Source organism: Dromiciops gliroides, chromosome 1 (assembly GCF_019393635.1).
Source record: "Dromiciops gliroides isolate mDroGli1 chromosome 1, mDroGli1.pri, whole genome shotgun sequence".
In the NCBI taxonomy this organism is placed as follows: Eukaryota; Metazoa; Chordata; class Mammalia; order Microbiotheria; family Microbiotheriidae; genus Dromiciops; species Dromiciops gliroides.
This window is the reverse complement of record NC_057861.1, coordinates 615,367,026-615,486,567: the sequence shown is the minus strand read 5'-3', so window position 1 is coordinate 615,486,567 and position 119,542 is coordinate 615,367,026. Positions and strand designations below refer to the sequence as shown.

The window sequence follows — 119,542 nt, the reverse complement described above, 5'->3', positions numbered from 1 at the left end:
AGACATCTGGGAATGTTTAGCCTTGAAAGGAGAACACTAAAGAGAGACAATCTGTCTTTAAAAATTTGAAAGGTTGTGGAAGATAGAGAGTAGCTTTGTTTTGTGTTGCCCCATATAGGAGAAATTGGGTCAATTAAAAAAAAATTTTAGGAGCAAGTAGGTATGTCATTTGAATATCAGGAAGAATTTTCTGATACTTAGAGTTGCCCAACAAATGGTGAAAGATTATGAAGAGTATCTCATTCCAAAATGGCAAAAAAAAAAAAAAATGTTGCAGAGAGGCTGCCCTAAGACTCAACTGAATCAGTCATAAGAGAATCTGTAAATGAAACTGGGAGAACAGACATCAAATTGATGAAATCTGCCAAAATTTCTATGTCAAAAAACACAACAAAACTCACATTTGAATTGCCCCCATCTCCGTGCCAGATGTACTAGAGGTGAGGATGTGATGGTGGCACTTTGAAAGGCAGGAAGAATGGTTGGACTTGAACAAATATATAACAGTAGAAATTAGTGCTGAGATGGGTGTAAGGGCACACACCTGTTTTGTCTGCTCCTGGGGAGGTGGCAGCTGAAGGATCTCTTGAGCTAAGGAATTCTGAGTTTCAGTAGACTAAGCCAATTAGGTGTCTCCACTAAGTTTGACATCAGGGGCAGCTAGGTGGTGCAGTGGGTAGAGCACTGGCCCTGGAGTTGGGAGGACCAGAGTTCAAATCCTGCCTCAGACACTTGACACTTACTAGCTGTGTGACCCTGGGCAAGTCACTTAACCCCAATACCCTCCCCCAAAAAAAAGTTTGACATGAATACAGTAAGCCTCCAGGGGTAGGAGGAAAGGGGCACAAGGTCCATACCCACAGAAATGAGTGGGGTCAAGATAGTGAAGAAATCCTGTATTTTCAGCCTGGGCAAAATGGGGAATTTTAAGAAAACCCCTGCAGGAGCCAAGGTACTTAAGGGATCAATTCCAAGAATTTCAGTGGACTGGAAAAAATAGTGGACAGTACTATGACACCCCTCCCCCACCAAAAAAAAAGGCAATTTGAGAAGACTAGCGATCAGTATATATGCCTATTTTCTCTTTAAGATCTTTATGAGAATGAACTACACATTAAGGATGTCATTAATGCAAAACGTGAGCAGTAAAAATGCAAGCTTTTGGAGATTTTCTACTATAGCCCACATCTTTGTAGTTGCACAACTTGAGATATGTAGAATATTTAATATCACCCTGTTCATTGTTTATTAACTTAAAAACCTCATTTGACTTGGTAGAGCAAAATACAGCTTTAAAGATTCTCAAACAAAAGTGTCTCCTAACATAAAAAACATAGATGAGGGTCTGCTAGGTGGCGCAGTGGATAAAGCACTGGCCATGGATTCAGGAGGACCTGAGTTCAAATTCGGCCTCAGACACTACACTTACTAGCTGTGTGACCCTGGGCACGTCACTTAACCCTCATTGTCCCGCCCCCCCCCCCAATTTTTTTATCAGTGTCAGCAAGGCATAGAACAGGGAGATAAGTGTCACCAGAGTTTAGCACAGTGCCTGGCACATAGTAGGTGCTTAATGTTTATTGATTGGCTTTGACAGTCTTGAGCAAAGTCCAAATTAAGGTAGAATTACTTATTGGTGGCTAGGTTCTCCATATGCTTCTGTCTCTGTTTGATGTGCTAATTACATTGACCCCTAAACACTATGGGGCTTCCCACAACCATTCCTGAGCTTGGCCTAGCCATCTATTCTGGAAGAAAACACAAAAGAACAAAAAATACATTGCCTGGAGGAGCAGCCCCATTGAGTTAGAGAGTATATGTGTGTCACTTTTGGAAGGATGCTATAGATGGTCCATTATCTGAACTTGAAAACAAATATGATTATAGGATTTAGAGTTATGTTTGTTATGGAATTTTAGATTTAGAATGAGAAGGGACCTTAAATCACTGAGGATAATCTCATTTTACAGATGAAACAGAGCAGAGAAGTTGACTTGCTCAAGTCACACGGCTAGGAGGGAGATAGGAATCAAGGACCCCAAATCCAATGCTTGTTCCATGCCACCACATCACCAAAAGATTGGGCTGAATTACATTTTAGGAATTAAATATCAGTAAACTATCAATTATCCCAAGTTCCTTGCTGCTGCATATGCCCATCTTTTTAACACGAGTATCCTGTTGATACTACACTACTATGAATTCTAGAACACGAAAATCTCAGAAATTCCAAGTTGGTACAGTCTTCAGAAGCCATCCATTCCAGCCCACACATGATCAAGAATATCCTCTGGGACATCCCCAACACCTGGGAGACCTTGCTAGAAAAGCTCTATTTTGGAAAAATCTGTTGTTTCCCAAAGCTGCCAATTTGACTTTTGGATAGTTCAATTGGGAAGTTTTTCCTTATATTGAACCTAAATCTGCTTCTTTGCATCTTCTACTTCCTGCTTCTAGTTCTGCCCCTGATGCCAAAGAAAACAATACTAATACCTTTAACATATGACAATTCCTCAAGTTCTTGAAGATACTTAACATGGCCTTACTAAGTCTCATTATGTTAAGCATCCCTCAATTCTTTTAACTGTTCTTTATACAGCATGGCTCAAGAACTCTCATCAATTTGGATGTCTTCTCCTTAATGCTCTGCAGCTTGTCTTTCTGAAAATGTGCTTAAAACTGAACACAATACTACAGATGTGGTTTGACCAGGACAGAGTGCAGCTAAACTATCAATTCTAAATAGGTCCTATAGTTTCACTAGTTGTTCTGGCTCCCACATGGCATACTGTCTCATACAGAGCCTGCATGCCACTAAGACCATTAGATCTTTTTCACACAAACTATTATCTAGTAATGCTTTCCTTCTTGTGTGTTTACAGAATTTTTTTGTAACTCAAAGGTAGGACTTAACATTTGCCTCTACTGAATTTCATCTTTACAGAGACAGAGGTAATCTAGTCAAACCACATTTTAAAAATGAAAAACAAGGGTTCCAGAGAGGCCTGCCCAAGGTCACACAGATCTTATTAGATTCACCCCATCATTCCATCCTTTAGAAATCTTGTTTTGGATCCTTACTATCATAGAACATGTTAGCTTTGCTTTCCCTTCTTTCTTTGTGTCATTTGCAATTTTGATACAAAATTGTATGCCTTCAATCTAATCATTGATAACAATGTTGAATAGCACAAGGCCTAGATCCCTGGGGCAAAGTTAAAGATCTGTCTCCAAGGTGACACCAATCCATTTACTAGTACCCCTGGGGGCCAATCATTTCAAAATCCATCTCACTGTACTATTATGTTAAATACTCTGCTGAGATCTAACCAAATGATCTCTGCAGTATTACTCTGATCTATTAGTCTAATATCCCTGTCAGGAAAGGAAATGAGGTTAGTCTGCCATGATAAAGCCATGCTAGCTCTTGATGATCTCAAGAGAATCAAAACTGCAGATGAACCAAGAGACAATAAAAAGGTGTTTAGTAGATTAATGCATGTTGCATCATATTTCCAGTGATGATTTCCTTTTAATAAATAGCATTAAAGACATCAAGGACAATCAAAAGCTGGTAGGCTAAGCATAGAAAAAAAAACCACACCAAAAAACACAACATGGACAGCCTGAGTATGCTGCATTGGTCTGTGAAATATTGAAAGAAACAGGTGGCTTCCAGTGAATTGGGTGGATTCTTTGTGGAGGGTTTATGGAAAATCTTGATCAAGACTTACACAGTATGAGTTGCCTTATGTACCAGTCAAAGGAGTAAACAGGGTGAAGAATGGGTGTTTTAAGTTTATCAAAACATAGCTAATGGGGCAGCTAGGTGGTGCAGTGGATAGAGCACTGGCCCTAGATTCAGGAGGACCTGAGTTCAAATCCAGCCCCAGACACTTGACACTTACTAGCTGTGTGACCCTGGGCAAGTCACTTAACCCCAATTGCCTCACTAAAACAAAAACATAGCTAACAATAATGGAATAATTAGAAATATTTTAATACAGCTTTGATGATCACTTATCAAAGATATTTTATAAAAGTTCCTTACATGCCTGGGAGGTTGAATTCGATAACCTTTAAAGTCCCTTCATTCCCTAAAATTGTATTATTATTTTGCACTAATTTGCTGAGCCACAAATTATTCAGCATGTTAGTCTTTACTAAGACATGAATCAGAATTTTACATCTAGAAGGGCTTTAGCTATCTTCAGTACCTGGGCTTGGTCAGTGGCAGGATGGGTGAAACCAATAAATAAATCCAATAAATAAATAGATCCAATAACATGGGATGGGTGAATGGGTCTCATCTCTGTTAATAAACATTCAATAGAAGGAAGTGTATACGGTAGACAGATCCAGCAGAAGTCAACAAGCAAACATTTCAAAAGATGGGCATAAGTAAGCAATATAGAGAAATCCTGGGAGGCCAGTGGTAATCATAAGAAAGATTTGGCAACTATGTGGATGCTCTGGCAAGCCAATGGAGCACATGGGCAAGGCAGAAGTCATTCAGCCTATTGGTCCCAAGGAGCCAGGATTCAACTACATGCTTGGGCTTTATTGGTCCCTGAGAACAATGGGAAGAAATGAAGATAGGACCCTATAGTTCTAGAAGAAATGAGCTACCAGGAGTTAAATCAGAGTCCTGTGTTCAAATTTTGTCTATGACTTAACTACCTGTATGAACTTAGTGAAATTCTTTTACCTCTCTGGGTCTCAGTTGAACTAGATAACTTCTAAAGTCACTTTGGGTTCTAAAACTATGATTCTATAACTTTGGGAGAGTCACAACCTCCTTGAATCTGTTTCTTAGTTTTCGATACGGGGATAATAATACCTGTACTACCTACCTCAGAAGGTTCTTGTGGGGCATCTCAAACTCCTCTCTTCTCCCAAACCACACCCTTCCAACTTTGTTATTTATGCCAATGGCACTGCCATGTCCCAGTCATTCATGTTCACAAACTTGGAGTCATCTTCATCCCCCATATCTTTTGTCCATTTTGCCTTTCTAATCTCTCAAATACTTCTCCAATTTTCCCTTCACATACACACAGCCGCCACCCTAGTTTAGGTCCTCATTGCCCTTTGTCCGCACTATTACGATAGTTGGTTTCCCTACCTCAAGTTCCTTCCTCCTGCTAATGTGTCTTCCACACGGCTGCCAAAGTGATATCCCTGCGGTCGCAAGCAAAAAAACAACCTCCCCCCGCAAAAAAAAAAAGCCCCAACAAACTCCACTAGCTCCCTTTTCCTTCTGAGATTAAACACTAACTCCTCTGACTAGTTTTTAAAGCCCTTCAAAATCTGACTCCAGCATACCTTTCCAGGCTTGTCACCCATTCCTTTCATTCACACGTTGATTCCTGCTACACTGGCTTATTTGCTGCCCTTTCTGCAAGTCATCCATCTCCTAACATTCCATTTCCCAACACTATGCCTTTGCTGTGAAGGCTGTCTCTGTCACTTGGAATGCACTCTTTCCTTATCTCTGCCTCTTACAGTCACTAGGTTCCGTCAAAGCTCAGCTTATGTTACCTTATGCATTAAAGTTTTCCTGGTCCCCCAAACTGCTAGACCCTGCATACCCCACCCTGCCCAACTTACTATGTGCTTTTCATTTGGTAGCATGTGTAAAGGGGGTTTTCCCCATAGAATGTAAGCTCCTTGGGGGCAGGAATTATTTCTTTTTGTCTTTGTATTCCCAGCATCTATCACAGTGCCTGGCATAAAGTAGACACTTAATAAATGTTGCTTGACTGACTGGTGGAGGTTCATGTGAGATGTTTTAAGTGCTTTACTTTGAACCCTAAAATGTTAAAACAATTATTAGCAGGGGCAGCTAGGTGGCGCAGTGGATAGAGCACTGGCCCTGGAGTCAGGAGTACCTGAGTTCAAATCCGGCCTCAGACACTTAATACTTACTAGCTGTGTGACCCTGGGCAAGTCACTTAACCCCAATTGCCTCACTTAAAAAAAAAAAAAACTAAACTAAAACAATTATTAGCTATGATGATGATGCCCTAACTGAATTTGGGGCACAGATACAGAAGACAGATTACCAGTTACTGGAGAACTGAACTATTGGTTTAGGGACCAGTGACAACAAGATAAGCCCAGGAGCTAGAAACGACATTTAAGATCAGAGAGGAACCAGCAGCAAGATTAACTTAGTACTAAGCTCCCTGACCTAGGAGTCATTAGCTCCAAACTGCTAGGGCAAGGTTAAACATATAGGTAGTGATGAAGGATACCCAGCTGTAGGCATTGAAAGACTACCTTGTATTCAGTAGGTGTTCAATAAATGCTTTCTGAATTAAATTGAAACTACATTAATTTCCTTTATGAGGTTATGCTCTAAAGGAATTGCTGTTGGGGCAGCTAGGTGGCGCAGTGGATAGAGCACCAGCCCTGGAGTCAGCAGTACCTGAGTTCAAATCCTGCCTCAGACACTTAACACTTACTAGCTGTGTGACCCTGGGCAAGTCACTTAACCCCAATTGCATCACTAAAACAAAAACTAAAACTAAAACTAAAGGAATTGCTGTTGATATAATGGTAAGCCTACCCAAGCCTAGTACATAATTAGGCCTCCATTAGCACCTTCCTCTATGCTTTTTGGAACCCCATTATGTTGTGAATCAGATCCCTTACATAATTCTCCTTCTACCTGCTCCCAACCCCTGGAACTAGTGAAGACTTAATATTCCACTAAAGACAATATTCTTCCTAACCAGTCTTTACATCTCCATTCTCTACCTGCTCCAATATATGTTACTTTTGTTAGTTTTTCTCATGCATATCAATACTCTGCTCAAAATCCAGCAATTGCTCCCTAATACTTACTCAATTTAATGTCAAAGCACTTCTCATTTAGGGCCCTCCAATGTCTGATTCAACCAAGCTCTTCTCTAAATGCTCTCTTCTCCAGCCAAACTGAATTAGTCCTCCCCATACGTTTCCTGAGCTCCCTGGAATGCTATCTCCTCTATGAAACCTTCCCTGATTCCTACTAGTTCTTAATGATCTTTTCTCCCCTTGGTCTTTACACACCACTTTGTACTTCTCACATACTTACATATTACTTTGTATTCTAGTTATTTAGAGCTGTTCAAGGTACTTGCAAAGAATTTGGGCTATATTTATGTTTCAACCAACAATTATGTGTATTGAATGTAAGTTTCCCTCTTAAAGAATCTGAAAGGACTAAGGGAATATTTCTCTTTTCTTCAGTTTATCAGAGATGATAGGATGTTTCTAGACAGGACAGAATTTGGTTTTTGAAGATAACCTTGTGGGAAAAGATGCTAAGGAGGCAGAAGAGAATATAATTCAGTGTCAAGAGAGTACAAAATGGAACAGAGGAAGAAGAGAAGAGGGAACTCAACTGTTCTCTCGAATAGGATGGATATACCATATGATAGACTCAGTATACTCTCTCCATATTTATATATATATATATATATGTATATATATATATACACACACACATATATACATATGTACACACATGCACATATATTTATATGCACATACATATATACACACGTGTTTATATATGTGCTATATATTTGAAGACTTGATGTTGTGATCAAGAGGTATTTAAACAGCATAAAGGCAAAGAGAAAAGATGAAGGTGAAACAAACTCACATTTATCTAACTTTTCATAGTTAACAAATTGACTTCTTTTTATTACATTTAAGCTTCACACAGCTCTGTGATGAGAAAACCAAAGCTATGAAAAGTTAACTTAACCAAAGTTGCACAGATAATAATCGTGGAACAGGAATGCAAATTCAGGCCTTCTGCTTTAGAATCTTATATTCTTTCTACTAAATCACATTATCTTAGGGAAACCAAACGTAAGATTTTCTTTTTTGTTTTTTACTTTTTTTGGTGGGGGGGGGGGGCAATGCGGGTAAAGTGACTTTCCCAGGGTCATACAGCTCATAAGTGTCAAATGTCTGAGGCCAGATTTGAACTCAGGTCCTTCTGAATCCAGGGCCAGTGCTTTATCCACTGTGCCACCTGGCTGCCAAACATAAGATTTTCAAGAGGAGACTGGATGGTCACTTTTCAGGGATATTGTAGAAGAGGCTTTCAGGTATGAATTGGTACATTAATTGGTACATTCAGGTACATTAATTCTAGTCCCTTCCAATTCTGAGACTAGGATTAGTAGTAGTATTATCTACTAGCAGTAAACACATATCCCTGAAGTCATCTTCTGATGCCTCCTACTGGCATGAAGGTGATATTGAATTCTTGAAGGTTGTCATGGGGCACAAGCTTTTGTAGGTCTCAGTGATCTACAAAGTGTTCACATGCAGACCCAAGGGTTTAACATCTGTGAATCATCACCCAAAGACTGGATACCAGTTTATGACTGCTTTTTAATCAACACATGAAATCATCTACCAAGGCATAGGTGGGTTTTGTAGAAGGTAAGTTGTTTGAGGATAAAGATTTATCTTTGTTCCAAGAGGAATTGCTATTGTGAATCTTGTTCTGACCACCACACAGGAAGTAGGTGCTGAAGTAGAAGTGATTGGAAGTCAAGTTGGGAAGCATTTACTATGTGTTAAGTGCTAAGGCTTGAAAGGTGAATATTTCATCTTATGTTTCATAATGGATGAGGAGGGAAATGCCAGGCATATTCTGACTTGTACTCAAGACTTAAGGGAATGGATTTAAAAAGATTCAGATATAAGGCAGATATCACAGTGAAACTGGTTGAAGAGGATATGAGCTATTCCCCAGTTCATAAATGGTCAAAGGATAAAAACCATCAGTTTTAAAAGGAAGAAATCAAAGTTATTAGTCACATTAAAAAAAATGCTCTAAATCACTATTGATTAGAGAAACACAAATGAAGACAACTCTAAGATATTACCTCATACCTGTCAGATTGACTAACATGAAAGTAAAGGAAAATGACAAATGGAGAGGATGTAGAAAAACTAGGACACTAATGCACTGTTGGTGGAGTTGTGAACTGGTTCAACCATTCTGGAGAACAATTTGGAACTATGCCCAAAGGGCTTTTGAAACTATGCATACCCTTTGACCCAGCAATACTACTACTAGGTGTATCCCAAAGAGATCAAAGAAAAGGGGAATGGACTTATTTGTACAAAATAATTATTGGAGCTCTTTTTGTGGTAGCAAAGAATTGGAAATTGAGGGGATGCCCATCAATTGGGGAATGGCTGGTGATCAGGGAACATCATAATCCAATTGTGATGAAATACTACCACTATGAGAAATGATGAGCAGAATGGTTTCAGAAAAACTTGGGAAGACTTATATGAACTGATGCAAAGTGATGTGAGCAGAACCAGGAGAACATTGTATACAGTAACAGCAATACTGTAAGGATAATCAACTGTGGAACACTTAGCTACTTTGATCAAGACAATGATCCAAGACAATTCCAAAGGACCAACCAGGGATGAAAAATGCTATCCACCTCCAGAGAAATGATTAACTCTGAATGCAGATTGAAGCATACTTTTAAAACTTTATTATTTTTGTTTATTTTCTTTTGCAACATGGTTAATATGAAAATGTTTTGTGTGATTTCACACATATAATTGATATCATATTGCTTGCCTTCTCAGAGGGTGTGAGAGGGCAAGAGGAGGGAGAGCCCTTAGAACTCAATTTAAAAAAAAATGAATGTTAAACTTTTTAAAACATAATTAGGAAATAATAAAGTATACTAAAGGGGGGGAAAGAAATTTGCTCAAAAAAGATGTGAAGAGGGGCAGCTAGGTGGCGCAGTGGATAAAGCACTGGCCCTGGATTCAGGAGTACCTGAGTTCAAATCCAGCCCCAGACACTTGACACTTACTAGCTGTGTGACCCTGGGCAAGTCACTTAACCCCCATTGCCCCGCAAAAAACAAAAACAAAAACAAACAAAACAAAAAAAATATGTGAAGATACTACTGGGTCTATGCCCCATATGTACAAAAAACACTTGTAGCAGCTATTTTTGTAGTGGCAAAGAATTAGAAACTAAATGGCTGAACAAGTTATGGTATATAATTATGATTAAATAGTATTGTGCTATAGGAAATTATGAAAGGGTTGGTGGTTTCAGAAAAACCCAGGAAGACTTGAACTGATTCAGAAAGAGGTGAATTGAACTAGGAAAACAATTTATACAATAACACAATAGTGTTATAAAGAACTCTGATCAATGCAATGACCAACCATGATTATAGAGGACTCATGATGAAATACTTTACCCAATTCTTAACAGAGAAATGATGGATTAAGGTTGCAGATTGAGAAATACTTGTCCTGGACATGGCCAATGCAGGAATTTGTTTTGCTTGACTATACATGTTTGTAACAGGGGGGTTATTTTTCTTTCTTTCCCAGTGGGGATTGTGTGGGAGGGAGAGGTGAACTTTCATTTATTAAAAATGTACTTTTTAAAAAAAGGTATGGAGAGAAATTTTCAAAAATGAAATACATGATTGTAAATGAACTCTAATGAATAAAAGGGAAGGTATATAAAGAGAATCTATGTGGCTGCATGAGTAGCTCTCTGATGGGCTCATATTTAAGAAAGACAAACAAAAAATGGAAAGGACATGCCACTAAGGATAAATACAAATGAACGGCACAATTCTATATAGATACCATAAACACTAAAGCCCAATGTGAATTAAGGAGTGTAAAACTGTTAAGCATATAGCTTTCAAAAAGTTATTAATCGATCAATTGAGAAATATTTATAAAGGACCTATCATGAAATAGACACATGCTAAGTCTTGGCAATATATAAAGAATGAACTAATCCCTATGCACAAGGAGCTTATATCAAGGAAGATATCATGTATATAACATATATACACATACACACATAATGATATATATCACATGTATATATGTATATACACATTTGTATGTATATGTGTATATACCAGGTGAAGTCAAGGCAGGAGCAATGGCCTAAGAGGTGGAAAAGTTGGAGGTCTCCATGACGGTCAACAAATTTTGGAGGGAGGAGGCATAGGGAGAAGTAAAATGATAGGAAGCTGTGGTCAGGTATGGGAATGCCAATTTCTAATTAGGGAAGTGGAACACTTGTAGGTAATAATGAAATCTAGTGTGTGACCAACTCTATGTCCAGATGAAATGGAATGGAGTCGATCATGGGGTTTAAAAAGGATAAGGAACTGGGAGGTTTGGGAGCTTGAAGTAACATCTACAAGAATAATAAAGTCCCCTAGTATCAGGGCATGGGTTGTGGGGGATGGGGAAGGAAGAAGATGTTGAGGCAGTTGCTGAACTCCTCAAGAATGAAAGAATGACCCAGAGGTTAGGATATTAACAGGTATCAAAATTTGGACTGAATGGAAAGTTTTGATTTAGTTGAGGGTCTGATAGCAACAGATGGGAACAAAATAATTATAACTCTCCCTCTATGACCATATGTCAGGGATTGTGAGAGAAGTTACCACCAGTGTTGGATAAGATGACTAGAAATGCAGTATAAGGGGAGGCTGAAGGCCAGGGGTATATGGGGGAGGTGGGGTTTGGAGGGTATGGGTGGGAGGAGAGGCAGATTTCAGGGATAGTACATGGAAGGAGTGTTACAGAATAATGAGGGGCAGCTAGGTAGCGCAGTGGATAAAGCACTGGCCCTGGATTCAGAAGGGCCTGAGTTCAAATTCGAATTCAGACACTTGACACTTACTAGCTGTGTGACCCTGGGCAAGTCACTTAACCCCCACTGCCCTGAAAAAGCAAAACAAAAAAGCAAAACAAAGCAAAACAAAAAACAAACAAAAAGAATAATGATCAAATGAACACACACAAATATGTAGAGGTATATATGTGTACATTTATGTGTATATGTATCCCACCCCAAATGTTCATATGGACTATTTGGGCCCGCCTATAGTAGAGCATTCCAAGCTTGTACTGGTCAGAACAGCCACAGTCAGAAACAATTTTGACCCCAATATAGTGATGTCATTTTGGTCATCTTTAGTTCATCAGATCAATGGGTCTGTGCTATTCATTTCTTAAAATCACCAATTTTTTTTTTCTTTTTTGCGGGGCAATTGGGGTTAAGTGACTTGCCCAGGGTCACACAGCTAGTAAGTGTTAAGTGTCTGAGGCTGGATTTGAACTCAGGTACTCCTGTATCCAGGGCCAGTGCTCTATCCACTGCACCATCTAGCTGCCCCTAAAATCACCAATTTCAACTGGAAGAAGAAATGAAAATGCCACCTGTACCTTCAAGTGTTTCAAGTTTCCTATCCAGGACTTCAATACTACTAGAGAAATAGTCCAGCCTCCTTCTGGCTATATTTTTCTTTGCCATGTGAATCAGGGATAATGTTTAATAGTTTTATAAGTCTTATCTAAGCTGTCACATTGCAAGGATATGCTCCAGGAAGATGACACACCTTCCAATAAGCCCTATTAGCTCAATGCCCCCTACCCCGGGTTTATCTCTGTACTAACTACCACTAAGTGTCTCTTTCCTCTTGGGACAAACAACAGGATTCCTTAAACCTGTTGTGTAAATTCTTTTTTCTGGTAGAATGTGATTCCTACTTTTTCAGAAGGTCCAAATGTATACCTGATGGGAAGAACCTCTGTTTCTATATCTATCTATTCTTTTATTTGGGGGGATGGGGTGGGGCAATGAGGGTTAAGTGACTTGCCCAGGGTCACACAGCTAGTAGGTGTCAAGTGTCTGAGACCACATTTGAACTCAGGTCCTCCTGAATCCAGGGCTGGTGCTTTATCCACTGCGCCATCTAGTGCCCCCTTATCTATCTAAAAACATATAATACCAGTAGTGTTTCTTTTCTATTTCTTTCTCTGCAGGGTTAATTCTGCAGAAATATTTAAGTCCCACATTATCCCTGCCTTACAGGAATTTATAATCTAGTTGAAGAGTCATAACTAGTGCATTTGAAGTAATTCAGAAAATAACAGTTTAGTGCTTCATTTCATAGGATTTGTGTAGGCAGTAGTATTTAGAGGAGGTTTTATGGATGTCCGTCCTAAGACTTGAGCTGGATCTTGAAGGACGGCTAAGATTGGAGCAGGTGGTACAGAGGGAGGACGTTTTAAGTGGAGGAAATAGGATAAGTAAAGGTATGAAGGAGGAAAAGCAGAAAAGACATTTAGTGTTCAGACCACCTTGAGATTTAGTTAGAGTTAGATAGAGTTAGTCTAGTCAAGAAAAGCAGCCTGGGACTGGACTACAGATCATACTTGGATGTCAAATCAATTTTGGACTTTATCTGGGGGGGACAGTGAGAACATTACGTAATGAAAAAAGAGTTTTACTTTTGTGGTGATATACAAGAAGGACTGGGGTGAGGAAAAGACTGGAAACCAGTTAGGTTATTGAAATGTAACAGTTAGCATTTATACAACACTTGAAGGTTTGCAAAATGCTTTACAAATGTTATCACATTTAATCCTCACATCAAGGTAAGTGCAATTGTTCTCTTTATTTTTGTTTTTTTCTTAATTTTTGCAGGGCAATGAGGGTTAAGTGACTTGCCCAGGGTCACACAGCTAGTTAAGTGTCAAGTGTCTGAGGCTGGATTTGAACTCAGGTACTCCTGAATCCAAGGCCAGTGCTTTATCCACTGCGCCACCTAGCTGCCCCCGTTCTCTTTATTTTGCAGATGAAGAAACTTATGCTGAATTTGCACAGAGCTATACAGCTAGTAAATGTATGAGGTTGTGAGATTTAAAATTGGATAAAAGAGCATTAAACTCCCCTTTAACCTTTCCCTTATTTATCTCCCAGACCAGTAAGTTAAAGAAGCCTCTGAGCTTTAGTTAGAGCTTTTATTGTTTGGAAATTACAAGGTGATGTTGATTAGAAAGATAGGAAAGTAGAAGTACAAATAGTCTTAAATCTAAGCTTAATCTATATTCCATATAGAACTCACCAAAACCCGTACATGCTGTTACGGAGAACCTCACCGAGTGGAACCTGAGTCAGTGTCTGTGTGTGCAGCACAACCAGCAGACAGAAAAGCCCTCACTTCCGTTCTCTCCTTGCCTTTTAAGCTCGCACCCCAGAAGTGGAGTGCCTAGCAGACAGAGGTGGAGTGCATAGCAGATGCAAGGTCGTGTCACGGTCTTCTCCCCGAAAGGGTGGTCCTTCAGTTTTCGCTAACCGAGAAGGTAGTATTTGAACTCAGGTTCCAGCACTATACACCACTCTACCAGCCAGAAAGGACTGGAAGTGCTGGCACTGGAAATGTAAAGGAAGGAATGAATGAAAGATATTTCAGGGGCAGCTAGGTGGCACAGTAGATAGTGCACCGGCCCTGGATTCAGGAGGACCTAAGTTCAAATCCAGCTCAGACACTTAACACTTACTAGCCATGTGACTCTGGGCAAGTCACTTAACCCCAATTGCCTCACCAAAAAAAAAAAAAAAATTCAGAAGGTACAAATGACAAGATTTGGTGAGACTGGATGCCATCCATGGGTTAACACAAGGAGCTATAATACAAATGAGAAAATATGTGAAAAGAAGTCTACACAAAGTACTGGACATTCCAGACCTTTGGCTGGGGAAATTAGAGGTGCTTCATAAAGAAGTTGGTAACTGAGTTGGGCCTTGAGAAGTGAGACAGATTTCAACAGTTAAAGAGCAGAGTCCCTTCCGGACGAAACGGATAGTATAAGAAAAGGTAAAAAGTTAGGAAGAGTCAGGCCAAGTTCATAGAGAGGCAGGTAATCTGGTTTGGCCAGAATGAAGTTTGGAAGTCATCTTGGAGATCAACTAGTTTGGATGAATACAAAGATGTATTAAGAGCTTACTATGTGCCAGGGATTGTGCTCAGCCCTGAGGACAAAAATATAAGCAAGCATGACAGTCCCTGTCCTCAGAGAACCTATATTCTAATGGGGCAAGACAAAAAATAAAGGGATTGGGAAGTGGGGTGGAGCAAAAGCATTGGCCCAGCGAAGAGATGCAAGGTAAGTGGTGTGAAGTCCTAGACCCCACCAAGTTAAGGTAAGTTCCAGGTGCTGGTGAGAGAATTACGAGCTGATGGCAAGAGGCATGATGTGGTGATGGCAGGCTATCTAACCTCTTTGTTTTGTAGAGACCTGAAGATGTGAGTGACTTGCCCAAGGTCAAACAGGTAGTAAGTCTTTCTAGTCAGAGTTCATGCTACTAAACTGTGAGAAAATGGGTAGTTGTCTCCTCTCAATGAAGATATAACAGTCAATCATACCTTTCCTGACCTGCTTGTAGGACAAAGGTCTCAGATCCCCTCCTCCCCTTCAGGCCAACAAAATCACATGGTTCAAGGAGCCCTGTTCTCAATAAGGTCCACCCGGAGTTGTAGCCATATAAGGAAGAATAAGATCCACTCCTGAGTTATGCCCATATAAGGAAGAGGGATGGGAATACTGCCTTCCGATGAGCTAGTTTTTTCGTGTAGATTGTAACCCTTGAGTAATTGGACCAATGATGAAAAAGGGGAGGGCCCATTTGTGTTAGGGACTACAGCATAAAACAGGGCCTGCAAGCCCCCTTTCTTTGCACCCATTAGCTGCACACTAGGGTGCCTCCTCACAAGAAGGAAGTAAAAGAGCCTTTGTCACATTGCTGTTGAGTTCCTGAGGCTTAATGAGAGGATTGATTTTCCCTCACATAAGCCATCTCCTATGTCATATAAGTCAAAAGAGAAAGAGGGAACTGATTAACAGTGGCACCTTCTGTAGAATGATCACAGAGGGTGGGGGCTAAAAAGACACCGTTGGAGTAAGGGAATGGGGTAGAACAAGAGGTCAGAAAGGTACTTTTGGAGTTTGGCTTATTGTAGGTGGAAGAGTCTTAAGTGATGAAGAGCTCTGAAGTATGACCACTCTGCCAGGTGACTGAAATGAAATAAAGATGGAAATCTTAGGACTGGAGTTTAAGGAATTATGGGGATAAGAGGTAGCATGATATAATGGGGAAAAGCACTGAAGAGTCAGAAAGCTCCAAGATGAATACAGTGAATCCCTCTCTGAAATTTATTTGTGTCCCTCAAAAGCCATCCAACCGACGGGGCAGCTAGATGGTGCAGTGGTTAAAGCACTGGCCCTGGAGTTAGGAGGATGTGAGTTCAAATCCGGCCTCAGACACTTGACACTTACTAGCTGTGTGACCCTGGGCAAGTCACTTAACCCCCACTGCCTGCAAAAAAAAAAAAAAGCCATCCAACCTCTCTGAGCCTGTTTCCTCATCTGTAAAATGGGTATTTTGATATCTGTACTACTTTTCATAGAATTGTTGTGAGGAGATGGCTTATTAAACCTCAGAGTGCTATGTAAAGGGCCATCAGTATGGATATTAAAAATTCTGAAAATGCTAAGAAGAGAATTAGAAATAGTATGAACTAGATACCAAAATCATAAAAAAATTGCGAGGTTCCAGGTCAGATCAGTAAAGGGTACAATACAGTCAGATGGCAAGTACTTTAATCAATCAAAAAAAAAATGTATTAAGTACTAAGTACTCTGAGGTACTGTCCCTTGATGGTGGCAGAGAAATAGCAGTGGCAAGGATGCTGGTAAAACTCATCCCTCCTGCCTTCATATGGAGTTTCCTTAACAGTTCATTCCCCTTGAGGGTGTGGCTTTTCATTTCCATTCCCCCCTCCCTTCTTGAGGTGTGCCTTTCTTTTCAAACTGAAGGGCCATTGGAAAAATGGAAAGTAAAGGAAAATGTTTGTTTTTGTGGCCCTAGCAGCCTGCTGTTCTTACCAGCTCATGTTTTTTTTTTTTTAGGGGTATCAGAATTCTGAACTCATTGCAAGGCTTAAACATCAATACTAGCTGTGTGACTCTGGACAAGTCACTTAACCCTCTTAGCCCTGCAAAAAAACAAAACAAACAAAAAGCATCAATACCAGTCTCTCCACTTTGCCTAATTATTCTTAATTAACTCCATCAAGGTGTAAGGGCCCTCCCCATCAAAAGGCAAGTTGAATTGTGAAAAAAAAAATTAAAAAGGGGAAGGAGGAAAGAAAGAATGAAGATGTATACCAGCCTGAACAAATGAAACCAAGGGAAGGCACACTGGATGTCTTCCATCACCTTTCATAGGAATCAGAGTGATATCTGCTGGAAGTGAGGGTGCACCTCAGGATGGAGACTAGAAGATTTGGAACATTCCATATTCATTCAGGTCCCTTCTCATAGTGCCATTTTATACTTTCTCCCTATTGTTCTGTTTTTTTTTTTTTTTTTGTGGAGCAACTGGGGTTAAGTGACTTGCCCAGGGTCACACAGCTAGTGTTAAGTGTCTCAGGCCAGATTTGAACTCAGGTCCTCCTGAATCCAGGGCCGGTGCTCTATCCACTGCACCACCTAGCTGCCCCTATTCTGTTTGTTTTAAAGAGAGTTCACTTACTAGCTGTGTGACCCTGGGCAAGTCACTTAACCCTCATTGCCCTAAAAAAAAAGAAGAAGAGGGTTCAGAGAATAAAAAATCCCTTCATTCCTTTCCAGGCTCCATGTCTGACTCTCCAGACTTCTTCACCAATTCTCCTGCATTGATGAAGTACCTGCTAAGTGCAAATGCCCATACTAAGGCACCAAGGATAAAAAGACCAAAACATGTCTCTATCCTCAAAGATGATATTCTTACTGAAAGAAAACATTTAAAGCAGATGACTAAATATATTTGATATATTTATATATGGAGTTCCTGGGGTCCTAAGCCAACCCCAAGGTGGGTACCTTTTTCAGTGGAGGTGTGTTTTTGAGGTTTACATGCCATAAGGTGAATCTGGGGACAAATTTGACCTTTTCTGCGCATGTCTCTTTCTGATTCCCATGGATAGTTTCAAAATATAATCATTTTTCTTTAGAATTTCTATGCCCTTGTTATTTCCTTTATTGAAATTTGACCTGACCTGTTTGGGTCCCGTTATGGGTACTGATCACTGTGGTACAAGAACCTAGTATGCTGACTTGTAAGTTATCCATTAACTGGGGTCTAACTCCCTTTTGGAGCTAATATCTGAATTGCAGCTTGGGTCTTAGGTTTTTCTATTAACCCTTTTTTTGCCTCCTACATCAATGGTTCGGCATAAGAAATGAAATGGAGGGGGCAGCTAGGTGGCACAGTGGATAAAGCACCAGCCTTGGATTCAGGAATACCTGAGTTCAAATGTGGCCTCAGACACTCGACACTTACTAGCTGTGTGACGCTGGGCAAGTCACTTAACCCCCAGTGCCCCGCCAAAAAAAAAAGAGAAATGAAATGGAAATTTGAGAGGAGTTTTGTGGAAGGCACAGAGGACACGTGAAGGCCAGAAGACAACACAGACAAAATTTATATATGCATAAAATCTATGTATTGCATAATATCAACCCAAACTTTACAATATGGTACTGTAAACACCCCAATGAAGAACAAGAAAACATTCAGACTTCTTTGGTACAAAGGGAGGACAAAAAATGTGACTCCGATTTTCCAGATCCCAAGGGCACTGTACCCCTAACCCCAGAGATGTGGGATTGTACTTGTGCGCCTTTGGACTAAATGACTTCTACGATCTCTTGAAGCTCGGAATCTATGCTCCAATGACAGATAAAGCATTTACTTAGTGCTTACTAGGAGCCAGGCATTGTGCTAAGTGCTGAGAACACAAATAGAAATCAAAATAACCTTCCCTCAGGAAACAAATATTCTAATGAAGGAATAATAGATGGGGGCAGAGGAGGAGGAACAGGAAGAAGGAATGAGCCTGGCTGTTTTGGGTACTTCCTCAAATGAAGATTTAAAGGAGTAACACCCATCAGAAGAGGGGGTTACAGAGGTAGAGGGATCTTCCAGGGTGAGAAGGCTCTTGGGCCACCATGAAGAAACTCAGTGTCAGGAAAAGAACTGGGAGGAAGAGGGAAAGAGAGACCAAAGCTGGATATTGGCTGAGTGAAGATGAAGGCTTCTTTTAATCTGACCCGTGCGTACTTCTAAAGTAAGGGTAAAGTAGGTGGGAACTCCCTTATGAATCTCCTCCCTCATTTTCAGGCTCTGGGGCCAAACTTCTGGGTCTGTTACCTGTTGTTTAAATAATAAAGTGATCTGGGAACCATAAAAAGTAATGCAAATGAGGTATTTTTATTCTCAGTCTAACAGGTAGAAACAAGTTAGTTCTAAAGGTAATAATCCAAGAGTTTAGCTAATGAGTCTTATCCCATAAATGTCATTAAAAAAACACCCCCACACCCCCATTAAGCTTATATATCTCAACTGTAATGGCTCAGAGAGTGCCATCTAAGAGGCAAGGCATGGAGAATGCCCAAAGTGTAAGACAGATGACTGGGAAAGGAATAACATGGGAATAATTAGGAGGCCACGTGAAAAGAAAAATGACTGGGAACAACACTGAACTTAGTAAAAAAAGGTGAAAGAAGGTGGAGTATAAAGATACCAGGCACAGAACATATGCTGGAAATTGGAGCCATTCCACAATTAGCATACTACATTATCATCATCACCACCACCGCTAGTATTCTATAGCATTTTAAAGTTTGCAAAGTACTTTACAAATATTATCTCATTTGATTCTCACAACAGCCTTAGGAGGTATGTGCTATAATTATCCATTTATCACAGATGAGGAAAATGAGGCAGGTAGTGGCTTGCCCAAGGTCATGCAACTAGTAAGTGTCTGAAGGTGGATTTGAACTCAGGTCTTCCTGACTCCAGGCCCAGTGCTCCATCCACTGCACCACCTAACTGCTTACAAAACATTATTTATTTATTTGTTTGTTTGCTGGGGAAAAACGAAGAGCTCAACTAACTCTGGGAGTAGTATCTTTATTATCCTCAATGCCCAGCACAGTGCCTCACAGTCACATTGTAGGTACTTAATAAGAGCTTGTTGAATGAAGGACTTGATTGAATGCATCCTAATTTAAATGCCTCTCCCAAAGGGGGAAGATTGGAAAATAAAAAACAAAAGACATAGTGCTTCAAGGAGCTATATGGGGGGGAGGGGGAAGAGGGGAGGGTATAAGGAAAAATGGAGGGTATAGGGAAGAGAGGTTACCAGCAAGTGCAGCCCAAACCTTTGTGGAGTTTTCAGACATTAAATGGCCTGTTAATAATTGGGTTGTAGATCCTTGATTAGGCTACACAGTGTTTGTGGTAAGAGAAAAGTGAGCAGGCTACTGTTTTTACCTAAGGAGAACCCTTACTGAGTATTTTTTTTAAAAGATCCTTTGAGGAGCAGCTAGGTGGCACAGTGGATAAAGCACCAGCCCTGGCTTCAGGAGGACCCAAGTTCAAATTTGACCTCAGACACTTGATACTTACTAGCTGAGTGACCCTGGGCAAGTCACTTAACCCTCATTGTGCCCCTCCCCCCAAAGGATACTTTGAGACCCAGGAAAAAAAAATTCCTTTTCCATATGATATAGCCTTTCAAATATTTTATGACTACTATTACATACCCTCCAAATTTACTCTCTCTAGGTTGAACATTCCTAGTATCTCCAACTGATTCTCATAGATCAGTGGTATCATAAAGAAATGGGGGCCACTAATCTATTCATAAAGATCTCTGCAGGCCAAATATTGACTTAGTTTTAAAACGTAATGTTATCTATATTTTACTGTATTTTGTTAATATTTCCCAATTGCATTTTAATCTTGTTTGGACAGCATGTGAGTTTTACAGGTTGCATGCATGTTTCTTGTAGCTCAAATGTTTGATACCTCTGGTTTAGATTCTTGACCACCCTCCTAGGTATGCACATAAACTTGTCATTCTTCTTCCAGAAATGTGGCTTCAAAAACAGGATACAATACTGGAGATAAGTGTCATGGTTAGGACAAAATCTAGCAGGATTATCCATTAGACTGTGAGCTCCTTGAGGGTAGGGACTGTCTTTTGCCTTTCTTTGTGTTCTTTGATTGGCACATTAAAGGCCCTTCATAAATGTTTGTTGATCGACTGACTTCCTACTATACTTCTATCAATGAAGTCTAAGAATACATTAGCTTTTTTGGCTGTCAAGTAACACTGCTGACTCATTGATCTTGAAGTCGACTAAAACTTCCAGGTCCTTCTTACATCAATCTGATGAGATAAGCAGGTTAAGTTCTCTGTTCTCTTAAAATGTTATTTAGGGGGAAGACTTTTCAGACAAGGCCTGGCTGCCTAGCAGGTTACCTCCAAGGAGCACACTGATGTCCTGAGATGGGGAGGTGCCAAAGGAAGGTGTTACCTTGGCTTCGTCCCCTTTCTGACTGAAACACTGAAACAGATTGATTGGGGACTGTTATCTTTTTTCTCTTGGAGGTTCAAGAAAGTAAGTATGGAGAGAAAGAGCTACCAAGCACATATTATAAACTAAATTTCTCACTACAGGTGGGTTGAATTTATCCTTTAAAGTACAGATCTTTCCACAGGAGGAAAGAAGCAAAGGATCATAGAAGATGTAGGGAGACAGATTGGCAGGAATGTCCGTGACTAGCAAAATAAGTCTCCTACCATTTGTTTTCTTTATTAGAAGAGAAGCAGAAGAAAAAAGGGAGGAAAGAAGGCAGAGTCCAAAGTAATAAATTAGAGAACTCCTAAGAGAGGCAGGAGATGCCTTGACAAAAAAAAGAAAACAGGGTATGAAGAGGTACTGACTGTTTTTCCATTCTCTTTACAGTTCTTGGCAGGGCAGACCTGTGCTGGGCTGGACTTCATTCACTTCAGTAATCTGGGAGTGTGCCAGACTGCAGCCATCTCACCCACTGGACACATGCTGAACATGGTAACACCTCAATTGTGCCTCCACCCAGAGGCCAAGTTCCAACTTTCGTTTTCTTTTCCTGGGTTGAAATAATTTCTTACAATCTTGCCAATTCTTAGGGTCTTCAAGCCAGGGTAAATGAGGAAAGCATTCCTCTATTATCCATTTGCCCCCCCTCCACCTTGAACTAAACACTAACAAGCAGACTGACGTGTGATCCTAGTCCTTGTGAAGGCCATAATTCAAGCTACCACATAGTCAGGTAGAAAATCTGTAACTTGGCAGTCTTTTAACTTCACCTGAAAGGCAGTTCTCAACTCAACTGGGCTCCTGAAACACTAATATTCCAATTATACCCTGTCAAATGACAAAATGTTTCCTCTGATCCAATTCTATTCCATGTGATCGTCTACATTTCTTATATCAGTAAGCTTGTCTTCCATGAGCCGACTGTGCATCCATCATCATTGGCAAAGGACATCATCAACACTGCTATAGGATCCTCATGAAACAGGTCTAGTTTCAGCTGGATTTTTTGTCACTTTGCCTAGGAAGATCCGGACAGCTGGAAGTGATCGCAATCATTCTCTGTTTCTTTCTTTGTATCAATTTTCCACCTGTGAAGCCCAACAACCCACCACCAACTGCAGCTGCAATCCCTGCCTTGAAGCCTGCAAAGAGGCCAAGTGGACCCCCTACGACTCCTCCAATGATTGCACCTGTCACAGGCAGAGCTGCCAGCTTGTATTTTGCAGCCTGTAAAAAAAAAAAATAGAGAAAAAATTCAATTTAGAAATGGAATTGAGAATATTTGCTTGTGGTGATGTACATTTTCCCTTCATTACTCCTGGCAATGCCTCTTTTAACTCTTGGTATGTAGTTAACCCTCAAAACTGTACTTATTAAAAAAAGGTGGAATATTGTACAGTTAAGAAGATTGGGTGCAGCAACTGCTCAGGACTTCACAACTGGAAGGAGAAGCAAAGAATGGATCACTTAAGTTGCCTCTAGCTGATTTACGAAACAATTAATTCACCAATTATCTGATGGGTTTGTTTAAATGAATGGCGATAGCCACTGAATGCCCCTAGAGCTTTTCTGTCACAAAAAATTACTGTGGGTCCTGTGCCCGAGATTCAAAGCCACCTGGAGTGGAGGCAGACACAGGAGGTGCCAGAGCTGTATGGTATTTGGCAAACTGCTTCATTTTGCCTTGCCTCTTGGTTCTCATAAACTAGCTGCAGCCCTTTTTGAAAACACCTCTGAGCTATATAACAGAAGTGTCCATCACCAAAAGGCTTCAGTTTACTCTCTCTTTTTTGCCAAAAGAAAGAAAAAGGAAAAAAGTCCCTCTTGACAGAATGACTCTTAGGATGGAATATTACAACAATCATTGATTTCTTTTACTACCTATGTGCCATTTCTTCCTTATTTCCTTAATTGCTGGTTCCCTCAACATTAAAGAGGGCAGATCAATGGGGTTAATACTGAAGATTCCTGGGAGGCAGAGGACCATTGATTTGTCAGCAGGGGCAGAGCCTTACCTTCCCCAAGTTTTTGGTTCCCTCTTCAACATTCACAGCAGCACTGTTGACATGGTCTTCAATGCTGTCAATCTTCTCCTGCTGAGACTAGATGCAAAGGAATTATGAGGGAGATTTCCTGCTGGGAAGCAGCAGTAAGCCAATACACACTATTTTAATTCCTGTAATCAGGGCCCTCATGTACTGTAGCCATGCAGTCTTAATGGGGGTTCATTAAGAGCATCTGATAAAGCATACTGAAAAGTACAAATTTACTTTTTTTTTTTAAAAGGGGAAATTTAACTACAAAGTAATAAAAGGGTATTACCTTTATAGCCAAATACATCTTATATTAAATTGGGTTCTTTATTAATTAATGTGCTATTATCTGAATGAATGAACCAAATCCCAAGAGGAAAAAAGCCAAACAAGTATTTAGGTGGCATGCTGTGTTTGCTACAAAAAACAATTCCTATTCTGGAATTGTGAAGACTGGGTTTAAAACAGAGACAGGTTACATTACAATTAAAACGCCACTGAGTCAAGAAATGCAAATTGGTACTTCTGATCTCCCTGAATTTGATATGCTTATTTTAACTATCACAAAAGGCATTTCCCTTTTTAACCTGAAGTGGAGTGCAGTGAATGAACTCAGTGGTCCTAGGTTTTAAGTTTAATGCATCATAAAATGACAAATTAAAATATTTCAACTTTAGAGAAATGAGAGAAAATAGCAAACTGATGAGTCTGTCGATTTAATGAAATTTAACAGTCAAAAAGAAGGTGGTAACTACATAGCACAACAAGAATGGTGACTTTACAATTGAAAGAGAAAAAAGTATCTCTTTGGAGCCAACCGAGTTACTTTGTAATAATTGAGTCAGTCCAATATTAAAGACTGTTTTAATACTTTATAGGAATAGCATCTTCCACTGATGCCGTAAGCAGAGAACACAACTGTGCATTCCCAGCTGCCATTCCATCAAGTAACATAAGAGACTGAGACATCCAATGGGTTCTTTTCCATAGCTGGCATATGTTTTCTGTCATTGACATTTTCTCTCCTTCATACAACACCTTCAGTATTCAATGCTCTCCTAGTATTTCTTTAGTCTTACAATCTACATTTCTACCTAGGTCCTTCTGACACCAGGCTAAAGGGGCTGTCCATAAGGGAGAGACTCGTGTGCAGCCTCTTCCAGAAACCACTGTTCTTTTCCCCAGTCCACAACAGCTTTCCTTCCTGACTCTGCCCTTCCTTCATTCAGAGTAGTTCTCCCCTCTTTGGTGTCTGATATCCCTTGGTTATGCCCTATACCCTCTCTTTTATAACATTCTCTCTTCATAGTCATCTCTTTCCCAGATGCTAAACCTGCCAACTGAAGTCTTCCCTTTCAGAGCCTTTTGAGAACAAAGACCTGGGCTAGTGATTCCACCCGTGAGACTCCTCTCCAAAAAATGTTCCATAGTAAAAGGTCCTTAACTTTTCACTCACAAACTACTGGCCAATCATAAAGTCGAAGCTACTGAACTTCAGGAAAGCAGCAAATGGAATTTCCAACAACAAAAGGCATTTCTATTCCTCCTTCCCTACTCAGGATCTTTACATGCTTGCTACTAATTATTGTGGATTTCAAGGGTTCAGGGAAATATAAAGGAACTTCTCCCCAAACATATTGGATATTGGATTGGAGATAGCACAGCGCATTGGCCCAGGGCATATTGTAGTAAATATTTTTTGAATGCATTATACTTATCTTAAAATACAAGTGGGCCAAATTAATTAAGTATTTTATAAAAATCTTTGAAAATAACTAGAGATATCCCAGGAAATCATAAAACAAAACTAAATTGTTATAAATTACTAGATGTTAGAACAGTTAGAACTTTGCCACAATTATGAGCAAATACAAAATTGTACCTTCCTCTGGGGAACTCACATTAGCCTTTAAAGACCAAGACCAAGGCATCTATTTAAAAACCAACATGGGTAGTCCCCCCCCCCCCCAGGTGCATTGTTTTGTGAAACCAACTGCTCCTTTTGTATATTTCGGTGCTCTTTTTAGTCTACCATATTGAATACTATTCCCCACCTGCTTTATTTTTGTCTGACTTCAATCCTTCATTGTGCCTATACACTTATGACTGACTCTACAAAACTGCAAAGTAGAGATGGAGCTTGCTTGTTCTGGAGCTGTGGAATTCGAGGCCCCTTAGCAGTTAGGCCCAAACTCTACCAAGATCCTTGAATTATAACCACTTTCTATAGTTTTTCTCTATGTATGCTTTCTTTATGTGAATGTTTTATTAGTATTTTTAATTAGAACTAAATTTTCAAAGCAAAAAAAAAATATCTGGTAGACTGACGTGTTTAACTTTGAACTAATATTTCCCCCCAAAGTAATAAATATGGTTTGATCTCATGTATTCAATAAACATATGCAGTGTTCTTCCTCCAAAAATGTGCATGATTTGATAGTCTGCCACAATTGCCAGCATCAGAAGATTCTGAATTCCTCAAAACTCTTGGAGCAGGTATGAGTGAGAGATCTACTAAATGAAGGGTAGTCTAATTCTGGGGCATGACTTGACAATACAGAACTGATGTATCATTCAGAAGTCAAAAGGTAACTCCACTGCTTATATTGCAGGAATCCAGACCATTACATAGGGTTGATGAGTCTCCTTCAGGAAATGCCACATCCTGATCCTACTGAGGGGGATGCGATATGGGTTAACCCTAAGAAATTCCAACCTCTGTTCTCATCTCTACCTGGAGATCCATAAGGAAAGAAAATATTTTCATGTATTCCATGAGAGAGTTGAAGGCTTCTGCTAATTTTATCAATAACCCTTTAAAGAGTATTGGACCCAGAGATTACATACCACTCTAACCCAGGTCAGCCATCATACATTAGAGATTTGTTCAGGTCACAGAATGCTTCTGATTTGATGAAGCTTAGTGGGACTTTTATTTAAAAAGGAAAATATTGCTACTTTTTGTTTCTAATAACATTTTTATTTACAAATATATGCCTCAGGGGCAGCTAGATGGCTCAGTGGATAGAGCACTGGCCCTGGATTCAGGAGGACCTGAGTTCAAATTTGGCCTCAGACACTTAACACTTACTAGCTGTGTGACCCTAGGCAAGTCACTTAACCCCAATTGCCTCACCAAAAAACAAACAAACAAAAAAAACCAAATATATGCCTCATCTTTCTACAATCAAGAGAAGAAAAAGGAGGGGAAAAGAAGCAGTTCAGCAAAACAGACCAACACATCAACCAAGTCTGTAAGCATGTGCAATGTTCCAAACACATTGTCCTCTACCTCTATGTGGAAGGGAGAAATGGTACATTGTCCTGTTTCTGGCAGTGGGAAAAGCTTGTACCTTAACTCTTTCTTTTCTTTTCTTTTTTTTGGTGAGGCGTGGGGTTAAGTGACTTGCCCAGGGTCACACAGCTAGTGTCAAGTGTCTGAGGCTAGATTTGAACTCAGGTCCTCCCGAATACAGAGCCAGTGCTTTATCTACTGCACCACCTAGCTGTCCCTGTACCTTTACTTTTAGTTATAAATTGTTCTAGCTTATGAAATGGCAAAATACACACATTTTCTTTCAGAGAAAGAAAGAACCCCTGAAGGACAGTTATCCTCACACTATTCCTGAGTCTAGTCAGCTTTCTGATGATGTGAAAATCTTGCCATCATAAAGGTTCACACTGCATAATCCTTGCTGACACCTGCTTTGATGGTTTTTTATTTTTAAAGTAGCAGGGCTTTGCCTAACATGTCTTTTCTGAAGCTCAGATTTCCTTCTTCTTTTTTTTCCCCAGGACCTTCCCTGATGGAAGGACTGTCTGTGGGTTATTGTCTATAAAAGAAAGGTCAGACAAAATGAACATGTACCTTGGTTTCCTGAGGTACCCTGAGTAAGGTGACATCATCATATGGGCCTTCACAATCTGCCGGCAACACTGTTTCACATTCACACAAAGTTCCTCCATCGTGCCATTTTCCCAAACTATGTTTTCAAACTGTACCTAACCCCTTCTTTTTCACTTGCAATGACAAATTACACTAGTCTGTTACCTAGAGAAAAACAAACAGGCTACTATTTTCCATGGAGAACAAAGTCTAGCTGTCTCTATATAAGCATTGACTTCAGTATCCCTTCCAGAAAACTCAACTACCTGTACCAGACGACTTTCGCTATTATTCACCAGCTCCCTGTTGCAAAATTCAAGTTAGACACTCCTTCCCCCTCATGCAACACCTTTATGTCCCCTTAAGCTTTACTGTACCCTTCTATTGTCTGTCCATACCAGATTAGCTTTTTTGTAGGAAGGTTTAGTACCTCTTAAACTACCAGTGATGGAATAAAGACAGGAAGAGTGCTAGATCTGATGCCCTGCCAAGGATGGAACCCCATCCTAGCAATCAGGAGCCTTTGCTTCTAGTCCCACCTCTGTCACTTAAACTCCTGCCAAGTGGCCATCCAGCTTCTGTCAGATCTCCAGCAGTACAAAACTCACGATATACAAGTCAGACCATTGCATTTTTGGACAAACTCCAAGAGGTTCTTTATTTTAAAACCCAAGTCTACTTCCTTATAATGTTTACTTATTGGTTCTAGTTTTTCCCATTTAAGCGAAGGAAGATTTTTTTTATTGGTGGGGAGATGGATGAGTTCATTTTGTTTATGCAGATCATAAGATCATCTTTTCTGTCCTCCTGCTCTAAGGCTGGAGACAAGAGTCTCCAGAATATACACCCTCTTTCTAGAGAACATCAACAAACTCCAAATTTTTGCTCTTCCTTGTAGTTCTGGTTAATATCAAAGGCCTAGAGATGAAAGACATCTATGATGTCATCCTATCAACCTCGAGGTTAAAGCAATAGATTGTTATACTCACATTCACTAGCACAGAGAAATCAGTTATTAGCTGGTTGAGTTCCATCAAACTCTAAAAAAGAAAAAAAAAAGGATATTACTTAATTTTCATGAATTATGGACAATAAAAAGAGAGAATGCTTCTTAACATACCGCTTCTAAAGTTTCCCAGGACTCTGCAGCATTTTGATCTTGAGGAATTTCAGGCAGGGATGAATACACCTGGACCAAACTCTGGGGACCAGCTTCAGCTTTGGCATGTTGAAATGCTTCTGATTGAAAACATGACCACAAGTACAAGTTTATTTACTTTATTAGGAAAAGCGGTAGTGTGAAATTAGCAACAACTTCTCTATAACTAATTCTAAAATATACTTACTATGTAAAGCCATGAATAATATTATTAACTATCTCTGTATTGGTTCAGATTTCTTTTAAAATAATTATTCTCAAAGAACTTTATTGGTAGTTATCTTGCTTTCTAGGTTTGTTATGCAAAGAAAATGCTATAAAATTCAAGCTCTAAAAAGAAAATCAATGACTGCTGTCTGCACTCATCAATCAGAGGTAGTTGTGGAGGAACTATCCTGTTCCTTTATATATTCTAGAATACACATACACACACATTCTGTCCACGCGTGCGTGCATGTGTGTGTGTGTGTGTGTGCGCACGCACGTGCGCTGTCCCTTTAGGGCCCAGGGAAAAAGGGAATCAAGAACTTCCAAGCATTCCTGATGAAAAGACCAGAGGTAGGTAGAAACTATACAGTATAAACACAGGAGTCATGAGAAACATAAAAGCATAAAAGAAAGCATGAATAAAAAAATCATAACAGACTAAACTTGTAAATCATGAGTGAAGTCATTTGGGGATATTTAACGTGGAGAAGAGAAAATTGGGGGATAAGGAAGGAATGATAGCAGTTTTCAATTATCTGAAGCACTAACGTATACAGAAATTAGCTTCGTTCTGCTTGGCCCTACTGGGAAGGACTAGGATTAGTGAGTATAAGTGGAAGGGAGGTAGATTTCAACTAGACAGAAGGAAAAAATTCTCATAATGATTAGAGCTATTTTGAAGTAACATGGGCAGCCTGGTCTTAAAGGGGAAGTGACTTCCCTACCTGTGGAGGTCTTTACATGGAGGCTGAACAATCACTAATCAGCCACGTTATAGAAGGGAATCACATTCAGGTATGGGTGGTACTTTATGACCTACTAAGTGCCTTTCGACTCTCAGAATCTGATTCATGCTATGGCTTATACAGGGCTCAAGAAGAAAAGGGCATTTGGAAACAGAAGTGTTTATCTTTCTCCACATTGCTTCCTATGAACCATCTCTTTGGCTAGTTTAGTAATACAAATCTAGCCCACAAAAAGATTAAAATTTGGAAATTGCTATACAACAAGAAGAATTAAATAAATCACCCCAAAGGACAATGAATCTCTTATTGTGTCTTATTGATGTGGGTACCTTTTAGTTACTCGGTTTAATTGATTAATTCTACAAACACTCATTACTATGTGCAAGGTCTTATGCAAAAGGAAAAATAAAAAAATGAAAAAACAACAGTATGTATGTATGTATGGGAGAATCAAGATGGTGGAGTACAGCAAGTATTGAAAGAAGTTCACCAAGTTCCTCCCCACACTCCTTTTTCAAAAAACAAAACAAAAAATCCCTAACTCCTTTAAAAGAGCTAGAAAAATGGGGGGCAGATAGGTAGTACAGTGGATAAAGCACTGACCCTGGATTCAGGAGGAACTGAGTTCAAATCCGGCCTCAGACATTTGACATTAGCTGTGTGACTCTGGGCAAGTCACTTAACCCTCATTGCGCCAAGCAAAAAAGAAAGAAAGAAAGAAAAGCTAGAAAACGAACCAGACTAAATCCTAATTGGCACATCCAAGAAAAGGTCATAGTGAACCATTTTTTCCACCATAGGTCAGCTCAGGCTGACAGATATAGAAGTTTGTGGATACTGTCACAGGAGTGTGTTAAGAACATTCTAGTGCCCAGGGACTGAGAGAAGACTGAGGCTGTGCACTGAGGCAAAACAAGGTCCATACCAGGGCATCAAGATCTCATACAGATTTGGGAACAGGTGCCAACTGGCAGCTTTGTTACTCATTACTCAGTTCTGGGTCATAGATCCAGGGTGGACTGAGGAAAGGATCTGCACCCATGGGTGGCATTTTGGGGTAAGGAATAGCCAAAGGCTCCAAAAGCTATTAAGCAAGGAACAAGATGAGAAGCAAAACATTTGGTCTGTAATTTGGACCCTAGGAGTATAACAGCAACTTAGTTCCAACTTTCTAACCCAATTAAGACTACAGACAAAAAACCAGAGCACCAAAGGAAAACCCACAGTTCTGTCACACTGAAGCCACAGGACTTTCCCCCTGGCTGAGGGTGGCTGAGTCCAGAAGCAATCTACTGAAACTGTAAAGAAGGCAAGCTCAGAGGCTGTGTAGCTCAGGCCCAAACTCAGGTGAGGAACTTGCAGAGCTTAGAATAGGAGGGCAGTAGTTAGACTTTGCCCCGAATCACCACATTCTGGGAGCACTAAAAGCTTGCCGGTCTCCACTTTATGCTGTTCCTGAAATCCTGGACTAACACAACACTTAGTACCCTAAGAAAGCAGTAGCAAGACCAGCCTGGACATCTCCTTCAGAAGTGTGCAGAACCTGGCCCCTACATTTTTATGTTAGGAAGTCAGGAAGTCAGCTGGAAGAATTAGCCAAAAAGAATCCCACCATAAAAAGCCATTAGGGTGATTTAGGATGATGCTTGAGACATCAATCCAGAAGAAAATGGCTCCAAAATATCTACAAGCAAAGAAAGTTTCAAAGTAAAACACTTGGGCACAAATTCAACTAGAATTCCTTCAAAATATGAGGGTAATGTTTTTTTAAATCGAACTGGAGCACAAGAGGAAAAAATTAGGAAAGAAATGAAAGCTAAAGAGGAAAGAACTTGAAGGGGAATTAATAGTTTGGCACAAGACATGTAAAACCTTGCCTAAAGGAAACAAACTCCCTAAATACTAGAATGAAACAAACAGAAGCCAATGACTTGATGAAACAACAAGAAATAAAGTTCAAAATACTGAAAAATTAGAATAAAATTTAGGGTATCTCAGGGCAAAACAAGTAACCTAGATAACAGATCAAGGAGATAAAATTTTGAGATTATTGGACTACATGAAAGCCATGACTAAAAATGAGGCTGAATATTATATTTCAAGAAATCATTAAACTGCCCATATCACTTAAAACCAGAGAGCAAAATGTAAACAGAAGGAATCCTACTTGTTGCTTTGTAAAAGAAATACCAAAATGAAAACTCCCAGGAATATCATAGCTAAAATTCAGAGCTTTAGGCCAAGAATAATTTACCCATCAAAACTGAGTATAATCCTATAGGGGAAAAATAGAACTTTAATGAAATCAAGAACTTCCAAGCATTCCTGATGAAACTATAAAGTGTAAACACAGGAGTTATGAGAAACATAAAAGCATAAAAGAAAGCTTGAATAAAAAATCATAACAGACTAAACAAGGATAAACTAATTACATTCTAATATGGGGAGATGATACATGTGTTCCCTCTGAACCTTATTTTCATTACGGATTGTAAAAACTTAACAAAAGTAGTTCTGTGAGATCTCGAGGATCTTAAAAGAAGAATGGAAAGGGAGGGGAACAGGAACATGCAGAGGGGCAGAAAGGTTAGGGGAAATTATCTCACATAATTGGTGTGTGCAAGTAGAAAAGAGTGGTGCAGCAGGTAACAATCAATCCTTACTTTCATCTAAATTGGTCAAAGGATGGAAGAATATACAGTTGGGTACAAAAATACCTTTCATTAAATGGAAATAGGAAAGAAAGAGAAATAGGTAAAAGGGAATTAGGGGGAAGGTAGGTTAAAGGAGGGATTAGTTCTAAATAAAACAAACTCTAAGGATACATAGAAGCAGTGTGCCAAAGACTTGGAAACTGAAGGAGTGCCCAACAACTGGAGGATGGCTGAGTAAGTTATGGTAAATAAATGTGATGGAATGCTATTGTGATGTAAGAAATTATCAAGAAGACAGTTTTGGAGAAAACTGTAAAGATTTTTATGAACCGAGGCACCAGGAAAACAATTTATATATAGAAAAAATATTTTCAAGTCAAACAGCTTTGAAAGACTTAGGAATTCTATCAGTATAATGACTAATCATAATTTCAGAGGACTAATGATAAAACATGCTACCTATGGAAAAGCAAAAGAAAGGCTTAGAGTATAAAAAGAGGCATAGTTTTGGGACATGTACAATGTGAACATTTATTATGTTGGACTATATATGTTAGTAATAGAAGTTTTGTTTTTCTTTCTCAATTAGGGAAAAGTAGTAGGAAGAAAAAGGAGATTTTTGCTGAATGAAAAAAAAATTGATCGAATAATGATTTTTTTTGGTAGTTTGTATTTTCTACTTTATCAAACACTGGGCTATTAAATTCCATTGTTTCTGATTCTGCCTTGTCTAGTCTGTTCCATTGATCCCTCTCTGGCCCAGGACTGGTTGTTCAGAGAGCTGCCATACTGGTGCTACAGGGTTAATTTTCATATGCTGGGTCTCTGAGGCTCTGCAAGGACAGAGTGGGTGGGATGTTACTAACTCTAGTTCAAGCCCAGACACAACGTCCTACCCCTTTCCTTATCTCTGTTCCTGGTTCTCCTGCAGAGATCTTTTGCAACAGAAAATGCTGCCCACCATGATGTTGGCTATGTGGTGCCCATGAGCTATATTGGACAGCTGCAAAGACTAGTGAAGTTGAACTCTGAAGCCTGGAGCTGCGATTTCCAAGGCCTTGGAAACAGGGAGGGGAGACTGAGGTGTGATTTGAGTTTTGTAGCTAGACTCTGAAGGTATATGGGGTACTGACTCAGTTAGGAGGTTTGTTTGGCCCTATTTTGCATTTCAGGTGTCCTAAATCATGGAGATAGCAGAAATTTTATTATCTTTCATTCACAAAATTCTAGTTTTGGAGAGATTTGAGAGGATCAGAGGAAATGTCTAGTCCTCCTCACTATACTGCTGATCGTGACCCAGAAGATCAGTTTATTGTCTTTTACAGCACAGTGATATTCCATTACATCCATGTGCTACAATTGGTGTAGCCATTACCTAATAAATGGGCATCTACTTTGTTTCCAGTTCTTTGCTACCACAAAAAGTACTGCTGTAAATAAGGTGATGAATATGGAGTCTCGATTTTTGTCAGTCACCTCTAAAGGATCTATATTGAACAATGGAATCTTTGGGACAAAGACTATGGACACTGTAGTCTGCGTAGTTCCAAACTGCTTTTCAGAAGGGTTTGAGCAATTCACAACTCCACCAATAATGTATTTGTGTGCTTATCTTTCCACATCAACTCCAAGAATACTCAGAATCGTTAATAAGAAAAATACAAATCAAAACAACCCCGAGGCTTAACCTCAAACCCAACAAATTGTGCAAAGATGCAGCCAGAGTGACTAAAATATCCATGAATAAACATTTTTATTTAAAATTTTCAGTTCTAAATTCTATCCCTCCTTCCATTCCTCACCTCCCTCCGCCTCCCTGAGACATAAGAAATCAGATATAGGTTATACATATACAATTATGTAAAACATTACCATATTAGTCATTTTGTATAAGAAAACTTGAAAAAATGAAAAAAAGTGAAAAGTAGCATGCTTCAGTCTGTGTTCAATCAATATCAGTTCTTCCTTTGGAAGAGGATAGTATGCTTCATCATTAGTTCCTTGGGATTGTCTTGGATCATTGTATTGCTGAGAACAGTTAGGTCATTCACTGTTCTGCATCAAACAATATTGCTGCCACTATGCACAACGTTCTGCTGGGTCTGCTCATTTCACTATACATCAGTTCATATAAGTCTTTCCAGAGCTTTCTGAAATCATCCTGGTTTGTCATTTCTTATAGCGCAACAATATTCCATCACAATCACCACAGTTTATTTAACCACTCCCCAATTGGTGGGCATTCCTTTGATTTACAATTCTTAGCCAACACAAAAAGAGCTAAAGCTTTGAAATTTAATGTAATCAAAATGATCAATTTTATTTTTTGTAACTGTCTCTATTTCATTTGGTTAAGAATTTGTTCCCTGCCCAGAGTTGTGAAAGACATATGATCAGCAGACTCTCTTCTGATTTTTCTAATGCTTTAATCTTTAATATCCCTGTTAGGAATCCCAATTTGAATTTATTGTCGAATAAGGTGTAAAATGTTGGTATAAGCCTAATTTCTGCAGACTGCTTGCCAGTATTCCCAACAGTTCTTATCCTATAGGGAGTTCTTTCCTGGGTAATTTATGTCTTTTGGTTGATCAAATAATAAATACTTCCTATTTATTTCTTTTTTTTTTTTCACTTTTTTTCTTTCTTTTTTTTTGTGAGGCAATGAGGGTTAAGTGCCTTGTCCAGGTTCACACAGCTAGCCAAGTGTTTCTGAGGCTGGATTTGAACTCAGGTCCTCCTGAATCCAGGGCTGGTGCTTTATCCACTACGCCACCTAGTTGCCCCCTACTTCCTATTTCTTAAAGGGGAAGTATATTACAGGGATGTAGAACTATATTTAGCTTCAAAATATGAAGATCAATAATTTTTTTCCTCTCAAGGAAAACTCTATTGGATAAATAATCCCTAAAAATTGCTCAGGAAGGCTAGGATAACAATAATTTACTAGGATAAAAAGGGATAATTTAATGAAAGGGTAACTTGTAGGCTCAGCAGAATTGACAAGGTTCATTTTATTTTGAACCTTAAGTTTCTTGAACATGCTTTACTTGATTTTATGGTTTAAAAGAAAGAGTAAGGGGCAGCTAGGTGACGCAGTGGATAAAGCACCAGCCCTGGATTCAGGAGGACCTGAGTTCAAATCCGGCCTCAGACACTTGACACTCACTAGCTGTGTGACCCTGGGCAAGTCACTTAACCCCCATTGCCCTGCAAAAAGACAAAAACAAAAAACAAAAAGTAAAAGAAAGAGTAAAAGCATTACTGACACAAATTAACTTTTGCATTCTATCACAGTATCAATGTCCCAGAACTTTAAGATCTCTAGCTGGTTTCATAACAGTTCAAAACAGCAAATTCCTACTGTATACTAAGTTATAGTACAAAGAAAATTTCATTTTCACTTCAGTTCAATACTATAATTTGTTTCCACTTAAAATTAATAATATAATATTAAACCCTGTCTTCAACTTCTTTAAAAGGTTCCATCATTTCTAAGGAGTAACAGGAACTTATTTTATTGATATTGTAGACATTTTTCTACAAAAACTCTGAACCATTAAGATATGCAAAAATATATTAGATTCCAATAGGATATACAATGATATGAAGGGACATGTTAAGTACATAAAAATTATTCATTTTAAAATGCAGAGACAGGAAATGTTTGGCATTTTAAATAAGCACAAAAGTTCTCTCAGTCATAATTTTAAAAAACAACAAAAAACTTAAGCCATTTGCGTCTTGCTTAAAACCAAACTGCGTATACATCTTAGTTCAAAAGGTAGCTTAGAACAAAGAGGTCCATTCTCTTTCACAAAAATGCTGTTGTGAACTTAAAAACACTGAACCACTAATCAGTGTAAGGCATGACTGACAGATAAAACCCAGCCAGTCTAATTTACTGTGATCTCCATAATTCATATATTCCAAGTTATGCTTTAAAACACCATTCTCAGTGATTGGGCCCACTGATTTAATTTTTTTAGACTACTACGTAAATCATGAGGTAAAACACAGGGATAGATTACCACTGCAGGAAAAGAAGACTGAAGAACTCTTATCTCAATCACACAAGGTATAAACTTGCAATTGTTTTTTATGACTCAACATAGACAGAAGTTTCCTTACCCATTCTGATTTGACAGACTACATGCAACTACAACTAGAAAAGATTAAAAGAATATATACATCTAACAAAAGAACATCTAACATTCTTTCTTAAACTCCAGTATTTATCTTAAAGTTGCATTTCTTCTAACAAAAGTAAGGTGCAGGGGGCAGCTAGGTGTCGCAGTGGAAAAAGCACCAGCCCTAGATTCAAGAGGAACTGAGTTCAAATCCAGCCTCAGACACTTGACACTTACTGGCTGTGTGACCCTGGAAAAGTCATTTAACCCTGATTGCCCTGCCAAAAGAAAAAGAAAAAAAAAAGCAAGGCACAAATCATTATTCTGGACTACATACAAATATATCCTACCTAATAACATGAATTAGCTCCATAAAAACATTGAAGAGGGCACTTAGGAACTGAGTTATAAATGTGAAATACATTCCTGGGTGGTCGCAATTTACACCAAAAAAATTTTAAGTCTATAAAAACCTGATAGATACTACATAATTTTTATAATGGTAACATGGACTCCCCTCTCTATACAAATCTCTCTTTCCTAATTACTCAAGGTTTCTTACCTAGTGAGTGGAATAAGGGGCAGCTGCCCCAGAGATGTCCTTCTAATTCTCTGGCAGGTCTGGAAGTACTAGAGCCACAGTGAGAGATGGAGAGGTGGGGGAGGGGAGGGGAGGAGCTGTGGTATAAGGAAAGGCAGTTCCCTTGACCCTATGATAGTCCCTCATAAAATGTTGTATCTTCCCGCTGTGGCCCACCATACCCCCATATTCCTTCTTTCCGAATCCACTGGGGAATATTTCTTTTAGCTCATTTGGGATAGACACTGAATAGCACAAAAGATTGGGAAGGGGAGGCTTGTGATTCACCAGTACTACTGTGGCCCACAACTGATTTCTGTTTGACTTGAATACTAAAACTTCCTGTTGGGCTACACTCTGTTCTCTAGTAATAGGAGGGTAGACCAAATTTTAACCTCCAGGGACCAGTAGCCATTCCAGCAAGATGGTGCTAAATAATAATGAGGCCTGGTTAAAATGCATTAACTATGTCACTGTGAAACAGGAGTTCTTAACCTTTTGTGAATCATGGGCCCCTTTGGCAGTTTGGTGACTCTTTTTAAACTAATATTTTTAAATACATAAAAATGAAATACATGAGATTGCAAAGGAAACCAATTATAGTAAATACAGTTATCAAAATATTAAAAGTTCCAAATTCACAGCTCCCCCTTCCTCCCAAAATCTATCAATAATGGCCAATTGATAGGTTAAGAATTCCTGCTGTGAAGTAACACTGGTTGGGACAACAAAATGTTTAATTGAATGGTCCACAAGTCATTCTCTGTGTTCCCCAAACTTCATCAAGAGTAGTGATTTTATCTGGAGTCCATGAAAGCAGAGATTTAGATCTGGAACGAAACTAAGGTGTTATCTAGACCATTTTCCTTCATTATAAATTTTTTGTTTTGTTTGTTTTGTTTTTTGCAGGGCAATGAGGGTTAAGTGACTTGCCCAGGATCACACAGCTAGTAAGTGTCAAGTGTCTGAGGCTGAATTTGAACTCAGGTTCTCCTGAATCCAGGGCCAGTGCTTTATCCACTGCACCACCTAGCTGCCCCCTTCATTTTATATTTGAAAGAACTAAGGAGGCCCAGGGCGGTTGGCTGAATTGTCCAAGACCATACACACAAGTATCAGAGCTGGTATTTGTACCAAGATCCTTTGATTTGTAACGATTGGAATGACGCCACCTGCTGGAGACTTACTGTAGAAGAGTTCCGCCCATGAAGCGAAGGTCTTTGAGGGCAAGACCAGGAGTCTTTTCTTTGGTGTCAGGAAGTGACACAGGCTAGTGGGAGGAGGAAGGAAGAGACTGGCGCTTGCTCTCACTCTCTTTCCTTTGGACTCTGGTGGAGAGCGGAGCTAGAAATGTGCTCTCCCTTTAATAGATAGGAATCTAGGCCTTTCTCTCTCTCTTTACCAAATTCTTATTCTCCTTAATAAATGCTTAAAAGCCTAACTCTTGCTAAAGCTTATAATTTATTGGCGACCACTCATTAGATATTTTAGACAGTTTAGCTAGAATTTTAGCCCTTAACAGATTCTAAACCCAGGGCTCTTTATAGGGCAAGGTTATGCACAGAATTGTGAATTTTCAGGTAACTCTGTTATATCACAAATAATTTAATTGTAAATATAAATTTAGTTTAAGCAAATCTTCCTATTGTTTTCTATATTTTGTTAAGTTTGAAATATTCTCCATTTATCCCTCTAAATAGTCCCTGAGTTTAGGTTTAGTTTAGCTGAAAGGGAAAACTTCTCTGAGAAAAATATTAATCAACTGAAAATTCAGGTTTTCAATGAGAAGTGCCAATACAAGCCTCCCAGAGTTGCTACTGTGTAGATATAATACAGACGCCATCTGCATGCTTCACAAAACTGTTTTTCACCTTGTTATACGTGTGATAAAATCTCATACCCTATCAAATTCAATATTCTGGTCTCAAGTTTGTAGGAGTTTTAAGATTGGATTCTTTTTTTTTTTTTTACCATTTGTTTAAAATGCAATAACATTTTATTCCCATTGGGCTAGCAAAGTTTGTATGCTGGAGAGGGAGTGCAGAGATCTAGAGAAGGAAAGAAGACATTGAGTCCCTTTGAATGACTTCAATACACCTTCCCAAACATAAGACATATCACTTCTATGCTAGGTAAGCATATCAGTTCTCTTGAGGGAAAGCAATATGCTAAAAATGATGCTAAGTGACAAAGCTGAGGCAGAGGGGTATCTCTCAAATTAAGCAAGGTTGACAGATTTGCTTTTGATTATGGACAAAAGAAACAGCCAAAACAACATAGGTGACCTCTAAATTAATGAACTTATTATTTGTACATTTTAAACTTTGATTATAGTAACATAAGAACTGTTTCTAAATCTCTAGTAATGTTTCTAACTTATATATCATAAAATAGATTTAATTTTGAAAAATTAAGGCAAAATTGTTTAAAGAATGTAAATGGTATACAAACAGGCATTTTCATATGTGATATCATTATGAAACTGAGCATCCAAAGCAAAAGACAAGGGGAAAAAGAGGAGGAGGAAAGTGTGAAGAATGGGAGGAAACCACACAAGGAATATGACACTTCTGACCTAAGTCACTATAAATCCTTGAGTGCTACCTTTGGTATAGTGGAAAGAACACTGCATTTGGAGTCAGGGTTTGAATCTTAGATCTATCACTTTCGAGCTGTGTGACTGTGACCGTAGAAGTCATTAAGAGGGGCAGCTAGGTGGCCCAATGGATAGAGCACCGGCCCTGGATTCAGGAGGACCTGGGTTCAAATCCGGCCTCAGACCCTTGACGCTTACTAGCTGTGTGACCCTGGCAAGTCACTTAACCCCAATTGCCTCACCAAAAAACAAAAACAAAAGCAAAAAAATACTAGAAAAAAAAGAAAGAAAAGTCATTAAGAATCTCTGAGCCTCATTTCCTTCGTTTGTAGAATGGAGATAGTAAGGTATGCAAAGAATGATAGATGTGCAGAGGGCCTAGGTTTGAATCTTGGTTCTGCCAATGGTCACTTGTATGACCATGAGTAAGTCACCTTATTTCTCTAGAAAACTGTCTCATTGTAAATGAGAGAGTTGGACTAGATTATCCATAAGGTCACTTCCAGTTCTAAATCTTTTCTCTGTCTTGCCTTATATGTTTGTTGTGAAGATTAAATAAAATAACTTTTGTCAAAAATTATAAAGCATTAAAAACTGTTTTTGAAACTAAAAAAGCATTAGATACATGTCACCTATTATTGTGATTAATAATCAATGAATATAATTATCATTATGATTAATAATGATAAGAAGAAGGGAGGGTGGCACTTGTAACTGGAATGTTCTGGGGCCTGAGACAAGTTGTGGAGGCTCCTAGAAGGCTGAAGGAGAAGTCCAAGACATCAGAGCAGGAACACAGAGGGATGGGGATAGGTGGGGCAGCAGCTCTTCACAATGCTCACCAAGTAAAAAAAAAACCTCCGGTCTTTAAAACAGTATTATTATTATAAATGTTATATTGCCTCAGGTCTCCATAAAAGACTTAGGTCTTTATACTTTGAATTCTGGTAGCTGAGAAATATATCTGGCATGTCATAAAGAGTAACAACAGTAGCAACAACAAAAGTCCTTTCCTTTATTACCTCAACTTTTTTCCTACAACTCTTCACTTTGAAGATTGTTGGAGTACATGTCAAGTGTCTGAAGCCGGATTTGAACTCAGGTCCTCCTGAATCCAGGGCCAGTGTTTTATCCACTGCGCCACCTAGCTGCCCCTACAATTGGTTTTAAGAAGGAACTAAAAATTGTCCCATGAAATTTAATAAGAATTATACATTATACATCATATATCTGGTGCCTCATGAAAATTAGCACTAGGCTGAGGTGGCTTTTTCTTTGTTTAGGGAATTGAAATTAGGTGGGGTTGTTAATCTATGGTTTTTTCTTGTGTTTCCCCCCCACACTTGTTTCTTTGTTTCCCTGCCATATGAACGTAATGGAATATGAATGTGCTATAAGAAATGATGAGCAGTCTGATTTCAGAAAAACCTGGAATGGCTTACATGAACTGATGCTGAGTGAAATGAACAGAATCAGGAAAACATTACACACAGTAATAGCTACATTGTGCAATGATCAACTATGACTAACTTAGTTCTTCTCTGCAATACAATAATCCAAGACAATTCCAAAAGACTCATGATGGAAAATGCTCTCCACATCCAAAGAAAGAACTGATAAGAATCTGAATGCAGACCGAAGCATACTATTTTCCCTTTTTTTGTGTGGCTTTTCCCTTTTGTTCTATTTCTTCTTTCACAACATGACTAATGTGGAAATATGTTTACATGATTGCACATGTATAACCTATATCAGATTGCTTACCATCTTGGGGAGGGGGGATGGGAGGGAGGGAGGAAAAATTTGAAACTCAAAATCTTATAAAAAATGAATGGTGGGGCGGCTAGGTGGCGCAGTGGATAAAGCACCGGCCCTGGAGTCAGGAGTACCTGAGTTCAAATCCGGCCTCAGACACTTAACACTTACTAGCTGTGTGACCCTGGGCAAGTCACTTAACCCCAATTGTCTCACTAAAAAAAAAAAAAAATGAATGGTAAAAACTACCTTTACACATAATTGAAAAAAATAAAATACCCAAAAAAAAAAAAAGCTCCATATCCTTAAAAATCAGAAAAAGTAGAGGGAAAAAAAGAGAACACCCTCTTTCTTCTCCCTTATTCTCTAGTGTAGAAGTACCAAACAGCAGCCAGCACTGAGGCTCACAATACCCCAAATGCTCTGGAATGAGGCTGGATCCAGTTTAAAATGTAACTGGGAGGGGCAACTAGGTGGTGCAGTGTATAGAGCACCAGCCCTGGATTCAGGAAGACCTGAGTTCAAATCCAGACTCAGACACTTGACACTTACTAGCTGTGTGACCCTGGGCAAGTCACTTAACCCCAACTGCTTTACACACACACACAAAAGTAACTGGAAACTATTTAACAAAATAAATAAAAATACAACAGAACATAGATAAAGTTAGCATGTGGTTTCTAAGTCAATATGTGCCTCGCAGAGATCCTTAAGGATGTATGGTTTAGGCCCCCATTTCTATCTGAGCTGCCATCACTGCTCTAGCAATAAGCAGCCCACACCTAGTTTTAGATCTTCCCTTTTCATTTCCTTATTCAAATGCCATTTCAAATCCTGACAAGAGAATGGACTATGATCTCCAAGGGCTCTTTGTGGCTCTAAATGCTAGAATGCCTCCTGATCAATGAACAATGTATTATTTATACCCTTCAACATACGACACTGCCTCAGTCTCTGAGTTATACACAGGGCCAGCCAGCCAGCCTTGCTAAAGCAACAAGGCACCCTGAGGGAGAGAAAGGAGACAAGCATGTGCCAGGCAAATCAAACCACCTTGACCACCATGTCCCCTCCAACCTTAATGGAGACAGGCTGTACCCAAGAGCACCGGGAATAGCAAGGTTTTCCGGCCAGTGCCCTCTTAGAGAGATGCTACTGCCACATATACCGAACATCTGAAAAAGAGTGTTCTTGCCACCAAAGTCCTTGTCACTGTCAAAATGTTCACCATCAGGAATGAACAGGATTTTGTCAATGGAAATGCCATTCAAGAAAACGGAACATGTACTGTCTTCCCCATTGCAGTGTGGGCTCTTTGAGGCCAGGAACTAGCTTTACTTTTCTATTTGTATCCCCTGGGCATAATCTAATGCTTTGCACATAAGTACCCAATAACTTCTTTATTCACTTTATTACTTGTCTGTAAGATGGGATGATACTTGCTCTACCTCACAGGACTTGTGTGTGGAAAACACTTTATAATTGTGACATACTATAACAATAACTGAAGCAGCTAGATGGCTCAGTGGATAGAATGCTAGACTGGAAGTCAGGAAGACCTGAATTCATATCTAGCCTCAGACACTTACTAGCTGTGTGACCCTGGGCAAGTCACTTAACCTCTGTTTGCCTAATCCACTGGAGAAGGAAATGGCAAACCATGCCAGTATCTTTGCCAAGAATATCCCACACAGGGTTACAAAGACAGACATGACTGAACACATAACAATACTTACTACGAGTCAGTTGAATTAGGTAAGATGTTTTGATTAACTAGCTCTAGGATCACATAATTCCTCTGATTACATAAATTTAGAATGGAGTGATGGTGGACTCAAGTGGCTTTGAAGGTGTTGACATTAGTATTGCAGTAACAATGTGCAAATGATGGAACCAAGTATTAGGATAATCTCATACAGAGAGAGAAAATTCAGCAGCTTAGTTCAAAATTCTGGTTGCTAGGTAGCTGCTGGTGATGGGAAATTCTATACTAATTGACCTAAGAAGTCTGAAGTCACCTTTTTTTTTTTTTTTGATCTTTGAATATCTAGATGTAAAGGGCCCTCTGAGATCTCTGACTAACCAGGGCCCAGTGGTCACTCTGACCCCTGGCATACATATCTAAAACAATAGGGAAAGGTTTTCTATATGCTGCAAGAGCCAAAAAAAAAAAAAAAGACCTTGTGACAAATTAATCACCAACTAAATTCTTTACTGTTCTGTGTGTCCAGTCTGGCACACAATGATACACACTCCACAAAGAAACACAGAAATAAATACATAGGGAAAATCAGCAAAGAACAACATACCGATAACGCCATACCTTCTGTTACCAATAAATCTCACCTGGCTAACTTATCCTCCAAAATACACAGCTTTTTGAACAACAATGATACAGCAGATAACCAAACATTAACCCAATGTTTTGGTTCTTCACTTTTTGTGCTACCTAAAGGCAAGACTCACAGAGGGAGAAAAGCTGAGCTCGTTCTTGGAATTACTGTCCCAAGATACTGTCTGCTGCCTTTACATCTCAGCTGCCCACATTTCCTTGGAGCAGTAACAGCATTACCCCTCCAGGCCTATCACTGCCACTGCTGAGATTGAGGATAGAGTTTTGGGGAAGCAGCAAGCACTCACCAAAGGTCTCTCTTCAATTGCCACACTGAGTTTCTGCTGGTTGGTTACCTTTTCTTGTGCTAGCGATTAAACATAAATAAAGGAGGATATAGCCTGTCTCACTCTGAATATTTTGGCAGATTTTCCTTCCTGCCCTTTACTAACAGGGTGGGCTGTATTAATAGCCCCTTTAATTATGTCCTCTCTATCTTTATGCTTTCTGAGTCCTGCCAAGATATGTGAACTTTCAGCTTCTGTACCTTCTCTTTCTGTGATCCCTTCACTCAGTATAAAGAGTTGAATTTTTAAAAGCCTTATCTTAGAGACATTTTTCCTCAGCTCCATTCTCAAGGCAACATGGTACAATGGAAAAATGAGGAATCTGGAGATCTGGGTTTGAGTACTGGCTCTGCAGCTTATGAAATATGTGACTGTGGGGAAGTAACAACCTCTGTGGGCTTGTTTCCTCATCTTCAAAATGAGAATAACACATGTAAAACCTATGTTACAATTTTATTATGGGGGGGGGGCAGAGACAAGATGGTGGAAGAAAGGCAACAACTTGCCTGTGCTCTCCCCTATACCCCTCCAAATACCTTTAGATAATGCCATAAGACAAGTCCTGGAGCAGAACCCACAAAAGGACAGGATGAAATCATTTTCCAGCCAAAGATAACTTAGAAGGTCAGCAGGAAGCGCCTGCTGTACCAGGGTGAGAGTGGAGCGCAGTCTGGTGGAAGCTGAGCCCCAACAAACCAGAAGCAGGCCTTGGGAGCCATTGAATTAGCAGAAGTAGCAGCAGAAGCAATTGCTTCTAGAACTCTCAGCTCACAGATAGCAAGGGGGTCAAACAATTGGTTAGAAGGAGATTATAGGGGCCTCTATGCTAGCACTGAGGCAGGGCTCTGTTGCTTTGCCCATGCTCAGATCCAGGTTGTAGTCCTGGGTGCCAGTTGCAGGGCAGGGAGGAGCACCAGCACACCAGAGCTAGGGGTCACATTGAAGAAGGGGTTCTTTCTCTTAGTTTCAGGGAAGAAAAGAGGGCTTGTGGTAACACAGACCAGAGAACAAGCCAGGAGAGCAGTAAACACACCTCCCATTAGATCATACCACCTTGGAATAACAGACCTGGACAAACTGAAAACTTACAGGTCCCCAGAAGTATTTCTGAAAACAATTGCACAAAATCCCTAAAGCTTGGGACAGTGTACCTTCCACCCTGGAAGCAGAGCCTTACTTGAACAAAGAATTAGAAGTCAAGAAATAGGCTGGGAAAATGAACAAACAGAAAAACAATCTGACCACAGAAAGTTACTATAGTGACAAGAAAGATCAAAACACACCCTCCTCAAAAGAAAACAGAAATAGAGCACATTATGAAATGCAAAATGGATCAATTTGATTACCTTAAAGTTTTTTGCACAAGCAAAACCAATGCAACCAAGATCAGAAGGAAAGCAGAAAAATAATTTTTACAGTCAGTGTTTCTGATAAAGGCCTCATTTCTCAAATATATAGAGAACTAAATAAAATTTATAAGAATACAAGTTATTCCCCAATTGAGAAATGATCAAAAGATATGAACAGGCAGTTTTTAGATGAAAAGAATTAAAGCTATCTATAGTCATATGAAAAAATTCTTTAAATCACTATTGACTGCAAATTAAAACAACTCTGAGGTAAAACCTCACACCCATCAGACTGGCTAATATGACAAAAAAGGAAAATAATAAAATGTTGGAGATGTGGGAAAATTAGAGCACTAATACATTGTTGGTGGAGTTGTGAACGGATCCGACCATTCTGGAAAGCAATTTGGAACTATGCCCAAAGGGCTATAAAACTGCATACCCTTTGATCTATCTATCATTCCTAGGTCTGTATCTTAAAAAGATCATAAAAAAAGGAAAAGGACCCACATGTACAAAAATATTTATAGCAACTCTTTTTGTGGAGGCAATAAATTGGAAATTGAGGGGATGCCTATCAATTGGGGAAGAGTTCAACAAGTTGCAGTGTATGATTTTTTTTCCTTTTTGGGTCAATGAGGGCTAAGTGACTTGCCTAGGGTCACACAGCTAGTAAATGTCAAGTTGTTTGAGACTGGGTTTGAACTCAGGTACTCCTGAATCCAGGGTCAGTACTTTTATCCACTGCGCTGCCTAGCTGCTGTGGTATATGATTGTAATGGAATACTATTTGTTCTATAAGAAATAATGAGCAGGCTGATTTCAGAAAAACCTGGAAAGACTTATGTGAACTGATCAGAACCAGGAGAACACTGTACAGAGTAACAGCAGCATTGCATGATGATCAACTGTGATAGACTTAGCTCTTCTCAGCAATACAATAATCCAAGACAGTTCCAAAAAGTCTTATGATGGAAAATGTTCTTCACATGCAGAAAAAGAACCATGGAGTATGAATGCAGATCAAAGTATACTATTTTCACTTTATTTGTTGTTATCTTTTCTTTCTTGTGGTTTTTCTCTTTCGCTCTGATTTTTCTTTTACAACATGGTTCATGTGAAAATATATATGTATAACAAGATTTTATATATACAACCTATATCTCATTACTTGCTATCTTGGGAAAGGTAGAGGGAAGGGAGGGAGGGAGGGAGAAAAATTTGGAATTCAAAATCTTATAAATATGAATGCTGAAAATAATCTTTACATGTAATTGTAAAATAAAATACTACTAAGAAAAAAAAAGATAACAAAATCAAAGCTCCTATATCTGAAGTCTCCAAGAAAAATATGAATTGGTCTCAGGCCATGGAAGGACTCTGAAAATAAAGTAAGAGAGGTAGAGGAAAAACTGGGAAGAGAAATGAGAGTGATGCAAGAAAATCATGAAAAAAGAATCAACAGCTTGGTAAAGGAGACACACACAAAAAAAATACTGAAGAAAATAACACCTTGAAAAACAGACTAGGCCAAATGGTAAAAGAGGTACAAAAAGTTAATGAGGAGAAGAATGCCTTGAAAAGCAGGATTGGCCAACTGGGAAAAGAGGCACAAATATTCACTGAAGAAAAAAACCCAACTCCTTAAAAAGGAGAACTGGCCAAATGGAAAAGGCAGTATAAAAGCTTCTGAAGAAAATAATTCCTTAAAAATTAGAATTGAGCAAATGAAAGCTAATAACTACCCTAATAATGAGAAAGTTAAGGAGTTACAAGTATCATCTTCACATGTAGGAATGTAAACTGTTTAACCTTTCAAAATCCCTTATGATTTCCTTTTCCTGTTTATCTTTTTATGTTTCTCTTGAGTCTTGTATATAAAGTAAAATTGTGTATTCACTCTTTCATCAAGAATGCCTGAAAAACATTACTGTACTATAAGAAATGACAAGCAGGATGATTTCAGAAAGGTCTGGAAAGGCTTATATGAACTGAGGTATCAGTGAAGTACACAGAACCAGGAAAATATGCACAGTGATAGTAATATTGTTTGATGAAGAACTGTGAATGATTTAACTATTCTCAGCAATACAATGATTCAAGACAATCCCAAAGGACTAAGGATGAAGCATACTATCCACCTCATTATTAGGGTAGTTGGAAGGAGTATACACATAGGGCATGGGTGTGACTTAAATATGAAGGGATGATAAAAAAAAATTAAGGGGTGAGAGAGGAATGCAGTTGGATAAAGGGAAGGAGAGGTGGAATGGGGTACATTATCTCACATAAAAGAAGCAAGAAAAAGCTTATACAGTGGTGGGAAAGATGGAGAATGTGAGGGGAAATGTGTGAATTTTACTCTCATCAGAACTGGCTCGAAGAGGGAATAACAAACACTCAATTGGGTATAGAAATCTATCTTACCCTGTAGGAAAGTAGGAGGGGAAGGGGATAAGAGGGAATGAGGTGAGTAGTGAGGGCAAAGGTGGGTAGGACAGAAGGGAAGGCAGGACTGGAGGATAGGGGGAGGGGGTAGTCAGAAGCAAAACATTGCCCCATGGCAATGAGGGGTTAAGTGACTTGCCCAGGGTCACACAGCTAGTAAGTGTCAAGTGTCTGAGGCTGGATTTGAACTCAGGTCTTCCTGAATCCAGGGCCGGTGCTTTATCCACTGTGCCACCTAGCTGCCCCCACAAATCACTTTTGAGGAGGGACAGGGTAAAAGAGGAGAGGAAATAGAATAAAAGTGGGGGAGGGAAATACAGTTATCAATAGTAACTGAAAAAAAATTTGAAGCAAGTTTCTCTGATAAAGGCCTCATTTCTCAAAGATATATAGAGAACTGAGTCAAATTTATAAAAATAAGAGCCATTCCCCAATTGATAAGTAATCAAAAAATATGAACAGTTTTCAGATGAGGTAATCAAAGCTATCTATAATCACATAAAAAAATGCTCTAACTCACTATTAATCACAGAGATACAAATGAAAACAATTCTGGGGTACTACCTCATACCTATCAGTTTGGATAATAGACCAGAAGAGGAAAATGATAAATATTGGAGATGATGTGGGAAAAATGTACTGTTGGTAGAGCTTTGAACTGATTCGATCATTCTGTAGAGAAATTTGGAACTATGCCCAAAGAGTTATAGAAATCATGCATACATAAAACTTAGCAATACCACTACTAACTCTACATCCAAAAAGAGTTATAAAACAAAAAGGAAAAGGACCTATAGGTCCAAAAATATTTTATAGTAGCTCTTTTCTGGTGTCAAAGAATTAGAAATTGAGGGAATGCCCTAACAAATCATAGTATGTTTTTATGATGGAATACTAATGTGCTATAAACAGGATGCTCTCAAAAAACCTGGAAAGATTTACATAAGCAGATACAAAGTGAAATGTACTATGTATAAAATAACAATAATGCTGTAAGATGATAAGCTATGAACAACTTAGCTATTCTCAGCAATACAATGACCCAAGACAACTCAGAAGGACTTATGATGAAAAGGGCTATCCACTCCAGAGAAAGAACTGTTGGTGTCTGAATAGATTAAAGCATAACTGTTTTAACTTTATTTTTCTTGAGGAATTTTTGTCTGTTTTCTTTCACAACATGATTAATATGTAAATGTTTTGCATGACTACATATGTATAACCTATATCAAATTGCTCACCTCTCAAAGTCGGGGGAGGGGGAAAATGAAGAGAATTTGGAACTCAAAAATTTCAAAATTGATTTAAAAATTGTTTTTACATGTAATTGGGGAAAATAAAAAACTAAATTAAAAAAAGATTATTATGAAAGAAAATTAACAATGTAAACTATTAAGTTCTATGTAAATGTAAGCCATCATCATCATCATCATAATCATTAACATTGTATAAAGCCATCTGCCAGGAAGATGTTGGTCAGCCACATCTTACATCAGGACCTTGAAAAATCACAAAATCTTAGGGTAGGAAGGTTGCTAGATTTCTAGATGTTCACTAACCATATTTTAAATAATATCCTAGAATTTTAATGATGTCCTAAAATTTTCCAGGAATTGAGGTCATGCCCACTGCTGGCTCTATCAACATCATCATCAATCATCATTATCATTTCCTCTTCCTCCTTTTTTTTTTTTTTTGAGTGAAACATCTGTCTTTCTCCAATTCTGTGTAGAGTCCATTATTGAAAGTCTTTCAGATTTCACTGAGAATGGTTCAGCAATCACTTCTTCCAGTTCTTTCAAGTATCCAAGGATAGTTAAGTTAATCTGGGCCAGTTGATTTTATTCTTTTTTTTTGGGGGGGGGGTGAGGCAATTGGGGTTAAGTGACTTGCCCAGGGTCACACAGCTAGTAAGTGTCAAGTGTCTGAGGCTGGATTTGAACTCAGGTCCTCCTGAATCCAGGGCCAGTGCTCTATCTGCTGTGCCACCTAGCTGTCCCAGTTGATTTTATTCTTTAAGGTAGTTAGGTGCTCTCATATTATTTCCTTACTTATCTTGGTTATCAACTTACTAACCATTTTTGTTGTCATTTCTAGTCCAAAAATACCTCCTCTCTTGGTTTTCAAATGTGGTAGTGTCTCCCCAAAGATGATTTCAGAAAGTGAGCCCCTCCTGTTATAGAACAGCCTTAGAAAGGGCATCCCTTTGAGTTATTTTCCAGTTAATATGAAAGTCTTTTTGCCTGAACTATAGGACCAAAAACACAGACCTTAGTGGAGCAAGGATGGTCATAACACAAAGCACTGATATTTCCATCTCACCCTACTGATCTAGTTGCAACCCTGCCTTTCTTTCTCTCTTTATCATCTCTCCATTTCCTGCCTACCAAATGATCAGATGCATACATTATGGTTTGCTCAATATTGTCAACCCTGAAAATAATGATAATGATGTCATATTTCTACAATGTCTTAAGGTTTACAAAACATTCTCTTTAAAATAATTCTGCAAGCTAAGAAGTGAATCTATTTTAATGTCCTTTTTCCATATGAGGAAACTGAGGCACAGAAAACTTAAATGGCTTACCCTAACTAGTAGCTTGTTTCTAAGGACATAGCTAGTTAAGTAGCTGGGACTACTTTTTTTTCTTTTTTGGGCAGGGGGACTTGCCCAGGGTTACACAGCTAGTAAGTGTCAAGTGTTTGAGGCCAAATTTGAACTCAGGTCCTCCTGAATCCAGGGCCAGTGCTTTATCCACTGAGCCACCTAGCTGCCCCCTAAGCCTACTTTTAAATCCAAGTCTCTTTACTCCAAGTCTAGCACATCTTCCACTAAACTAGGCAATTGCTGAGCAGTCTGAAGTAATAATTTTAAAGTTCTCAATTTGCCCCTCATGTCACCATCTGAGGGGTGTGCACACTCTCCTTGGTCCCCAGTTTGCCCTCTCTTTGAGTCTTTCAGGTAGATAGATATTCTCATGAGATCCAATGAGAGGTGCACTGTCAACTATTCCTCTCGCTCCTCATTTGATCCCTTTTTAGAAAATTAATATCACTGCCTCCTTATAGCCAAAATGGCTCTTAATAGAAAAATTCACTGGTTGTATGTAAGCGACAGACTCCTTTCTATGCTCTATTATAGGCAACAATGGTATAATTTGAAGCTCCCTAGACTTAATGTCAGAAGAAAACTGGATTTCAATTTTGTCCATGACACTTACTAGCTATGTAACCACGGACAAGTCACTTTTCTCTCTGATTCTCATTTCCCTTATCTGAAAATTTTTGAATACTTCCTATACCTTAAAAGAGTTGTTGTGAAGATAAAGTAAGATAATTTATGTAAAGTGAGTTCCTCTAAAGAACTATGATCATTGTCAGCTATCATCATCTTCTGCTCATACTTTTCGATGGAGTTCATATATAGAAAAAGTCTGGGGACAAAAAAACAACTAATGTTCTATGGACATTTGTATAGGTGGATAATAACTTGTAGCAGAATAAAAGTGTTACAATGTAAACTCATCCTCTGAGGCTCACTGAAAGTATCCTCAGTATCACTCGAGGAATGAAGTTGATAAGAATGATATAGGCCACATTTTGACTTAGAAAACCACAAGTTTATATAGATATTTTTAGCTAATACATCAACACATTAAAATTAGGTGTGGGGGGGGCAAGCTAGGTGATGCAGTTGATAAAGCACCGGCCCTGGATTCAGGAGGACCTGAGTTCAAATCCAGCCTCAGACACTTGACACTTACTAGCTGTGTGAACCTGGGCAAGTCACTTAACTCTCACTGCCCTGCCCCACCCCCTCCCAAATTAGGTACGAACTACATTTTATCTCAGTTAGGCCACACTCGGGAGTATTGTGGGCTGCTTGTGGCTTAAGGGAGGGCTGCATATTGGACTACATGATATAAAAAGAAAACACATCAATAAAAATATATATATTTTTAAATGGTCTTAAATTACCAGCATTATCCTGTTTTCTCAAACAAATCCTCCTGACTCAGCCATTTGTTTACTGATTCTTTTGTCATCTGATTGTTGCCTGAATTCATCGAGATATCACTTAGGGAAGAGGACCTTTCTGGTGCCCTCTTACGTCTTAGTGGATTCATAGGCTCCTTTGTTACAGCTCACAAATCCAGTGTTGTATACCTGTTATCAGTCTTAATATCATCTGGATTGATGTCTACTTATTCTTAAAGTATTTCTGCATATTGACCTGTGCTTTAAGAATACCTGTCAAAGGGGCAGCTAGGTGATGCAGTAGATAGAGCACCGGCCCTGAATTCAGGAGGACCTGAGTTCAGGTCCAGCCTCAGACACTTGACACTGGCTGTGTGACCCTGGGCAAGTCACTTAACCCCAATTGCCTCACCAAAAAAAAAAATACTTTTCAATCCTCTTCCTGCTATTTGTGTGGAGGGCATAGTATTTCCATACTGCCTCAGGGTGATGGGGACTGGTTGGGTAAAATTGTATGTCAGATTGGTAACTCTTCCCCAACTCAGAGTCTCAAAATTGTCTGTGAGCAGTGAGGGGTTCAATGAGTTGCCCAGGGTCACACAACTAACATAAGTCAGAAGCAGGACTTGGGGCAGCTAGGTGGCGCAGTAGAGGGCAGCTAGGTGGTGCAGTGCCTCACTAAAAAAAAAAAAAAAGCAGGACTTGAATGCAGGTCATCATGACTCCAAATTTGGCCCTCTATCCATTAAGTCATTATGTCCAAATGAAGCCACTGCTTTCTCTGGAGATATGAAACATAAGCAAGATCTTGGCCTTAAAATGTTGGTAATCAACAGCAAGAGAATTTCCCAACTCAGGAAGCCTCTTTACCCCATCTCCAATTTGCCAAAACAGAGGAATATGGCTAGGAAGCTCACATTGACCTAAGAGTTTCTATTTCTACTGGCTTTGGCAACATTGGTGGCTTTGGGAAGACAAAGCCCCTGCAGCTGGAGCTCATGAAGGAATTTTCATGATCTCCATGCTCTTTCTGCAGCTATTCACAAAGTGGGGTTTTGAGGTGAGGAGAAACAGAGGGAAGGCTCCATGATGAAGCCTTTGATATAGAGACATTCAAGAGTACAGGGGGAGAATTCATCATTACCTAAACTCTTTGATTTCTGCCGTGTCCAAGACCTTGGGTGGCTTAGAGGATGGTCTGGAACACAACACTCCCAGGGACATATATAACATAGGAGAAAATAGTCACAGAGTCCACCTCATGGCAAAAGACACTAAGAATCTTATTGCTCCCCTATAAAGAGGGGCTGCTGGGTGATGGAGTGGATAGAAACTGGACCTGGAAACAGGAAGACTCATCTTTCTGAGTTCAAATCTGGCCTCCGACACTTACTGGCCATGTGACCCTGGGCAAGTCACTTAGCCCTCCTGTTAAATGAGCTAAAGAAAGAAATGGCAAACCACTCCAGTGTCTTTGTTAAGAAAACCTTAAAAAAAAAAAAAGAAAAAGAAAAAAGAAAACCCCAAATGGGGTCATGAAGAGCTGGATATGACTGAATATGACTGAACAACAACACGAAGAAGTCTCACTAGCTTTCTAATTCTCCCTCATTCCCAAATAACTCTGTAACTGTTGTTGGCCAGCCTAATAAACACCAGCTTGTAAGTTCTCCTATCTTTTACCAGTTGCCTATAGGCAGCCTCAGAATTCAAGGGAGGCTGATGTAGTCCCTATAGCTAATGACCATAGCTGCTACTTGCTGTCCCCATAGCTTAGTTGTCTTGGCTTCCTTCATATTACAAAATTACTTGGCCCAGTCTACCATAACTGATATTACTATAATCTCAAATGTCATGTTGTCTGGATGTATAAGCTTGATTCCTGATCAAGGAATTGGAAAAGAGCTATTCTCTATGTATGCCAAAAAAAAAAAAAATCAGCTTCTTCTCCTATCACAGGACAACAGGATGAAGCCTAACCCATATGACAGCAATAACTGTAGCCAAGTAGGGTGGGATAAGAATATCTACTGAGCACAGGTACATAGCAGTCTGCATCTATGATCTACCTTTCAGTGCTAGAACTGTTTTTCCCCATAAATGCCACTAGTGAACAGTTAGAGTGGGATTATTTCAGAACATTTGAAAATAGTCATCTTTTATAAAATATGAATTAGAAAATGAAACATAAGGAAGCCCTATTTTTTTCTTACAATAACAATTTGATTCCCATGTCAACATGAGGGAAAGCAACAATTATAGGTAATGCAAATATAAAAATGAACAATATGGTTGAGAAGATGTGGTAGGAATTTCAGGAAGAGAACTTTGGGGATTGACTTCTGGGCAAAGATTATCAGCCACAAGAGAGAAGCTGGATAGAAAAAGGAGCCTAGGGAAAAAAAAAGGGGGCCTAGAATTCATCCAGCTGAAACAGGGGGTACCTTTCAGCATTATATAAACACCAGCAATTTATAAACAGATAATCAGGAATTCACAGAATCATAGAATTTGAGAGTTGGAATGGACCTCAGGGGCCATATAATCTAATACATACAGGAAAAGAATCCCCACTTTATAGTGGAGATTCCTAGTAAGTGATTGCCCTGTCTCTGCAGGAAGACCTCTAAAGAGAGAGAGAGAGAGAGTCCACCCACCACACAAGGCAGCCAATTTCACTCTTGGACAATACCAATTAAAGCCTATATTGACCTCTTTGCTCCTTCTACCCACTGTTCTTAATTCTCCCCTTTGGGGAAATCTTATCCTTCTTCTAACTGACATCCCTTCAAATGCCCAAAAGATAGCTATTGCCTTTTCTGAATCCCCTCTTCTCTAGCCTTTATATGTTCAGTTCCTTCAATAAAATTGGCTACTGGCATGATCTAAAATGATATTTAGCATAATACATACCTCCTACAGTCATTGATCTTGTCAAAGGAGAGTGAAGTGAGGTTCCATCATCATTAAACTGGTTTTTAAGTTCTTCTGCGGATTCCAAGTGAAGTTGGAGAAATTCTGCTATTGCGCCTGAAGCTGCTTCTTTAACAGGGTCCATCATTCTTTTCAGAACTCCTCTGTCATCCTTATGGACTTTCAAACAGAGCTTCTCCATTTGTTGGATGTTGGAGCGGAGTTGCTACAACGAATAAAAAAAATCATCAAAAATATTTCAATATTCAACATTCAACTTTTACTAAATCTTTATCCCCTATTATGTGCAACTACACTATGTTCCAGGGAATGGATGCGAATGCACACACGTGTGTGTGTGTGTGCACATGCATATGTATGTATGTATGTATGTGTGTATGTATGTATATTTTAAAAGATCCTTGATCTTAAGTAATACATAATCTAGTCAAGGAAATAAGACAAGTACTCAGGTAAATATTATTTGAGTTAGAATAAAAATATTTATTGGAAGTATAAAGTCACAAAGGATCAGGTTGGGCATAAATCATATGGAGTTGAAGTGGTAGCAGGGAAAGGATTATAAAAGAGATGTCAAGTGATCATACCCTGGCCACAGACGAAGTACCTAAGAGAAAAAAGAAAACAACTTCCTGGGTCCTAAACTTGCAGACCCTCTATGTAAAGTGATGACAGTGAACTGTGAGAAATGATTTTTTGTAATCAATATCTTGGAGACGGAATCCCGACGTCCCCCCATTCCGAAGTCCTTTTTGATAAAATAAAGTCAACTCCCCTGGTCCTGGTCAATGCTATAAACCTATAAAATAAGATACTCTCCTTGGGCCTGGTCATCACCACAAATTTTTAGGAATCTTGATAAGATAAGAATGACCTTTCTAAATTCTTGTTAGGGCAATAAAAATTTGGTCTGGAGTAAAGATTAATAATTAACCCTTCATTTTAACATAGCCTACCTCCAAATTAAGTTGACTAATCAGAGGTGATTAGGCATCCCTCAGGAATACCTCATCTTTGAAGGGTATATAACCTGTGACCTCACCACCATTAGGGGTCTAAAAGAAATAGCCACAGACTTCATTTTATTAACCCCCTGGCCTTATTAACAAAACGATTAAATTGTCCAGAAATAGTCTCTCATATTTTTAATCCCATTCTACTATCTATTTATAGAGAATAGCATTACACTATTAAAACTCAGCATTAGACTGTTTTGTATTAAAAAATGAAGAGGAATTAGGAAGCGCCTTGATGAGGGTAAAAGTGTAAAAGCTGGCTTAAAGTTTAACATCAAAAACTCTAAAGTGGGGGGCAGCTAGGTGGCACAGTGGATAAAGCACCAGCCCTGGATTCAGAAGGACCTGAGTTCAAATCCGGCCTCAGACACTTGACACTTACTAGCTGTGTGACCATAGGCAAGTCACGTAACCCCCCATTGTCCCGCAAAAAAAAAAAAAAAATTAAATTAAATTTTTAAAAAAGGATATATGTGGCTAGTTGGCTAGTAGATTGCTCCTATCCCTTTAAAGGGAAGTGAATTCTGGTTTGTCTTCTTTTGAAATCTCCACCCCCCCCCCCAATCTTGCTTTTGACTCCAGGGCCAGTGGCTCTATCCACTGTGCCACAAAGAAATATATTAAAATAGCAAAAACAAATGGAACAGCAACTTAGTTTGATTTAAGATTTAGCCTAGTCTTGACCTCTCCTAAATTTTAATCTTCATGCACTGTATGTTTAGAAGGGAGGGTTTCATTTTCCTCATCTGAAAAAGGAGTTTGAACCAGATGAGCTCTAAGGTACTTTTCCAGATCTAAAATGCTATAAAACATTTTTACTTCATTTTATACTCTCTGTCCATGTTTACTTAAATTCTATTCAGAAGATTTCCACTGAATACAAATGACCTAGGGTGATCTTCATGCCACAACAAGGCAATACTGAAGGTCTTTAGTCATATTCTTTTTATTTTTGCCATTAAAAGTTGAGTAAAATCATATTAGATTTGTAAAATAGGGGTTAATTGAACAGATTTAACATTTTTTTTACATTTTGTAGCATAAATTCATATTTCCCAGACTTTTTTAGTCCATGACACAAATGTGTCAAATACCCATCCAAATTGGCAGGTTCAGAGCTAAAATGCCAATAAGGTAGGGCTTGAAATATCATAAGCAGAACAAATTCTGTTTCGGTCCATCCATTGAATAAGAAAGTGAAAGACCTTTAGTTAGTTACTTTTTATTATGGCATAGTCTGAGTAAACAAGCCACAGATGAAACCAATATATCCAAATCAAACAGAAGTGAACTGAAAAGAAACAAAGTCTAAGTAAACAAGATAATGAACATATCTAAGGACACAAAGCAAGCATGAGGAAGCTGATGTCCTTCATGAAATCCTATACAAGTGAGCAGGTCCAAATCAGTAGCACAGAAGGGATATAATTATGATTCAAGAGCAGAGGCTAGTGGCCCTCTCCTATGATCTTTTTTTTTTTTGGCAGGGCAATGGGGGTTAAGTGACTTGCCCAGGGTCACACAGCTAGTAAGTGTCAAGTGTCTGAGGCCAGATTTGAACTCAGGTACTCCTGAATCCAGGGCTGGTGCTCTATCCACTGCGCCACCTAGCTGCCCCTTCCTATGATCTTTTATTCTCTAGTGAGGATGGGCAAGGATTGGCAGGCATGTGCTGAAAGCCAGAAATAATTCTTAAACTTTGCAGTTCTCCAGGAGGCTACACTGGCTATAGTAGAGTCTAGGATGACCTGGCAATTTTCCTTTCTTTAGCACAGGTCCATTTAACTAGTGACTAAATTTCATTAGCAATGATTTCAAAGCTTCCCCTGAGCTTATCACATTAGAGGTGATTACAATGCCACCCTTAGTGCCAGCATTATATGTCTATGATGCTAGTTGTTTCATAGTACTACACTGCTTCTCCTCCCTGACAATTAAAAAAATTTAAGAATAAACACAAGGTTTTTGTATAACATCTCAAAATACTCCATATGTATTACTTCCATTAAATTTTATCATGTCTTTGGCCTTTATTAAATTTAGTAATAGGGAAACAATAATATATGAGTTTTCACCTTTATCCTTAGTGCTTTAATAAGTCAATGATTTCATATTTGTGGGTACTCCTTCCACTTATGCAGATCATAATTCTTCTGTTTCATCTAAATTCTGCTCATTTTTTTTCTTGTAAATACTTCATATGGCATATACTGGAATCCTATTCCTAATTCTTTTGGTATCTCAAGATACCAATATACCATTGTGGCTGTTCACATCATAGCTGCTACATGACCACTCACCCTGTTTTGACTTCCTGATTATCTTTGTTATTACTGGTAATATGCTGGAGCCTGCTTACAACCAACACATGTCCTCCCATTTTCCTTTGGATTACTTGTAAAATTTAAATTTTTTCCAAGGTTTTTGTATTCCATGGTTTGTGGCTATATAGCATCATCATGATGATACTAACATCAAGTTGGGCATTTGTAACATTGGGAAGTTTGAAATATGAAAGAATTATGTGATTTCCTAAATGCAATTCCACCCAATCCCCTTCTATTTAATTTGAGACTATTATTCACCTATGGTACTTGTCCCTGGACAGTTTGCTACTACTTGAAGTTGGCCATTGCCTCTGAAATCAGCCATATTGAACTATCCAACTGCAATTAATTTAGAAGATAGGGCTTTGTGCACCTATGTGTAAACATACACATTGGTCCAAGAGAAGCTGCAAATTATGTTGAAATCTGTGAAGAACTAAGATCCTCCCAGTTGGACCAACCTAAGCCTCAAACCAAATTTCTTTGCTGGCACCTCAAACTATTCTGTCCTGGGAATGACGAATGCTTCTATCTCTAGGTACCTCTGCTTAGAATGTCACATCTCTGGTATCCAGTCTCTGACTTTCATGATTTAAGCAAAAACTCTTTAACCTTGGCTCTTCATGGATCTCTGGCTGAGGAAGCCTCTGTCTACAACATGGGGAGACCCATAGCCCCAAGTCAATGACAGAACCTGTTCTCATCTCCCACTTTTGAGGTGCCCAGGAAAAACAATACAAATTTAAAAAACTGATGAACAAGATGCCTGCTCAGTTGTATGTTATAACCTGGCAAACATGTATTTTTATTCACTTTGCTTTTCCAATATGGTTAATTAGGCCAATATCTTTTCAGTCAATCCATAATTATTTTTAAAGCACCTACTATGTGTCTTGTGCTAAGTTCTGGTTATACAAAGAAAGACAGTCCCTGCCCCCAAGAAGCTTACAATTTAGGGGGGAAGACAAGACTTAAAAAGAATCTGGGGAGGGGCAGCTAGGTGGCGCAGGGGGCAGCTAGGTGGCACAGTGGATAGAGCACTGGCCCTGGAGTCAGGAGTACCTGGGTTCAAATCCGGCCTCAGACACTTGACACTTACTAGCTGTGTGACCCTGGACAAGTCATTTAACCCCTATTGCCCAGCAAAACAAAACAAAAACAAAAACAAAAAAACAAACAAACAAAAAAGAATCTGAAAAGAGCAGGGGTCAAGAAAGTATTTGATATGGAGGCATGAAGTCCTGAAGCTGAGGTGAGAAATGATCTGAGGAGATGTGAGTTATAGAGTTGATTTTATCTTGCAAAATGGTGCATTTTTGGAATCCATGAAGTCTAGGAGAGGAGATGGGTGAAAAATGATGTGGTGAATGCCTTGGACACCTTCCTTAAGTGATAGATGATCTGGGAGGAGCTCTCCAATGTCCACCTCCCAACCCTCAACAATCAGATGGTGGGAAGAGACCCAGTAGCAAAGGATGTAAATATCAGAGTTGATTTCATCTGGCAGAATGACTTTTCATCTTCTTCTACATTGCTGCACCTCTATCTAAGGAGGTTTTCTATTCCTCCAGAACACATTGTAATTTGTACAATGTTGACTTCTAGGAGCAAAGCCAAGATGGCAGAGTAGAAGATGCACTACAGCTTAACGCTGCAACATTCCCCTTCAAACACCTTTAAAGTAACGTGTCAAATAGAATTCTGGAGCACAAGAGCCAACAATAGGTCAGGGTGAGACATTTTTCTAGCACAAGGCAACTTCAGAGTTTGGAAAGAGAGACATGTGACCTCAGAGCCCATGTGGCAACAACACCAGCTGTAGGTCTTGGGGGTGGCAAAAGCAGCAGCAGCAACTTCAGGAAATATCAGCCCAGAGATAGCAAGGATATCAGGAAAGTAGTCAGAAAGAGATCATAAGAGATCCCTGTGGTAGCACTGGGCACAAGACCAGGCATGTTTGGCAACTCCATTTCCTATATACCCTCTGAGTCACAGTTCTAGAGTGAAGAGAAGTGCTTTTGGTAGCAATGGAGCAGGAGCCCTGAAGAATAGTATTGCTTTTGGTCATAATGGAACAGGGCCTCTGAGGAGGAGTACTGATTGTAGCTGCATATATATATATATATATATATATATATATACACCCAGTTAGGTCTCTACTTACAAAGGGCATTTGTATGAGTCTATAATGTCAAGATGATCTCAAAAGAAAAATGAAATGTTGAGAAAGAGGGGTATAAGGGAGAATAGGGAAAGGAGAAGAATAAGGGAAATTATCTCACACAAAAGAGATATACAGGGAAGTGTTTTTACAATGGAGACAGAAATGGTGTGAGTATGTGTGTGTGCACGTGCACGCACGCGTGCGCTCACACATAAAATGAGCAACACTTGAACTTCACCCTCATCTGAACTGGTTCAAAGAGGTAAGAAAATACACACACACACACACACACACACACACACACACACACACACACACACTTGTTTTCAGGCATGCATGTATAGCCCAGAATAACAGAAAAAGAAATAGAATGCTTAAGTTACCCTGGTTTTGGGAAGAGAAATTGAACAAACCATAAAGTCTTTAAGAAAAAAAATGCATAAAGAACAATTAATTCCAATATTATGTATACTATTTGAAAAAACATTTAAAGGAGTCCTGACAAATTCCTTCTACAACACAAATATGGTTTTGATACCTAAACCAAGTAGAGCAAAAATAAGGAAATACAACTATAGACCAATTTCCCTAATGCAAAAATAAAATACTAACAGGGAGATACTAAAAGCAATACTAATTAATATTAACAGCAATATATTACAAAGATCATACACTACGACCAGGTAGGATTTAGGAATGCAGGGCTGGTTTAATATTAAGAAAACTATATAACAAACTACATAAATTACCAAAAAAAAGAACCCCACAAACAAACCCAACATTTGATTTTTTCAGTAACTATAAAAAAGTGTTTGACAAAATACAACATACATTCCTACTAAAAACACGAGAGAGCATGATAATAAATGGAGCTTACCTTAAAATTATAAGTAGTATCTATCTAAAATCATCACCAAGCATGATGTCCATTATCACCATTATTATTCAACATTATGTTAGAAATGGTGGCTATAGCAATAAGACAAGAATAAGAAATCCAAGGAATAAGAACAGGCAATGAGGGAACCAAACTATCACTCTTCGCAGATGATATACTTAGAGAACCCTAGAGAATCAACTAAAAAACCAGATGAAACAATAATGTTAGCAATGTTGCAGGATGCAAAATAAACCCACATAAATCACCACCATTTCTATGTATTACCAACAAAACCCAGCAGAAAGAGAGAAATTTCATTGAAAATAACTTCAGAAGCAATGCAGCCAAAATTAGAAGGGAAGCAGAAAGATGGGAAACAATTTTCACAGCCAGTGTTTCTGATAAAGGCCTCATTTCTAAAATATATAGGGAACTAAGTCAAATTTATAAGAATTCTGGTCAGGACAGCTAGGTGACCTAGTGGATAAAGCACTGGCCCTGGATTCAGGAGTACCTGAGTTCAAATCTGGCCTCAGACACTTGACACTTACTAGCTGTGCGACTCTGGGCAAGTCACTTAACCCCCATTGCCCCGCAAAAAACAAACCAAAAAAAAAAAAAAAAAAGAATGCTAGTCATTCCCCAATTGAGAAATGGTCAAAGGATATGAACAGGCAGTTTTCAGATGAAGAAATCAAAGCTATCTATTGCCATATGAAAAAATTCTCTAAATCACCATTGATTAGAGAAATGCAAATTAAAATAACTCTCAGGTACCACCTCATACCTATTAGGTTGGCTAATATGACAAAAAAAGGAAAATAATAAATGTTAGAGAAGCTGTGGAAAAATTGGAACATTAAAACATTGAAAGGTGGAGTTGTGAGCTGATCCAACCATTCTGGTGAGCAATTTGGTACTATACCCAAAGGGCTAGTACATACCCTTTGACCCAGTAATACCACTACTAGGTCTGTATCCCAAAGAGATGATAGAAAAGGGAAAAGGAACCACATGAACAAAAAAATATTTATAGCAGCTCTCTTTGTCGTGGCAAAGAATTGGAAATCTAGGGAATGCCCATTAATTGGGGAATGGCTAAACAAGTTGTGGTATATGAATGTAATGGAATACTATTGTGCTGTAAAAAACGATGAGCAGGTTCTGAGAAAACTGGAAGGACTTAAATGGACTAATGCTGAGTGAAGTGAGCAGAACCAGGAGAACACTGTACACAGTAACAGTAACACTGTATGATGATCAACTGTGATAGACTTGGTTCTTCTCAGCAGTGTAATGATCCAAGACAATTCCACAGAACTCACAATGGAAAATATTCTCCATATCCAGAAAAAAGGAACTGTGGATTCTGAATGTAGATTGAACCATACTGTTTCTACTTTTTGGTTGTTTTTCTTTCCTTTTTTGAGGTGTTTCCCTTTTGTTCTGATTCTTCTTTCACAACATGACTAATGCAGAAATATATTTAATGTGATTGTACATATTTAACTTATATCAGATTGCTCTGTCTTGGGAGGGGGGAGGGATGGGAGGAAGAGAGAAAAAATTTGGAACTAAAAATCTTATGAAAACAAATGCTGAAAACTATATTTACATATAACTGGGAAATAATAAAACACTTTTATGATTAAAAATAATAAAGAAAATAACTTCAAATATTATAAAATACTAGGAAGTCAACCTGCCAAGACAAACCCTAGGACTATATGAACAGAATTATGAAACACTTTTCACACAAATAAAGACAGATATAAACAACTGGAGAAATACTAATTGCTAATAGGTAGACAGAGCCAATATAATAAAAATGACAATTCTACCTAAATTAATTTATTCAGTGCCATGTCAATCAAACCACCAAAGAATTCTTTTACAGAGCTAGAAAAAATAATTTAAAAATTCATCTGGAAGAACAAAAGATCAAGAATATCAAGGGAATCAATTAAAAAATGTGAAGGAAGATGGCCTAGCAGTACCAGATTACATGAAATTAAAAAAGGTTTTGCACAAATCAAACCAATGAAGCCAAAATTAGAAGGAAAACAGGAAACTAGGAAAAAAATTTTCATAGGAAGTTTCTCTGATGAAGGCCTCATTTCTCAAATACATAGGGAACTAGATATACTCTTTGACCCATCAATACCACTACTAGGTCTGTATACCAAAGAGATCAAAGAAAAGGGCAAAAGACCTATGTGTAACGAAAATATTTACAGTAGTTCTTTTTGTTGTGGCAAAGAATTGGAAATTGAGGAGATGCCCATCAATGGGGGAATGGCTGAACAAGTTGTGGTTTATGACTGTGATAGAATACTATTGTGCTACAAGAAATGACAAGCAGGATGGTTTCATGAAAATCTGGGAAGATCTGTATGAACTGACACAAAGTGAAGTTAATAGAACCAGAAGAACACTGTACATAGTAACAGTAATGATGATCAACTGTGAAAGACTAAGCTACTCTGATCAAGACAATGATTCAAGACAATTCTGAAGGACTCATGATGAAAAATGCTATCTACCTCCAGTGAGAGAACTGATGAACTCTGAATGCAGACTGAAGCCATTTTTTTTCACTTTCTTTAGTTTTCTTGTTTGTTTGGCAATGTGGCTGATACAAAAATATATTTTGCATGATTTCACATGTATAATTGATATTTGCCTGCCTTCTCAATGGGTAGGGGAGGGGAAAGAGGAAGGGAGGGAATTTGGAACTCAAAATGTTTTTTAAAAGAAATGCTAAAAAAATTTTTTAAATTGTACATTTTTATCTGCAAATAGAAATATTTAGATAATTTGGTCATCAAAAGGAGTCTTTCTTTTGGACCTTACATCAGATATGTCACAACACTCACAGACACTTTTGGCAAATATCTCACTTGGAATCAAAACTCAGGGGATCATTGAACAAAGAGTACTTCTGCAGTCACTTCTATTACATAATCTTCTATTACTCTGAGGTAATGGTGAGATATACTTTGTCTAAAGAGAACCATCAAGGTTGCATTCGTCTATACTGGATCAAATGCTTTCTTAAAGTCAATAAACAACAAATACAGCAGGACCTTATATTCTCTATACCTCACAACTAGCTGCATAACCATTAACATGTGGTTCCCCTGTAGAAAAATCAGTCTGTAGGGTTTTGTAAATGAAGCTATAGAAGCAAAAAGTATTATTGTTGTTGTTGACATTGTGTTTTTCATCAGTGAATTTCAGGTATCATAGCATACATTAATGAGCTTTCACAATACTCCAGTACTATATTAGTCAATTTTTAAAAGCAAATTAGTCACAAAAAGGTTATGAGACTTCCTCAACACAGCCAATAATAGAATCCAAAACTCTCAACCCCTTCTACTAATCATGAGACATTCTTTAGTCTTCAAAGACACAACCCTAAAGTAAATTGCCTGCCCAGTTATAAATAGGCCACATGATGACGTCCTTTTAAAACCAAAGACAATTCTTGCTTTTGAAGGTAAATAAATTTTAATAAATCAAATCGTGTCTTGTGATTCTCTACCAGATGTTGAGCATTTGTTACACATTCTACATAGCATCTTGTCCGCTGTGGGTGCTTAGTAATGTCTGAACTTTAGGAATGTTACAAGTTTTCTCAGTCTGCAATACAAGAAACAAGATAAATTTATTTTGAATAATTATAGGGATGGAAAAGTCTAATACATCTTCCTATCCTCAAGAAAGATGGATCGGGGCAGCTAGGTGGCTCAGTGGATAAAGCACCAGCCCTGGAGTCAGGAAGACTTGAGTTCAAATTCAGCCTCAGACACATGACACGTATTAGCTGTGTGACCTTGGGCAAGTCACTTAACCCCAAGTGCCTCACAAAAAAAAAGAAAGATAGATCATATTTAAACTATTCCTTAGAAGGAACTTTAATAATCTTATGAAAAACCTATTTTACTAGCTAATGCCTCAAAGTAAATAAATTCTTAAATCTATATGACCTCTGCTGCTGCTTAAGCTCATCTTTCATATTTAACAGATTCAGAAAATAACTGTATCATACTCTTACTGACCCTTCTTACTGACCAATATTGAGGTTCTGTCTTAGTTCCTATTCTCTCCACCCTCTACTACCTTGCTTGGTAGTTTCTTCACTCAGCTCCCAAAGAGATTTTTCTAAAGTATGGGTCTAACCATGTCTCATTCCTTTCCCACCCTGCCCTTCCTCCATAAACCCCAGTGGCTCCCTATTATTTTTAGGATAAAATATAAAATCCTCTGTCACTTAAAACCACCTTTGACCACCTGCCTCTTTATCTATCTTCATACATTTTACACACCTCCATATCCTCTACTCTATTTCCCAACTCCATGCCTTTTCATTCACTTGGCTTCAAGATTCAACTCAAATTCCACTTTCTTCAGGTGGCCCTTTCTGGTCCCACCTATTGTTAGTGATTTCCCTTTGAGATTACCATCCATCTACCTCTCTATATCTTATAGGAACAGAATTGTTTACATGTTTTCTTCCCCGTTAGAATGTGAGCTCCTTCAGGGCAGGTACTGTTTCTACCTTTCTTTGTAATCTCAGAGATAATGTAATGCAATGATAATATAATTTCAGAGATAACGACAGGACTATTTATAAAGCATTTAGACTCCTGTGTGCCTGGCACACAGGAGGTGTTTAATAAATACTTGTTCCCCTCTTTTCCCCTTCCCTTCCCAGAACTTAGCACAGTGCCTGGCATATTAGTAAGTATTAATAAATGCATGCTGACTGATTTACTGACTGAAGTGATTTATCCCAAGCCACAAGACCAGTCAATTGCAGAGCCAGGACTGGAACTATGGTCTCCTGACTCTCAGATCAATATTTTTTATTGAGCATCTTTTACCACAGGGTCTGCTTTCTAAGCCTGTCTCTTTAGTTCTCCAGAGATCTTCTAAATTCTCTCAACCTTCATATGGTAGGGATGCCAGAAATGAATACAATGAAACAAGTTAACAATAAAACCAACAACAACCCACATTTATATGGCTCTTTAAGGACTGCAAAGCACATTTTTCACAACAAACCTGGGACATAGGTTGAGAAAGACTATGACACGGAATAACTGGACTTTATAGGATCATAAGCTTAGAGGATTTGAGCTAGAATGGACCTTGGAGGTCACTGAATCTTACCCTCTCATTTTACAGATGAGAAAACTGTGGGGAAAAAAAAAAAGAAAACTGTGAATCCCAGAGAGGTAACTTGTTTAAGATGACAAAGGCAGGAAGAAAGTCAGTCAGTAAGCATGTATTAAGTACCTAGTATATACCAGGCCCTGTGCTAAGCACTGGGAATAAAAGAAAGGCAAAAAATCGGTACTGCTCTCAAGGTCCCAGAGTGTAATGGGGAAGACAACATAAAAACAACTATGAACAGATAAAATATATACAGAGTAGACTGAAGATAATCAAGAGAGATGGCATTAGTGGAAAGGCATCAGGAAAGGCTTCTAGTAGAAAGTGGGGTTTTCACTAGAATTAATGTTAAGTATTATATTTGGATTAAAAAAAAAGATTTTTTAAGTACAAGATGGGGGTAGGGGAACCATGGTAAGACAACAGTGTGTCTGAAAAAGAGCTGGAGAGGTTTAGTGGATTGTGAGTTGAATATGAACCAACAGGGTGATATGGCAGCCCCAAAAGTTAGTGCAATCTTGGGCTATGTTGAGAGGCACAGCTTCCAGGAATAAAGAGATGATATCTCTGTATTCTTCCCTGGTCAGGCTGCATCTGGACTATTGCATCTGGATACTGATAAGCAGGAAGGCAAGTAGGATGGTCAAATGCTTTGAATCCATACCATACATGAGCCTACAAAAGCAATTGAACAGATGGGGCATTTTGGGCCCTGAAAAAGAGAAGGCTCAGGGAAGGCAATAGCTTTAAATATTTGAAGGGCTCTCATGCAATGAGGGAAGACTCAGTCTTGTTTAGCCCTAGAGGAAAGAACTAGGAACAATGGGTGGAAGTTGCAGAGACAAGGATGTTCTGTTTTGGGGTATGACTTCAAATAGATGGCCACTGAAATCCTTACAACACTGAGATCTATGATTTTGTAAAAATCTCTCCAAATCTGGCTAGACTGTCTTTAAGACACTATCTCAAAGAGAATTGCCAAAACAAAGTATGATGAGGAAAGTATACTGTGCTATTAAATACAGGAATCAGAGGGTTTAAAGGTTGACAAATTCAACCTTCCAGACTCTATGGATTTTCCTTTCAAAGAAATATTTACCTTTGTTTCTTTGATGCAAAAATCTTTTTCCAGTGGTAGTACATACACTTATCTCACAGCTTTAGAGTGAGCCAATACCTATTAAAGCAGCAGCAGGACAATATTAAAAGTGACTAAACAGAAAAGGAATAGAACCAAAAAGAAGGTATGGGGAACATAGGTTTAGTCTAATTTCTTAAGACCACATCTTCCCAAAGGATTTTACTAGGAATGGCAGATTAGTAAGAGAAGGGTAAAGTCTTGTGGATAAATGGATAATGTATCATGAAGTCTGCTTAAAGAATTACCAATTCTAAAAAGGTAGGAATAAGGATCTGGTCAATTCAGAGCTAATGAAGTTGGCTAATTGAGAGGTAATGAAAGTTCAAAGATGAACTCATTTTTTCTTTCCAAAACCAACTTTCCCTTCCCAAGTGCCCTAGTTTTGGGGCAGCTAGGAACTGAGTTCAAATCCAGCCTCAGATTCTTGCCACTTACTAGTTGTGTGACCCTGGGCAAGTCACCAAGTGTCCTAGTTTTGTCAAGAGGAACACCACTGTTTCCATTCCATATCTCCTCTTTCTTCCCCTTTAATACATCTTTTGTACATCTGCCAGATTAAGCTTCCTTATGCATTATATTCAATTGCAAATAGATTCATGGGACCAAAGCTTAGCTAAATTCCTCTAACTAGTACTACTCTGATGCCTCATCATAGGGTGGAGGTGATCTTGGGTGTTTGAAAGCTATGTTAGTGAAATACAAGTTTTGACAGATCCTATTAAGTTAGAAAGGCTTTAAGCAATGGGTCCAGTGATGGACTGCTTGTTAATTGCTCCAAGTCTATCCTAGTTTAATTTGAAGAGGCTTATTGCCAGCATAGAATAAAGGGTGATGCATTTTTAGGCCACCAAAACTCTTGAAGACCATATACTTAATTTTAGAGAGTAACTCATTGAAGGGAGTAAGGGCAAAAATGACAGAGCCTTGAAGTATTGAAGAAATCTACATGGTTCTGGTCATTTTAGCACTCTGATCAAAGCCCTTCGATGGATCTCTAATACTTACTAAATAAAGTTCAGAATCCTTAATGGGTCACTCAATTCCCTCCATAATCTGACCTTGCTTACCATATATGCTAGCCCAGTGGTATCAAACTCAAAAAAAGCCCAGGGTCAGTAAGTGTACATAAGAATTCCTGCCAGGAGTAATTGACTAAGATCACCACATATGTGATGTGGTTCTATGTTCTACTGTATTTTTGTTTGTTACAAAACAAGAACCTATGGATTGTTATTTATGTTCCCTTGTGTTTTTATTTTGTTAAATATTCCTAATTATATTTTAGTCTGTTTCAGGCCACAGGCCAAGGTGTGTGACACCTCTGCTCTAGCCAAATCTAACTATTAACCACAACTCAAACACAACTTCAAATTGTGTTTTCATGTTTTCTTACTATTCCCTATACTGAGAATTCCCTCTCTTCTCCTACTCTGCTGAATTCTTATCCATCCTTTCAAGTCCAAATGAAATATCACTTCCTCCATGAAAACTTTCATAATTCCCTCAGATGATAATGATCTTCCCCCATCTTTGGCTCTCATAAAGTATTGTGCTTGTACACTTATACATTTCTCATGTACAAATGTTTATAATTGAAAAAATACACATGTGACTTCTGCTTAGTGCATTCTGCAGTCTATGATAACAAGGAACATATCTTAACTAAAGTATATATCTCTGCCAGCACCTAGAGCAATAGCATTGTGCACACATTAGGAATTTAATGAATGCTTACTGTGAAGGAAAGTCAAATAGAACCCATCGGCAAGTTTCGAAAAAAACCTACTAGATGGGCTGCCCTCTGGAGGAAGGATGAAAACATACATTTAAAGACACAGTTTCTCATACTCTTCAAAGAAACAAAGAAAGAGGAAAAGAATATATATTTGCAAAACTATAGTTCTTTTCATGGTAGCCAAAATTTGGAAACTGAGTGGGTATCATCCTATTGGGGACTGGCTAAACAAAATGTGTTATATGAATGTAATGGACAATTACTGTGCCAGAAGAAATGATGAAATAGACAAGTTCAGAGAAAACTAAGATCTTTATGAACTTAGGGAGGATGAAATGAGCAGAACCATAATAATGATTACAACATTATAAAGAAAAACAACATTAGAACTTGGATCAAATCAAATTAGGAATCCCTTAGATTGTAAGATTCCTGAGGTCAGAGACTGTTTCTTTTTGTGTCCCCAGACATAGTAACATTTAATAAGTGTTGAGTGATTGATGAAATAGACCACTCACCTCATGACCCTTAAGGTGATAAACTTAAAAAGCAGAAAGATACTGTATGTGTGTGTGTGTGATGTATATATATATATATATATATATATATATATATATATATATACACACACACACACACACACACACACACATATATATATATATATATATACACACACACACATCACACACACACATATGGCTAATGTGGGGATTTGTTTTGCTGGGTTATGTATGGGTATTGAAGTATTTGTTTTTAAATTCAATTTGCTTAAGTTGGGGGAGGAGGAATTGAGAGGGGAGAATTAATTTTTTAAAAATACTTGTTACTTGAAATTGCTTTTAAATTCAAAAAAAAAAAAGGAAAAGAAATATAGTTCTTGGAAATGCAAGGTAAAGTTCTCTCCAGAGAAAATAAGTCTTAGTCAATAGATGATCCAGGAGAACTATCTGAATTATATCTTCTTTATATCAAGATTTATATAGTCCTTATATGTCCTTAAATGAAGATGGTGCCAGTCAAAGGGAAGATATTCAATGGTACTCAAGAATTTAAAATTTGTCTGATTTGTATGCTCTCTTGCCATTATCTTAATATCTTACCCTAGCTGGCTGAAAAGGAAGTTGGTGAGAAGTTATAATCTGGAAGTGCTACACAAAGCAATATATCTTCAAGTCAACTTCAGCTAAAATCTAGGGGGTCCCAATCTCAATAAATTTATTAGGTGTAAGGCAACCACTAAATGCCTTCTATGTGTTAGTTATTGTGCTCAGCACTGGGAATCCAAAGAAAAGGGAAAACAGTCCCCCAAACAGTCTCTGCCCTCAAGGATCTTATAATTTATTAGGGGAGACAACATGAAAACAACTGTGTAAAAACAAGATGTATACAGGATAAACTGGAAATAATCTTATACGGAAGGCATTAGTATTAAGAAGGCCCAGAGAAGGCTTCTGTAATGCCAGTCTTTATTAAAAACAGATTTGAATAAATTCTCCTATTAGCCATCAACACAGGGCTTTAAAAAAAATCTCTTATTATAGATGACAAATGTCAGGATCATTCCAACAGTGTTAAAGTGTTATGTTTTCTTAAATTTCATTTAACTTATAAAGAATAAAAGATAAGAATTTACACATATCTATACTTGATTATACTTCTATAATCATCAAAAAGTAATTATTCTGTGTTAATTGAAATTTCTGGAAAATAGCTAATTATGTGCCTAGGGATTACATGTAGAGTGGCTGTGCATATATTTGTCTAAAACCTGCAGTGGATGCCTTGGGTCAATATTGACTTATGGATTCCTAATGTACTTTTAAAACACATAATTTTGAGAGCAAAGTGTGCTGCAGAGAACATTTGGTATCACAATAATTAATCTGATTTCTTTTTTGCAGACAAACAGAACACAAGTCTGTTAGTAAATGTTTAAACAGTTGAGAGCAAACACATTCTAGATATCATGTATTATTAGTGAGAGTTCCAGAGTCATAAGTATTTAATTAAAATAAAGATCTAGACTATGTTTTACTTGTGTCACAGTAAATACTTATTCTAGTGCACTAATATCAGCATAACATGTTCACTAGTCTTTTAAAGATTGAAAAGCAGAATAAACGATGCAGATAAGAATTAGTTGAATTACAAAAATAAGGAACAGATATCAAAGGAAAGGAAGTTTGACACTATCACTTATCCAGCATTTATGTAACAAGTATTAAATATCGACTATGTATCTGATAAAGTGTTGATAATTAACATTGTAAACTTAAAATTTTTATTTTAAGGGAGTTAATATGTAAGTTGCTTTGAAAATTAATAAGCTGGGGCAGCTAGGTGGCACAGTGGATAAAGCACTGGCCCTGGATTCAGGAGGACCTGAGTTCAAGTCCAGCCTCAGACACCTGACACTTACTAGCAGCTCTGTAACCCTGGGTAAGTCACTTAAGCATAATTGAAAGAAAGAAAGAAAGAAAGAAAGAAAGAAAGAAAGAAAGAAAGAAAGAAAGAAAGAAAGAAAGAAAGAAAGAAAGAAAGAAAGAAAGAAAGAAAGAAAGAAAGAAAGAAAGAAAGAGAAAATGAATAAGCTTTTGGTCACTGGAAATGTTCAAGCAATAGCTAAAGAAATTATTTCTACTTTGAGTAGAAGGTTAGACTATGTAACTACTTCCCAACTTTCAAGAGTTTCTTAAATATCTATCTTAGGGGACAGAATGGTACATTGGAACATGCTTAGCTGGAAATCAGGAAACTTGGGTTCAGTCTCTACTCTGTTACTAAATAGTTGTATGATCCTAGGAAAGTGATTTCATTTTTCTGAGCCTTAGTAGTTTTTTTTAATTTGTAAATGAAAATTTGTAAATGTTTACCCAACCTATTTTTAAGGAAGACTGATAGAGAAATATGAACTCACTTTAACAAGTGCTATATGCTACATGTAATACCAATTCTAAATCCCATTCACAAAGTCTTGGTGATACTTTTTTTTTTTTTTGCGGGGCAGTGGGGGTTATGTGACTTGCCCAGGGTCACACAGCTAGTGTCAAGTGTCTGAGGCCAGACCTGAACCCAGGTACTCCTGAATCCAGGGCCGGTGCTTCATCCACTGCGCCACCTAGCTGCCCCTCGGTGATACTCTTAAGATGACATGTTTTTATTCATTAGTTGTATAGGAACATTCTGAAGTGTCCCCAAATGCTGTTTTTCTCCCTGCACTACAAAATTTACTTAGATATTACTAGCATGCCTTTTTATATGCTATGAAGAACAACCACAATTTCTAACATCCATTTAGAGGATGTCCGATTAGTAGTTGGTGATGCAAGACTAGAATTCAGGAAAAATACTGAGGCTGGATATAAAAATTTGGGAGTCATGTGCACAGATGATAGAAAAATTTAACTCCCAGGAGCTAATGAGATCACCATGGGAGAGTGCAGAGAGAAAAAGAAGACCCAGGACAGTGTCATCCCACGCAGTCAGGGAGGAAAGAAGAGAATCACCCTAGTTTAGGCCTGTCCCCTTTTACCTGGACTACTGCAGTACTTATCAAATTGTTCTCCCATGCTTCAGAGTCTCCTAATTCCAATCCATCCTCTATACAACTGCTAAATAGAGATTCCTAAAGCACAGGCCTCAGTATGCCCGTCTCTTACTCAATAAACTCCAAAGACTCCCTATTACCTTTAGGATCAGATATGAATTTCTGTTTGGTTTTTAAAGCCCCTCGCAACCTGGTCCCAAATTACCTTTCCAAATTTGTTATTCCTTACTCCACTTCTTGTACTTTGTAATCTACCCAGATTCATCTTGCTTGTCCTCACACATGGCATTCTCTCTCCCATATAACCTATCTTTTTGGTCACAGCTTTCAGGTAGTCCAATAATTCTCCCCCCACCCCACCAATTACAAACTTGTGTAGTCAATCAAAACAAATTTCTGCTTTGACTATTTCCAAAAAACTGTCTCATTCTGCATCCTGAGTCCTTCATCTCTCTAACAAGAGTTGGGTAGAATTTGTCTTCATTAGTCCTCTGGAATAGTGGTTGGTCGTTACACTAATAAAGAGTTCAGCCTAACAGTTTATACATTACATTCCTACATTATAACAATTTATGAACATCCCCTCATTCTCATTTTTAACACCTCAAAAAGGGATCTAAATACTTCTGTACATCCTTAGTTAATTTCTGCCTAGGATTAATCCCTTCTTGAACCTACCATCCCTTTAATTCTCCCTTACTCTCTTGCCCTTACACTAGTTCCCTGTTGAAATTATTTCTGTACTCAACAGTGTGTATATTCTTTTTCTTTTTGACCAGTCTAGATAAGAGTATATTTCAAATGTCAGCCACTCCCATTCTTGTCCCCTCCTCGTTTGTACAGATGTGTATTTAAATGTATAATTTCTCCTAACCTTCCTTTCCCTTCTTGCCCATTTCCACCCCTCCCCCCCCACCCCCTCCCCTGGGGCAGTGTCTTTTTCTTCCATTCCCTTTCTGGGTCAGTCTCTCTCTCTCTCTGTTTTTAAGATGATCTTATGAATATCAAGACATAGCAGAACTACTCAGGGTTTAACTGTACTCCCTCTATGAGCCCTGATGATGATAGGGTTCAGAGGGGAAATAGGCATCATTTCCAAATATGTGAATGTAAGCAGTTAATCCTTGTCTAGTCATTTATCATTGTTAATCCTGTTTACCTCTTTATGTTTCTCTTCACTCTTGTGTTTGAACTTCAAAGTTTCTCTGCAGCTATGATCTTTTCATCAGTAGTGCTGGGAAGTCCTTTATTTCATTAAGGGTCCATTTTTCCCTTGTAGCATTATGCTCAGTTTTGCTGAGTAAATTATTCTGTAAACCCATATCTTTTGACTTCAGGAATAATTTATTTCAAGTCTTTGCTTCTTTATAATAGTGGCTACTAAACTGCATGTCATCCTGATTTTGACTCCACAGTACTTGAATTCTTTCTTTCTGGCTGTTTACAGTATATACTGTGTACACACGCACACATATATATATGTATATATATATATGCATGTATATTATTTATATGGGGGTTTTTTGAACCAGAATCTGGATTTTGGCTATAAGGTTTGATCTGTTTTCCATGTTACATTGTTTTTCCTATATCTTACATTCCCCACCCCCACCCCCCACCCCCACTCTGTTAACTTTGTTTTTAATACTTGTTACCTCATAGAGTCACTGGCTTCTATTTTGTCCATTTAAATTTTTAGGGAGTTTGTTTGGACAAGGTTTTGTACCTCTTGTGCCAAACTGTTAATTCCCTTTCCAATTCTTACTTCCGTAACTTTCACTTCTCTTCCCTCCCCTCCCCCCGATAATGCTCTCATTCCATTTATAAAAAACGTTTTAAACTCTCGCTTCATTTCTTCTAGGAATTCTAGTTGAATTTTTGCCTTATCTTTGCCTTTCTCCAAAACTTTGCATGGTAGATGTTTTGGAGCCATTCTCTTCACTTGGATTTGTGTCTTGAGGTACCTTGCCACGATAATGGCTCTTTATGATGTGATTATTTTATTATCATTAATATTAGTATAATATTAGTATTTATTATTATTTTGTTTTATTATTCTTTCAGACTGGATGTTAGGTCTGAGCTCTTTAGCATTTCTGGAGGGAATGTCTGGGCCAGGCCTGTTGCTGCTTTCTTGGGGTGTGTAGTGTTGTGTTATTCTAGGATCTCAGGGACCTCTAAGCTTTCTGAGCTTATAAAGAGGTCTGGTTCATGGCAAAATCTTATTGTTGCCTTCCTGGGCTGATCTCTGTTCCTGCCCTGGCTTTGAATCTAAGGAGAGGAGACAGCTGCTGGACTGGGACCAGGAGCCAGCTGGAGAGTCTGTTGGTTCACAGCGGGAGATCATGGATTCCCCTTTGGTCTGGGATTCCTGCCTTGGTGATTCCTCTGCAGGCCGGGCTAGAAGCTGGAAATAAGAGTGCTCTGAGCCTGGGGTTTGATCCACAGCACTGCTGTTGCTTGCTTCTGAACTTCTTCCTTTCTCCAAATACTGCTCAGACTCTCTCCTTTTCCATATGCACTGGATCTGTGACCTGGAATTGGGTAGCTGGGAGACAAAGCTGCCAATCTCTACTTGTGCCCAATGTGATACCCCTCATGGGTCTGAGATTTCCTGTTCTGTGGGTATGGGAATGTGCAGGAGGGGTGTAGTCCTGCCTGAAGCCCATTCCCAGTGTCTGCAGGCCTCTTTCCCTGCCTCCTTATGCCAAGGTAAGGTGAAAAAATGATTCCGTGTCACTGTTTCTGGATGTCCCCATTAGGATTTAGTCTGGTGTGTTATTTAGATCTGTCTGGAGGCTATGGAGCATAGTTCGCTGCACTGCTTCCTATCACATAACCATTTTGGCTCTGCTTTGACTAGTGAGAGTTAAATTATTTTTCCTTGATCTGTTTTCTAGGTCAGTTGTTTTTGATACAGGATATCTTATATTTTCCTCCATTTTTTCAATCTTCGAACTTTTAAAAAATATTTCTTGTTGTCTCAAGGAGGCATTAACTTCCCTTTGGTCTAATCTAACAGGAGTCTGTTACTTAGAAAAGCTTTTTTTTTGGGGTGGAGGGGAGGGTAAGGCAATTGGGGTTAAGTGACTTGCTCAGGGTCACAAAGCTAATAAGTGTCAAGTGTCTGAGGCCGGATTTGAACTCAGGTTCTCCTGAATCCAGGGCCGGTGCTCTACCCACTGCACCACCTAGCTGCCCCTAGAAAAGCTTTTATACCCCTTGTGCTAAGCTGTTAATTCTCTTTTCAAGTCTTCCAAAGCTCTCACTTCCTTTCCAATTCCTCTAGTGTTCTGATTTCCATGATAATTTTTTAAACTCTTTCTAAAAAGGCCATCTTCATTTATTTTAGGAATTCTAATTGATTATGTGGCCAAACTGTGTTTTCCTTTGAGGCCTTTTCAGTTATTTTCCTCTTTTGGGTTTGTGTGTTGAGCATCCAAGATCTTTATCTATTTTCACTTACTCATTCTACTAGCCTTTCTCCTCAGATAAGGGACTTTGTTATAGGACCAGGCTCTGTTACAGTTTTTCTGATAGGGTTCTTATAGCATTATATGATCCTGGCTTGTCTTATTTGGGGTCCTGCGGCATCTACATTCTTCAGTGCTATTCTTTTTATTCACAGGAATGCTGGCTTGTGCTGGGGAGCTGCAAACTTTCAGTGGGCTCTATGGAGGTCTGATCAAGGGCAGAATCTTATTGCTTACCTCCTGGTCTTTGCAGGCTCTAGACCTCAGTTTAGGTCTGGGCAACACAGCTGCAGATCTGCCCCTAGGTGGAACTCTAGCAGACAGCTGCTAGCCCCAATGTCTGTCAGCTGTGACAATTAAAAAGTTTTGAGAGACACAGTTTCTGGGTAACTTAATCATTTAATAATAAGGTTAGGGGCAGCTTGGCGGCACAGTGGATAAAGCACCGGCCCTGGATTCAGGAGGACCTGAGTTCAAATTTGGCCTCAGACACTTGACACTTACTAGCTGTGTGACCTTGGGCAAGTCACTTAACCCTCATTGCCCTGTAGGAAAAAATAATAATAATAAGGTCTTTTTTGTGTATGTGTGTGAGGCAATTGGGATTAAGTGACTTGCCCAGGGTCACACAGCTAGTAAGTGTCAAGGGTCTGAGGCCGGATTTGAACTCAGGTCCTCCTGAATCCAGGGCCGGTGCTCTATCCACTGCGCCACCTAGCTGCCCCAATTAATAATAAAGTCAACATGTTATTAATAAAAGGAAAGTCATTTGGCCATCTTTCTTAGACCACAGACAATTGTGGTGGCTGGGCTCACAGTTTATATACTCTTTCCAAAGAGGAGGTGTTCAAAAACAAACAAAAAAAAACAAAAAGTAGGTGTTCAATGAGAGGTTGAGCGTGACATGTCAAAAATATCTCTATACTTACACTACCCATTCTTGGGCTATCTACACAAAAGGATCTTTCACCACCCAAGACTGAGTAGAACATAATGGGCTTCCCCATTCCTTTTAAGGTTGGGTGAGGTATGACCAAGTAGGAGAGTTAATTCAATCTCATTATCAGTGGATTATCATTTTCAGTAGAGAGAATGAACATTTTAAAATCAGGAATTTGGAAGAAGAGGAGAGCTCTGAATCTCCCCAAGATATTTGTTATTAATAATCATTTCTCTCATGGCTAGCTGGAAGGCTCAGCAGGTTCAGGGTTACTGCTGCCTGCCTACCTCTGTGATTCTGGGAGGATAGGTCTGAGGTCTATTTTGGTATCAAACCCCCCATGATATCAAGCATAGTATAGGCAGATAATTTTTCTACAGGAAAGTAGGAAGGGAAGAAGATAAGGAGGGAAGGGTAAATGAAGGGAGGGTAGAGTGGGGGAGGAGGCAGTCAGTAGCGAAACACTTTTGAGGAGGAACAGGCAAAATAAGATAGAAAATAGAGTAAATATCATTGGAAGGGAATAGGATGGAGGGAAATAGTTATGATGATTGACTACAATGTCAAAACATAAGGTACCTACTCTGCTGGGCTATTGTGAAGAAAATTCTTTGTCAAGTTTAAGGTACTATCAGAAAAACCTGGAAAGACCCACATAAACTGAGGCAGAGAGAAATGTACTGTATAAAAGATCTGTTGTTTTGTGGGGTTTTTTGGTGGATTTCAAGGTAAACAGAAATAGTGCAACATAACCAAAAAAAGTTGAACTTAAGCTATAATAAGAAAAGGATATGTATGCCTAAAAAAAATGAGAATGAGAATTGAGAATAAAGAGAATGTCCATTAATTGAGGAATGATGGAAAAAGCTGTGCTATATGATTGTAGTGGAATGGTATTGTGCTACAGGAAATGACAAACAGGATGATCCCAGAAAAACTTGGAAAGACTAATGAACATTGATGTATAGTGAAGTGAGCAGAGCTGGGAGGACATCGTGCATAGTGACAGCAGTATTGTTCAATAAGCAAATGTGAATGACTTAACTACTCTCAGCAATGCAATGATCCAAGACAATCCCAAGGAACTAATGAGGAAGCTTACTATGCACCCCCATAGAAAGAACTGATAAAAAGAACACTTGTGGATTGTACATATATAACCTGGTTGTGATCTTGTGGAGGGGGGAGGAAAGGGAGGGAGGGAGGGAGAAAAATGTGGAACTCTAAATCCTAAAAAATAAGAGTATGAAAAAGTAGGCATGATCCAGGTTGTGAAGAATTTAAAAAGCCAAATAAGAGATGTTACATTTAATCCTGGAGGTGATAAGGAAACACTGGAGTTTGAGCTGGTGTGGGGGAAAGGTGACACGGTCATGCCTGTACTTTAGAAGGAGCAATATGACAGCTGTGTGGAGGATGGACCGGAATAGGGAGAGATTTGAGACAGGGAGACCAACCAGAAGACTACCTTAAGAAATTGTTCAGGGGCAGCTAGGTGGCGCAGTGGATAGAGCACCGGCCCTGGATTCAGGAGTACCTGAGTTCAAATCCGACCTCAGACACTTAACACTTACTAGCTGTGTGACCCTGGGCAAGTCACTTAACCCCAACTGCCTCACTTAAAAAAAAAAAAAGAAAAAAAAAAAGAAATTGTTCAGGCATGAAATTGTAAGAGCCAGCACAAAGGTGGTGCTACAGTAATGAACCCATGCCAGTACAATGTCAGAGAACAGAAGGGAGAACATATGATGGATATTATGAAGGCAAAATTGGCGGGATTTTGTAACAGATTACATATGGGGGTGTGGGGTGAGAGAGGAAGGAGACAAGTAGGACACTTATGTGTGAGGCTAAGTGACCAGAAGGATGACAGTGGTGCTGTTGATAGTAATATGAAAATTAGGAAGAGGGGAGGACTTTGGGGGAAAGAGAACAAATTCAGTTCTGGATAAGTTTAGTTTAAGATGTCTATAGGACATCTGGTTTGAGATAAGCAGTTGGAGATTTGGGACCAGAGATTGAGAATCCCAACCTCTGTTGGGAGTGGATAAGTAGATCTGGGAATCATCTGTATATAGATAATTGGTTATACATGAGATCACTGAGTGATGTAGTATACAGACAGAAAAAAGAGGGTACTGGATAGAGGACTGAGGGACATCTACAGTTAGGGGATGAAGATCATCTAAGGAGACTGAGGATGAATGGTCAGGCAGGTAGGAGGAGAACCAGGAGACAGTAATGTTAGGAAAACCTAGAGATAAGAAAGTATCGAAGAGAAGAGGGTGTTCAACAGGATCAAAGGCTACAGTGAGGTCTAGAAGGCTGAAAAATCAAGAAAATTCTCATTAGATCTGGTAAAGGAAATTGAAGCACTGATTACAGATGAACTCTTCAAGGAGATTAGTCACAAAAGGAAAAAGAGATATAGGATGACAGCTAGTAGAGATGGATGGATTAAGTGAGGGTTTTTTGAAGAAGGAGATATAGGCATATTTGTAGGAAGTAGGTGAGGAAGTAGACAGAGACTGAAGATTAGTGAGAAGATAATCGAGGGGACAATCTGAAGAAGATGGGATGGAATGGGATTATATGCTATATAGCAGGGTTAGGAGAAGAGCCACCTCTTCATGTGAGACATGGGTAAAGGAAGAGATAGTGGTGGAAAACTGAATAATGTTGGATGAGGAGGGAACAATAGAGATGCTTGTAGAATGGCTTCACTACGTTCTCAGCTGAGAAGGTGAGAGGAAAGGGGGAGCCGGGGAAGGTTTGAGGAAGGATGAACAAGTTTGGAAAAGGCACTGGGGTATGTAGGATAACAAATCTATGAGGAAGGTCTGAAAGGACTGCCTTGCACAGTGAGGGCTAATTTGTAATTATGTAAACAATGACACAGTTTTATGATTTTTTTTCCAGCTTTGTTCAGTAGCACACGAATAGGAATAAAGGCTGTGGAAAACAGGAGTAATGCAAAGTGAGGCTCGGCAGGGCAAGACTGGTGATAGGATAAGGGGACAAGAGACTCAAGAGAAGGAAATAATGTATAGCTGAACTATGGCTTGCCAAGAGGACAAGATGTATATCCAGTGCAGGGGAGATGGCCTAGAAAAGAAGTGAGGAATGAGAAATCATAATAAGGATAAAGAACAGAATTTGGGGTCGCAAGGCAAACGTGGTGGTGGAACATTTGTTTGTGAATGATAAAAAGATACAGGGTGATTGCTGTCTCTGTATACATCTGTGGTGGGATGGTGGTTGAAGAAAATATGTATGCTTAGTGTAATAAAGAAAAGATTTCACTATCTTGGATATATATGTTAGTTGTCTTCCAGTGTTTGGATGGCTCTCAGGTGGAAGAGGGATTAAATTCCTTCTACTTGACAGAATCAAGAAAGCAATATCCACAATGACTACAAAAACAACAACAATAATAATTATGACTAGCATTTATATCGCACTTAAAAGTTTGCAAAATGGGGGCAGCTAGGTGGCACAGTGGATAGAGCACCGGCCCTGGAGTCAGGAGGACCTGAGTTCAAATCTGGCCTCAGACACTTGACACTTATTAGCTGTGTGACCCTGGGCAAGTCACTTAACCCCAATTGCCTCACAAAATAAATAAATAAATAAACAAATAAACAAACAAACAAACAAACAAACAAATAAATAAATAAATGAATAAATAAATAACAAGTTATTAGTTTGGGGCAGCTAGGTGGCAACAGTGGATAGAGCACCGGCCCTGGATTCAGGAGGATCTGAGTTCAAATCCGACCTCAGACACTTAACACTTACTGCCTGTGTGACTCTGGGCAAGTCACTTAACCCCAACTGCCTCACAAAAAAAAAAAAGTTTGTAAAATGCTTCATGTGTTAACTCACTTGATTCTCATAACAATGCTGACAGTTGTTGCGCTATTATTATCCCCATTTTACAGATGATGAAACAGCCGCAGAGATTAGGTGACTGGCCCAGGGCTCATATACCTAATAAGTGTCTGAGATAGGGTTTATACTCAGGTTTTCCTCACTCCAAGTACAGGTCCCAATGCTTGCTGCCTCAACAAAGTAAATGAAAAGAACCATAGAAGATGACTGAAAATGAATATTGCAAAAGTACAAGGAATAAGCATGGCTCCAAAGAAGAGATATGAGAACACATTTCCCTCTGCTCCTTTGTAGAAGAGTTGAGTCCTTGTGTATAAAATATTGCACATATTGTGAGATTTTGTTTTTTGGAAGTGCAGATTAGTTTTGTGGGGGATTTTTTCTCTTTTATTTTCCTTTGGGGGGGGGGCAGGGCAATGAAGGTTAAGTGACTTGCCCAGGGTCACAAAGCTATTTTTCTCTTCTTTTCAAAAAAAAAATTACTTGTTATAAGGAATGACTTTCTGATAAGGGAAAGGGATAGGATGCAAGGGGAAATTTAGGTGATAAAAAATAAGATATCAGCAAAAATTTATTTTTAAAAAATTTGTCATGTGAGACACAATTCTGGCCATGGTCAAAATGGGATTTGTTTTGCTTGAATACGCATATTTGTTACAAAGGGTTTTTTCTTTTTCCCAGTGGAAGAAAAAATAAATGCTTAATAATCAAAAAAAAAAATCAAAAATTAATTCTCCTTGGCCTTAGATGGCAAAAGTAGGAGTAAGAAATAGAAGTTAAAGGAAAAACTTCTTAACATTAGAGCTATCCAGAAGTGGCAGAGAATTCCTTAGGGAACAGAGTTTCTCCTTGCTAGGTATCTTCCAGTGAACTCTGGATGATTATTTGCTGGGGATGCTATGGAAGGAATTCCTGTTTAAGTCTGGCTTGGCCTAAATGGCTTGAGGTCCCTTCCAAGATTTTGGAAGTAAAAAAATACAGCCCTAACCCACAGTGCAGGCTATGAATTTGTACTTATATTCAGAAGCATGTTATTTTAGATGTCTTCTAATGGGAATTTCATAAAACCAAAATATAAAAATTATACTGACACCTTTATAAGGCTCAACTAATAAATTAAACAGGCTTTTGTTAAGAAATAAAAGCTTCTCATACCTTTGTAATTTTAAGCCATATCAGTGTCATCTTCTGAACAGTACAAAGGCCTAACTATGACAAAGGGAGACCTCTTTTTGTCAATAATTGACATAATACAATTACCCATTTTATTATAAATCACAGACTTTCTGAGGAAGAACTTTGACTAAAGGACTAGCTGCATAAATAATTTTTATAGGCATCTAAATAATGTGACAAGAAATGAAGGCAAAACCCTAAAATGATCCTTTCTACTTCTTAGTTTGGATTACTAGCAGTACAATTTAGAGGAGCTAGCCTTATTTTTGTCCTTATGATAGAGGCAACGTTTTTTTACTTTAACTGTGACAGAATGATGGAACATTTATGTGATTCTTATAACTACCCCACCAAAAATGGTTTTTTACATATTCAACACATACAATTTAATATCCTTACCTGAACTGTCCGTCCGGCATGGATATGCTCTTCGTGTAATCGGTCCCAGAGTCTGCATCGCTGGTACTACACAAAGAAAAAAATACCCCCCAAAATCTATGTAACTCTTCATCTTTAGAAATTGAATAACCTGAAAGAAATTTCTTGGGGTTCTGAAATTCACAGTAATAATTTCCTCCATTAAGGTGATTTTTTCCCCCTTAAAAAAACTAGGGTATGGCTTTAGATCTTTGCTATAACAGAACCATGCTTGGGCTTGAGGTCCTCCACTCAATTCCTACAGTGACTTGAGTTATTTCCTCAATTTATTACAATTACTAGTAGTACTCTTGTGGCAATGCACATTTCTCTAGGAGCAGAGAAGGCAAGTGACAGCTATAGGTCACAATTCCTTCCTTGCTTGAGATCTGTGTGAGCTCTAAGGGAGGGGGCTGGGCAGAGTAGCAAACCTGGAATGTCAAGATCACAAATTCAGAACTAAAAGGACTGCCCCTGAACATCAATTTATCAGTAATCAACAATCAGGGCAGCTAGCTGGCGCAGTGGATAGAGCACCAGCTCTGGATTTAGGAGGACCTGAGTTGAAATCTGGACTCAGACACTTGACACTTACTAGCTGTGTGACCCTGGGCAAGTCACTTAACCCAATTGCCTCACTAAAAAAAAAAATCAACAATCAATTAGATTTATGTATTATCTACTATGTGCCATGAACTATGCTAGGTGCTAGGAATACAAAGACAAAAACAAAACATCCTATATATGTCCCTGGGGAGGAGGAATGCAACATGTGCACAGACAAATATGTAAAAAGAATAAACAGAACAAATATGAAGCATTTCAAGAGGATGGAGAGAACACTGACAACCTGGGGGAACAGGAAAGGCCTCTTGTAGGAGGCAATTTTAAAATGTATAGACAATTATATTTATTATCATACTTGCAGAAAAAGGGGTTGCTAAGTATTAGACTCTCAATTCTAAAAACCTGCTGAGACACAGAAAAAATTTAAGCCAAGAGCTGAATTTAGAGGGCAGGATGGTTGTTCCTTACCACAGTAGTATAAGATAATGTATAAACATTATGTTTGGATAGGTTCTGTATTTTAATTACTAATAGTCTAATAAATCAATATGGACTAATAAAAAATGTGCAGCGTATGTCCCTATATCCTTTCCTAAAGAAATACTCTACGAGTGACATATTTGCAGAGCAGAAAAACCAACAGATAAAATAAACCCCATTGTTAAGTCAACAGGAGCCAGGTGTTTTAGCAAAGCATCTCATCTAATATTTCAAATTTAGTTAAAATCCACAATAAATATAAGTAGACCTATGTAACTGTTTCCTCATGATAGAAAATGAAGGGGCTCACCTTCTCAATATTTATCTGATGTTTTCTCAACCTTTCCAGGTCTGTTGGGATTACTACTTTAATGAATTTCTGGATAGCTGGCTCAACACGGCGCAATTTCACTCTTTCTTCATCTTCAGACATCGTAAAGTGAAGGTGTTTCACCACTTGCCCAAACTGCTTTCTCCACTTCTGTGGAAAAAACTAAAGATAAATATTTATTTAAGCACATTTGCTAATCAACTTCCATGACTTAATTTTTTAAAAAAAACTTGCCTATTTTATAATGATCTAAACAAAAGCATTTATTGAAAATGTCATACTGACTGTAAATAAAACTCAAAGTGAAAATCTACCCTTTAACATTTCTGAGGAACAATATTTTGTACCAAAAATAGAAAGCAAAATCTTTTTCACTTTCTAATGATAACAAGATAATTAAGTAACTATATGCTGAAAAATACTTCAGAATATGCAGCTAAAAGTTTCCAAAAAAGAAATTCCTGTTAAGATTGTTATAACAGGGGGCAGCTAGGTGGTTCAGTGGATAGAGCATTGGCCCTGGATTCAGGAAGACCTGAGTTCAAATCCAGCCTCAGACACTTAACACTTACTAGGTGTGTGACCCTGAGCAAGTCACTTAACCCCCACTGCCTCGCGCAAAAAAAAAAAAAAGATTGTTATAACAATTTTGTGCTTCTCTTCATCTACAATACTAATAATTTTCATTAACATTCACTAACATTTCACTTACATTTGCAAACATGTATTTTTCTAGCTTTCTCATGCAGAGTTGTATTTGTTCTATAAGAAGTAAATAAATATACAAAAATGAAATTTTATACTACTAAATAAATGTTATTATTCATTCATTAAACAAGTATTTGTTAACTACTATATACAAGCTAACCACTTACTTCCTTAACCTATTCACTTCCCAACCACACACAAAAGAGAGTCATAGCCTTTATATTACCATCACCCACAAATGCACCACACCTCCATGTTCAAGAATTCTGAAATCTTCTTACTGACCATAATTTCTTGGCTTTTCACTTCTTCTGTCTTCCCTTACCAAACTCTATTCTTTCTACATAACAAGATATCCAGTCCCTTGCTTCCTCATTTCTTTCTCAGGTCATTACCCCTGCATTAGCTACTCTCTCTTTTCTACAACTTGACCAAATCAAATCTATACTCTCCCCTTCTCTTGAGTCCCTAGCCCCTTTACCATATCACTGCCAAGCCTGAGCACTGGATCCCTCTCATCATTCACCATCTTCACGTTTACAAGTGCTGTTAAACTCAAGTGGAGAAAGTCATGCAACCATTATGATTTGGTCCGATACAAATTTATGTAATACAATCTCATCTGGGCCCCCACTGTTGCTATGCAATCCTACCATAGTTCCCTTATCAACTCTACCCTACTAGCCACGAAGGTTCTTCCAAACCTTTTTATCCCTATTAAACCTTCATTGGGCCCCCTGTTCCCATCTTGTCAGATGAGAACCTTGCCTCATATCTTATAGCAAAAAATTGAGGACATTTGTCATGAGCTCTTATATGCCTTCTGCCATTATCTCCTTCACCAGTTTCACATGAAGAAATGGCATTATTCCTTACCAAGGCTAACCCCTCTACCTGCAAAAGAGATCCCATTCCATCCTTTCTACTCCAACAGACTGCCTCTGTCATCCCCACACTTTCACTTATTTCCAATCTCTCCCTCTCTACTGGCTCCTTCGCTACTTCCTACAAACATGCCCATGACTCCCCTATCCTAAAAACAAAACAAAACAACCCAAATCCCAAACCCCTTACTTGATTCTTCTACTGCCAATAACTATTTTTCTATATCTTTTCTGCCCTTTGTGGCTAAACTTGAAAAGGCTGTCTACAATAGGTGCCTACACTTTCCTCTCACTTTCTTAAACCCTTACAATCTGGCTTTGACCACATCATTCCAGAAAAAGTTTTTTCCTCTCTCCAAAGTTACCAATGATCTCTTAATCATTCCCCACTGCACCAAAAAAAAACAAACCAAAAAACCAAAAAACCAAAAAACCACACCCCACAAAAAACCCCCCAACGTATTGTTTTCTATCTCATTCTCCTTGACCTCACCATAGCCTGTGACACTATTGATCATCCTCTTCTCCTTGATAATACTTTCCCTATAGGTTTTTTGGTCACCATTCTCTCCTGGCTCACCTCTTACCTCCTAGACTGCTTCTTATTTCTCCTTTGCTGAATCCTCATCCAGGTCATGCTAAGTCTAACCTCTAACTGGAGGTGTCTCTCAGGGCTCTACAATGGGCCCAAATCTTCTTCTGCTGTACTATTTCACTAAGCAATTTCATCAGCTCCTATGGACTGAAGTGCCATGTCTATGCTGATGATTCCCAAAACAGACCTTTTTTGCCCTAACGTTTTGTCCGAACTATACAGTCTTAGATCTTGAATTTCCTTTCAGATGTCTCAAACCGGATATCCAGTACATATCTTTTTTTTTTTTTTGTAAGGCAATTGGGGTTAAGTGACTTGCCCAGGGTCACACAGCTAGTAAGTGTCAAGTGTCTGAGGCCAGATTTGAACTCAGGTACTCCTGAATCCAGGGCCGGTGCTCTATCCACTGCGCCATCTAGCTGCCCCCCAGTACACATCTTAAATTCAATATATCCAAAACTGGATGTAACATCTTTCCCCCTAAACTGTTCCTATTACTGTAAAGGGCAACAGCATCCTCTCAGTTCCTCAGACTCACAATCTAGGTTTTATCTTTGATTCATCATCTCTTAAACTGCCCCCCTTCCCTATATCCAATCTGTTGCCAAAACCTGTCAATTTTCACTTTTTGTTCCATGTATTTTATTATTTTCCAGTCACATTTAGAGATAATTTTCAACATTTGTTTTTATAAGATTTCTAGTTTCAAATTTCTCTCCCTCCTTCCCCTCCCTTAGCCCTCCCCAAGACAGCAAGTAATCTGATATAGATTATATATGTACAATCACATTAAACATATTTCTGCATTAGTCATGTTATGAGAGAAGAATCAGAGCAAAAGGGAAAACCTCAAAAAAGAAAAACAACAACAAAAACAATAGAAATAGTATGGTTCGATCTGTATCCAGATTCAACATTTCTTTTTTTTTCTGGATTTGGAGAGTATTTTCCATTATGAGTCCTTTGGAACTATCTTGGAACATTGTATTGCTGAGAAGAGTCGAGTCTATCACGGTTGATCAACACAAAATGTTGATACTGTATACAATGTTCTCCTGGTTCTGCTCATCTCACTCATCATCAGTTCATGCAAGTCCTTCCAGGTTTCTCTGAAATCTGCCTGCTCATCATTTCTTATAGCACAATAGTATTCCATTACATTCATATACCACAACTTGTTCATTCCCCAGTTGATGAGCAATCCCTCAATTTCCAATTCCTTGCCACCACAAAAAAAGCAGCTAAAAATATTTTTGTACATGTGGGTCCTTTTCCCTTTGATTTTCACTTTTTGTAACAGCTCTTAAATATATCCCCTTCTCTCCTCTGAAATTGTCACCATTGTGGTGCAGGTCCTCATTACCTTGCACCTTAACTATTTCAATAGCTTGTTAGTGTGTCTACCTGCCTCAAGTCTTTCTAGGTGCCAATCCATCCTCCAGTCACTAAAGTAATTTTCCAGGGTGAAACAAGGATGTCCATTATAACCACTTATTCAATATTGTACTAAAAATGTTAGTTTTATCAATAAGAGAAGAAAAAGAAATTGAAGGAATTAGAATAGGTAAGGAGTAAACAAAACTATCACTCTTTGCAGATGATATGATGGTATACTTAGAGATTCCTAAAGAGTCAACTAAAAAACTACTTGAAACAATTAACAACTTTAGCAAAGTTGCAGGATATAAACTAAACCCACATAAATCATCAGAATTTCTATATATGACCAACAAAGCACAGCAGCAAGAGCCAGAAAGAGAAATTCCATTTAAAATAACTATAGACATTTTAAAATATTTTGGAGTCAGGTTTGCCAAGGCAAATGCAGTAGCTATATGAATACAATTACAAAATACTTCTCATACAAATAAAGTCAGATCTAAACAAATGGGAAAATATCAATTGCTCATGGACAGACTGAGCTAATATAATAAAAATGACAATTCTTTGTAAATTAATTTACTTATTTAGTGCCATACCAATCAGACTACCTAAAAATTATTTTATAGAGCTAGAAAAAATAATAACAAAATTTATCTGGAAGAACAAAAGGTCAAAAACATCAAGGGAATTAATGAAAAATGCAAAGGAAGGTAGCCTAGCCATATCACATCTAAAACGATATTATAAAGTAGCAACCATCAAAACTATTTGGTATTGGCTAAGAAACAGAGTGGTGGATCAGTGGAATAGGTTAGGCACAGAAAACATAGAAGTAAATTAATATAGCAATCTACTGTTTGATAAAACCAAAGACTCCAGATTCTGGTTTGAGAATTCACTATTTCACAAAAACTGCTGGGAAAACTGGAAGACAGTATGGCAGAAACTAGGCATAGACCAATAATATCTTACACCAAATGCCAAAGTAAAGTAAAAATGGGTACATGATTTAGACATAAAAGGTGATATATGCAAATTAGAAGAGGAAGGTATAGTTTGCATGTCAGATCTATGGAGAAGGGAAAAATTTATGACCGAACAAGAGATAGAGAACATCATGATATGCAAAATGGATCATTTTTATTATATTAAATTAAAAATTTTTGCACAAACAAAACCAATGCAACCAAGATTTGGAGGAAAGCAGAAAACTAGGAAACAATCTTTACAATTTTTACAATTTTTTATGATAAAGGTCTCATTTCTCAAATATATAGAAAACTGAATCAAATTTATAAGAATAAGTAATTTCCCAATTGAGAAACAGTCAAAGGATATGAATATGCAGTTTTCAGATGAAGAAATTAAAACTATCTATAGTCATAGGAAAAAATTTTCTAAATCACTATTGATTAGAGAATGAGGTACCACTTTACACCTATCCAATCGGCTAATATGACAAAAACGGAAAATGATAAATGTTGGAGAAGATGTGGGAAAATTGGAACACTAATGCATTGCTGGTAGAATTGTGAACTGATCCAACCATTCTGGAGACCAATTTGTAACTATGCCCAAAAGGCTATAAAACAGTGCAATACCACTATCCTAAAGAGATCATAAAAAAGGGGAAAGGACCCACATGTACAAAAATACTTATAACTGTTCTTTTTATGGTGGCAAAGAATTAAAAATTGAGGGGATGCCCATCAATTAGATAATGATTATGGTATAAGAATGTAATGTAAGGTGGTATATGAATGTAATGGAATATTACTGTGCTGTAAGAAATGATGAGCAGACAGATTTCAGAAAAACCTGGAAAGATTTGTATGAACTGATGCTAAGTGAAGTAAGCAGAATCAAGAGAACATTGTACATAGTAACAGCAATGTTATGTGATGATGAACTGTGATAAATTTAGCTCTTCTCAGCAATACAATGATCTAAGATAATTCCAAAAAACTCATGATGGAAAATGATCTCCATCCAGAAAAAAGAACTATGGAGTCTGAATGTAGATCAAAGCATACTATTTCTCAATTTTGTTGGGGTTTTTTTTGGGGGGTGGGGGATTGTTTTTTCTTTCTTGTGTTTTTTCCCTTTTGTTCTGATTCTTCTCTCACAGCATGACTAATGTAGGAATATGTTTAACATGATTGTACTGTATAACCTGTATCAGATTGCTTGCTGCCTTCGGGAAGGAGGAGGGAAGTAGGGAGAAAAATTTCGAACTCAAAATCTTACAAAAATGAATGTTGAAAACTATCTATACATGTAATTGGAAAAAAAAATAAAGTGATTTTCCTCAAGCTAAGGTCTGAACACATCACCCCCTTACTCAATAAACTCCAGTGGTTCCCAACTACACCTTGTTCCCCTCTATTTACTCTTTAATCCACTAACACCAGCCTCCTTTGTATTCCATAAACAAGATACTACATCTCTTGGCTCCAGGCTTTCTCTCTGGCTGTCCCCCATTCCTGGAATGTTCTTCCTTCTTACCTTTGTTGACTGGCTTCCTGGTTCCCTTAAATTCCAACTAAAATCCCATCTTCTCCAGGAAGCCTCTCCCAACCCCTCTTAATTCTAATGCCCTCCCTCTTATAATTATTTCCTAATTATTCTGTACATAGATTATTTGTACATACTTAGTTTTTGCTTATTGCCTTCCACATTAAACTGTGAGATCCCTGAGGACAAGGACTGCCTTCTTTCTCTTTTTGTTTCCCCAGCACATAGTAAGCCTTATTAAAGTATTTACTAAATGATTGACTGGCTACTATGCTTAAATACTTCAAAGATCTGTAACATCATCGGTATGAATATGACCATCACTGATTCAGACTGTAACCCTTCTGTGATGTAGTAGTTGGGCTTTGATAATTAGGATTATATAGATTTAAAGCTGAAAGGAATCATAGAAGTCATCTAGTCCAATCCTTTCATTTTACAGATGAGGAAACTGAGATCCATATAGGTGATATAACTTGCCTAGGGTCAAATAGCAATGTCGGACAAAACTTGAAGTCAGGTCTTCCTGACTCAAGGCCATCTTTCGATCCTGTTTCAATTGTGGTTGAAGATTTTGTCATCCTATAGCTGGACTGATGATGAATCTCTGTAAAAACTGTACCTAAAGGGCAGCACAGTGGATAAAGCACCAGCCCTGAATTCAGGAGGACCTGAGTTCAAATCTGGCCTCAGACACTTGACACTTGCTAGCTATGTGACCCCCGGCAAGTCACTTAACCCTCATTGCCCCCCCCAAAAAAACCCTGTACCTAAATAGTGGGGTTTGGGCATTCTATTAGTTAATATCTAGATGATCCCAAACTCAGCAAATCTGGAGCATGGCAGGTTCAGTAAAATATGGGAAGATGTAAATAACTCCTCCTCCCTCTATTTCACTAGCTAACTGGCTGTCATGTGGAAGAGAGATTCAATTTGTTCTGCCTGGCCCTAAAGAGTCAATTTCTAACAATGAGCAGAAATTGTCAAAGAGGCAAGTTTTAGATTTGATGTGAGGAAAAAATTCCTAATTAGAGCTATCCAGAAATGAAGTTAGTTGGATCGGGAGGTTATGATTCCTCCTTCCCTAGCAATCTTCAGTCAAAGACTAAATGCCCACTTGTTTGGTATACCGTAGAGTAGATTCTTACTAGAAGATCTCCTTCTCCAAGGTTCCTTCTAACTCTTGAGACTGTCAGACTCACTGAATTTAGACAGCCTACTCTTCTGAAGCCAGACATACAGTCCATCACTAGGGCTATACTTGGCAGCCTGGCAAGATATGCCATAGCATGCACTGTGCTGGAACTGACTTTGAGAACCCAAAGTCCAGTCTCTAGCCCAATAAAGCACTGATGGATGTCAGCGGAGGACCACTATGTTTTGCACATAAAAATGAGTCCTAACACTGCAAGTCAAAAGACTGTTTTGAACATTATAGATATAGTTATCAAGTGCCAAGACAAGTCAAGTGACTTCTTGAAAAACTGAAAGTATAGAAATCACAAAAGATCTACTAATAGTAGATGTCTAATAACAATGTCTAAATAATCATTGTGCTAGGTGCTAGGAGAGAACACAGAGAAGTTGAAACCTGCTGTTTTCAATCTTTTTGGGGAAATAGGATAAAGTCTTACAACAAATTCACATTGTCTAATATCAACTGGGTTTTGACAGCTGCTGAGAAATTCATTCATTAATCTTTAGATGTTTCCTTATCATATTCCCTTCAAAACCTACAATGAAACTCCATCCTTACATTTAGTAACAAAATAGTCAATCCTTTTTTAGGGCTAACTTCTCTGCCAAATTTCCATCCTTTTTCTGAACACTAAGTAATCATAGGATTTAGAACTGGAAGGGATCTTGGAGATATCTGAGTCTAATCTCCTCATTTCATTAAAGAAAAAACTGTTGGGGCAGCTAGATGGCACAGTGGATAGAGCACTGGCCCTGGAGTCAAGAGTACCCGAGTTCAAATCCAGCCTCAGACACTTAACATTACTAGATGTGTGACCCTGGGCAAGTCACTTAACCCCAACTGCCTCACTAAAAAAAAAAAGAAAACTGTTACCTTAAAGAAGTGAAGTCATTTGCTCATGGTGAAACAGGTAATAAAACAGCAAAGGTGGGATTTGAACGCAGGTCTTCTGGTGCTAAAATCATTGTTCTTTCCACAACATTTTGCTGATTGTTTCCACAGTTATTCCTTCTTTCTCTAAAAACCTTTCACTTGGCCCTGATAACCCCTCTAACTTTCATCCTATTTTGTTCTTTCCTTTCATTGCCAGCCTTTTAAAAAGAATGGCTTATACCTGATTATTAGCCACATAACTGTCAAAGTAATATTCCTAAAGCACAGGTTTGACCATGTCATTCTCCTGTACCAGTGACTCCCTGTTAGTTCTAGGGGCAAATTCAAATTCCTCTTTAGCATTTAAAATCCTGTACTACTTGGCCTCAACTTATTTTCCTAAGCTTATTGCATTACTCCCCTATATGGGTTCTATAGTCCAGTCAAACTGGTCTTCTTGCTGTTGCTCTCAAAAGGATACTCTAACTCCAGTCTCCATACCTTTGTATACAGGCTGTCCCTTCTTTCCTGGAATGCATCTCTTCCTCATAAAACCCCCTTGTTTCTCTGCAGAGCTCAGCTCAAATATCAACAACAGGCTTTTCTTAACCCTCTCCAGCCACTAGTGCTTCTTCCATAGAATTATTTTGCATTTATATTCATAGATGTATAAAGTATGTTGTTTCCTCTGAGAAGACATAAGCTCCTTGATGGTAGGATCTTTTGTCATTTCTTAGAGCTCGTTAATATTCGATACTTTTATATACCATAATTTCTTTGGCTACTCCCCTAAACTCTCCTGTCCAAAATATACGGGAGATAAGGGATGGATCAGACTGTGATTGCACTGAAATGGTGAGACAGGTATTCCTAGTGGACCAAGTTGGTATTTTAGATGTATTTTCCCATAGAAATATTGTTATGTAGTAATCAAATTGAAGAGTATTTAGTATAGTTAAGAAGTTTTACCTGCATCCTTAAATCATTCCACCCTAATATAACTTTAGATAAAACAATACTGCAGGGGGCAGTTAGGTTCATATCAACATTATAAGCGGGAGACACATTCTTGGCTGGTAATAATTTGGACCGGCTTAAAAGAGGTGAAAAGACTGACTCTTCATTGCTTCAGTGATGTCCAACTCTTCATGACCCCATTTGGGATTTGCTTGGCAAAGATACTAGAGTGGTTTGCCATTTCCTTCTCTAGCTCATTTTACAAATGAGGAAACTGGGGAAAACAGTTAAGTGACTTGCCCAGGGTCACACAGCTGGTACACATTTGAGGTCGGATTTGAACTCAGGTCTTCCTTATTCCAAACCTGGTGCTCTATTCACTACTCCACTTATCTGCCCCAATACTAATGCCTCCTTCCCTACAAATCTTGTCCTTCTCCCAGATTTCTTACCCTGTAGTTAAGGGGCACCTGACACCATACATGCCTCCCCCTTTGTCTGTGCTACTGCATTAACAGCCCTGGCGCAAGAAAAATAACCTTCTTACCTTGTCTAGCAACCATTTTGTGATTAGCTATAACTATTCTTCATCAGTCAGAGGGTTAAAGCTGCTTAAGTTTTTTAGTTTTTATGTATTAATTATGAGACTTTGATTGAGCCAACTTTATATAGGGGCATACCCATGTAATTAAAAATACATTATGGATTAAATAGGCATATGCTGCGCTAATGTATCACTGTTTTTATAGGAAAATACATTCTGAATATTAATCTGAGTCATTCATTGTACTTTTTTTAAAAAGTGAGGCAATTGGGGTTAAGTGACTTGCCCAAGGTCACACAGCTAGTAAGTGTCAAGTGTCTGAGGACAGATTTGAACTCAGATCCTCCATTAGAATAATAAATTGATCTTTTATACCTTGATACAATTCCTTATGTGACAGGGACTCAAATAACCTTTCAGGGTTTTTTTTGTTTGTTTCAGAACCATGATTTCAAGGTCAGTTAATGAACATTCATTACGTATTTACTTTTGTGGAAATTTATTGTTATTTGGGGACCCTGCCTTTGGGCTGAGATTAAAAAGCCTTAGGCCCTCAGGGTTTTTTTCTGCAGGGAGGCCTCTGAGCGGGGCTAAACTGCAGACGAAAACCCGGAGCCATGGGTGTGGCACAGCATGCCCCTTTCGCACAGTGGAAACCCTTAGGGATGCTGGGGTTTGCTTTGTCCAATCCCAGCACGGGGTTCGGCCGGCCCTGGGGGCAACAAGCCTGGGTTTCATCTAGGAGAACAGGTTAATAAAAAGGGGGCTGACAGAGACGGAGGGAGAGCTAGCAAGACAGTGAAGGGAGGACGCTGGAGGACTAGGAGGATGCAAGGAGGCCAGAAGATTAATAGAACATTAGGACAGAGGATAGAGAAAGCAAGAGGAGACTAGGAGAATGGAAGGAGAGGTCTGTGAGAAACACAGGGGTTCAGCGTGGCAGTACAGAGAGGAAAGTTAGATGGTAAGGGGGGTCGACAAAGTGAAAGGGGCTTGGAGTTAGAAGAAAGGAGCTGAGCAGTGAAAGTGAAAGCACAGGGGAGCTGGAGTGAAGGAGAAAGAGTGAAAGTTGGAGAAAGCAGGAGCATACCCTAAGGCATGAGGCGGCAACAGCCCTTTATTATATTAAAAGCAGACAGGATGTATAATTTGCATTTCTTAACCCTTATCTTCTACATTGATTTTTAAAAACAAATTCTGCTTTGATTATTTAATTAAGAGGCTTCTTAATTGTTTGCTTATCAATTTGGAAGCAGAGTGGAGAAATTTTAAAACGGCCCATATTAAATTAATAGCATTCAGATAGCCAGCCAGTCAAAAGCCCCCAGATAGATTAGGCCCCCAGTCAGATTAGTCCCACCAAATTAGGCCCTAAATTAGCTAAAACATTTCTTACACTTTGTGGCAGGCATTGTGCTATATGCTGGAGACAAAAAGAAAGGCAAAAACAGCGGCTGTTTTATCTGGGAGTTCACTTTTAATAGTAAATAACTGGTACATAAAATATATTGACGAAGTAGATAGAAGATAATTTCAGAAGGAAGACACTGGAAGGGAGGGTGGGGTAAGGTAAGAAGGATCCAGAAAAGCCAGATCAGTTATTTTATAAGTTGACATTTATATAATATTTTAAGAATTTAAAAGTGTTTTATATATATCATCTTATTTTAGTTTTCCAGTGGCCCTGACATATAGTTACTATAGACATTATTCTTCATCTTATAGCTATGGAAACTAATTCACTCGAGGCATAAGTGACTTGGTTGCACGGGTGGTGACATTTGAGACTAGACCCCTCTAGATACAGAGACTGTCTTTTCAGAGATTTGTCTTATACTTTTTTGTATATGCCAACTAAAGGTATGAGGGCCTGATATAGGGGGAATTCAGAATTGATGTCATTATTTCCATATTCTCCACCTGACCTTCACATTGCAAAAGACTGAAATACAACTTATCTTTCATTTAAAGTAAAATTTTTACATTGGTATTGTTTGTTTTTACATTATTTTCATTTTTAAATAATATAAGCTTCTTGTGAACAGAGATCACTTCCATTTTTTGGTCTTTGTATCTCTACTAACAAGCACAGTGCCTGGCACATAGTAGTTGCTTAATACTCATTGACTTCTGATTTCTGAATGTATCCTTCCCCTGCTCTTCTATCAAGCTATTCCTTATAACAAGGAATAAAAAAGAGGTAAACAAGCATTTCAGCAAAACAAATACATTAATGAAATCTAACAGTCTATGTATGTAATGTTACACATCCAGAATTCCCTACCTCTGCAAAGACTAGTGGTCTTCTATTTCTTTTCAATATGATTCTATATAAACACTAAACAAATGTATTATGATAACATACAAGAAAAAATAAAGACAAGTGATTTTAATAAATCTATCAGAACTAAAGCATCCAAATGAGTGTTGTCCCAATAAAACAAACATTTATGAGGCTTTATTACAATGATGCTACTATACAAATATTTTTAGTATTTCCTTCAAAGTGTGTCACCCAATCCTAATGAAATCTCATAACTCTCCAAAATAGAAATTACACGCAAGAAGTAAGGAATTTAGATGGTTCCTCAGGCCAAGATACTAAGAAACTTAACAAAGTAACAATCCCATGAATTAACAGGCTAATTCCTCATCCCTAATTCACTCATTCAACATTCTCTACCCCACCAGCCTTTATGCTCTGGCAGGGCAGCACAAACCATCCTACCAGCTTGTGCTTTGGGGATCCACTCAGCAATTTCCTTGATGCTGCTACAGTCTCTGACAATGCACTTTGTCTCTACCTTTACCCCATCATCTCATGGCAGTAAGCAAAAGAGCTCAGCTCTGCCCGATCCCTTGTTGGGGGGAAAGGAGTGTTAGTGTAAATAAGTGGGTATTGGGAAATGTGATGCTCCTGAGGCTGGAGTTAAAATGTGAGTGAGGCTACAGGCCCAAAGAAAAGGGGAATGACATCCAGCTGAGTGCTGCTTTGTCCCCCAATGAATCACTTTAGGGTAGGGGCTGAAGCTGTTGAAAAATGAATTTCACAACACTAAAGGAGACTGAAATAACTTTGAAGTACAATCCCCAAGGGCTCATTAAAAGTGAGCACACAGAAGTGTTTTGATGATTAGAATCCAGTCTAATGACCTCCATCAAAGAGGAAGGAGTCATAAAGTGAAGAATATAAAAGAGGAAAAATCCTAGAATTACCAAAGATTTTTAGAAGAAAGAAAATTCAGTTAAAAACCTAGAGCACAAGCTGGTAATTCAAAAGAGGCAATATTCAAACAAGGGAAGATGGCCACCAAGATATCTAAATAAGTTCAAATATCTCTAAATAAATATTGTAAAAAAGGATATTTAACTAACACCTGATGGAACAGAAAATCCTATGGATTCCCAAGACAGCATGGAACCAAAGCAGGATGTTCCCAAATTATTCAAAAGAAAAATAAGAATCTTAAAGGTAGATATTAAAAGGTAATAAATAGGGGGCAACTATGTGGCACAGTGGATAAGGCACCAGCCCTGGATTCAGAAGGACCTGAGTTCAAACTTAGCCTCAGACACTGGACACTTACTAGCTGTGTGACCCTAAGGAAGTCACTTAACGACCCTCACTGCCCTGCCCCTCCCCCCCAAAGGGACTAAATAGAACATATGACCTGCAAAGCAGAACAGAATGGCCTGAATCCAAGAGTGGTGACTCTCTTCAAGAAGCAAAATAGAGAACAAATGATTAAGTATATAAGTACTAATATAATGAAATGAAGGTCAAGAGAAATAAAAAGCAATGTTATTTTTTAAACTGACACATGATCTCTATCTCTATATAAGCAAAACACATTGATCTTAGACAGGCTGCCTAGGTGACAACCTAAGCATTTATTTCTCTTAGAAAACTATAATGTCAAAAAAATCTGAAAACCATACAAAGATAAATGCCCAAAACTTGTGGGCACTTAAGAATACAGAAAACAGTTGAAAAGAATCCACAGATCATCTCTAAGAAAAAACTCCTATGTTACAAATTCTAAGACAGTGGTTAGATTTAACAATTCTAATACCTATCTATCAATCAGTCAACTTTTATTAAGCATCTATTATGTGCCAGTCTCTGTGCTAAGGTATGTAGATACAAAAAGAGGCAGAAGAGAGTCTCTGCCCTCAAGGAGCTTACAATCTAATGGAGAGAGACCACATGCTAACAAATATATACAAACTATGGGGAGGATAAATAGAACATATTTAACAGAGGAAAGGCATTAGAATGAAGAGGGGTTGGAACATGCTTCCTGTAAGAGAAAGAATTTTAGTGGGGACTTAAAAAAAGCCAGTTGACAGAGCTGAGGAGAGAACGTTCCGGGCATGGAGGTCAGAGAAAATGCCTAGAGCTGAAAAATAGAATGACTTGTTCATAGAAGAGCCAGGAGGCCAGTGTCACTGGATCATAAGGTACTTATCAGGAAGTCGTAACGTTTAAGAAGTCTGGGAAGGTACTAGGGGGCTATGATTATGAAGGGCTCTGAATACTAAACAGAGGAAAAAGATATGGAGAGTGAGAGAAGGTACTGCCTTGCCCACTGTCAAAAATATAATGCGCAGAAGTGGGATTTAGACCCAAATTCTCTAACTCGGGCGTCTCTGTGCTCTCTCCACCGTGCAATGTGCTGATGCCAGAGAAAACTCTTTCGTGGCTCTATATATTTCATGATATATCAATATTCCACAGAATCACAGCTCTCCTTTATAAGTGTCACATCACCAGCTCCATTTCTCTGTCGCATGCAGTCTATCTGTATTTTTAGGGCTGATTTCCCACCCGTGTCTTTGTCAACCATCTCCAGGTCGGCCACACGAAGTCACCACCACATCATGGTCTTCCCTTAGGGGTCACACGCACATAGTCTCCCATCGCTTATCTTTTCCCTCTCTGTCATGGTTCCATTGACTTCACTAGTGACAAGGCATATAGATTTCACCACCCACGCATCCAACGCTTGCCCCCAACAAATCCCCGGGGCCGGGTTCCTATGGCCACGTGTCATTCCATTACGTCACAGGGAAGGGAAAGAAGGATGTCTATCTCTGGACACTCCACTACGTCACAAGCTCAACCGCCCCGCCCCCGAAGCAGAGGGGGGGGGCGGCGCCAAAACCACTTCCGGTGCCTTTGTCAAGCTTCTACAAAGCTCTCTCGACATCGAAACCGAAATCCTAAAATTAGTTACTTCTTCAGTTCGGTCCCGCCGAGAGGAGGAGGCACTGGTCCTAGCAGAGACAGGCGCTGGCAGCCACCCCGCCCCTCCTAAGCCAAGTCCTCGGGCCAGATCTCTTACTGCTCCTCCCCTCTGCGCGCTCCTAGCTGCCCCGCAGCCCGAGCGCGCGGGTCCCTAGGCAACCCCTCTCCCGGCGTTCCCCTTACCTCGCCCTCGGACGCTTGCTGGGACTAGGGCCTCCCCCGCGTCCCGCCCCCCCTCCCTAGCCGGAAAAGGCGGTGCGGTGGCGCAGGCGCAGTGACGACGTGGGGGAGGGAAGACTGCAGCCCGAGCTTGGCTCCGGAGGCTGACCAACCTCGTTCCCTTTAGAGCCCACCGGAGGAGGAGGTGGGGGAGGGGCAAGGTGGGCGTGGCGCGCTCGTGCACACTCGTTTTCCCCTAGCCGCCGCCGAGTGTGCGCGTGGGTGACCCGGCGGACGCCGCCACACCCCAGTTCTGACCCGGGGCTTTGACCGCCTTCCCGAGTGACGTCAGTAAACCCGAGTATTTGGCCTTGGGCTCATTAGAAGCCGCGCTCGCGGAAGTGTGCTGATGATTAGAATCCAGTCTGACGGCCGGAGGAGCCCAAGCTGTCAGTCCTGAAGTACGAGGTTCACACCTGCGGAGGCCGGGGTGTGTAAACATGCCCTGATAACACCACCCACGGATACACACACACACACACACACACACACACACACACACACACACACGCAGTGCTCTTTGCCACGCCCCCTAGCCCCACCCACCCCGGAGGCGCCGGCCTTCAAAGTAAACACTTTTGTTTTCCTTCCCTCTTTCTTTGGAGCTATGGTGGCTTTTAAACTTCGAGGAACCCCGGAGTTCAAGAAAGTTTCCCAGGAGGCGAAAAAGGCTCATAGAAAACATCTTTCTTTGGCTAAATCAGAAAAACGGGGAGTCTTGAGAGTGAAAAGACCCAATAGATGTAGTACTAACTCGAGCCGTTCGAATACATGGTACTAAACGAATGCACTAATTTTTAAAAAATATTTTTTCTTTCACTTTTTAATCTAGGGGTGGCCTTAAACCGAAATGAGGTGATCTTCTCTCCCATCCCCTACCCCCTTATCCTAATAGGAACCACACAGGAAAAAAAAAATTAACCACGAAGAAAAAAAAATTATTCCAGAGATGGAGAGATGCAAAATGTTCCACTCACCCTGGCCTTACCATTCTATCTCCTTACATGAATAACAGAATATGAAACTAATATAACAAATTTGTGGGGACACACATTTCGTCTTATGTGGGTGCTACTGCTGCTAGGGTTTTTCATATTTTAATTTCATTAAGTATTTCTCTATTATATTTACAAACATTTTTAACATGCATTTTAAAAAATTTTGATTTCCAAATTCTCTCCCTCCCACCCTCCTTACCCCACCCCTTGAAAAGGTAAGCAATTAGTAGCGATAATAGATGTGAATTCATGCAAAACAAGTTTCTGTATTAGCCATTGTGAGGGAAAAATCCATCCTCTTCCCAATAATTCTCAGGAACTCAGCAGTGAAGTGACAAAGGCTCTTTATTTCCTTCTCAAGAGAAGGAGGCACCCTAGTGTGCTGCTAGTGGGTGCCCAGAAAGGGTGCGCAGGCCCTGTTTTATACCCTAGTCCCTAACGTGAATGGACCCTCCCCTTTTTCATCACTGGTCCCATTACTCAAGGGTTACAATCTACCGGAAAAACTAGGAAGGCAGTATTCCCACCCCTCTTCCTTGTATGGGCATAACTCAGGACTGGACCTTATACTTCCTTATATGGACACAACTCTGGAGCGGACCTTATTGAGACCAGGGCTCCTTAAACAATGTGATTGTGTTAACCTGAGGGGGAGGAGGAGATCTGAGACCTTTTTCCTACAAACAGGTCAGAAGGAGTATGACTGACTGTTATATCCACATTGAGAGAAGGCAACTACCCATTTTCTCACAGCCATGTTGCAAAAGAAAACACAAACAAGAAAAATTTTAGGGGCTTAGAATATACTGAGGGGAAACAATCTATATTTATATGGGATTATTAAAGGAAACATCTTCACAGCCTGGTCACTTCTTATTGATATGAGCCTGGGATAACTCAGAAGTTTTCACTTTGAGAAGGAAAACTAATAGACTGACACATCTAAGAAGTAAGGGGAGGGGGGCAGCTAGATGGCGCAGTGGATAGAGCACCAGCCCTGGAGTCAGGAGTACCTGAGTTCAAATCCGGCCTCAGACACTTAATACTTAACTAGCTGTGTGACCCTGGGCAAGTCACTTAACCCCAATTGCCTCACTAAAAAAAAAAAAAAAGAAGTAAGGGGAGATAAGTCGATTAGGCAGGCTCCCACTTGAGCAGCACCTAGGGTGAAGGAAAGGAAACCATTAGCTACTAGGGAGATCTGGAAAGGTTTCTGGTGGTGTTTGAATTGAACCTTGAAAGTGTTATGGGCCCAGAGCACCCCAGAAGTTCTCCGAGGTACATCAAGCTAAACCATAGGACAGACACACCTAAAGAAATAAGTAGAACCAGATCAGACTGAGCTAACTCCGGGACCCCCACCTTCATTCTAGTCTCCCTCAACCCTGGGGAGATTAGGTGTGGCTGCTTCCTTTGTGTCCTGAGGAGAGAGATAGCTTGAGAGATCTGCAGCCACCCCTCACCCAACTCCTCCAGCCACCACCAGTGGGGGATGGTCCTCCCTTACTAAGGGAACTTTCCAGTCAGATGATCACTCCCCATCTGTCCTCTATAAAAGTACCCGCCTGTCTCCTGCTCAAGGAGATTGGTATCTCAGAGCCACTCTCTGTGCCATGCCTTTCTCCCCATGAGAAGTCCAAGGATTTCTTTCATGGTTTCTCTTCCCTTCCCCTGCCCCAAATAAACTACTATCTTATTCTAACTGCTTTTGTGTGCAAGAGGTTGTAATTCTTTAAAGAGGAATTCCTAAGGACCCCAAACCCCTACCCCTTCCCCTAACCCCCTACCCCATTTTCTCCATAACATAAACCCCTATCCTTATCTCAAACCCCCTACCCTATTTTCCCCATGACAAAAGCATCTGGGGATTTTCAGAGGCAGAGCTGAGGTGGCAGTGTATTCTAGGCTTGGGGAACAACTAGGGTAAAAGCATGGGGAATTATACCTATTTTGTGCAGGGCATTCACTGTACTAAGTAGGCATTAGGAAACTAGACAAAAGCAAAATTGTTCTGTCCTTAAGGATCTTAAGTTCTTTTAGAGGAGAGGACATAAGCACAGAGCATTTTCAGTGAAGTGATGAAGTCAGAAGCCAGGTTGCAAAGACTTGAGAAAAAAAGTGAGAGAAGTGGAGGCAAAGGAGTATAAACTTTTTCTAAGAGTTTGACTGAGAAAAGATAGAGAAATATAGGATGATTGAGTGGGTAGATGATAGAACCTAGAAAGAGTTTTTTGAGACAAGAATGTTTTAAGGCAGCAGGGACGGAACTAGCACTTAGTGAGAATTTGAAGCTTAAAACAAAGAGGAGTGGTGATGGGATAAAGTGTGCATTTGAAGGCCTTCATTGGCTTTGATGAGAAGAACCACCTCTAGAGTTTGGAGTAAAGGAAGAGAGACTAGGTCATGATGTCTAGTGTATGTGAGATGTAGAGAAGATAAGAAGAGGGAGCTCAGAGTAAATGGCCTCCCTTCCACCACCACCTACCAAAATACCAAATGAGGTCTTCAGCTGTGAGAGTGAACAAATGGGGGTTAATGTAGGAGGCTTGAGTAGGAAGTAAAAGTTTGGAACAATGGCTCTGAGAAGTGGGTTAGGGAATCAGTAAGAGAGGGTTTAATGGTTTATTTTGCTGCACTGAGGGTCCAGTTGAGATTAAATAGCAAGGGGGCAGCTAGGTGGCCCAGTAGATAGAGCACCAGCCCTGGATTCAGGAGGTCCTGAGTTCAAATCCAGCCTCAGACACTTGACATTTACTAGCTGTGTGACCTTGGGCAAGTCACTTAACCCTCATTGCCTCACCAAAAAAAAAAAAATTCTTGGGAGGAGATTAAATAGCAAATTTTTAGTGGGCCCAGCCATCATAGTTGCAGAACTATTTCCAGTTTCTTTCAGTGATGCATGAATAGGAATTAGAAGGCAGATGGGCTAATTCTGGGTTGAGGCATTATTGGCAATAAGGAAGCTTCTTCTTGAGAAGCTAAACCAAAGGACAGACACACCTAAAGAAATAAATAAAACCAGATCAGACTAAGCTAACTGCGGGACCCCCACCTTCATTCTAGTCACCCTCAACTAGAGCAAGGCATTGTTGGCAATAAGACAGGAGAGCAAGGGATTCAGATGTAAAGGTAAATATTGTGAAGGGAAGGAAGTGAAGCCAGAGAAGGGTGATGGCCCAGGAGGGTAGTGAGGGGCAGAGAGTTTTGCATGAAGGTCATGGTGAGATGCAGACTACGTATAGAAGGAACAAGGGATAGAGAGAGATGATATCATAGGAAATTATGGTTAGATAAAAGACTTTCAGAGTTCTTGTGCAAGGAAGTAGAGTGGTTTTAGATGATGGCAAGATCAAGGGTGTGACAATCTCTGTGTAGCTGAGGTGGAAAAGTAGGTCATAGGCATTCCAAAGAACTGGGAGATTAGGGTATTTGAGGAGACAATAACATGTATGTCCAATTTCACTACTATAAGAGCAGGCAATATGGGGAGAAAGACTAAACCCGTTACTGAACTCCTTCAAAAAGTATGTATGGCTAGGAATTCATTGTCATTTGGGGAGAACCAGGTATCTGTAACTGCCAGAAGATAAAAGAATCATAAGAGGAAGAAGTCTCAAATAAAAGGAATGTGTTAATTATGGAACAGGATTTCTAGAGGACATAAATGGAAAGAGCATTAGAACCAGAGAGGGCTGGGGTTGAGGTGAAAAGGAATGAGAGAACACCAGCCTGGAGAGAGAGTTACTCTTAGACAGTTGGTGACTCAGTATTACTAGGATAGGGAGACAAGAGGAGGTAAAAATTTGTTAGCCATAAGGAAAGAAGACAAGCAGATGGGAGTAGCACTGCTAATGACGGCACGTAAAAAGAAAATTCTGTGTCTTGGCACCCCGTTGGTATTGCTGGGCCACCTCTGGTAGTCATGTGAACACTTCTCAGTTGTCATTCAGGCACCTCAGGCAAACTTTACAATTTTTTTAATATTTTATTTTTCCCCAATTATGTGTATTTTTTTTTTACAATTTTGAGTTCTAGCTTCTCTCCCACCCTCCCTCACTTTTCCCATCATGAAGAAAGTAAGCAATTTGATAAAGGTTATACATGTGCAGTCATGTAAAACATTTCCATATTAGTCATGTTGTGAAATAAAACAGACAAAAAAAACCTACAAGAAAAAGAAAGTAAAATAGTAATGTACTATCCCCAAAAAGAGAAAAAGACCTATTTGTACAAAAATATGTATAGCAGCTCTTTTTGTGGTGTCTAAGAATTGGAATCAAAGGAATATCCATCGATTGGGGAATGGCTAAACAAACTGTGGTATATGCTTGTGATGGAATATTATTGTGCTATAAGAAATGACAAGTGGTTGGGGCAGCTAGATGGTGCAGTGGATAGAGCACCGGCCCTGGAGTCAGGAAGACCTGAGTTCAAATCCAGCCTCAGACCCTTGATACTTACTAGCTGTGTGACCCTGGGGAAGTCACTTAACCCCAATTGCCTCAGCAAAAAGAAAAAAAGAAAGAAAAAAGAAATGACAAGCGGGATGATTTCAGAAAGACCTGGAAAGACATGTATGAAATGATGTATTGTGAAGTGAACAGAACCAAGAGAACATTGTACATAGAGACAGCAATATTGTTTGATGAACTGTGAATGACAACTATTCTCAACAATATGATGATCCAAGACAATCCCAATGGACTATTGATGAAACATACTATCCACCTCCAAAGAAAGAACTGATTTTGATGGAACAGACTGAAGCATGCTATTTTTAACTTCCTTTCGTTTTTTTTTTTCCTTTTAATCAAGTGTTCTTGTACAAAATGACAGGGGGCAGCTAGGTGGCGTTAGTGGATAAAGCACTGGCCCTGGATTTAGGAGTACCTGAGTTCAAATCCAGCCTCAGACATTTGACACTTAACTAGCTGTGTGACCCTGGGCAAGTCACTTAACCCTTATTGTCCTGAAAAAAAGAAATAAAAAAGAAAAAAAAAAGAAAATGTGAAATGACAAATATGGTAATGTTTTACATAATCATACATGTATAACCCATATCTGATTGTTTGCCTCCTCAGGGAGGGAGGAGGGGAGGGAGGGAAAGAGAAATAAAAATTGAAATCCAAAATTATAAATAAAATGTTTATTATTTTTTAAAATAGTAGTATAGTTCAATCTGCATTTTGATTCCATCAGTTCTTTCTTGGGAGGTAGATAGCATTTTCCATTATAGGTCTTTCAGAACTGTCTTGGATCTTAGTATTTCTGGGTATAGCTAAGTCATTCACATTTGATTATTGTACAATATTGCTGTTACTAAGTACAGTGTTATCTTGGTTCTGCTCACTTTACTTTGTATGAATTCATGTCAATCTTTCCAGATTTTTCTGAAATCATCCTGCTCATTTTTAATAGCACAATAGAATTCTATCACAATTCAGTGTCACAATTTGTTCAGCTATTCCCCATTTAATGGACAGCCCCTTAATTTCCAATTCTTTGCCTCCACTAAAAGAGGTGTTATAAATATTTTTTGTATTTACAGATCTTTTTCCCTTTAAAAAAAAATCTCTTTGGGTTACAGACCAACTAGTAATGTGAACAGTTTTATAGTCCTTTGGGCTTAGTTCCAAATTGCTTTCCAGAATGTTTGGATCACTTTACAACTCTACCAACTGATGTGGGCAGGAAATTTGGGGTCAAATTGATCATGAGTCGTCCCAAAAGAATTACAAGACTCAGTGACTCAGTTTACCAAGTTTTATTGCAATGCTGTGACTGATCACAGGGAGAGAACCAGAAAAGTGGAATGGTATCTCTCAAATAAGGAAAGGAAAGACAGTTATATTTATAGTATAGATAAATTGATTATCAATCTCATTATAATAATCTCCACCTTGGGGAGGTACAAGGGAGGGCCTGTGCTACTCATCATAATATTCTCCACCTAGGGGTTTTACAAGGGAGGGTTTATCCTAATTTGGAGTTCCTGGGAGTCCTAAGCCAACCCCCAGGCCGGTACCCTTTTTCAGTGGGAGTGTTTTTGGGGTTTACACATCATAAGGTGAATCTGGGGACAAATTTGGCCTTTTCTGCGCATGTCTCTTTCTGATTCCCATGGCTAGTTTCAAAATAAAATCATTTTTCTTTAGAATTTCTATAGCCTTGTCTTTTCCTTTATTGTTATTTTGACCTGACCCGCTCTGGTCCGTTATGGATGTTGATCACTATGGGTATGAGAACCTAACATAAGTTATCTGTTAACTGGGATGTGACTCCCTTTTAGAGCTAATATCTGTATTAGAGCTTGGGTCTTACATTTTTCTATTAACCCCTTTTTGCCTCCTACATCACCAACAATGCATTAATGTCCCAATTGTCCCATATCACTTCGAACATTTGTCACTTCCCTTTTCTGTCATATTAGCAAATCTGATAGGTATGAGGTGGTTTAATTTGCATTTCTCTAATCAGTAGTGATTTAGATCATTTTTTTATATGACTATAGATATCAGCTCATGACTCTTTCAGCTGCTTTTTTTTTTTTTTTTGGTGAGCCATTTGGGTTAAGTGACTTACCCAGGGTCACACAGTTAGTAAGTGTCAAGTGTCTGAGGTCGAATTTGAATTCAGGTCCTCCTAACTCCAGGGCTGGTGCTTTATCCACTGTGCCACCTAGCTGCCCCCTCATGACTCTTACAGTTTCTGTACTTTTGGTGGGGATGTTTTTGTGTAATAAACAGAGACTGTGTAAGAAATTGCTCAAAAGTATTTCTTAGGGCCAGTAAGTTTCAATTAGGTAAGGCATATACATTGATGAGAGGTAGTGTTTTGTAATGATAGAGCTGGCCCCAGGAAGGCTTATATTCAAGTTCCACCTCTGACATCTACTATCAGTGTAACTCTAGGCAAATCACTTAACCTCTTAATGCTCTAGGCCAGAGGTTCCTAGAACAAGATTAAAAAATAATTGGGAACTATTTAACAAAATAAATAAAAAGACAACTGAACATAAATAATGTTGATATGTGGTTTTCTAAGTCAACATTCTCATGTATGATTCAGTTGCCCCTTTTTCTATTTAAAATTGACACTACTGCTCTAGGCCAGGACTTCTCAAACTTTTTTTCACTGATCCCTTTTCCCCTGAGAAATTTTCATGTGAGTATGGGTATTAGGTATATATTACCTTTTACTGTTGCCAAATTTTTCACAACCCCCACATTCAGCTACATGACCCCATATGGGGTTTCAACCCACAGTTTAAGAAGTTTTGCTCTAGGCAACTCTCTAAGACTATAAATTGCAAAGAAAGTGTCAACCTACCATGATAGAAGTAATTTGTTCACCTTGTTCACATCAATAAAATCACAGGTTCTTTCCTATTCCTATATATTAACATATAGGCAAGATGCCCATAATGAATAGAATGCTGGACTTGGAATCAGGAAGGCCCACTCAAATATAGGAGATCTATAGATCAGTCTCAATAATGAGTATTGATCTAAAAAAATGATGAAATTCTCTAATTTTATTCAGAAATATATTGGAACAATAATTCGCAGTTATTAAGACAGATTCATATCAAGGGTGTGAGAATGGTTTAACATAAGACAAAACAAAACCTGACATAACTATATAAACAATAAACTAAAACTTTGTGTTTATTTCACAAATTATAGCATTCATGTTAAAAACTCTAAAAATGAAAGACATGGTAATGACCAAAAGCATATTGTAAACCTAAGAGCAGGGCAACTAAGTGGAACAGTGGAGAGAGTGCCAAGTCTGAAGTCAGGAAGATTCATCTTCCTGAGTTCAAATCTGACCTCAGACACTTAATGGTTGTGTGACCCAGGGCAAGTCATTTAATCCTGTTTACCTCAGTTTCTATTCTGTTAACGTGACTGAACAACAACAAAAAGATTACAAAAAGAAGCAAAGGACAGTTCCTGCCCTCAAGGGAGTTTACAATCTAATGGATCAAAGAGTATAGGTAGTTAATGATTTAGGAGTGATGGTTCCCTATTACTTTCCAGACCTGCTAGACTTAACTCAATTCCACCAGAAGTCGAATTAATATATATTCCTGGTTTCCCACAGGCCCTCTTGTCATTTTCCTTTTTTTCCTTCCTTCCTGTTTTCAACCAGATAGAACTGGCCTCTAAATTACGGATGGCTGGAATGAAACAGAGCAGGCTAGAAAACAGGGGAGTTAGGAATCAAGTAGAAGTTTAATTTCAAAGTGAGGGAAAGGGCTTGCAAGCAAGGAGGAATCTAGACCCATGTACTGGGGTCCTGTCTCTAGTGGGGGGAGGGGAACTCAATTTAGTGTGGCTGAACTTTGATTTATATGCTTGTGGCTAGACAAAGTCAATGTACTGTAGCAACAGTGAGTGGTGAGGTATGAGAGCAACAGCGGGGCAAGGTTGTCTACTGACAAAATGTCTGTTCAAAGTTCTGGGCCTCTTGGTGCTTGCCCAAAGCTCAGGGACTGACAGTTTTCTGATTTAGTTGCAGCAGTGTTCATCTAGAGGGTGAGTGCAAATTATAGTTGTTATGCCAAGATCAGGACACAGCTTGCTTGCTGAGTCTTAAATCTGAAAAACAGGGTGTCTCCTAATAGTATCTTTTTTTTTTTTTTTGTGAGGCAATTGGGATTAAGTGTCTTGCCCAGGGTCACACAGCTAGCAAGTCTTAAGTGTCTGAGGCTGGATTTGAACTCAGGACCTCCTGACTCCAGGATCACTGCTCTATCCCCTGTGCCACCTAGCTGCCCCTCCTAATAGTATCTTGACAATATTTGTCAGTTAATGGATATGAGGTGAAACTTGAGTTTTTTAAATGTGAACTTCTCTAATTATTAATGATTTATAACATTTTTCCTCCTCTATGACTTGTTATAATATGTGTTGGTATAGGGAGTACCCAAACAGAAAGAAATCACAGGTCTTTGAAGAAATGTGTGTATAAATAAAACAGATTTTGTCTTCCAAGAGTTACATTCTACCTTGTCGTGATGGTGGACAACATGTACACAGATAAGCAAATACCAAATATATGTAAAATAAATAAAATTAATCTTTTAAGATGTATGATTATGGATTTGAGTCAGATTAAACTCTGAGGATGGGGTTTGGAAGGTACCCAGCCCTGCCCCAGTATAGTTTGTTTAGAAGTTTATTGCTTGTCAAATTCTCACTGTCTCCTTTAAGTTTTATTGTCAATTAACAGTATTTTTACTTCTGCTCAGTCTCCCCACTTGTCAGTTACATATTAGTTTTGTCTGCAATCCATCATGTGTCAGAACCCCAGTTAGTGGGTCAGGGAGTTAGCCCACCAATTCAATACTCGGGACTCAAGAAGAAAGGACGGGGCTCGGCACAGGATGCAGCCATTGAGTTGAGACCAGATGTTAAGTGACATTGTCTCTTTTTCTCAGAGCAGAATCCCCTTGACCCTAGGGTCCCAACAATGTGTTATTCTTTTATTCTTTATTCTATTTCTTTGACTTCCCAACATAACCGAAGATAAATTTTAACCCTGTCATCCTTAACAATGCTGAAGCACCTGAGTGACTCTTCCTGTTATTCAGGTTGAATATCTTTAGAGACAGGGGCCTGGAGAGGGGAGTCAGTGGGAACTGTGAGATCTGAAACATCTGACTGTCACTCCCCTGTTTCCTCTTCCTTTGGTTTGACCTTGTTCCCCCTCCCCTTTTCCCCCTTGTTCCTGGAACACGTATGCATGTCTCCATACATTGATCACGAGCTGAACACACACCCTGGGTGAGACAGGATTGGATGTTAGATTGTGAGCTCATCCACCCTAGGTGTACATGGGGACAGTCCTTTTCAAGATTACTATAAAAACCTAGAGGATTGGGCATATCTTTGCAAAACTTCAATGTGTAATTGGGTTTTGCCCTTCCTCATGAGGATGTAATAAATCTGTCTCTGCTTGACTTGGTGGTCTCCTCGAGTTATTTGGGTAAACTGAGGCAGTTTGCTCCATACAAAGACAAGAGCAGAACTGAAGGGATCAGGAAAGATAACACTTATGATATGGGGAGAAAGCACGTGGGTCCTTGGTGTCATGGGGTGCAGAGCACCCCAGAAGTTCTCTGGGGCACATCAAGGAAGCTTCTCCTTGAGAAACTAAACCAGAGGACTGAGCTAGCTTGGGATTCCTACCCTTCATTCTGGTCTCCCTTACCCTGGGGAGATAAATTTGGGTGTGGCTGCAGCCTTTGTGTTCTGAAGAGGGATCCGTAGCCACCCCTCACCCAATTCCGCTAGTCACTAACAGTGGGGGATGGTCCTCCACTCCTCACCCAATTCCCCCAGCTACCACCAGTGGGGGATGGTCCTCTCTCACTAAAGGAACTTTTCATGGGCAGATGGTCCACCCCCATCAGGCCTCTATAAAAGTACCTTCCAGTCTCCTGTTCGAGATTTGGTACCTCGGAGCCATGTGCTTTATGCCAAATCTCCCCATGAAAAGTCCAAGGATTTCTTTCATGGTTTCCCTCCCCCCACCCTTCCCTTCCCTTCCCTTGCTCCTAAATAAACTATCACCTTATTCTAACTATGTTTTGTGTGCAAGAGGGTATAATTCTTTAAAGAGGAATTCCTAAGAACCCCAACCCCGTACCCCATTTCCCACCATTACATTAGGATTCCTCTGTAAAGAATTACACTCTTGCACAAGACCTAGTTAGGAATAAAAGAACAGGTTTATTGGGGTACAAGAGAAACTGGCCAGGAGGAAGGTTTTGGAGAAACAAAACACTTTCCTCCCCGCCCTTTTATAGGGTTTAGAGGGTGTGGGTAAGAGTGTCCCTTATTGGGTGAGGGGCTGGGGGTCCTCCCAGCGTTTTGCTGGGGTAGGAGGGATCCCTTGTGAGTGGTGGGCGTTAACTTTGTCCCGATGGGTCTAAGCTGCTGGTGGGCGGTTCCAGGTGGTCTTCTCCTGGCATGATCTCTCCCAACAGATTACCTCACCCAGGTGCTCAGGAGGACTGGAATGCAGGGTGGTGGTCCTGGGGCATGCTCAGTTAGATCTGGTGCCTCTTATCTTCTTTTGGGTGTGTATGTCCTTGATTGAGTTCTAGGAGAGGCCTACTTGATTTCAAGGGAAAACCCCTGAGGTTTCAAGGAAAAAGTTCCTTGAACTCCTCAGAGAACTGTTGGGGTAACTGGGGCCCATAATCTTCCCATGACACTTAGAAGATAACTCTTGACCTGTGCCTTGAAGGAAATCAGGTATTTCTAGAGCAAAGCTAAGCATGAGCTACAGCCCAGAGGCAAGAGTTGGAATGATGTGCATGGTGAATAGCAAGTAGTCCCACCGTTTGGAAAATCTTGTTTCTGTCTTCACAGTAGCCCTTACATCCTCCCCTTATCTATTCACATGGTCACCACCCTAGTTTATTCCCTTATCACTTCTCACCTGGACTATTTCAGTAACTTCCTAATTGGTCTCCCTGCCTCAAGCTTCTTACCTCTAGTGTTCTACGCCAGTGGTGTCAAACTCAAATAGAATGGGACCACTAAAGCATACAAAAGGATCTCAGCAGCCTGCTTATTAACTTAGAAAACCTCATGTTTATGTATTTCATTGTTTATGAACATATGAACACATTAAAATCATATAGGAATGATGTTTTAATCTGGTTTGTCATTCGACTGTATTATGGGTCACGTGTTTGACAGTTCTCTATACAACCACCTAATTGATTTTCTTTTTTTTTCTTTTTTAAAAATTGATTTTAATTGATTTTCTTACACATCTCTGACCTATTCACCCTTCATTCAACAAACTTCAGTTATATCCTAATGTCTTTAGGATCAAATATAAATTCTACACAGATTCAATAAAGTAATATGCCAATCTGAGGGATCAATCATTGACTTAGGAAAGGATGAGAGGGTACAATAGCAATGACATAATTCAAAGATTCACCTGCTCAAAAGCTGCTAATACCCCATCTCCTCTTCCTCCTTCCTTTCAGGGGTCTTGGTGTTGTTAACCTGGAAATGAAGGAAACAATCAATATAGGAGAAAATAAGGTCTTTAATCGGGGCAGAGGAACTATAGCTGGTGGTATTGCAAAGCTCAGAAGCTAAGAATACCCAAAGATGGGAACAGAGGACAGGGTTTTTATGGCTTAACAGAACAAAAAGGGAACCAAAAGATGGCTCCAGGGTGACATGTAGCTACTTAATGTAAATGAACCTTTAACAAAAGAAATAATAGAACTGCTCCAAAATTAGGTATAGGCAGTTACTGACTGAATAGAAACTACTTAATGTAGATGGACTCTTTTACATAATAACTTAAAGTCCAGGGAGTAAAATGGAGAACATTGGGAGGGGAGAAGTTACTTGGGGGAAGGTCCATAAGTCCATCCAGAGTCTGGAAATGACAAAGACAGTCAGCCCCAGGCAATTCATTTGTCTGGGAAAGAGGGGACTGGGTGGGGAATCAATTCTCAGTAAATTGTGTAGTTCTGTGTTTAAAGCTTTTCACAACCCAGTCCCTACCTATCTTTTCCCAGTTCTTACATATTGCTCCTTTCCACAGATGTTGTTCTAGTCATATAGGACTATTTGCTGATCTTCACCTAAGACTTTATTTCTTGCCTCGATGCTTTTTTTTTTTTTTTAGTGAGGCATTTGGGGTTAAGTGACTTGCCCAGGGTCACACAGCTAGTGTTAAGTGTTTGAGGCCAGATTTGAACTCAGGTCCTCTTGATTCCAGGGCCGGTGCTCTATCCATTGCGCCACCTAGCTGCCCTTGCCTCGATGCTTTAAAAAAAAAAAAGAAAAAACTGATAATCCCTCATGCCTGCTGTGCTCTCTGTCTTCTTTTCTGCCTCTTAAAATATCTGGTTTCCTTAAAAAAAAACTTGGCTTTTTTTTTTCTGTAAGAGGCAGTTTGGGTCCTCAGAGCTTTTAGGTCCTTCCTCTCCGAAGTTACTTTGAAAAGCATTTTGTAAAACTAGCCTCGTCTTAAACATCTTTTAACACAGACCAGAGTAGAAGTAAATGACTAAGAGCTAACACAGTCGACAAAGGGTCACAATTTAAACCTAGAGGGTGGTTCAAGGACAAAGGGCCTCCATAGGCCCTGATGTTTTTATTTATTACTCAATTAGCCACTGTTGACACTTGACACTTATTTTGAAATGCCTCCTGGGGAAATTTACTTGAATATGAAATCTCTAGAAAGTAAAGTTATAGTTATCTTTCTGATTGTACTTCTTATAGCTTTTAAAATATTGTTGAAATCATATATAGTATAACTCTTGAAAATAATTTGCTGCTGTGGTGTAGAAACTAGTAACAGAACATTTTTGCTGGGATGTCTCAGACTGCATTAGTTAAGATAAGTTAAAATGTGAATTATGTTTTCAAAAGGATTTGTAGAAAGGATACAATCTTGAAAATACTTAGGTTTTTATTCTTGAGTGTTTTAAAACTCCATGAAAGTTCAAAAGTGGAGTAAGGAACCACAGCCTATTACTACATCAAGAGATAAAATCTGTTACTTATTCAGCTCAAAAATATTATTTTATTAAAGTTGTATTAAAAGCTGGAATGTAATTTGTTCTATTAATAAAAGATATTTGGAATACATGTTTTACAGTGCAGGTCTATGAGAAAGGATGGTATATCTTATGGTTCCCACAAGGAGACCCATTTACTATCTCCACATATAATCTGTCTTGCAATTTTTTAAATTTAAAAGCCAGATGGTTTTAAGGAGTTTTAAAGTGTTGAATAGATTTTATAGCTTTACAAAATAATGACATTCTATAGAAATAACATGAATGTCAGGATTTCTTTTTTATTGATAGAGGGTATTTCACTTTACACAGTAGCTCTTGGCACATAGTAAGTGCTTTTTCCATTCGTTTTTTCATTCCATAGAGACTGGCCTGAAACCTATTGTGAAAATGGAATTTGAATAATTAAATCATAATTTTTCATTGATTTTATAGGACTATAGTTGGGACTAAAGATGGTACTTAAAGTATGTGAAGTTTGGGGCAGGTAAAGGAGTTGAAGGGAGACATTGTAGATAGAGAAAACACTAAAGAGGTACACACAGAAATGGCCATGGTATGTAGATGACATTGAGGGAAATAACTGCAAAGAAAGGGTATATGTTTGTTTCACTTCAGTTGAGCAAGCATTTATTAAGTGGCTAATATGAGTTAGATTCTGTGCTAAATGCTAGGGATGCAAATACAAAAGTGAAATAATTCCAGCCCTCAAGCAGTTTATATTCTGCTGGGGGGAAACAGTATCAGGTATAGCAGACATGTACATGGATGTAATTTTAGGGAGAGGGGACATTAACAATTGGAAGAATCAAGAAAGGCCTCTTTCAGGAGGAGACACTTGATCTGAGTCTTTAAGATGATGTAGGAGGCAAAAAAGGGTTAATAGAAAAACCTAAGACCCAAGCTTTAATTCAGATATTAGCTCCAAAAGGGAGTTAGACCCCGGTTAATGGATAATTTACAAGTCAAAATGCTAGGTTCTGGTACCCACAGTGATCAGCATCCATAACGGACCAAAACGGGTCAGGTCAAAATAACAATAAAGGAAAAGACAAGGCTATAGAAATTCTAAAGAAAAATGATTTTATTTTGAAACTAGGCATGGGAATCAGAAAGAGACATGTGCAGAAAAGGCCAAATTTGTCTCCAGATTCACCTTATGACTTGTAAATCTCGAAACACACCTCCACTGAAAAAGGTACCCACCTCGGGGGTTGGCTTAGGACCCCAGGAACTCCAAATTAGGATAAGCCCTCCCTTGAAACACCCCTAAGTGGAGAATATTATAATGAGAAGGACAGGCCCTCCCCTGTACCTCCCCAAGGTGGAGATTATTATAATGAGACTGATAATCAATTTATCTATACTATAAATATAGCTGTCTTTCCTTTCCTTATTTGAGAGATACCTTTCCAATCTCCCTGTGGTCACTCACAGTATTGCAATAAAACTTGGTAAACTGAGTCACTGAGTCTTGTAATTCTTTTGTGATGACTCACAATCAATTTGACCCCAAAATTCCATCCCAAATCAAAGAGGGAACTAGGAATTTTGAGAAGGGGAGTGGGAAGAGAGACCATTCCAGACCTGTGCAAAAGCACTAAAACAGGAGATGGTGTTATGTAAGCAGAGAAGCAAACAGCCTTTTGACTGGAATGTAGTGTACATGAGAATGTGTAATGTGAAATCACTCTGGAAAGGTTAAATTGCAAACCAGATTGTGAAGGGTTTTAAATGCCAAACAGGAATTTATATTTGATCCTAGAGACAATACTTCAGATGACAGGTGAAGAGGACCTAAATTAGGTTGTTGGCTGTGTGAATAGAGAGAAGGGAATATATATGAAAGATGCTGTCAAATCAATAAACATTTATTAAGTACATACCCTGCTAATCAGTAGGGACATAAAGAAATGAAAACAAACAAACAAAAAACAGTTCAGGCTCTCAAAAAATACTCATTCTAATGGGGAAAACAATATGCAAATAACTTTGCTATAGGGATTGACTTGACAGAATTTGGCAGTGGACTGGATAAGAAAGGTTATCAATGACTCCGAAGTTGTGAAATTATGAAGAAAGTTGAAAGTATTTGGAAGTAGTTGGAAATAAGGTTGGGAAGGTTGTGAGGCTAGAAAATATATTACACGGCCTTCTTTCATGTCTAGAAGGTGAATTTTTTTCTTTATTTTATTGAGGAGACCAAAGCAACTTAGTGTGAGTTCTTTCATCTATTTTCTCTACTTCAGTGTGTTCTGAATCCAAACCCATCATCATCAATAAATATTATTAGAATAACTACTGTTTACAGAGCATTTTTCCAGGTGCTTAAAATTGAAGAGGTATGAAATGATTTTTGCAATGGGTGGTTCAAGTAGGGTAGAGTTGAAAGCTGAGAAACTTTTCTGAGGTCAGGAACTTAGATGAGTCATCAATATACATATCAAATTTGTTAGGGATTATGGTAGGACAAGTAGTGGAGGGAAAATGGGAGCCAGGTGTTGAAATAATGAAATAAAGTGTGGTATGGATAGTGGCAACATCAATAGTTGTCAAGTATGGCTTAGGCCAGGACTGGGTAAGAAGGGAAATCTAGATTGACCTAGGAAGTTGGGCACAGGGCTATTGTCTAAATATAATTCCATGGTTAAAATTTGAAGTATAGTTATGCCACCTATAACAATAAAATGGAAGAAGGAGGATTTTTAGTCTGATAATAACTTGAATTCAAATTCTGACTGTCATTTGCCATCTCTGTGGCCTAGGATAAGACACTTAACTGGGTTTCATTTTTATTTATAAGATGAAGATGTTAGACTAGATGATTTGTACCTCTAAATCTTGAGTAATTCTCTAATAATATTTTTTAAATTCTACACATTTTTGAAAATTTCAAAATAATTTTTTAAAATTACTTTGGAAACCAAGATGAGAAAAATATATTTTATGGTTTATAATAGTTTACTGTATAATACTGGGTAGTTTTATGTTTGAATTATATCATCATATCACTGAATATGAAGTGACTGATTTATGCTTAGCCACTGACATGGGGAATTGTTTGGGAGATTGTGGGAAAGACACATTTTGTAATTTTGAAAATTAAAACTAAATATAGTTTTTATCTGCCTACAAAAAATTTGTCTCCTACAAAAAATTAATAAACAGATAAGATAAATCAATCTTATATCTCCTACAATTTGTTTCCATACCTGTCGTCTTACCAAAAAAAAAAAAACAGATCAGAGAACATGTCTAAAAACCAGATCAGAGACAGACAGGAAAAAAACATAATACCAATTTATTCTGTCCCAAGAAGAAAGAAACATGATCATGTGGAGACCCCTTCCAAAAGGGGCTCGGGGACTCCTTCTTTCTGCCGGTATATAAAGGGATTTTTTTGTTCACTGGTTACAGGATGTTGTCAATTTCATTAGCATGATGCAAATCAACCCAAAAGCAAATATTATAACAAGAATGGATGTAATGAAAAGCAGTTTTAACAATTTCAGTTATAACAAGTATGGAGGAAATATAGTAGCACCATGATAAGATTACAGGATTCCAAAAAGGAGTTTGGCAAGGTTGAGGATGCCCAAATGTCCCCATAAGATAGGGACTTACTATCCTGAGGAAAGAAGTCACCAGGTAGGGACTTTTATCTGCTAGCTACCTGGGTTCAGTTTAGAGTTCAGTTGAAGGACATTTGGTCCTATTAACCCAGTTTTTCATAAAAAATACTTTTGGATAATAAAGCACCTCCATCAAATCCAGGTGATTCATACATTCATATTAACAGTAACAAGGCTAAAGAAAAGAGAATGAATATCTGAACTTGCAGAGACATAAATCTCTCCTCCTTCTCTACTCAGTTGTGGAACAGTTGAAATTTACCATTACACATCAGTTGTTTAAAAAACTATTTATCCTCAAATACCACATATGAAAAATAAGTACTGGAAAGAATTATATTTTGGTAGGTTTCATCTCAGTAAAATATTGTAGTCCTAAAACCAGAGTTTAAGTTTTGGCTCTGACATTTATTAGTAGTCACTTATGCAAAAAATTTCCCCTTTCTAGGCCTTAGTTTTCTCATCCCTAAAATGAGAGTTTTGGAGTAGATGATCATTTGTACACAGTGGACATGTACCTGCCTAAGCTTTCTCTTCTCCAAGCCAAATGCCATTTCCTTCAGCCATTCTTCACATTTTTGTTGTATATCTCCAACAATGTAGGGGTCCCTTTTAGCTCTAAAACTCAATAATTCTAAATCATACATAGCTTTTTCCTTGAAAATCAGCGTGTCATATGCACTCACCTCCTTGAACTAACACCCTAGCTCAGTCTTCTTTTCTGATAATTCAGTTTCAACAACTACCTTCCCGACCAAAGTCATATCTATCACCATAAATCCAATCTATCATTATCTGGTCCTGCCTCCTTGCTTAGCCTTTCATTCCTGATTTCATTCAGGAATCTTATCTTCTAACAGCTAATGAAACCCCAACCTTTTCTCTGTTCCAAAGTTATAACCATTACAAGAAGAAGTGGAAATGATACTTGTTATGGACCCAGAGCATCCCAGAAATTCTCTGGGGGCACATCAAAGAACCTTGTCCTTGAGAAATTAATCCAAAGGACAGATACACCTAAAGTGATAAATGGAACCAGATAAGACTGAGCTAGCTTCGGGACCTCCACCCTTCATTCTAGTCTTCCCTCAACCCTGGGGAGATAAATTTGGGTGTGGCTGCTGCCTTTGTGTCCAGAGAGATCTGCAGCCACCCCTCCCCCAACTCCTCCAGCTGCCACCACTGGGGGATGGTCCTCCCTCACTAAGGGAACTTTCCACGGTCAGATGGTCACCCCCATCCGTCCTCTATAAAAGTACCTGCCTGTCTCCTGCTTGAGGAGATTGGTATCTCAGAGCCATGCCTTTCTCCCCATGAGAAGTCCAAGGATTTCTCCCATGGTTTCCCTTCCCTTCCCTTCCTCTGCCCCAGAATAAACTCTATCTTATTCTACTTGTTTTTGCGTGCAAGAGGGTGTAATTCTTTAAAGAGGAGTTCCTAAGGACCCCAAACCCCTAACCCCTTTCCAAAACCCCTAGCCCCTATCTCGAACCCCCTACCCCATTTTCCCCATGACATTGTCAACTAAAATGTAACTCCAAAAGGGCCTGAGCTTGAATCTTAGTAACACCAGAACCATAATGTGGTAGCAAAATAAATTTTATTGAATGGCGATAAGCAAATTTGTAGCAGCAGGGAAGACCTTACAAAATGGCTGCTTATAGGGGAAACTTAAAGCATCACTGGCTTGAGCCATTTGGAGGTTTCAAAGGGCCTAATTAGAGTATTCCCTTTTCAACTCTCCTTTAGATATGCAACAATGGAGCTGGTTTAGCATATAATTCCACTGCTCAGGATCAATGGAGCCACAACTATAGTTGAAACTGAGAGAGACCCTTTGCTCACACTGCCTTTCTGTGTAAAATCTTCTACAAATTCCTTGTTTCCTACTCCCCTTGAATTTCCTGTACATAACTTCAAAATCAAGTCAACAAGATGTGCCAGCCACTGTGTTAAACCATAAGTATATAAATACAGGCAGAAAAAAGGACAATCTCTTCCCTCATGTAGTTTACAAGTAGTGGGGGAAGACAAAACATAAAAGGGAGTTGAAGCCTAGAGAATGAAGAATGGTTGGTGTGGGTCCATTCTGAATAAGGATGTTGGGAAGAACTGAATGTTAGGGAGAAGGCTTCTGTGGTAGAAAGAAAAGGCAGCTGGGACTTGGCACTGAACTCTGGAGAGTAAAGTTGGCCAAACTGAGTCCTTCCTCAAAATGAAGTTTCTGAGAACTCAACATGGGATTGTTTTTTGGGGAAAGACAATGAAATCTTTTGGACACATTGAGTTAGAGCTGCAGGTAGGACATTCGGTTTGAGATTTTCAAAGGCACTTAGTGGTATGGGACAGTCATTTAGAGGAGTGTGTGTATGTTTATATAGATAGTGGAAATGGGTACACATAGATCTGGGAATCATTTGTATAAAGATGATAACTAGAAGCTAATGGGATTACCTTTTCACTGTTTTACAAGGAGGAGAGATAAAGTATGATAACTAGAGGGGATTATTAGATTGAGAATGTTG

General features: G+C 38.9%; 1 protein-coding gene across 1 annotated transcript; it reads right to left on the bottom strand.

Moving 5' to 3' along the window:
- Positions 1–20,344: 20,344 nt before the first annotated feature.
- Positions 20,345–98,819, bottom strand: STX17 (syntaxin 17). The gene is made up of 8 exons (XM_043979400.1): positions 98,779–98,819; positions 83,671–83,853; positions 82,296–82,361; positions 54,402–54,627; positions 28,331–28,449; positions 28,200–28,250; positions 23,307–23,393; positions 20,345–22,518 (listed from the first exon to the last, which is right to left on the bottom strand). Exons 2-8 carry the CDS (start codon positions 83,791–83,793, stop codon positions 22,285–22,287), a joined length of 906 nt encoding a protein of 301 aa, XP_043835335.1. The 5' UTR covers positions 83,794–83,853; positions 98,779–98,819; the 3' UTR covers positions 20,345–22,284.
- Positions 98,820–119,542: the final 20,723 nt, after the last annotated feature.

What these genes read in the sequence shown, in the direction of transcription:
- STX17 (XM_043979400.1), bottom strand. Translation starts at nt 83,793, where the DNA reads ATGTCTGAAGATGAAGAAAGAGTGAAATTGCGCCGTGTTGAGCCAGCT. An exon ending in ATCAGATAAATATTGAGAAG is followed by an intron (nt 82,362 to 83,670) that starts GTGAGCCCCTTC and finishes TTCTTTGTGTAG; the next exon opens with TACCAGCGATGCAGACTCTG. An exon ending in ATGCCGGACGGACAGTTCAG is followed by an intron (nt 54,628 to 82,295) that starts GTAAGGATATTA and finishes TATTCGTTGTAG; the next exon opens with CAACTCCGCTCCAACATCCA.